The sequence below is a fragment of the Mya arenaria genome, chromosome 2 (assembly GCF_026914265.1).
Source record: "Mya arenaria isolate MELC-2E11 chromosome 2, ASM2691426v1".
In the NCBI taxonomy this organism is placed as follows: Eukaryota; Metazoa; Mollusca; class Bivalvia; order Myida; family Myidae; genus Mya; species Mya arenaria.
In genome coordinates, this window is record NC_069123.1 from 16,156,028 (window position 1) to 16,277,923 (window position 121,896).

Here is a 121,896-nt window from a genome sequence, read left to right on the forward strand (position 1 = left end):
ATGCATGACAAAATATTAGACTGGTCGCCATTTGCTGAATAATAAATAGAAATGTTAAACGTTTATGCAAACCAAATATGAATTGACATTGGTTAAAAACAGTTTCCCAAGTTCTAAAATTGTTAACATGGGTAATCACCACTCATTGTGAGTAATCAGTCTGAATTGCTTGAAACGGGTCGTTCCCCAGATAAATGGTGAAGATCACCTTGTTCGTTGACAGTTTTGTAGACGTGGGGTAACAGTACGTTAATTATTATGTTAATTTTCCGGGAAGTTCAAACTACAACGTCAAACAGTTCCAAAAGATATTTGACGGATGATATAACATAGAATTTGTGTTTGAGCAGATGTTTTTTCGTCTGTATTAATTTGAACATAATTATGCGACCTTTTTTAATATCAGATTTTCTTTTTTTTGCTGGTTCAACAGTGATGTTTTGATCAAGGGGAAGTAACTACCATTGTTTTTAAAAGTAGTTCTTAAAGTTGATATTTTCACTCGTTAGTTTGAAGTGAAATATTTCTACTGTTGTTATTTCACTGATAAAACTCCAAATTTCATCGAAAACCTTAAAGGAACGGTTCTCTTTGTACGAATCGGTAATTCTGAAGACAACATTTGTATCATTTTTGTATGAGTTGTCCTAATGAGATATTTTGGTTAGTTTGCGAATTTAAACCAAACAATAAACAATTTGGCTAACTTTAAACATTTAAAACAAATAACCACTATTATACAATTGACCACCGCCATACAGTAGCAGCCTGGAGCAAATTGTATGAAACGTTGGTATGTTGTCCACAGTTTATATTTTGGTTAGTTTGAAAATGCTTTATTGATTATTAGTATTTTGTTATCAAGATTGACCAATTAATAAACGCCGTGGTTAACTTAAGACCAATCCAAAGAATTAACCAGTTTTATACACTTAGCTGCAGATGTATGACATTATGACTGCAGATGTGACTGCAGATGTATGACATTATGACTGCATATGACATTATGACTGCAGATGTATGACATTATGACTGCAGATGTATGACGTTATGACTGCAGATGTATGACATTATGACTGCAGATGTATGACATTATGACTGCAGATGTATGACATTATGACTGCAGATGTATGACATTATGAATGCAGATGTATGACATTATGATAATTTTTTCACAAATAACCTTTTGGCTAGTTCACATATTATATAGTTGTGCATTTCAATTATTAAATAGATCGATAGTTATTATTGGATAAATATGGAAAAATCAATTAACATTTCGGCTAACCAAACCAAAAAAGTTATCCAATTTTATACAATCGGCTGCATGTCTGTATGCCCTGCATACTTTACAACGTTGCCTAAAGTGGTTGTTCCGAGATTATATATGCTTTCAACTACGAGTAAATAAGGCCAGCACAGCCAATCGTGCCTAGAATATAACTGAAGATGACTTGCAGTCTCAACGGGAGCAGAAATATCGACCAGCTCGAAATAGTTAGAGGATTTTGGGATATTACTAATAAAAAGCAATTTTCCAGATATAAATGTCCCAAGTGCCAATTTCAGGGATATTACTAGTATTGCTGTATTAATATAATGATGTCTTTTTGCACTGGAGTGTCCATATAATCTTCAACTCAATGTCCTTGTAACAATATTTCTTAGGGATTACTTGTTAATGATTTAGTTTGATCCAATATGCCCAATTGAAGATTATTAAAGATGCATTGCTACTCCCAAAGATTTACCACAATTAATACAATTGTTTAAATTTACCAGAAAGGATGAATAAATGTCGAAAACAATGGTTCTTATGAAGGATACCGAGTTTAATTTGAAATAATTGTGCAAAACAACATATTTCTACCTTATGAGACTATAGTAGATCAGTGAAAATCTTTAAGCATTCACCAATCATTTAATATTTTTTGGTTTTCAGCTATAAAATACACTGTTACAATCTTGTTATCAGTTATTAATATTTTCCATAAATGCATTATTTAACAAGTTGTTCATGATTTGTCACTCAAAATGTAGGTTTGTTATACATGTCTATGTATTGATTTTGAATAAGAGTGTCACTTTTATAGTTAAACATTTACTCCGGGGTCGACCCTATTAAAGCGGGAAAATGTTTCAAAATGAGTTATTCATGGTTGTAGATCTATAGGTCACGGTTTCAAGAGAGACTCCTTGCATATTGTTTTTCGATGTAAAAAAATCAATAAGAATTACGGAATATGCTTGTTTTAGTGCGTTGAATTTTCCTTTCTCAATGCTCAATGGCGTACTGAGATTTAACCAAACCCTGAGTACTAAGGATTTCCCAGTTATACCCGCTAATACGACCCCAGACAAGAAAATTACCTGGCGTACTGGGATTTAACCAAACGCTGAGTACTAAGGGTTTCCCAGTTATACCCGCTAATAAGAGCCCCAGACAAGAAAATTACCTGGCGTACTGGGATTTAACCAAACCCTGAGTACTAAGGATTTCCCAGTTATACCCGCTAATAAGAGCCCCAGACAAAAAAATTACCTGGCGTACTGGGATTTAACCAAACGCTGAGTACTAAGGATTTCCCAGTTATACCCGCTAATAAGAGCCCCAGACAAGAAAATTACCTGGCGTACTGGGATTTAACCAAACCCTGAGTACTAAGGAATTCCCAGTTATACCCGCTAATAAGAGCCCCAGACAAAAAAATTACCTGGCGTACTGGGATTTAACCAAACGCTGAGTACTAAGGATTTCCCAGTTATACCCGCTAATAAGAGCCCCAGACAAGAAAATTACCTGGCGTACTGGGATTTAACCAAACCCTCAGTACTAAGGAATTCCCAGTTATACCCGCTTATAAGAGCCCCAGACAAGAAAATTACCTGGCGTACTGGGATTTAATCAAACGCTGAGAACTAAGGATTTCCAAGTTATACTCGCTATTAAGAGCCCCAGACAAGAAAATTACCTGGCGTACTGGGATTTAACCAAACCCTGAGAACTAAGAATTTCCCAATTTTACCCGCTGATAAGAGCCCCAGACAAGAATATTTCCTGTGCCTCTTTTTACATTTTCTGCCATACAGTCAAGTATGTTTCAGACAAACAAACTAGAGGGCGCTATTATAAAATAGTTAAGGTAATCACACCAGGGGGAGGGGGCAGGTACATGCCCCCCCCCCGGCATATTGCCCTCTCCATCACAAAAAAAAACACAAAAAAAAACAGCGATTTCTTGTTGGGCATGTTGGAGTTTCTTAACAAATGAAGACGAAAGAACGAATGCGGGATAAGGTGTTTTAAAGCGCATTTATTTAAAGATGCACTCTTACTCCCAAATAAGCTTTACCATAAATAATAATATTGTTTTTATATTCCAAAATGGAATGTATAAATGTCGAAAACAATAATTCTTATGAAGGATACCGAGTTTAATTTGAAAGAAATGAGCATAAAACACTGTATTTCTACCTCATGAGACTAAAGTAGATCACAGTAAATCTTTTAGCATTCACCAATCATTTAAAAAAAAATTGCGCTGTCTGCTTTTACATACACACTTATAACTGTGTTTCAGTTATTAATAGTTTCCATAAATGCATTTTTAGCAAGTAGTTAAAGGTGTATCACTCAAAATTGGTGTTCGTTATACATGTGTATGTATTGATTTTGAATAAGAGTGTCACTTTAATAAGTAACATAATGTTCACCGAATGCCTCTATATGTTTGTGCGACTTCACTGGTTCGCTTGCCATGTCTCGCATACTGCCAATGAAATTCTCACTACTGCTCAATTCGAAGGTCACTGTATCGTTTTTGGTCCTATTGTATCGCCACAATATGCGGTTTATGCCCTCACACTGTTGGTTGATAGTAGGAAGTATCTGTAGAAGCCAGGAACGCCGGTCACCCTGCAAGGAAAATATACGTTGTGAGCATGATCTTGCGACACTACTGCTTGATGGAAATTCATGCAGTGTGTTTAAATCATCAGTGCCTACTTTTGACACGCGGACAAATGGTGAAGTATGAGTTAGTCACGGTCGTAGGTCTATATGTCACAGTTTTATACGGGTCTTCTTGGACTTGATTTGATTTTCAATGTTACAATTAGGCTGGCAGCTACAGCTTCTACCATAACCAAGAGAGTGCCTAAACAACCCCTATGTAATATCAATGTGCCCTTTTCACAGACCAACATATTCCAGCATATCCAAAGTACCTGTTCTTCCTCCCATAACCTCTGCAATATAATATTGTTCAAGTATTGTCCAGTCGACTATTGTACCAGTAGACGTGTGCTTCACTGACTGTTCTAAGGTGGTTGTCCCGTCACTTATCGGTAAAGTATTTTTTATCAGTTTATGACAACCCTGCAGCCCTTTTGTTATTTTTTTTCACAATACAAACATTACATACAATATATACAAACAGCCGTTAATCAGTTAAACAATTGTGGGGGAAAGTAGATACGTATTTAGAAAGATTCCTTCATTGATAAACCAACATTATTGAAGTTATATTAATATTAAAATTATTCTAAAAACATATTGAAATAGACATGAAGCATTATCAAAACATTATATAAATGATACATAAACATAATCGGTTCTGATATACGTTCACAAATGGAGGTCTTATAAAACCATTTAGCAATCTGACTTAAAACAATGTTTACAATGTTATTATTTTCTTTACCTTTTTAACGTACTACTTTATACCTAAGTCCGTAAAAGAAATATATGCATTAAACAGGAAAGGGTTCATATTCATCTACTTAAATACAGTTGATATATTATAGAAAATCCCTAAACTTGATTAAAAATATTTTGTTGCATTATGATAAATTTACACAATATATGATGAAAAAACAACAACAAAGAAACAGAAACAGCGCAATGTACAAAGCTTACGTTCATTTGTAAAGAACATGCAAAGTGATTGGGCCACGAGTTTTTCCAACATCGGTTACGGCCCTTTCCCAAAACGTCGCATGGAAAAGCAAAATGATTACGTTGTTAATACATAAACTATGAAAATACATGTAATATTTCATGCAGTTATGTAGTGTTGATATACACAGGAATGAGAATAATGTGTTATGTAACTGCGAGAAAAGAGGTACTAATTGATAGAAAGTGTAATGCAATAAATAATGATAGAGAGAGTAGAAATCAAGCTAATAAAGTATGTCTAAGAATTAACATTGGAGAGAGAAATATATCAAGAGAGGAATTTAGAAAGATATAAGTGAGAAGTGCAGTGCTTCTTGTACCTGGAGTGTTAAAAAGCGATTCCTGTATTTTATACAGTGCTGTACGTAAATATCACAACGTTATCATCATTAGAGAGATTAGAAGATCCGAAAAGTAGTTTGTTAGTGCTCAGAGGAAAAATGAACATATCTAGTGTTCTTAAAAAGGTCTCTGCATGACAGTGACCACATAACGGAGAGTCTCTAGGGTGATGTTAAACAAGTCTGAATTAAGATTACTGCAGTTATTTTTATACGTGAATGACCAGCAGCGTTCTCCAAAGACCAACACATATGGAACATCATGTCCGTTAAACCTTTGTTGTAAATTTTGCTTGAAAGACGAGAGTGGAGAACGAGTGTCTTGTGGCTACAACGAGTGTACTTCACAATGAAATGGCGGAGGGAATCGTTGAATTACTGTAAATTCCTTATCTCCTAAGTTTTACTAGATGTTCACTGTTTCATAGTTTATAGGAAAAAAATCATTAACTGTCACTGGAAAGTAGAATTACGAGAATAACAATAGGTAAGATGGTAGTTCATCACAGTTATTTTTATATACTAGGATGACTTTTTGCATTATTGTTCTATCCGATAAGTTAATCCAATCAATATCAGTTATATGTTGGTTATAGTACTCATCGTCTTTAAAGTTTGATGTCTAAAGTAAGAATCAAATCACCTTTACACGTATTTCTTTCATGCTTTTCGATGAAATATGGAGTTTTATCAGTGAAATAACAACAGTGAAAATGTGTTTTTCTAGGACACTCGTGAAATAAAATACGATCTTACACTGAAATAAACAAACAATCTTTATTTCTTTCATGCTTTTCGCATGCTTTTTTAAAATATGAAGTTTTCTTTTGTGATATAACGACATTGAATATTTTCACGGCAAACTGTGGAGTTACAATATCAAAGAACTACTTTTAAAATGAAGTGTAGTTACTTCCCCTTGATCAAAACTAAACACATCACTTTTGAACCAGTAAATGTTGCAAATAATAATGATATGATATTAAAAAAGGCTGCATATGTTAAATTAAAGATATTTTTTGCAAATAAGTTAACTTGCCGTGTAAGTTATTTAAGCTATCATATTCCTGTCCATTCAAAAAAATATTCGTTTGGTTAATAAAGTCTATCTTGATTGGCAGTGTGTGAGACACTTTATATTTAGTTCTTCCTGAAAGTTTAAATAGCATTTAAGCTCAATGTTTGTTCCTTTAAATCAAAGGTCTGCACCACAATTTTGCTCTCTTTTTTTTTGCTTTCTGATGAAAATTACCATTTCTAGAAACAGTATACATAATAGCAGGTTGTACTTGGCTGAAGTGTTTGAAATAGCATACACTCACAATCATTTGCGGAACGGGAATCCAAGCATAATTTGCGTTAAAGTATTATTGCGTTGTTAACAATGCGTTTCCAAGTTATCTTATCTGGAGTGGATAGCTATTGAGCACAAATTGCATGTTGTATTAAGTTGAAAAATAGCTCTGCGAACTTATTTCTAATTTATGAATAAAAATATATACGACGTGAAATAATTTTTTCTTGTTCTAACAGCTTAAGGTGGAGATAATGTGTAATAATGGGTGTACAAATTAATCAGCATATGCCCAATTAGGGACTGTTTTTAACATTTTTAATATTTGAAATAGTTTTGAAACTACGAGTATGCAAATTATACCACTGACGTCAATATTGACTCATCTGTCATTCTTTACTTTTCCAGCTACAATAACCGATATGTTCATCAATTCTTCCTTGACCGCTATGAAATTACAACCTTAAGTCTTGTGAAAACATTCACGGACATAAAAATTTCATTCTCTAGTTTTTTGTTTAAAACGTCATTTTTTTCGCGGAAAAAAACGGCGTCGTTTTTCGCTGAAAAACAGTGTGCCTATCTTTGAAATTTTGAAAAAAGATGTTCATATAACTTTTGATTTGTTTAAATATATTTACTCAAAATTTTACTTCAAATCAAGAAAAGTGTACCTTACCGACTTCGTTTCTTCGCATTAACAAATAATCTTACCCCTATACCTGTTTCTTACTCAATACTTATTGTATTAAAACGTATTACATGACGTTAATCGAAATATGTTTTCTCCCACCTCAGATAAGTAGATCCATTAATTCAACCATGCTAGAAATTATTTTCTACCACCTCAGATAAGTAGATCCATTAATTTAACCATGCTATAAATTCTTATCTTGCCCACGGGCGAAGATAAAATGCCCGTATGGAACTTCTTTTATGGTCACAACATTGTAATTACCTCCCTTGTTGAAGACTGTCGTCTGTGGCGCATCATGGAAACCTTGTCTTGTGGCAATATTTAGAACGCTAGTTAATTATTTCTCGCTTCAAATGTCACCACAAAACAGTTTCCACACACCTTTCAAGAAATAATGCTTTACTCTTCTTAGAACTATTTAAAGACCGATCAGACCATTTACATACTCTGAATCACTGCGCGAATATCCATGACAACCACGAATTATCGCATATCCGTACGCAATTATTTTCACTAAGCACAAAAGAGTTCCAGCAAAAAATACATTTTTACTTAATTTTGTTTAACTGAGGTGGGAGAAAAAGCATCTACCATAACCGCTCATGAGAGATTCCACAAAACACCCTACGCTCGGGTCAGAATGAACCTATCTTATACTCTCGGCCATAAAAGATACTTATAATAAGAGGGTTTTTTTGCTGTTTTATTTGTTTTTGTACCAGTTTTCAGACATTTACTCGAAATTCGCCCAGGGTCACGTTCCACATTAAACAGCTTACATATATCTGGTATAAATCCTCGTTTAATATAGTTTTATCAGTATAAGTATTTAATATTTAACAAAGACAATAATGATGTAACATTACTAACGGTTTAATAAAAATGCATAAAACATCAATTTTTGAACATAAAGATAAAAATCTGCGATCTTTTTTTTGTCAGCAGTCTTGTATCACTGATTTCCATGGATTTTCGCAAATTTTGGCTCGTTCCAAGACAATCAAAAATTTCAAATTGTCAAACGTTTAATCTGTGAGAGGTCAGCTTTAAAACTTAGTGAAGTTTAAATTTCTCTTGAATATGTTTACTTTCATTGCATAGTGCATTTATATAGCATGACTTTGAGGTGAATATTATATAAGGTGATTTTAAATATATACTGGCAATTGCTTTTTAAGTTTGATTTGTTAAATGTCTTTACAAACGTATCAACATTGATAAGTCAAAAACTAAAAACAACTAGGTCATTATGAGATATTAGACTCTTTAACTGGTAATACATGTGGCTGACTTCTAAATACAAAGGACTTCGAAGAGTGTTATCAGTAAAAATGTGATAAACCTCTTAACTGAAGATGGAGTTATTAAGGGCTGTAGCTGAACTGGATGATAATATATAGCGTGGACACAAATTGGAAAGTTTTGCTGGTTTCATTTTATATCGTATTAAACATTTGGCGGGGAAACTACTATAAAAATGTTGTCGGATCGAAGCTATAGCTTTAACACCGGTCAGAAAAATACTTTTTCTACGGTGGACTATGTTATTTTCGGAGCAACTCTAGCTGTTTCAACGTTCATTGGATTTTTCTACGCAATCAAAGACCGGAAAATTAGCGACACCAAACTGTTTCTGCTCGCCGGCGGGAATATGAACTTTGTGCCTGTGTCCATGTCGCTGTTGGCAAGCTTCATGTCGGCAATCACGCTGCTAGGGACACCGGCCGAGATGTACAACTTCGGAACCATGTACTGGTGGATCGGGCTCTCGTATGCCGGCTCAGTCGCCCTGGCGGCGCATGTGTATGTGCCTATCTTCTACAGACTCAGGGTCACCACGTGTTACGAGGTAAGCCGGGACACTGTCGATATACATATTTACAGTAATCAGCATGTTTCACCAATGATATCGTTATTATTTTATTTCCAATGTATAAGATGCACTCTTACTCCCAAATAAGAAGTACCACACTTAATACAATTGTTTTAATTTACTGAAAAGGGTAAATAAATATCGAAAAACAAAGTTTTCCTATGAAAGATACCGTGTTAAATACAAAGAAATGTGCTACCTTATGAGACGATCGTTGATCACTGTAAATCTTTTATGACCCACCATGCAGTCATTTTTTTGCGTTTTCAGCTATTGAAACACGGTTACAATCTGATTACCAGTAATTAATATTTTCAATAAATGCATGATTTATAAGTAGTTAATGGTTTATCACTCAAAAGTTATGTTTGTCATACATGTGTATGTATAGATTTTAAATACGAGTATTACTTTAAAGGCCTTCCGACAAACAAAATTGCCACAAATAACTGATACGGGATATTGTTTTCAAAGCTGTAAAATATATTAAAGCTACACTCTCACAGATATAGCATTTTGCTCTTTTTTATTTTTTGTCTTTGAAAGAGCATTTTTTGCGCCAATATCTGCAAACCAATGATATAAGATTGCTGACAAAAAATCACATCGTAGATTTTCATATTTCCTTTCGGAAACTAATGTTTTATTGCCTAAACCATTACTTACGGTTTAAGAAAATTGCATAAAACATAAATTTTTGAACTGTAATAAAAAAGATGCAATCTAATTTTTATCAGCATTCTTATTTAACTGCTTTCCATGGATTTTCGCAAAAATTGGCTCGTTCCAAGACAAAAAAAATAAAAATAAAGTTGTCAAAACGTTCAATCTGTGAGAGTGGAGCTTAAAATGTCCCCTATTGTTTCAGTACTTGGAGATGAGATTCAGCCGAGGGGTGAGGCTGATGGGGACCTGCATCTTCTCTATGCAAATGGTAAGAACAACTGGCCCCAATTTTTCGAAACTTCTCCCCTTCCCTACATGTTGTATATTATGTATCTGGGCCGGAGACCATAAAATGCAAATAAATCGAATTGAATTGAATATAACAGGATTAAGCTTAGCTCATTATTTTTATTTTCAATAATTTACGTAAAATTTACTTCTTTAAGAGTTTTTTATACTTTAAATAGGAATTATTTTTATGAAAATCACAATAAACCATTTTTCATTTATCAGAAATTCAATTTAAGTATGTAGTTTGGCTAATTGAAATAAGTTACTTAAGCCTTTTAATTAAAGCTGCACTCTCACAGATTGAATATTTAAACTACTTTTTTTATTTTTTGTCTTGGAACGAGCATTTTTTGCGTAAATATCTTCAAACCAATGATATATATTTGTTGACAAGAAATCAGATCGTAGATTTTTATATTTCAGTTCGAAAATTAATGTTTTATGGCTTAAACCGTTACTAACGGAAAAATGCATAAAACATGGATTTTCGCAAAAAAAATGGCTCGTTCCAAGACAAAAAAAACCCGTCAAAACGTTTAATGTGAGTGTGCAGCTTTAGCTTAAAAAGTTTCGAGAAATTGGGGCCGGAAGAAATACAAACATTTTAGCAGGCTGTTATTTCATAATATAAGTATATTTACAGTCTGAACTGTTCCTTGTCGATGGATGTGCCATTTCTAGGTCACTGAATCTCAGTAGAACTAGTACTATATACATTATTACTGCTTTATTAAGCTTATTACAGTTCATGTTTACTGTTGAAATTTTAATTAGATACGCATGCTGTCGCATACGCTTCTACATAATACATAGCCTAATTAGTATCGTAATTAAAATTATCAAGTTTTTAAATAATCGTGATGATAAAGACAACGAGTAGAACATCATAGGAGTTTAAATATCAGAATGTAGTTAAGGGATTTCCGCCATACAAAGTAGGAAGGTCAATCTTATAGATTATTCAGACAAATAAGTTTTCATTTATTTAATCTTGAGGTAAACTCTTTCTGCATGTTACGCATATAACCTTTGCAACATGTTTTTGTGATTTAATGAGTTAAGCAAAGTATGCCGTGCAAAATTTTATCAAACAAATGTTGTTAGAGTCTCGATAAAGCGATTAACGATTTACGTCACAAAATTCCTGAACTTAGAGTATCTTTTTGAACTAGAAAGATATTATACAAAAGTGGCTTAAAATGCATTACAAAAATGAAAAATATATTTATTTATGTAAACAAAAAAACAATAACAGAATTAATCACCTAAAAGACGCAATACATGTTTGTTTCGATTAGGTCGAGCAGTTTGGCGCCTATAACTATACCTATTATTATTGTAACTTAACGTATTAATACAAAGTTATGCTTTTGCACGAAAACATGCACAAATGTGTTTGGTTTTTTGTCTGCTTAGCTCTCAATAAACCTACTCATGTTAGAACAGGTGCATTTTGTACGGTTTTTGTTTGTACATACTATAGGTTAGTTACCTGACTGCAATGGTAGTATACATGTTAAATGGTATAATGCTTGCTAATTATTGAACCTTATAAAACCATTTAACTCAACTCCCTGTGTATTCTGTTTTTAGACCTTCAACCCAACTTTGGCATTTTGGCGGAGGCAATTAAGTGTCTTCAACATTCGTATATAACTTTTGACTATTATCGTTTCAGATCATTTACATGTCCATCGTCTTGTACGGTCCATCTCTGGCGTTGAATGCAGGTATGCCCGCGTATTTTGGGTTTTTGATGATATATTCACAAGCGAATCCAGGGGTAGTGGAGTGGCATCCGGCGCAAGCCCCCCCCCCCCCCCCGACCTCCCCCCTAAAATCGTTCAAGTTAACTTTTATGTTAATATCAAATAAAAAAAAGTAATTCAATACTCTCAATTTGCACCATTTCGGACTTGAATTGTAAAATAAAATAGGGTAGTACCCCCTAATACCCCTGCCAACATTTTAAACCATATCAATTTTGCGGGAGGGCCGCATGTTAAAAAGTTGCGCCCTTATGATACGCCCCCTCTAATATCAATTCTTGGATTCGCCTCTGATATTCACAAATGTTTTCAACAATTGATCAACATTATGACGACAACGTACAATGAATTGGTCTTTCAGATGCAATTAAACTCGAAATTGCGATTTTCACTCTTAGAACTGAAATCAAATTAATTAAAATCCTTGATCCAAACAAGTACAAGAGCATCGGATCATTTGATCACGATATTACTGTTACTGGGCGGATCTTAGATTTGACGTTAGACGGAGCGTAACTTAGGGGCGTAACCATTTGGCTTGACCCCCCCCCCCTCCCTCAGAACCGAACATTTTGTTTACATCCTTGGCAGGGGGGTGGGGGGTAATTTCCCAAGAAAATTATATCAATTATTGGTCTGAAATGGTGCATAATGGGTGTATTATATTACCTTTTTCTCCTATATTGGAAGCAAAAGTGAACTTGAGCGATTTTCTAGGGTGTGTGCGCCGGGTTGATCCCCACCCTGGACCCGCCAGTGTGTTAGTATAACATATAAACTATTTCAACAACAGTCCGATTTAATGGCCTCTGTATGCAGTTTGTCTATGAAGGAGTATGAACAATTCCTTCACGATCCTTGTTAAAGATAAAAAACAAAACTTGTGCACAAAATGAAGATGGGGCATGTACCAACACGCTCGGTCGAAAGTCGGACATCTTCAAGAAGTTCTTGCACCAACAACCCGAGTTATTTAGATTGTACACGAGCGCTTGCAGCCCGAGTGTATAATTTTATCTACGAGGGTAGTGCGTGCAATAACTGTAATGTACATGTTGATTAAGGGCAACGTTCAATAATTAGTTATTGCCTGTAAGTGAAAAGCGTTGTAATTTATCCACCCGACATTTATTGCACGATTAAGCTCCGTCTTCTTGTTACCATTCCGTAATAGAAGTTAGTGTATTCACGAAATCAAAGAATACACCTTCATACTTTAAACGTATATATATATATATATATATATATATATATATATATATATATATATATATATATATATATATATATATATATATATATATATATATATATACTTGACCTTCCTGCATTGGACTTCTACGACTATATATATGTATACACTGCATGTTCTATATCCCTATTATTCAGTGACGGGACTGTCCCTGTGGGGCGCGATTATATCTGTGGGCAGCCTCTGTACCATCTACACCGCTATTGTAAGTGTCAATTTCTTTGGATTGAAAAGCAGCGTGTCAATTCGATGTTAAAAAAGAAGCGGACGAACACATGTTACCGTATTTTGGCAGTTCCTCATTAGCGATTACTTCACTATCCTTTGAAACAACGTCATCTGAAGCCGAAATGCATTTGCTTATAACAGTATACATTTCATTATAGAGGGAGGGTTAAAAACAAATCTAAAGAGGGAACTTGATAAAACAGTACCAATTTGAAATAATTTGTGTTAATACCTGCTCGAGCCACAGTGATTTGATGGGAAATGAACTCCTGCTTTGGTGTCATTTGACCGGTACAAAATTTAACCTAAAAATATAAAAAAAAATCTTCAGATTTTTCAAAGGGGTCACTCCTACCAACTATCTAGCACAAAATAACTATGAATTACTGCAGTTTGACAATGTCAGACAATCTCGAAATACCTAAATAGTCATAGTTATTTTATGCTAGATAGTTGGTCAGATGATACCCAAAGCAGGAGTTTATTCCCATCAAATCACTGTGGCTCGAGCGCGTTTATGTTAATACCTGCTCAAGCGCATTTATTTTAATACCTGCTCGAGCGCATGTATGTTAATATCTGCACGCGCGCATTTATGATAATACTTGCTCGAGCGCATTTATGTTAAACCCTGCTCGAGCGCATTTATGTAAATACCTGCTCGAGCGCATTTATGTAAATACCTGCTCAAGTAGCAGACCGGTTTTTTCTACGAATCATTGTAAATTGGACATAAATATTGATACTGTTGACACCCACCAGGGCGGTATGAAGGCGGTGCTGTGGACGGACACATTCCAGACGGTGATGATGATAGTGGGGTTGTTGGCCACACTTATACAGGGATGCTACGAGATGGGCGGCTTCACAAACGCCTGGAATATAGCGGAGCAAAACCACAGGGTCTACTTTGATGAGTATGACCGAATGGGTTTCTTTTCATATTTGCATTGTTCGTTCGTCTTTTTTGAATGACAAACTTTGATGTACTTTATAGCCTTTACGTCTATTACATTAGCCATACCTATAGAACGCCGTTCAAGATATTCACTTGAAACAAGTTACAATAGGCAAATGTGTAGCAAGTTCGATACCTCTGGCATTAATAAATGTCTAGTTATGACCCCGTGTGTTGTGCTCTCTTAAATTTGAAATCCATACCGAATGTGTATTTTGAAACAACATGGCATAACCCTAACCCTGTTACTAACAAAAACATGAAGGTAATCTAGGCCAGAAAGGATCATTCATATGTGCAACCATTTTTAAATACTAACAGGAACTAGACAGAAGATGATTTGCAAGAATAAAAAGAAAATTGTCAAAAACTTACGTAAAGTTGATATCGTTGTGTACAACGTATTGAATCTTACTTACTGATGTATCACATCGCTTACGGCACATGTATCTTTCGCAGTTTTTGCGTAGTTTTCAAATTTGAAATTCACTGGGTTTGTCTGCCACGTAAATCCCAGTTATTTTAAAAATAGCGTCGGTATATGTATCTGTATTTACCACGTGACTTTCACGTGCTAAATATACTCACTATACACTGGGAAACCATTATGCGTTTTTTTCAAACCGGTTAACACAACTGAAACAGTGACAAAATATTATTTTAAGCATGTAAAATGATGCTTTATCGGCCTGATACTAGCTCGTTTTGATGAGTATATGCTTGCACTGTGTAAATAATGTATTTGACGATTTTGGAACCATCTAGTGTCTAGTACCTTTAAAACAATTTCCACCCCATTCGGAACTCCTCGGCCATTTTGTTGTTTTCGATAAAATGGCCGAGGAGTTCCCAATGTTTCCACCCTTCAGTTTCCGTGCGGATCCGACTGTGCGGCACAGTTTCTGGGCGTTGACGATCGGGAGCGCCTTCCTGTGGGGGAGCGTGTACGGCACAAACCAGGCCCAGGTCCAGCGGACGCTCTCGTGTGGATCTCTCAGGAGTGCACAGCTGTGAGTCTTATCAAGTGGATAATGATAAATGAAGGACTTGCATATTTGCTTGTAGTCCGCCATTTGGACTGCGTATATCAGTGTTTCAGCCTAAGCTGTAAAAAATATTATGTAGTGTAGCGTGGCTAGACCCATTTCATGTATTCTGAGTTACAGAAGTAGTCCTTGTTAGATCTTACAAACTGAATTTAAAATATTGACAAAAAATGAAACCTTCAGTCTACTAGCTTTAGTTACATTGTAATTTTAGTTAGCATCAGAATTCAGGAATTGTCACAGTGACAAAGTGGGTTGATGTTTTCAAGTCCTTGTGTTTTTAGACCTTTGAAAAATTTACGCAACATGCATTTCACTGAATAAAATAAAAAGGAATATGCATTCTCACGCATTACTTGTATAAAAAATTAAAAAAAAACTCGAGTATTTCTCAAATGATAAAAGATATTCCGTTCGAATCTAAACGTAACTTTAACAACTCTGTGAAAAACTATTCCCTATTCAAATATGTTCAAGTTCTAAACACAAGAAAACATATAACATGTATATATGTTATACTTTTGCCACAAATTGTTTCTCAATACTAAATGAAATCATTTTAAAATATTTTGGCCTTCTCCACCCAAAGTGGCGAAGCTACATACAGACCTTGTAAATTTAAATTACCCAAAAATGCAATGAAAACTAATAGCTACTCAAAAACTTTGAACAACTCAAAAGTTGTATGTAACGTTAATACGAGATGTGCCGGACATCCCTCGTATATAACAAAAGCATGTCTGGTGTTTATTTTAACTACATGCAGGTTGTATTGATTGATTTTATTGTAATCATTGCATATATAATTAAGTTTGTGGAATACACATATAAAATGGATGAAATTGTGCCTTTTGTTTTTCTCCTGGAATGCTCCCGAATGACATCGAAGGGGGGGGGGATCCCCAAACTCACATAAAACCATCGGGCCTACAAGTTTTTTAGGCCTAGCTAAGCCCTTGACCCACTCTATGTACCAATGACCTGGATAAGCTTAAGACTGTCTTCTGCACGTGAACATTTGAAATAAGTAAGACCCTGTAAAAACTCTTTCCCTACTGGATCCTATGGATAAACTTCCCTGGCCTGTGTGTGATCCTGGTCTGGTTTTGATCACCATGTACGTTTTCTATAACTCTAAATCATTAACCATGTAAGATTTGTTCCTTTACAGTGCCCTGTGGAACAGCGTCCCCGGTTTGTGTTTAATCCTGCTGCTGTCCTGTATGGTCGTGGTCGTCATGTACGCCTACTAAGTATCTTCATTATTATACTACTACATATTAACTTTGTTATATATGTCCCCCCTACAGGGCCCTGTGGGTCAACTTCCCCGGCCTGTGTGTGATCCTGCTGTTGTCCTGTATGGTCGGTATCGTCATGTACGCCTTCTACAGCACGTGTGATCCCATCTCATTCAAGCTAATCATGGCGTCAGATCAGGTACGTTAGCTAGTGCATGGGTTCAACCGGTATGCCAAATAAACCCCACAGTGGTAAGCAAAGACGTACATCTCTTAGATACCTCTATCATTATAGGCTCGAACAACACCGACGATATAGATGATATTTTTTGCTGTTATTCGTGTAAGATCGTATTATATTTCACCGAGTGAGCACCAATCATCTTAAGATATATACGTTTGGTATTCATGAGATGAAATATATTGCGATCTTACACGAAAACAAATCATTTTTCTTTTTATAATATGCCTAAAAAGAATTTAAAATGGCAGTTTATTCTAAAAACAAATAAAACTAGCGTCCCAAATTGTATGCGAACTTAACGTCATTTCGGAAATTTGGTCTTTGAAATTGAGTCCCCGGGTCGTGCGCGCTGACGTTTGATTTGAAAGTGAGAGCGGGCTAACATTTCAAAACAGTACAAAATATCAGTTTTTATCTCACTGGTAAATCACTATAACTCGACGTAACGCATGTTATTGAAAGTCGCCATTGTTTCTTATTTTTACATGTTTATTGTACTAAAACTATAGTTAATGGTTCATCTCCTGTGATGTCTAATGATGATCTGTTTCATGACTTCGTGTTCTTTACCTCTTCAGATGTACCCCCTATTTGTGATGGACTTACTGAGCCATGTGCCCGGTGTCCCTGGTCTCTTTGTGGCCTGTATATTCAGCGGCACGCTCAGGTATCTGGATTTTGAACCCGCTCGGCTCACTTTATTCAGCGAATTATTTTATTTCAACCTTATTAACTTTAATGTTTTGAGATCTTTTGTCAACTGTTACAGTTGGAGAACGTGTACGAGTTCATACATGCTTGGTTTATTAACTTAACATAACATAACATAACATAACATTTCATAACATAACGTAACGTAACGTACCGTAACGAAACGTTACGTAACGTAACGTAACATGACATGACATGACATGACGCATAACATAACATAACACATAACATAACATGGCAATACATAACATAACATAACTTAACATAATATAACTTAACATAACATAACAAACATAACATAACATAACATGACATGACATGACATGACGCATAACATAACATGACATGACGCATAACATAACATAATATAACATAACACGTAACATAACACATAACATAGCACATAACACAACATGACATAACATAGAGTTAACTGTAATGTAAGGTCTCCATAACAAAAGTTACAGTTCTGCACACATTTATGTTTTTACATCATAAACATTAAACAAGATGAACAACACATATTTTGTGATGATCAAATACTATCTATATTCTAGCAAAATCATTCCACAAATGTGAAAGTTATATAGCTAAAAAATAATGCGTATATAAACATAGAAAACAAGTATTGGTGAATAAACACGTTTATGGTAAAATTGTTCCATCATCTGTCATTGTTTAAGAAAGATTTCTCTTGTTTCAAAAGGGTTGCAAATGACTTTGCAATCAGTACAATACTGTCTTTGAATGTATGCATAATCATGCACGTACAGCCACTTTATTGCGATCCAAAAACGCAATGCTTTTACTACATTAACAGACCAGCACGCTTTTATAGTTAAGTGAGACGATATGACATGAGTTTAGTGGTTGACAAAGGCCATTTTCAGATATGAAATGAGAAACCTTATGAGCCCGTTAATGCATTTCGATGGGTGAGAATGAAACACTTCTACCTGCTTATTTATATAGTATCACTTCGAACCTTTTCGTCTTAAGCTACACTCTCACAGATTGACAGGTCGGACAGGCTTTTTAGCTTTTGTCTCAGAATCAGTTCATTTTGATATCAATGCCTTCAATACAATCATATAAGATAACTCACAAAAGAACATATCTCAATTGTTTGAAAAAAAAAACTGCCGAAAATTTCATTTTTTCTGAAAGAGTTAGTAATGCGTTTAGCCATAAGACTTCAATTTTCAAAAGTTATTATGAAAACTACGATCAGCTCTTTTGTCAGCAGTCGTTTATCACTGGTTTCAAACATCAACGCAAAAAAAATGTTCTCATTCCAAGACCGAAAATAAAAATAAAAAGTTGTCAAAACGGCCAATCTGTGAGAGTGCAGCTTTAACCCTGCGATAAAGTCGTGATCATTTTTTTTCTTCCAGCACAATTTCGTCCGGCCTGAACTCTCTGTCGGCTGTCACCTTGACAGACATTATCCGTCCCGTGTTTCCCGATATTTCCGAGAAGCGGGCAACCAACATCTCCAAAATCATAGGTACACACTTTTAGGCATTCGGAGCTCCTCGGCCATTTTTTCAAAAAACAACCTCGGATGTATGCCGGTACATCTGTTGAAGTAGTCCGTATTTTTTTTAATAAAAGCATTAATTAAATGTAGTGTTTAAGAGTTGTATTCATTGCTCTCAGTTTAAATTGATTGCCAGTGAAGTGTATTATTGCAAACATAATTACGATTCCCAAGAGTTAAGTCATAAATTTTAACTACTAAATAAGATTACTACGCGATCTATTTGCAGCGGACTTAAACGTACCACTTTTTAAGTATGTTAACTGTCCATATACATCCGAGGTTGTTTTTGAAAAAATGGCCGAGGAGTTCCGAATGACTTTTAGGCTTGTAGCGGGCACGATTGCTGGTACCGGAATTATCTCTTGAATAATATTACTAATATAGTTCAGCCCTTTTATTCTTAGGTATTAAGTGTACCGCAATGGCATGGTTTACAAAAATAGAAGTAGAAACATTGTCAGAGCACTTGTGTCGTCAGCAGTGACATCGTCGTGACAAAACGCAGGGTCGCTCGACCACTCGAATCAATCATTTGTATGTGTTTAGGGCATGAAACGTAGCACACACGTGGGCAAAGGCGTAATACATTAGATGTCAAGCGATGTTGAAATATTTCTTAAGTTATTGTCCAGCATCATGCTATAAACGGACGAGCGTTGACTCCACTCGTGGTGCTCTTCTTGAACCAGATTACTATATAGCGTTATACATTACATGTTGGTGAGGTTGAAATATTCCAGTTATAGTCCAGCATTATGAATATAAACGGACGAGCGTTGACTCCACTCGTGGTGCTCTTCTTGAACCAGATTACCATATAATGTTCTCGTTGCTACAATATAATCTGTATACATTCAAGGATGGTATTCATGCGTTAATCTTATGGTCATACATCATTGACTTCATTCACTCTATTGGACAGTTATACAATTTATCCGAATAGCTACATCGTTCTTAGATCCAATTAAGACCAATATTGAATACCAGTCCAGGTATATTTGTCTGACAGTATATGTGGTCTGTTTCGGCTCTTTTTTATGGTGTGCTATGCTTGGCTCTCACATACGTCTGACAGTATTGTGGTCTGTTTCAGCTCTTTTTTATGGTGTGCTATGCTTGGCTCTCACATACGTCTGACAGTATTGTGGTCTGTTTCAGCTCTTTTTTATGGTGTGCTATGCTTGGCTCTCACATACGTCTGACAGTATATGTGGTCTGTTTCAGCTCTTCTGTATGGTGTGCTGTGCTTGGCTCTCACATACGTCTGACAGTATTGTGGTCTGTTTCAGCTCTTCTGTATGGTGTGCTATGCTTGGCTCTCACATACGTCTGACAGTATTGTGGTCTGTTTCAGCTCTTCTGTATGGTGTGCTATGCTTGGCTCTCACATACGTCTGACAGTATTGTGGTCTGTTTCAGCTCTTCTGTATGGTGTGCTATGCTTGGCTCTCACATACGTCTGACAGTATTGTGGTTTGTTTCAGCTCTTTTGTATGGTGTGCTATGCTTGGCTCTCACATACGTCTGACAGTATTGTGGTCTGTTTCAGCTCTTTTTTATGGTGTGCTATGCTTGGCTCTCACATACGTCTGACAGTATTGTGGTCTGTTTCAGCTCTTTTTTATGGTGTGCTATGCTTGGCTCTCACATACGTCTGACAGTATTGTGGTCTGTTTCAGCTCTTTTTTATGGTGTGCTATGCTTGGCTCTCACATACGTCTGGCAGTAGTGTGGTCTGTTTCAGCTCTTCTGTATGGTGTGCTGTGCTTGGCTCTCACATACGACTGACAGTATTGTGGTCTGTTTCAGCTCTTCTGTATGGTGTGCTATGCTTGGCTCTCACATACGTCTGACAGTATTGTGGTCTGTTTCAGCTCTTCTGTATGGTGTGCTATGCTTGGCTCTCACATACGTCTGACAGTATTGTGGTCTGTTTCAGCTCTTCTGTATGGTGTGCTATGCTTGGCTCTCACATACGTCTGACAGTAGTATGGTCTGTTTCAGCTCTTCTGTATGGTGTGCTATGCTTGGCTCTCACATACGTCTGACAGTATTGTGGTCTGTTTCAGCTCTTCTGTATGGTGTGCTGTGCTTGGCTCTCACATACGTCTGACAGTAGTATGGTCTGTTTCAGCTCTTCTGTATGGTGTGCTATGCTTGGCTCTCACATACGTCTGACAGAATTGCGGTCTGTTTCAGCTCTTCTGTATGGTGTGCTATGCTTGGCTCTCACATACGTCTGACAGTATTGCGGCCTGTTTCAGCTCTTCTGTATGGTGTGCTATGCTTGGCTCTCACATACGTCTGACAGTATTGTGGTCTGTTTCAGCTCTTCTTTATGGTGTGCTATGCTTGGCTCTCACATACGTCTGACAGTATTGTGGTCTGTTTCAGCTCTTCTGTATGGTGTGCTATGCTTGGCCCTCACATACGTCTGACAGTAGTGTGGTCTGTTTCAGCTCTTTTGTATGGTGTGCTATGCTTGGCTCTCACATACGTCTGACAGTAGTGTGGTCTGTTTCAGCTCTTCTGTATGGTGTGCTGTGCTTGGCTCTCACATACGTCTGACAGTATTGTGGTCTGTTTCAGCTCTTCTGTATGGTGTGCTGTGCTTGGCTCTCACATACGTCTGACAGTAGTATGGTCTGTTTCAGCTCTTTTTTATGGTGTGCTATGCTTGGCTCTCACATACGTCTTGACAGTATTGTGGTCTGTTTCAGCTCTTCTGTATGGTGTGCTATGCTTGGCTCTCACATACGTCTGACAGTATTGTGGTCTGTTTCAGCTCTTCTGTATGGTGTGCTATGCTTGGCTCTCACATACGTCTGACAGTAGTATGGTCTGTTTCAGCTCTTCTGTATGATGTGCTATGCTTGGCTCTCACATACGTCTGACAGTATTGTGGTCTGTTTCAGCTCTTCTGTATGGTGTGCTGTGCTTGGCTCTCACATACGTCTGACAGTATTGTGGTCTGTTTCAGCTCTTCTGTATGGTGTGCTATGCTTGGCTCTCACATATGTCTGACAGTAGTGTGGTCTGTTTCAGCTCTTTTTTATGGTGTGCTGTGCTTGGCTCTCACATACGTCTGACAGTATATGTGGTCTGTTTCAGCTCTTTTGTATGGTGTGCTATGCTTGGCTCTCACATATGTCTGACAGAAGTGTGGTCTGTTTCAGCTCTTTTTCATGGTGTGCTGTGCTTGGCTCTCACATACGTCTGACAGTAGTGTGGTCTGTTTCAGCTCTTCTGTATGGTGTGCTATGCTTGGCTCTCACATATGTCTGACAGTAGTGTGGTCTGTTTCAGCTCTTCTGTATGGTGTGCTGTGCTTGGCTCTCACATACGTCTGACAGTATATGTGGTCTGTTTCAGCTCTTCTGTATGGTGTGCTATGCTTGGCTCTCACATATGTCTGACAGTAGTGTGGTCTGTTTCAGCTCTTTTTTATGGTGTGCTGTGTTTGGCTCTCACATACGTCTGACAGTATTGTGGTCTGTTTCAGCTCTTCTGTATGGTGTGCTATGCTTGGCTCTCACATACGTCTGACAGTAGTGTGGTCTGTTTCAGCTCTTCTGTATTGTGTGCTGTGCTTGGCTCTCACATACGTCTGACAATATTGTGGTCTGTTTCACTTGGCTCTCACATACGTCTGACAGTAGTGTGGTCTGTTTCAGCTCTTCTGTATGGTGTGCTATGCTTGGCTCTCACATATGTCAGACAGTATTGTGGTCTGTTTCAGCTCTTCTGTATGGTGTGCTGTGCTTGGCTCTCACATACGTCTGACAGTAGTATGGTCTGTTTCAGCTCTTCTGCATGGTGTGCTGTGCTTGGCTCTCACATACGTCTGATAGTAGTATGGTCTGTTTCAGCTCTTCTGTATGGTGTGCAATGCTTGGCTCTCACATACGTCTGACAATATTGTGGTCTGTTTCAGCTCTTCTGTATGGTGTGCTGTGCTTGGCTCTCACATACGTCTGACAGTATTGTGGTCTGTTTCAGCTCTTCTGTATGGTGTGCTGTGCTTGGCTCTCACATACGTCTGACAGTATTGTGGTCTGTTTCAGCTCTTCTGTATGGTGTGCTGTGCTTGGCTCTCATATACGTCTGACAGTAGTATGGTCTGTTTCAGCTCTTCTGTATGGTGTGCTATGCTTGGCTCTCACATACGTCTGACAGTATTGCGGTCTGTTTCAGCTCTTCTGTATGGTGTGCTATGCTTGGCTCTCACATACGTCTGACAGTATTGTGGTCTGTTTCAGCTCTTCTGTATGGTGTGCTGTGCTTGGCTCTCACATACGTCTGACAGTAGTATGGTCTGTTTCAGCTCTTCTGTATGGTGTGCTATGCTTGGCTCTCACATACGTCTGACAGTATTGTGGTCTGTTTCAGCTCTTCTGTATGGTGTGCTATGCTTGGCCCTCACATACGTCTGACAGTAGTGTGGTCTGTTTCAGCTCTTCTGTATGGTGTGCTATGCTTGGCTCTCGCATACGTCAGACAGTAGTATGGTCTGTTTCAGCTCTTCTGTATGGTGTGCTGTGCTTGGCTCTCACATACGTCTGACAGTATTGTGGTCTGTTTCAGCTCTTTTTTATGGTGTGCTATGCTTGGCTCTCACATACGTCTGACAGTATTGTGGTCTGTTTCAGCTCTTTTTTATGGTGTGCTGTGCTTGGCTCTCACATACGTCTGACAGTATTGTGGTCTGTTTCAGCTCTTCTGTATGGTGTGCTATGCTTGGCTCTCACATACGTCTGACAGTAGTGTGGTCTGTTTCAGCTCTTCTGTATTGTGTGCTGTGCTTGGCTCTCACATACGTCTGACAATATTGTGGTCTGTTTCACTTGGCTCTCACATACGTCTGACAGTAGTGTGGTCTGTTTCAGCTCTTCTGTATGGTGTGCTATGCTTGGCTCTCACATACGTCTGACAGTAGGGTGGTCTGTTTCAGCTCTTCTGTATGGTGTGCTATGCTTGGCTCTCACATACGTCTGGCAGTAATGTGGTCTGTTTCAGCTCTTCTGTATGGTGTGCTGTGCTTGACTGTCACATACGTCTGACAGTATTGTGGTCTGTTTCAGCTCTTCTGTATGGTGTGCTATGCTTGGCTCTCACATAAGTCTGACAATATTGTGGTCTGTTTCACTTGGCTCTCACATACGTCTGACAGTAGTGTGGTCTGTATCAGCTCTTCTGTATGATGTGCTATGCTTGGCTCTCACATACGTCTGACAGTATTGTGATCTGTTTCAGCTCTTCTGTATGGTGTGCTGTGCTTGGCTCTCACATACGTCTGGCAGTATTGTGGTCTGTTTCAGCTCTTCTGTATGGTGTGCTGTGCTTGGCTCTCACATACGTCTGACAGTATTGTGGTCTGTTTCACTTGGTTCTCACATACGTCTTGACAGTAGTGTGGTCTGTTTCAGCTCTTCTGTATGGTGTGCTATGCTTGGCTCTCACATACGTCTGACAGTAGTGTGGTCCGTTTCAGCTCTTCTGTATGGTGTGCTGGGCTTGGCTCTCACATACGTCTGGCAGTATTGTGGTCTGTTTCAGCTCTTCTGCATGGTGTGCTATGCTTGGATCTCACATACGTCTTACAGTATTGTGGTCTGTTTCAGCTCTTCTGTATGGTGTGCTGTGCTTGGCTCTCACATATGTAGCTTCCAAACTGGGAAACATATTACAGGTAAATCATCTTTCACTCAAGCTTAGAATCCCATCATGTTTTATTGGTGTAAACTTATTGTTTGTATGTATATTCGAATGACTTCTCTTAAACTTTTTGACCTTTTTTAACCCCCAAATGATTGAATAAATGCATTTATCGCAAATACAAATTGCAAATAATGCGAACGTATTTTCTAAATTTAGCGCGCACCACGTCATTACAAAATTTGCATGCCACATGACTTTCTTAATAGTACCTATATGTTACTTTATTTCGTAATGATTTGAATTTTTTAACGACGAAGTTTTTCGCTTCAATATTTTTTTTTCCGGTAATGCATCTGAAAACACTTATTTCATAGTTAGTTTAAATTATGATATCGTCATTGCAGAAAAAATAATTAAAGTCTAAAAAAATATTTTGAAAAATTGAACCATATGCAAACAGCTTAATACATTAACTTGAAGTTAAATTTTCTAATGTTTATGATATAAGACCTGATGTTACCTTTGTGTATGTGAAACCAATCATGGCATCTTTATCCCTTGAAGGCGGCTCTGTCCCTGTTCGGAATGCTGGGAGCGCCAATGCTAGGGTTGTTCACCCTGGGGATGATCTACCCATGGGCCAACTACAAGGTAATTACCTCGCTTGGCCTAAGATTATTAAACCTAGTAAGTCTGTAACACGAGCCGGTTGTTTGTGACTCTATTAGTTTAATCAACACCATTGGGTCTGGTTGGCGTTAGTAACACACCACCATACAGAATATGAAACCCAATAATATCAACAAAGAAGGTCATCTAAAACACCTCAACTATAATTTAGTATGTTATCACAGTAATCCAATATTGGTATCAGTAATATTCACAACTTAACACCATATGCCATCGCTTGTACTCTATCTCCACGTACCTCACGTGCAGGGAGCGTATGCGGGTACTCTTACCAGCCTCGTGGTGATGTTGTGGATCGGCGGAGGCGCCTACATCACGAAGCCTTCCTCGTGGCGCCCACCTATATCCACGGAGGGATGCAACTGGAATCTCACCCAAGATGGGCGGCTGTCTCCCTGGAACACAACAGCCACTCCGGTTCTCATATCCACTATCACCACTGCGGATGTTATTAATGATACTGTTATAGCATCCGCGTCACTAGCCGAAGGGTAAACACTAAAAAAACAATAATAATAATATAATACTAAAAAAGGAAATTACATTAAACAAATCGAACACCATCCTATTATTACTCATCAACCTTAAGTCGAGTTACAGTTGAGTCGAGTTGTAGTTTTTAAGTGCTTTGTCCACAAACGCACTGAATATTGTGTAGACATTTGAAAATCCGGAATGTTTTTGCAATATAACCTCAAGTTCTTTAAAGCTACATCCTAGTGTTGTCATTTAATCTACCCTGTTATGTAGTACCAAGTTTAATTTGAGTGTTTTATCCGAATTAACATCAGTGCTTTTTTTACTAAGAATAAATATCAATTATAAACTTTTAGGTCTCGGCGAGACGTTTTTACCAAGATTCTGATGTTAAAGAAAATCCAGTCGTTTGTTGACAATTCTTTTTTCAAGCAGCGTATTTAATATAAATCTAGACCCGTGTTATCTATAATGAGTATTATTTTTTATCCACCATGGTAACGTCTGCCTTTTTAGCTGATTTATTTATGTTTCATGGCAAACAATCTTTACTGTTGAGATACCAAACTAAGATGTCGATCGAAGAATATGTTTTCGCCACATACTGAACGCATACGATTTTCAAAAATGTATAGATAAAGTCCACTTACCAGGCAAAAGTTGGTACCTGACTCGGTACTTTTCATTCTAAATCCGCCATTTTGTTTGCCATTTTCTCACTTAATATTTGCATGAAACGAAATTACGCCCCCTCCCCCTGATTTTCATTCTCCCCACCCCCCATTCACAGCCCGGTTGAAGGCCTAGACCGGCTCTACTCCCTCTCCTACCTCTGGTACAGTTGTCTCGCCATGCTTATCGTCTGTGTCGTCGGCATCATCGTCAGTCTCATAACAGGTAAATACCATAAATCATCGTTTCCATCATTCAGTTTCTTGTTCTAAAGCTGTTGTTTTTCAGAGAAACTTCCACACCGGTGGATGATATACGCAAATTCACATCACTAATTTAGCATAAATATTTGTTCAATGAATGCTGTTGACATAACTTGATGAGACTCTTATTCAAAATCAATACATACACATGTATAAAAACATCTACATATTACGAACTTTCTCACAATTTAGCTTATAATATGTTCAAGACTGAGAATCACATACTATATTATATTATTATACATATGTAATTTAGACTGTGTTCTTCCATAATGTTATTGCCGCGAATTCACTGTGTGTTACAGGCCGCCAGGACCCGCGGAAACTTGACGCCCGGTTGGTATGTCCCATCTTCGACGTTATGTTCCCTTTCCTACCAGAGAGATGGCGCAAACCGCTCAGATTTGGCATCGTGCACGAAGGGGTATGGCGAACAATTATATGTCAACACCCTCAGGATACAAACACGTGAAACGTGCAGCCGCAGGCGCAGACTTTGAGATGAAATTTATTTTCAGTCGAAAACCCGTTGGCTCGATATCGCTTGGCTCGATTTCATTGTTGACTCGAGCTTGATGTAAAAAAACATATTAACTCTGTGTAAGCGTTCCCGATAAGCTCGATCTGACCGGTCCCTGGGATATCGAGCCAACGGGTTTCGACTGTAAAGAAATTCGCTTCTGCCAGATATGCAATGTAGAGAAAAGAACATTTAATATACTTGCAGCGTGTAAACTACAGCTAAACCTTTCGGGTAAGATCCCTAGTTATAAGCGTCCTTCACATGTAAATCAACCATGGTGAAATATACGGAAAATGTATAAGAAGCTGCAGCTGAACTCATAACGTTCAATACAAGTATACATGTACAAAACTTTCATCTGTATATTCTACAGAAATACGCGGCTGACGAGGCCGAGGCGGAGGTGCGCCGGGAGTCCATCCTGACTCTTCAGGAGGAAGACGGCTCGATCAAGCTGCCCTCGCCGGAAATCGAGGTGCTCTTAAGCGGAAACAAAGTTCATATTACCGAAAAACGATAGCCACACGAAGAGCGTAACGTTTGACCATCATTTAAAAGACGTATCCGTCCAACATGTGTCCAGAATGTTGACAGTGTACTCATGTCTTTGACTTAGAACTGGCGATATGGGCTTGTAAGCATATGAATGGTTTAAGTTGTACCTTTGAAGATGTGCAGCATACCTGTATTTGTTCGAATTTAAAAGATTTTGAAATATATTTACAAATATGATAAATAGATACTAATCATTATGATAATTTTCAGAATGTGTCAACATTGTAGCAAGAAGTTGTCAACATTAAAATGCTTGTGTTTATGTTTTACAGGTTATGTCAACATAGTTTTGAACGAAGTTATCTTTTTGTTTATCGGGCCGAAGATTAATAAAAGAAGTTCAAGAGGCCTGATGCCACCTGTAAATGTGCTTTATTCGTGAAAATATTATTTTATATATATGTACTGACCTTAGCCGGGTGGATGGTTTTTAGGTTCAGCCATAACATTTCAAGTCATTTAGTTTGTCCTTTTTTGATCGATTTTGGGCATTCTAGAAATAATATACCGTTAAGTACATCATTCACCGACTAAGAATACTGTGTTTATCGACTAAGAATACTGTGTTTAAATATTAAAATTAAGGCGCTGAAAGCGCTGAAAGGCTGTAGTCGCCACAAGCCTGATTTTGCTTTTTAACAATTCTGTTCACAGGGAATTAAAATCTAATATAAAACACCGACTAAGAATACTGTGTTTATAGATTAAAATTAAGGCACTGAAAGGCTGTAGTCGCCACAAGCCTGATTTTGCTTTTTAACAATTCTGTTTACAAGGAATAAAAATCTAATCTTAAACATATTTTGAGTGGCCCCGAACTTAGCCCAATTTATTACCTGTCATTACCTTAGAATAGCTATCATAAATTGATTATATTTAATTAAATTTGCTAGTTTCATAACGGTAAATGATATGTACATGTAAAAATATATGTATTAGGATATATGGAGATTGTTTTTATCTCGCAAGTGTATTACTAGTGTAAAGTTAATTAAATGAAACCCGATATTGGTTGAGGACTTTTTGACTATTTGTAGTAGGTAATGTAAGGCGTGGTCTTTTAGTCAACATCTTTCCATTTTCTGCGTTATCATGTTTAAATTATTCCCCTCAATTCCTCACCAAGATAAATGTAACATTCTTCAGCTTGCTTTCAAAATCACATTAACCTTGCAATCGTATTTTTTTAAAGGGGTCTTTTTATTCGCACTATTTAAAATCGCATAAAACATCCATTTTGTAACCCCGGCGAAAAAAATTCAGATGTTCAGATGTCAAGTCAAAAAGCCAGAATCGAGAAAGAGAGAGAAAATGTGTTAATAGTTATTTTTTTAGTTTTAAACGTAAGTCGGTGTTTTAAATATTATCATGCTGTGGAAAGTGTTGTTGTTTTTTTTAATTTTCAAAGAAAATAACAGTAACATATAACAGAATTTGTTTGCAAGGTTCTTATTCTATATAAGCTCACCCAATGATCTTGCCTCTTACTGCACTTGCTGTGTCGTATATTATGATCAGAAATACCGTGTTGGAAACGTTAGAAAAGAAAAATGCAGCACTACTATATTGCTATCTTTATTTTCACTTTTATGTAACTATAACGGCTAAAACAGGCATTAATTTACAAAGACTTATAGCGACAGTTTCATTTAATTAACAATTTCAAAGAGTTCAATGACGACACTTAAGACTTGCAATCTATTCTCTTTATAAAATGTTATGTGAGTATATTCAATATGAAGATGAACATAATTGTCAATTAAACCTTCAAATGATATGATAAAATTATAGACTTATCAAATATGTTCTAACACAGCATTAGGTAAAAAGATAAACATATATGAATCTCCCCGGCCAAACAATCACGTGACCAAACAGTCCCATGAGCTCCTTAGAGTGAGTCAGTTGCTCACCAGCCACTATTCTAGACCCGTAGCAGAGATCAGACGTACTACGTCACTTTACTGCGCGATAAACTTGCCCAGGTTACCGGCTCTCTGCTCTTCTGGAATATTCCTGTCTTCATCAGCAGACCGTTTGTGTTTATGTTTCCCCGGGCCATATAGTCCGTACAGCGCGTTAATAGCAACAATGTCGTCTGCGACTTGACTTCCGGCACGCACCCGCGACCCGTATCCGCTGTCGGCGGCCAATCTTGTGCCATCCCGTGGGTCCATCTCGTGAATTGTGCCATCCTGAATGCCGTCCTGTGCGTCCATTGCGTAGCTCATGTCGTCCTGAATGCCATCTGGTACGTACTCCTCTGAACGTTTACCAGGGCCGAACACTCCAAAGAGACCGTCGTTGTTCTTGGCAACATTTTCTGCCGCCCGAATACGTGATCCGTAACCATAGTCCGTTGACATTCGCTTTTCTTTTTCCTCACTAGAGATTGAATCAAGCACCGTATCATCTTCCGTTTCCACCATATTATCTAGAGCATCCTCCGACATGGCGGAGCGCTTTCCGGGGCCATACACACCATACAGGCCCTCCCGGTCCCAGTCATTGGCAATATTTTCACCAGCCTGCAACCTCGAGCCATAACCGAAATCGGACGACCGTTTGCCGGGGCCATGAATTCCATATAGACCGTTATCCCATGAATTAGCGAGATTTTCACCGGCCTGTAAACGCGAACCATACCCGAAGTCAACCGCTCTTTTTCCGGGACCGGCAATTCCATAAAGATCTCTATTTTGTAATGAATTTGCCAGGTTTTCACCAGCCTGTAAACGCGAACCATACCCGAAGTCCACCGCTCTCTTTCCGGGACCTGCGATACCATAAAGATCTCTATTTTGTAATGAGTTTGCCAGATTTTCTCCAGCCTGTAAACGCGACCCGTACCCAAAGTCTACAGCTCTCTTTCCGGGACCGGCGATACCATAAAGATCTCTATTTTGTAATGAGTTTGCCAGATTTTCTCCAGCCTGTAAACGTGAACCATACCCGAAGTCCACCGCTCTTTTTCCGGGACCTGCAATTCCATAAAGATCTCTATTTTGCAATGAATTTGCCAGGTTTTCTCCAGCCTGTAAACGCGAACCATACCCGAAGTCAACCGCTCTCTTTCCGGGACCGGCGATACCATATAAATCTCTATTTTGTAATGAGTTTGCCAGGTTTTCTCCAGCCTGTAAACGAGAACCGTACCCGAAGTCAACCGCTCTCTTTCCGGGACCGGCAATTCCATATAAATCTCTATTTTGTAATGATTTTGCCAGGTTTTCTCCAGCCTGTAAACGCGAACCATACCCGAAGTCAACCGCTCTCTTTCCGGGACCGGCGATACCATATAAATCTCTATTTTGTAATGATTTTGCCAGGTTTTCTCCAGCCTGTAAACGAGAACCGTACCCGAAGTCCACCGCTCTCTTTCCGGGACCGGCAATTCCATAAAGATCTCTATTTTGTAATGATTTTGCAAAATTTTCACCAGCCTGTAACCGAGAACCATACCCGAAGTCAACCGCTCTCTTTCCGGGACCGGCGATACCATAAAGATCTTTATTTTGTAAAGATTGTGCAACTTGTTCACCAGCCTGTAAACGAGAACCGTATCCGAAGTCAGAAAACGTTCTTTTCTCGCCTGCCCTTTTGCCGGGGCCATAAACACCATATAATCCTTCTTTATTCAAGGAACTGGCAATGTTCTCACCAGCTTGTAAACGTGAGCCGTAACCGAAGTCCGAAAATGTTCGTTTGTTAGCAGAACGTTTTCCAGGGCCATATACGCCATACACGTTCTTCTTATGCCAGGCAGCCTGCGCCAGAGTATTGCCTGCACCAATCCGCGAGCCGTATCCAAAATCGGACGACCTTTTCTCCGTCACATCTTCATTTTCTTGTTGTGAATGGTCATCTGTGTCAATAAACGCAATGCTTCGTTTACTTAAATAATGTCTATCACGGTTTTCCAAAGAGGTCTCTCCTTGAAACGACACTGCTGAATCAGTTGTAGATTCCTTGTTTTCAAAGCCTTTAACTGTGTTAGCATTAGTGTCAAATGATGCTGAAGAGCGGTGAGCAAACATCTGATGTTTTCCGAGCGAGTTGCTTCGTGCTGTTGAGCCATATTGAGCAAATATCAGGATAGTAAAAGACAACAAAGCATTCGTTCCGAAACTGTGAGCTCTCATTGTGTGTTATCAACGTTACTGTTTAGTTCTCATGCGAATGAACGGCGACTGCGTCTTTTATACCGACCAGGTGTTGGAACATTATCCACTAGATTGGAAAATGCAAATATATACGACACATTAGTCTAATGTTCATATGACAATAATTATAAGCAAGCATATGACACAGGACAAACGCTCCCAGAGGTATCATTATATTTTGAAATAGGAATACTGAAGGACTGGTTATGTGTAAAAATTCCCAACTCATCAGCTAGATCAATTTGACCGTTTGTAAACATCTATATCGTCATTAGTACCCACGCACAAGAAATGGTATACACTATCTGGCCGATGCTCATGTCTACTGTTTTAAAAAACAATAATTGGAAAACATGTTTTATTCGGGCTCATGGCAAAAAAGAGAGACCATAACCATTGTACCCCAAAAACTGCTTTTCGCTAAAACCAAGTTTTTGCTTTTCGTAGTAACAAAACGCAAACATTACATATTTCTATATCATATGAGCCTCGTTTGGATAGAATATGCATTTTGAGACTTCCGTTTTAACAGCAAACATGGTGAATATATATATACATAGTTTTGGACCAGAAACGTTATTTGCTTTTCACTATAACGAACAATAGTTTATGCATTCTGAACATTTGCCCACGATTTTTAAAAAAATACAAATTACTCAACATATCGCTCAGTATAGGGTACATTTTTTCCCTAAGCCTGAGCTATGTTTTGTAAAAATTGATATGAAAATAACGAACTTGCAAGGATAATCCTATCTGAATCGAGATGTATTTGCTTTCTGCAATAGCCAAATGTGACATCACAAACCACGTGGTATGTCCTAACTGTAGATTATATCGGTAGCATAATGAAACTACGGGGAGAATCCCATATTGGTCTTATGCACCAGTCAATTGTAACCACGCCCCCCCCCCCCGGTCCGGGGGTATACAAGGGATAGCCGGGGAAATGGGCCGTGTTTTTACCTTTCAGGTGGCCCCGCAGTGCCGGGTGAATGCAGTGGTTTTGTCTTCGCTTTAAATATAGCGGGGAATCGGCCTAACCTAGGGTCCCTGGGGTGCGGGGGCATTTGGGGGGGGGGGGATTTAACCATATGTTCGTCCCCGCAGGACGGGAATTTTAGCCGGGGTTGGCTGGACCGAAAGTCAAAGTCCCCGCTATTCCCCGGACCTGGGGGCCGTGGTTACAATTGACTGGTGCATTAAATGTATCCAAGATCCTGAATCAAGGCCAAGAAGCAGTGAACAAGGGACATAACACTGTATACAATCAAAACAAAACATATTACACAACTATTGAGATATCGTTATTAGTAAATGCTGCAATTAATCGTCGAAAACGAGGCTTCGAAAATATAAACATACATGTAATAAAATAAACATACATGTAATAAAGGACAGCCTCAAAACGCCGCTATGCAAAATATACATTAGAATACATATATGATATATTATATACACACACATTAGTACATCATATCTAATGAATTATTTTACTAAAAACAACAAAGCTTTGTCATGGCGAGCTATGAAATACGCCCTTAACTTCGCTTGAGCTGGCAGAGGAAAATGAGAAAAGCCATGAAGCTAAATAATGACCGTACTTTTGTTCTTAACTGACCAAACTGTGGTTGTAAATAAAATGCAGATATTTCTTGATAGTCGTAAGGAGAAAATTCCATTATTCATGGGGCATTTCAAAGGTGAATGTCATAAGCATACGATTTGTTTTGACATAACAACGGTTCGATGTACACTTAGCTCGTCATTTCTCTGAGTCATTGGTTATAGCTAGAGAATAATATATGAGCGGAGGACATTATATGAGTGATCGTTCAAAACGGAATTTAATAAACGATTTTTCTTATTTGATGAAAAACGAGTCTTGACGCGTCTTTGTCAACTTAAGCAAACGAGTTTAATAAAATTCGGCATTGAATGTCCACGCGTATGATATATCATGTATGTATGTAATAAATACTTATTTGATGATTAAACTGATTTAACGGCGTTTAATCTCACGCTTTTCACCAACATATATTAAAAAATATTAACAAGACAACGACAATCATTGACCAATTATACATGTCGGAAAATAGCTCATTCAGCTAATGTTTCTAGTTAAAATAATTATATCCGACTTTAAAGGGGCTGTACTCCGTATGATGAAATAGCGAAAAAAAGGAAAAAAATTGTCGAAAACTGACATAAACTTGGCATCGATGTGTACAATGCATTGAAACTTACTAACTGAAGTACCACATAGTTTACAATTGATTTATTTTTCGCAGTTTTTTCGTATTTTTCCATTAAAAAAGATTACTAGGTATGTCTACCTAGTAGAATTCATTCCTTATGCGTGATTGGCTAGTCGATGTTATCACGTGATATTACCAAGTTATATAGCTTAAATATTCCAACAGTTTAGGGTAAGCCTTCTAAGCACAGTGGATACAACACTGGACTGCTATTGTGGCGACACCGGTTCAAACCCGGTCTCCGACTCGATTTTTTTTTTTACATTTTGGTACTTTTTTTACAATTATAATATCAAAGAGTAAAATATTTTATTAAATAATAATAAATTGTCCTGAGATTCGTTACAGAAAAAAACTTTTTGTTGGTGCCAATCTGGTGTACAGTCCCTTTAAATAAAGATACGTGTATCTTGTATACCATGGCCCATTTCATTCCGACATAACAGCACCTATCGAAGTAAAGTGGAACAGTATAACACTGTAAATTATTAACTAATATAATCTTACGTAACCTATGCCTTGGACACAAGGTGTGTTGCTGTTATTGCTGGAATTTCGATGGAATGATTAGATGTAGTTTGGTTTTAAATTCTAGTCTCCAGGTGAAGCACAAACCAAGACCTTCACATTGATTCTATTTTTGTATGTTGTGAATGTTGTCTGTTGTGTACTTTAGGTTCTCGGTTGTTGTTTTTTTTCAATGGGGCATTCTGTTCATACAATAATCACTAGAAACGCCTGAACATAAAAGAGGTGTCATGTTTGTTGCAACTTGATTATTTTCTGAGAATACTGATCAATTTAGCAGTTTTGGTGAATAAGCATCCAAAAAATTAACAAAGCATGAGTAGCTTACATAATTTGGTAAAGGGATTGAGACGCCAACCACTGATTAGTGAAAACTGTTGCCTCGAGATGGGCCCATTCGGAACTCCTCGGCCATTTTTTTTCGATAACAACCTCGAATGTATTTGAGCGGTTTACATACTTAGAAATCAGTATGTTTAAGTCCGCTGCATGTAGATCGCGTAGTAATTTAATTAAGCAGTTAAACTTAATGATATAACTCATGGGAATCTTAATTATGTTTAGAATGATACACTTCACTGACAATCAATTTAAACTTACATCAATAAATACAAGCTTATTCACTACATTAAATTAATGGTATATAATTCAAACATTTACGAACTACTTCTACTGATGTACCGGCATACATCCGAGGTTGTTTTCGATAAAAATGGCCGAGGTGTTCCCAATGGAGATTAGACATGTTCCACTGAAGACGGCTACATTTTAAGGCGACATTTTTCTTTCATTTATATCCAAACAATGGTCATGTAGCTTTAACTTTGATTTCGCCCATTTAAAACATACATGGGGTTTAAAAATACCATAATAATTCAATGTATTACAGTCGAATCCCGTTGGCTCGAACTCGCTTGGCTCGAATTACCCGCTGGCTCGAACTGGATGTCAAGGACCGATTTCAATATACTGAATATAAACATTTCCGTTTGGCTCGAAATTCCCATGGCTCGAGGTTATTTCACCGGTCCCTAGGACTTCGAGCCAACGGGGTTCGACTGTATATGCCTTCCGGTGGTTAATAGAGATTTATCAGTGAAATAAAGATAATATTACACTGGATCAAACAGTGAAATAACATTTTGACATTTTTTACTGTTTTTAAGATTAAGCCCGCTTTCACTTTCAAATCGAACGTCAACGCACACGGGGCTGGGACACTATTTTAACGACGTCATTTATAAAATGGCGTTACATTTGCATACAATTTGGCACGTTTTTCTGAAAATCAACAATAAACTGTCATAAAAAGAAAAGAAAAATGATCGTTTCAGTGTACGATCGTTATTTTCACCTCGTGAACACCAAAAGTACATATTTCACTCGTGGCTTTATCACTCGTGAAATATATCTTTTGGTGCTCACTCGATGAAATATATTGTGATCTTACACTCAAACGAACAATTATTCTCTCTCTCTCTCTCTCTCTCTCTCTCTCTCTCTCTCTCTCTCTCTATATATATATATATATATATATATATATATATATATATATATATATATATATATATATATATATATATATATATATATAACCAGGAAACAGGTCATTGACGTAACATCATACTGTTAAGATTTCCTTTAATTCTACTAAAAATAAGACAGTGGGCATTTAAAACATGGAACAAGTAAAATATTTACCAGTACAGTAACCTTTGTAACAAGACATACTATTATAGTCTTACATTAAAGCTGCACTCTCTCAGATTTACCATTTTTACATCTTCTTTTATTTTCTGTCTTGGAAAGAGCATTTTTTGCATAAATATCTGCAAACCAATAATAAAAGATTGCTGCCAAAAGATCAGATCGCAGATATTCATATTTCCGTTCGAAAATTAATGTTTTATGACTGAAACCGTTACTAACGGTTTAAGAAAACTGCCTAAAACATCATTTTGAACTTGAATATAAAAATCTGCGAGCTATTTTTGGCAGCAGTCGTGTATAACTGGTTTCCATGGATAATAGCAAAAATTGGCTCATTCCAAGACAAAACATGAAAAAGTTGTCAAAACGTTCAATCTGTGAGAGTGCAGCTTTAAGAATAAAAGCTTAAATGAAATAAACTTCACCATTTACAATCCTCATTTTCCAAATATTTTGTCACGAGGTGGTACACAGCTTCCTCGTCCTCGTTTCGAAAGTTCGGATTATACCAAGGCTTGAAGTCTGAATCAGATGGAAATCCAATTGTCAAACTGCTATCTAACCCCAAACACCCGCGCGATGTACACTGTAAACTGTTTGCCTCCGTCTGCAAATAAACGTCATCTACCAGGCACTGCCGATGTTCCCCATTCAACCAGGATGTATGGCCTCGTTCAAAGGGAAATGTATTCTTTTTTCGGCAATTACCAAAGAATTCCTTCGAATTTCTTGGCATTACACTACATGCAATCGGTTCCGTTTGGTTAAAGTTACCGCTAACTTTGGTTGTATCGTATATAATGTTTGGAAGGGACTGGCAGAAGTGACGAGGTGGCCAGTTATTACAAAAACGCTGCTTTCTGCACGTCCGGAGCGTTGACGTGAGACCATCGTGGTCACGTGGTATACTTGCATGGTTAAAATTTAGCATCCTTCCACGCCTTGGTTTTTGAATCACGGATTTGGGACGTTCTGGGGTCGATGTTTTATTTCCGCAAGTGGAAAGAAAGCGTAAGTCGTTTTCGAATTCCCTGTTGCTGGTATTTTGAGAGACTTGTACACTGTCAAACGAGTTGTCCATCGAAACAGAACGTCCGGCGTGTTCAGAATTTCCTCGTTTGCTCTTGGGTGAAACTGACAAAAAAGAGTCATCAAAGCATTCACTTACACCGTCAAAAGATACACATCGCCTCGACAGGCTCCCTGTGAAAGCGGACAAGTCCGCCAAAGACGAGGACTTTGTGAGAGATCGTGGCGATTCATCAGAACTAGGGATGTCTTTCGATTCTTGCCGTTTTTCTTTAGAATTATCATCCTCACTTGCCTGTATAGCTCCCACCTCAGTACGCCCAAGAATTTCATTTCCGTTGACATTTGATTCGTCTTCTTTGCAAATGCCTAAGAACTTGCTCAATCGATAAAGAAATGATGAGTCCGCTTTTTTAGTGCTGCTAGAAACCCGGTCTTCTTTAGTGTGATGTATCTGGCTTGCAACTCCATCAGATGTATTTTGTTTCATCCCTTTAATTTCGTGTGTTGAGCTTTTTTCCAGCGTTCCAGTCTGACGCCCAACTATATCACGGGGAATGTCGACTGTACCTCTATGGACATGGCTTGCAACTCCATCAGATGTATTTTGTTTCATCCCTCTATTTTCGTGTGTTGATCTTTTTTCCAGCGTTCCAGCCTGACGTCCAACTTTATTACGGGGAATGTCGACTGTACCTCTATGAACATGGCTTGCAACTCCATCAGATGTATTTTGTTTCATCCCTCTATTTTCGTGTGTTGATCTTTTTTCCAGCGTTCCAGCCTGACGTCCAACTTTATTACGGGGAATGTCGACTGTACCTCTATGAACATGGCTTGCAACTCCATCAGATGTATTTTGATTCATACCTTTATTTTCGTGTGTTGAGCTTTTTTCCAGCGTTCCAGCCTTACGTCCAACTTTCTCACGGGGAATGTCGACTGTACCTCTATGACCATGGCTTGCAACTCCATCAGATGTGCTTTGTATCATCCTTTTATTTTCGTGTGCTGAGCTTTTTTCCAGCGTTTCAGCCTTACGCCCAACTTTATCACGGGGAATGTCGACTGTACCTCTATGAACAATGCATTGGCCGTACGAACGACACACGAATGGTTCGGCTTCCTCGTCCAATCTCTTCATATGTCCAATATGTTAAATAGTGGTCTGTAATATGCAATTGAATTATAAACGGCGTAAGCGTGTTCAAGGTAATGCATGAAATACAAATAATTGTAAAGAACAACATATACATGTGGTCATTATGAAATTTATGGCATGAACATGTATACATATGTTTCAGTATTAGTTATTAAAGACAGCAATTATGCAATAAAAATGAATTTGATAGAATTCAATGGGCTATTTCTTGATAACGAAATAGTGATCATCATACACAAATCATAAAGGTAATTACACATTATTATGCCTATGTTATTTACATAAGACTCACCTCTTCCGCCATGTGGTGGTGGTGCGAAGAATTTAACGTTTGGCAATTTTACAATGAAGGACGCCGACGTCATTGATGCCAGAGATAGTCATTCGATTTCCCACATTTCTCAGTGGAGTGTGAACATTTGGAATTATTCAACGTAGCGTATGATGTATCAAAAGGAGAAAAAAACAGCCATGAATGTATGTTTTATGTTGTGTACCTTAAAATACTTCGCTATTTTTTTCTTTTAATAATACAATGTGAATGCCATGGTGATTCTGTTCTATAATGATAATTTATGATATCATTTTCTCTTCTTCTTCTCATTATTATTATAACTAGTAGTAGAAGTAGCAGCAGCAGCAGTAGTAGTAGTAATAGTAGTAGTAATAGTAGTAGTAGTAGTAGTAGTAGTAGTAGTAGTAGTAGAAGTAGAAGTAGTAGTAGTAGTAGTAGTAGTAGCAGCAGCAGCAGCAGCAGCAGCAGCAGCAGCAGCAGCAGCAGCAGTAGTTGTAGTAGTAGTAGTAGTAGTAATAGTAGTAGCAGCAGCAGCATATTATTATTATTATTATTATTATTATTATTATAAATTATTATTATTATTATTATTATTATTATTATTATTATTATTATTATTATTATTATTATTATAAATTATTATTATAATTATTATTATTATTATTATTATTATTATTATTATTATTATTATTATTATTATTATTATAAATTAGTATTATTATTATTATTATTATTATTATTATTATTATTATTATTATTATCATTATTATTATTATTATTATTATTATTATTATTATTATTATTATTATTGTTATTATTATTATTATTATTACTATTACTATTACTATTACTAATACTTTTACTAATATTATTATTATTTTATTATTATTATTATTATTATTATTATTATTATTATTATTATTATTTTATTATTATTATTATTATTATTATTATTATTATTATTATTATTATTATTATTATTATTAAATTATTACTCTCATTAATTCTGTATTAATTAATTTATTTTTTAGAATTAAAATAATTTAATTCCATTTTATTTACCTATAATGAAAATTAATTTTGATTAAGTGGAAATTACCTCCCCTACCTTGTTGCTCTAAAAAGAGTAGCCTCCCTTACTGTATTCCAACAAGGAAGTAGCCGATAAACAGATAAAATGCCTTTATTATTTAAGTTTATGGCGTTCTTAAAATGACAGGTGTAAGAGCAAACGCAGATAGCAAAGGAAACTTATTTTCAATTAAATTTTCGACCTTATTTCGAAAAAATGTCCGGTTTTAACCTATTTGGGAAAGGTAAGTGTATGTCATATATTTTCGCGATGTGTTTACAGACAGTTTGAGTGCTCGAGTTTCACTCACTACGCTTTCATTCAAACGAACAAAAGGTTGTGTAGAATGAAACTTAAATTATCTTTTCTTACGTTTGATTTTATCTTGATTTTCCATTTCATAGTGGAAAATTCAATATTGTTCAAGTCTTGAATTTTAATAAGGACGACATGTAATGACTTTTTATGTTAAGCAATATAATCATTGTATGATTATCAATTGCACCTACATCCAGGGGAGTACCTAGGCATACTCCAGTAAGCCCAGGCGTACAAATGAATAAAGGTTCCCGCGAAATGGCCAGTTAAAAGTCCCACGTCAGGGGTTATCGGTCCCGTTCCAACCCCATATATCACATTAGGGCCAGAATATAGAAATACCTTTACTTTTTTCACCGCTCTCAAGTGTACCAGCTATATTTCAAAATGCTTCAGGTACGCCCCTGACATCTTATTAAACATTAACTTTATTAACATGTCCAATGCATTTTGTTAAATGCATTTGGAATAGCTGGCGTACCCTGGTAGTAAAATAAATACTACACGTACATTACTTATGTCATAATAATTAATCTGTATGTGTCTTAAAAGAAATGCAATAAGGAGAGCCTATTTAGGGGGTTCCTAGGGAAAAGGATGCCCCTCCTAAGGTGCGCCTGATATATTCATACCTTGAAAGATTGCATAAGGGCAATTATTATGAATAATACGTTGAACTCATGCAAAATTCAAGAACTGTCACTATGTTGTCTTTTTGTTGCCAATTATTTCTTAATGTTTGCTTATTTAAGTTGTATAACAACTTTTTAAAAAGCTTTGAATGTAAGTGAGTGAAACTTGGAGCAATTTGTTCATGTTGATGTGTTGACTTGATACATTTTAAGAACACTTACTCTGTGACCTGTTCTTCCCTATAATACAAACAAGTATATTTAACATTAAAACAAGGCATTCAAGGTTATTTTTCAGAAAAGTGTTGATAGCAACATGAACAGAACAGAACAGAAGTTTATTTCTACTTATGCAACAAAGCATCTCGTCAAACAAATATATACAATTAAACAAAATATTCGCGAGTGTGATCATCTTTACAAGGTAGCCACTATCAATAACAATTCAAGAGTAGCTCAAGAAATATGGAGAATGTTCACGTATAACAATATTGTGCATAATAATAGATATAAGAAGCTGTTTATCTAGTTATTTAGATGCATTATGGAAATGCAGGTGATTAGTGGTCACAACAGTGATTGTACGGTTATGACTTAAACAATATCATTAAACATGTGTTTGTACCCATTTAAAGAGCTATAACTGATGATTAGTCAAAAGGTTACCTCCCTTTTCATGTTTATTATGTTTAGACTTTGCTCAACTTTGTTTGGGCTTGATTGAAAAAAACTATATTGCCATTGCTTTTGTTTGGACCAAATGGCAATTGTACTGAAACTTTTGAAATCATACGTTTAAACGAAACACTTGTCTTAATAATATGTTAATGATCATCTTATCTTGGTTGAGATACACAAATGACTAGTTTATTCACAGACCTAAAAATGAACCATCCATGGTTTGTTTTTTAAATATATAAATAAAAATTAAAAATTAAAAAAACCCATAAAAAACAGAGAAAACTTTGATAATCTTTGAGCAACATTTTATTGTACAAATATATTGCCCATACTTGCATAGTCATCAAACTTCACTTTTAACATACATGTTGTGCCTCCAAATTGCTTCCTCCTGCCTAAGATGCTATCATTCAGGGCCCTTTCTTAGATTTTGTTTATGTTGCGTATAGCAAGTGTTATTCCATAGATTTTGACAGCAGCAAGGTTATCACTGTGTCATATATCTGTTATATCTTAATTTCTTATTCATTAGTTGGTGCATTCCATGGTCTGTTACTTATACATTGCAGCTGGCCATGGTGATGCTAAGTACAGAAAAGTTGCGTCATCAGATGACGAGTTTTCCCTGTCTGATGAGGAGGAAGTCTTGTTCAAGACTCCCAGGGAAATAGAGCTGAACCTTTACCCAAACTCCAGCAAAAGTGTCGGCACAAAGACGGGCGCGTCCTGTATGAAACAGGCATGCTTGGTGTGCACTATTGTAGTTGTAATCATCTGCGTGTTCACTGTTGGCGTCACTTTGTATAAGAATGCTCATCATGCAGCTGGTCACACAAACAGAACCTTGTCGGGGAGTGGGGCTGGAAAGATTCGCCAGAATGTTACGGGTCCTGGAGTCAAGTGGCGGAAAATTATTCAAAAAAGAGGTAATTTCAAATCCATGTACAAAGTCATTTCTTCAAACACATTAAATCCATAACTATCTCTCTTAGCTTTAAATAAAAAACACTTATCTATAAGATAAAAAGGTGTCATTGACAAGCATTTGTTTTATTTAAGGAATTTTTTTACAGTTTAATAAAAAAAAACACACATGACATATTGATCAAGGGGGAGGACATTATTTCATTTTATGCAAACATTAAGTGAGAATAATGTTTCATGGCAAACAAAATAAGGGATTTCGAATGAGACGTTCCGATTCAGGTACCAACGTTTGCCTGGTAAGTGGACTTTTTCTTAAGATTTAAAGCACATTTACAATTACCCGCACATTTGATGATGATGAAGACAGCCTAGACGATGTCCTCGTACCGATGCAAAATTATTTTGCGACTCAGTATTGCAATGTTGTGTCTGAGTCCTGTAAACAAGCAGGTAGGGTGAGTGAGTAACTGTGATGCAGTGCACATTATTGTGACCGTGCAGGAAAGGAATTGGGGTTTGAACCCGGAACAAAGAGGATTTCAGATTTACTGTAAACTTAATTATTCCTCTTCCAATTGTACAAAAGGGCATAGCTACATATAGGCCAGTTTTAAAGTTATCGATGGTCAAAATTGCGCAAGCCCTGCACTGGTAAAATGTCTTCCGGGCTTGCTCAAATTCTGAATTTTACATTGCAGGGCTTGTTAAAAAATTTGAAACGAGGCAATAGTATAAGAATTCGGGCTTATTCATCCAACAGTCTAATTTCAACAACTGTGTTTTGTCACATACATGCTTCAGAGCCAAGGAGCTGATATCAGCACTTTTTAAAAAAACTTACAAGTTCTTAAATGTTTGGCAATAGTTTTCTCTCACTGAATTGTAACAAATTTTAGGCGTATGATCATATAGCTAGCTATGCTCTTGAAGGTTATACAGTGGAAACCTATTGGCTCAAACTCCCTTGGCTCGATTTTCTCGTCGGCTCGAACTGTAGGTAAAGGACCGATTTCTTTCTACTCAATATAAGCATTTCCGCTTGGCTCAAATTTCCAGAGGCTCAAGGTATCTTCGCCGGTCCCTGGGAGTTTGAGCCAATAGGACTCGACTGTAATCAGGGTTGCACTGCGTGACTGAAGTTGCATTGTGTGTTTCAATGCTTGCAGCCTCGGAAGGTGCTGAAATGCTGTTTGATGTGGACGGTGATGGGCTGGATGATGTGATTCTGGGGAGCGGGAACACGGAAAGGTTTGCAGGCGCCGCATGTGCTATGATGGAGGTTCAGGATCAACCAGGAAGTGACCTATTTCACAATCTGAGAACTATGTGCAATATCACAGGTATTATTAAAGTGTTTCTCAGCGGCCCATCTACAATAAAAACTATTGAAAGTAACATTGACTCAATAGAATATGCATTATTAGTTTCCCACCAAATGTGTAATCATTTTACTTAATATATTACAACCATTCTATAGTAGTAGGAAAATAAATATATTGGCAAGTCAATGAATGATTATGCTTTTTGATTTTGTCAATATCACTCATAATTTATGTTTGTTATAAACATGTGTATGTTTTGATTTTAAATACAAGTGTCACTTTAAAGAATTCTTGCAGTATTATATTTTTTTCATCAAGGCCATCTATATGTAGTGTATTATGTACATATAGGTACACAGAAGAAATTATAATAATGATACTTTCCTATCTGAATATCTTATTTAAAAAAGCTATTGATTATAAACTCTTATAAGTTTCCACCTTGGTGTCATTTTTTACAACCTCAGCTTCATGCCATATTAACTTTGGTCATAACTTTTAAACTTTTCAAGATATTTTATTGAAACTTAGTACATGGCCATCACATGGTGCAAGAGAGAGTATGCACATGATTTCTAATATTTGTCCAGGGTGTGTGAGAGTGGTCTAGTGGTATAGGTTTCCGGCTCTCACCCAAGACGTTGTGTGTTCTATACCCATCAGGGGATTATTTCTCATGGCCTCTCAAAAAGGAGAGCATTACTGTTTTTTATCCAGAAAATGGACCCAAAGATTTATATTCGCTTTCACAAACAAGCTAGAATAATTGTGCATCATTTTTTCTGAATACCCCCCCCCCCCCCCCCCCCCCAAGCAAAAACTGTACTTGTTTATAGTTAACCATAATGTCTGTTGCAGGGTTCCAGTATCCATGTTTCGGCTCTATCATGGCTTTACGGGGATACGATGGCAAAGTTCTGTGGGATATTGACGTCAGGTCTGAAGTGCTGTTCTTCAACTGTGAACAGTTTGATTTCGACAAAGATGGCAAGCAGGACTGTATAGCCACTGGAAGAATGGGCACAATTATTGCCTTCAACCCCAGGAATGGTAGGTCATAGCTTTAACTGGAAGGTGATAGCTTCAACCTGTAGGTGCTAGCTTCAACTGGTAGGTGAAAGCTTCAACTGGTAGGTCATAGCTTCAACTGGTAGGTGAGAGCTTCAACTGGTAGGTGATAGCTTCAACTGGTAGGTGAGAGCTTCAACTGGTAGGTGATAGCTTCAACTGGTAGGTGAAAGCTTCAACTGGTAGGTGAGAGCTTCAACTGGTAGGTGAGAGCTTCAACTGGTAGGTGAGAGCTTCAACTGGTATGTGATAGCTTAGCTTCAACTAGTATGTGATAGCTTCAACTGGTAGGTGATAGCTTCAGCTGGTAGGTTATAGCTTCAACTGGTAGGTTATAGCTTTAACTGGTATGTGATAGCTGCAACTGGTAGGTTATAGCTTCAGCTGGAAGGTGATAGCTTCAACTGGTACATTTTGTAGGTGATAGCTTCAACTGGTAGGTCATAGCTTCAACTGGTAGGTGATAGCTTCAACTGGTAGGTTATACTAATAGCTTCAAGTGGTAGGTTGAGGCTTCAACCAGTAGATAATTTTGTAGCTTCAACAATAATAGGTTATAGCTCAAACTGTAAGCAGGCGACTGCAATTTGACAGGGGTTGGTCTCTCTGACCATAAGTTTTCAGGTTCAGATTTTATTTAAATATTAAAAATTTAATGTTAATTATTTAACAGTTATTAACTCAGCTTAAAAGTGATAAAATTGATTGTTTATAAAGAAATAACATTGTCAAAAACTATCTGTTTACTAATCAGAGTGTATTTGGTACAATTATTGCCTTCAACCTCAGTGTAAATGCAATGTGTTCCCCACTAGTCAAACATGAGGGAACATTTACCTCCCTTTGCAGTACAGTACCAAGTTACCACTGTGGCTTCTTTGAAAGGACATTTCCAAATGTTCCAAACTCCAATCTTATCTTTTGGAACATGCTATGGGACCCAGTACTGATACGGTCCGAGAGATACACATTGCCACAAAATCAACCAAACACAATCAACCAATTTCAATCCTGCACCAGTAATAACATAACATGCTAATACAGTGATATACAAGGCATATTTTAAAGCAATGAGATATCAATAATATTCTTGAAAATGACTCCTTTAAACAAATGTTTAAAATTGCAAAGAATCAACATGCTTGTACATCAATATTGCATTCATAATCATCCGGTGTAAGAATAAGATGCAAATATAATAATAAAGCATAGGTGAATAACACTATATAACGAGTTATCATTACGTTTAAGAAATGTTTCTCTTGTTATAATAGCATTATGCATATGTTTTGAAATCAGTACAATATTATTTTTTGACACTAATCTGACATAATGTTGCGTGAGAATAGACCAAATCCAGTAAGGTTTGAAATATATGTATGATAATGAATCGTTGCGAGACTTTAGAAAAATGGCGATGTTAAAATATAATTTGGCCCGACTAATTTTCTTTCAGACTGACAAAATTTCAGAGGCTGTTGAAGCGAATGACTGACACTTTTGCGATATCTGTGTTAGGTCATTGCTTCAACTGGTAGGTCATAGCTTCAAATAAAAACCGAAGACAAATTTTGTTTTGTCTTTCTTGCCATTAACCCACAATGTGTGTGGGAGTGGTAAACCCTGCAGTATAGTGAAATTGAAGAGATAATTAAGAATGTTCGCTGTTTAATTTAATTGTTTTGAGTTTAATACTTGCCCGTTCTTAGATACTTAAAAACGAATATATTTTCAGGCCTTTTTCTGTAGTTCCCACAGGGCCGAATATCAGACCTATTCCCCTAGCAAAATATATGATTTTTTTTCCTAAGCTGGAGAAAAAAAATCACAATCAAAGTAAAAAAAAGAACATTTTTTTATTAATTTTTTGAAAGTCTTCATACCTTTAATGGTTCATTCAACAATCATAGTTTCAAGTTTTGGGGATTATTGAATTCAGAAATAGTTGTTTTACAACACATTCAGAGATCAGTATGCAATATTAAGTGTCATGATTTATTGCAATAGATATTTATACTAACATGGATTGATATTTCCGCCTTTCAGGGTTTTTTGAAAGGGGAAAGAAACTAATACTTCATAATTTCCTCATTTGGAGGAGACAGAAAAGTTTGTTTTTTTTAAATGTAAGATTTCCCAAATTTTTATGTGACCATAATAATATCTCAAAAAGGCATATTTCGCAATGCAAATTTTTCCAAAATGCCTTGGGTATTTTTACCAAAATGAGCAGAAAAAATCCAGATTAAACCAATTTGTTATGTGTTCCCTGCAGGTAGCAGTTTCTGGGTGTTGGAGGATGATGATTGGCTGAAGGCAACATGGAATGTCTACCGCCCGACCGCCATGCCTGACTTGGACGGGGATGGCATTCCTGAAATGCTCGTGGCTAATGGCGGGGATACCAGAAAGGAACCAGATGTGGGTTTTGAAAAAATATCCATTTTGTTTTTATAAAGGATGTTTTTAGCTAGACTATTCTGAACAATAAAGAGAGCTATACTACTCACCCTAGCTTACCCTGGGGTCAGTGTCAACTTCACACCTTGTTCCGATTTTGCATGTAAGCACCTTCAAGTCATTATCTTAGCAAACACATCATGTATTGAATTGAAACTTTAAGTATGTATTCCCATCTACACTAATTTGAATAAACGGTATTCAAAATAATGGGCCTATATAATTTGATATAGATATTCTGGTTAAGGTTTTGTTTATAAGCACACATTGGTTAATATCTCAGCAACTACTTGATGTATTGCATTGAGACTTTATACAACGGTACTCTATCATCCAACCTACCTGAATACCCAATTTAGATAACTTTAATTTGCAAATAATGGCCCTTTATTTTTCGACTTAGAAATTCTGGTTAAGGTTTTGCATGTAACCAAATTTAAATTGATATCTTAGCAAATACATCATGTATTGCATTCAGAACTTTATACAAGGGCTCCCAACAATCCAACCTTCTTAATTAAGTAAGTTTTGGATGTCCGGTTAGTGGGTTTTCTCCAGGTACTCTGGTTTTCCCCACAACACAAGACCACACTATCAAGCAACATCGTGCCAACAGGAGTGACTTAGTATAACCTATAATAGCTTTCTTCACAATCTTTGTAAAATATATAATGTTTAAACTAACTAAGTAAGTAAGATAACCCTTTATAATTAAACATAGATATTCTGGATAAGGTTTTGCATGTAAACACACATGTGTGTATATATCTCAGTCTCTGTGACAGAACTTGTTATACAATTGTTGTAAGACTTTCCATGTTCTCTTTAAAAATATTGATGAGTTATGCCCCATAATAGAGACATCTTTTTAAACATTCATCTAGGACCACGATCGAGCCCCAGGCAGGTTATTGATCCTTAAAGGAGGTACAGGGAAGCCGTTTGGGGCCCGCTACTATGATCTCCCCAACAGTCGGGAAACTTACATGAGCCCAGTGTTGTACAAACCCTTCTTACACACGTACATCCTGTTTGGAAGTGGCGGGGAAACTGTCTCAGGTAGCGCCTTGAACCATTATGTACACCTTCCTATGCTGACTGGCTGGTCCTTATAATAATATATGACATATCAATCTTTATTTATAAAGGCCTTATAGATATACAGTCGAAACCCCTTGGCTCAATAATCCAGGGACTGGCCAAACTTCTACGAGCCTCGCAAATATAGAGCTAAGCAGGAATGCTTACATAAAGTTAAGAATTGGTCCTTCACATCAAAATTAAATGCATTTAAAATAAGAGTATTGGTATTTTAATTTTATTGAGAATTGATGTTATTCGAATCGTCCAAAAGTCAAACGGTCATTGATTGAGTGCTGGTGCAACTTCGAGATCATTAGCATTCTGTCCTGTGAAGAACTTTGTGAGATCAAACATGTTCTGCTTGGCTCCATCACTGTTGGTGACATCGATCCAGTTGAAATGAGGATGAGGTTTCGTCGTGTATTTGTAGGAGAACGAAGGGGTAAAATCCCTTACTCTGATAGTCTTCTTCTTGTAGAGCTTGTTCAGGTCTCCTGTTGGATATGTAGATGCTGCATTCTTGAACTGATCATTACTGTCAAAGATGTACATACAATCTATAGTATTGTACTGCCTGGTCTCCATATTCAGGGGGACTCGCGCTCGATTGTTCATCCAAGCATAGGATATAGTATCCTTCTTGTTAAAGTCACTCATATCACATGTCATATCCAGGATCTGGTATCTCTCATAGGCATCCAGTTCGTAAATGACCAATGGTCCAAAGTCAGTAGCCTGGGCATTTCTGAGCAAGAACGGATGAATCACGTAGCATTTTGTATCTGATGATCCTCTATTCAGCACCTGATGATGATAAGCCACTCTATTAAAGTTAATAGTAATGACTCTGACTGCATCTGTATTGAATCTCTGATGCGTTGCGACTAGATCAGCCTTTCTGTAGGGTTGTAGTCGTTTATCTCCCGCATGGTAGTTGAAAGGTCCAACTCCTCGTCTGACATCACCTGCTTTTCTTGATCTTGAATGCTTTGACATATCTCGCCAGTAAGTGTCTTGTGCTCCCTTCAACTCCTGATCTCCTTGTTCGTGATGTAGATCTGGTGCGCTTCGGTTGAGGGAGGTCTGAGTAGCTCCTATCCCCACGTTTATCTGACATCTCTTGTAATGTGGCTCAATGAATGTAGTGAGTTCTTGCACTACAATTCGCTTTCCGTACGTTGCAGAGGAACGATTGTTATCAACTCTTGTACGTACCGCTCCGTTAGACGTAGAAGGATTCTGCAAATCAGATTCCTTAGTCTTTTTGTCCTTCGACAACACCCCGTATCCTGTATAGAGATTGATGTTTGAGTCGAAACTGACCTTACGTTTGGTTCCACTCGCTTCGGCATCCATATCGCTAATGATTACGTCATGGAAAAACCAATCTATTTAAAGTATGAAACCGAATAACTCAATAATTCATACGCGAACAACAATATAGTTCTTATTTAAAATGCATTTTTTTCCGTTGCTTGTTTAGGAAAAAAAAACGCTTCCCACCATCCTACCCCTTACGGAATGCACAGATATTTCTCTGGATGGTTTAATAATTCTAAACCCTTCAAATACATTCTACATTTTCTTTACAGAGTTGAACTGGTTACTTGCTCATTTTCATGAACATTATTCTCAATTAAATAAAAAGTAATCTTCACTCCATTGAATAAATTTATTGTAGTGTAAGGTTAATCCAGAGTCGAGGTCGGATCTTGGTCCCGAACTGTTTTCCTTCTATTTTCATATAAAATATACCTACGCTGCATCGAAACCTAATTATGTCGAGGAGTCGAGCAATATTCTCGGTCCCAAGTACACAAATCATGGACAAAACCTTATGGCTCCCTCAAGGTCATAATTTCACACTTTTTCCCGAACGCGTTGTCCCAAAATAAACAAACAATTGCTAGGTATTAAAGTTTTCGCAAGTTGTAAAAATTGCAATGACAGTTGAAAGGCAATTGATAAGTTGTGAAAAAACGTTTAACACTGTTAATGCATGACCGATCTGAAAAGAATTCCTTTTTGTCACTTTGCTTTGCAATATGGCCATTTTTAAAAATAAAAAGGAGAATTTATTGAATTATTGATATTTCTTTTACATTTTATATTTAGTATACATATAGTTAACGACAGCCTTTGAACATATGAGCAATTTCCACAACGCAACACATAATCGGTGTCTTAGTAAATAGACTAATTCATACTTGAAAAACACTGAAATATATTTCATAACACACTGGAGAATTGAAAATCAGGTCGTTCGAAACATCGGTTCCCTCGAGGTTTAGGCTCGGTCCCCGGCGACCTCGAGTGATCGCAGTCTTACTGTATCTTACTATTAACTTATTTTATACCATGTTTAAAGTGCTTCTTTGTTTTTGTATGTAATATAAAAATAAATTCAATATGGGAATGATTACAAATAGTTTGAGCTTAACCATTCAATAATAAGGCATCCATATAAAGTACAATGCTATTGACACTTATACCTCCTACTAGTTATTGAACGTTGTCCTTGGCAACCGTATACATAACCGTCAGGGTCCCCACTACCCTCGTGATTAGAAATATACATTCATGCTGAAGTGCTCTTGTTTAATTTTGATACCTTTGTTTGTGGGTGCAGTACAATGTTTGTTTTCGACCTTTTTTGCGGCCAAAATTTGGACCCATTCCCCTTATGAAAAAGTATATGATTTATCCCCTACTCAGGTAAAAATATCCCCTTTTTCTTTTTTTAGTGGATCACTTAAACCTTAAACATTTACCAAATGTAGCAATTAAGTGCCATTCATGAATCTGTTGATAGTTTTGTTGAATAAAAGGTTTGAAAACAAGTTTAACATTATATGAATCATGTGTAAATTCATCGCCTTTTTGTCAATACGATGCTATTTTTCCGCTATAAAAGGGCCCCAGCCCCATTCCCTTAAGAGTGGATAATAACACTGATGTAACTATAACATACCGGCTAAAAAATATTTTAATCAGAACAGCCCTTGTATCCCTTGTATAAATACATTGTAGCATTTGTAGGTAATTAACTATGATTTCATAATTATCAACTTCATTTAATTTGTTCTTTCAACAGGTGACCTTATGGGTATTAATCTAGAAGATTTCAAGTGTTACGTAACGGCAGATAATCCTGATAAATGTCAGCTAGTTGGACCTGACCCGCGTGATCCATGGAGTAGCAAGTTTGTCAGAGATGCGAACGGCACCTTCATCATACACAAGTAAGATAACATGCATTGTAAACAGCATTATGGTTATCAATAATCTTAAGTTTATAATTATATTTTAGCATGCATTATCTAGTCATATTCTAAAAGCTTTAAAACTTGCCTTGATTCGTGTGATAATGTCTGTGGTAATAAATACAAAAGGTGAAAGAGAAATTACAATCAATCTTTAGTTGAACTTTAAAGCTGCACTCTCACAGATTGCCAGTTTTGACATTTATTTTTTTGTCTTAGAATCAGTCGTTTTTTGTGAGAATGTCTGGAAACCTGAGTGATCTAAGACTGCTGACTAAAGATCAGATCCCAGATCTCCATATTTACTGGGGGGTCTCATGCCATTTGTAAAGCCCTAGTAATGCTTTTAGCCATAAAACATAATCATTTAATCATAAATATGAAAACTGTAACTTGATCTTTTGTCAGCTGTCTTATATCAATGGTTGTCAAAAATTTATGCAAAAATTGGTTCATTCTATGACAAAAAACTAAAAAGTTGTCATAACGGTCTATCTATGTAAGAGTACATGCAGCCTTAATATAGTGTTATATTATGATTTTTTTGGATACTGAATAGAATTGACCCTTTAAAAAAAAACTAGTAGTAACTTAACATATGTTTTACTGATCCATGATCTTACACTCCAGAGGGCAGACTAAAGGGGCTATGGTCACACCAGTACTGGCAGATATCAATGGTGACGGTGTTCTGGATGTGGTCGCCTCATTGTTTGACGGGCAGGTCGTCCTGTATGATGGGAAAACAGCCACGCAGAGCTGGGTAGCTCACTTTCCGGGCATGGAGTCTTACAGGTGTGTTGAAAACCAAGCTTTCTTATTTATTTGTTATTTATTCAACCAAATTTTGCACTTTTCAAATATTGCTAGTCTTGAATAACAAAGATCGTTACCTGTTATGACACAGATAGTTGATTGTTATGAAAACAATTGTGTACTTTTATGATACAGAAGGTGTAACGTAATGACACAGATTGTGTTCTGTGTACTGTTATGATACAGAAGGTGTAATGTAATGACACAGATTGTGTTCTGTGTACTGTTATGATACAGAAGGTGTAACATAATGTGTTCTGTGTACTGTTGTGATACAGAAGGTGTAATGTAATGACACAGATTGTGTTCTGTGTACTGTTATGATACAGAAGGTGTAACGTAATGACACAGATTGTGTTCGATTATGAAACAGATTGTGTTCTGTTTACTGTTATGATATAGAAGGTGTAACATAATGACACAGATAGTGTTCGGTTATGACACAGATTGTGTTCTGTGTACTGTTATGATACAGAAGGTGTAACATAATGACACAGATTGTGTTCTGTGTACTGTTATGATACAGAAGGTGTAACATAATGACACAGATAGTGTTCTGTGTACTGTTATGATACAGAAGGTGTAACATAATGACACAGATTGTGTTCTGTGTACTGTTTTGATACAGAAGGTGTAACATAATGACACAGATTGTGTGCGGTTATGAAACAGATTGTGTTCTGTGTACTGTTATGATACAGAAGGTGTAACATAATGACCCAGATTGTGTTCGGTTATGAAACAGATTGTGTTCTGTGTACTGTTATGATACAGAAGGTGTAACGTAATGACACAGATGTGTTCGATTATGAAACAGATTGTGTTCTGTGTACTGTTGTGATACAGAAGGTGTAACGTAATGACACACATTGTGTTCGGTTATGAAACAGTCATCGACTGGCTGTCATGCTCAAAGTGATTTTCAAATTACTTGGTACATATGTTTGGTGCATAAAGGCTCGTCTCGCGTGAAAGAGCCATGTCCCTACCTCTTACTTCATTACTCCCCCATACTTGAGGTCAAACATTATGGGGTCTGGCATATGCTTTAATTAAGGAATTAATTGCGGGGTTGATGTCATTATCGGGGTATGAACGCAATTGGGCTGGTCTAAGTGTGTGGAGTCCGAAGGGCAGTTCATTTAAGGAATGGAAGTTGAGGTGTAAATATTATAGTTTATGTTAAATCTTCATTAATGTAGACATGTTGGTATTTTTATACCATAATTTTTTTTTAATTCTGGGGGATTTTTATCTCTTGCCAAGAGACCGGGGGATGGATCGAAATTCTGGGGGATATGCATGTATGTAATCCATTGAACTGGATGGCACTTTGGGAGCATGATTCTCTCTATAAGTAAATACTTTAATAAAGTCTTTAACAGGTGAATATTACACAATTTAGACCAAAACAAAAATAGTTTAAGCTAAGTATGATCCTGTTATAGGGACTTACAATATTTAAAAAAAAACACAGGACTTGTGTCTTTATTATTCTGCCTTTAAAATCTATGTATTGTTAATTCAGCACCCCAGCACCTGGCTATTACAATGATGATGACATACTGGATATAATGATCCACTGGAATAAAGGAGAGTGGATGAAATACAGTGTTTCCAATGTGAGTATAACACCCATTCCCAATCCTTCCATCCTGAGCTCCCACCCCACCCCTGTAAGTGTAACACAGTGATTCCAATGTGAGTACCCTCCCCCCCATCCTGAGCTCCCACCCCACCCCTGTTAGTGTAACACCGTGTTTCAAATGTGAGTACAACCCCCCCCCCATCCCCCCTCTATCCTGAGCTCCCACCCCACCCCTGTTAGTGTAATACAGTGATTCCAATGTGAGTACCCCCCCCCCCATTCTGGAACTCCCAACGTACCCTAACACAGTGATTCCAATGTGAGTACACCCACCCCCCATTCCGGAACTCCCAACCTTCCCTAACACAGTGTTTCCAATGTGAGTACAACCCCCAACCCCTCATTCCTGAACTCCCATTCCCACCCTTGTAAGTGGAACACAGTGTTTACAATATTAGAACACCCCTGCCCCCCCCCCCCTCCATCCTGAACCCGCAACCCCATCCCTGTTAGTGTTACACTGTGTTTACAATGTGAGTATATGAGTATAACCCCCCCCCCACACACACACACACACACCACCCCATCATGAACTTCCAACCCCACCCCTGTCGGTGTAGCATAGTGTTTCCAGTATGGGACCCCCCCCCCTCCCCCCATCCTGAACTACCAACCACACCCCATGTGAGTACAAATCCCTATTCCCCCATCCTAAACTCCCAGCCCCACCCTTGTTAGATAACACACTGTTTCCAATGTGAGTACAAAATCCTACCCTCATTTAAAACTCCTATCCACACCCCTATACGTGTAACACACTACTTCGTGCTCCAGCCCCACTCCTGGTAGTGTAACAGTGTTTTCATTACCCATCACCCACCCACAACGCTGGTCTAATATCAGCCTCTTATGGAGCATTGTGTCATGTTTCTGTTACTTAATTGATAAGAAGCGCCGGTGTATCTGACACCAAATATACGTGATTCTTAGCTGTAATTAACTATCCTTTTAGGTGAAATCCTGCTATTCATCACAGCTTCAAGTGTATATGTGTGGGTTCTATTGGTATTTAGTACTCCTGTTATTTTAGTCCACAGTTGGGTCAGCGCATTTTAAAGTAACAATATTTCAAAATAACTTGAATAGCTATTGTTTCTATGTTGTCTGAAACCAAGGTATATATTTAGTGTTATCTTATTTGATAGTGGACATATTTTACATACATAGATTTCTTTGCCAAAAAAAAAAATCAGACATGAAGCAAGCGTTTATTGTACTTAGCAATGTTGTATTCCCTTCCAAACTTGGTACATATGTTAACAGTAACTGGTATTTCATTATATTATTCTAAATAAGTAGCATAATGCTGGCTTATTATGTCTCCCCCCATAAACTTGTTTTTGCTTAAGTTGTTCATCAGTCTGTCCATTACTTTTCTTGTACACTTCATATCTCTTGCAACACTTACAAGATTTGCCACAAATGTACACTATATTGTGACAATGTGCAGAGTGCATGTTACAACCAGCTCTGTTCAAGTCAAGGTCATGCTTATAGGTCAAAGGACATGTGGCTGTAATATGACTATATTTCATGTCCACTCAATATCTCTTGAACTGCTTAAAGGATTTTGAAATTACTTCCCACAAACGTGTACCATATTTCGATAATGTGCAGAGCATATTTTACAACCAGCTCAGTTCAAGGTCAAAATCACACTTAGAAGTCAAAGGACATATGACTTTCATGAGACTATAGTTTGTGTATGCTCCATATCTCTTGAAGCACTTGAATAATAATTACCCACAAATGTTCACGATATAGAGATGATCTACAGATTACAAATAACTTTGCTCTGTTCAAGGTCAAGGCCACACTTGGAAGTCAAAAGTCAAATGAATAAATTTCTTGTCTGCACTATATTTCTTTAACCGCTTGAAGGATTTTTAAATAATTCAAACTCACCACTTTTTTACACCATATTGTGACGATGTGTAGAGTGCATGTTACAACCAGCTCAGTTAAAGGTCAAGGTCACACTTAAAGGTCAAAAGTTATATGACTGTAATAAGACTTCATTTTGTGTCCGCTCAATTACTCATGCTTGAAGGATTTTGCAATAATTGTGACTCAGGCTTTGTTTGAATCAGTTAAGCTAACAATTACACATAATATGGTTTCTATATGGAGTAAAATAATTGTTATACTATGAATACATGTATGTGAATGTTTGATACATGGCAGGTGTCAATCATAGATGGCCATGATGGTTCCCTGCTCTGGTCCCTCAACTCTACTAGAATGCAGTTCAGCTCTGTGTTGACCCTGGGAACCAGCCAGAGAAACCTGCACAAGTTTGTGTTCTCTGTGACAGGACGCGACTCCCCGTATAGCTGGAGAGAAGATGGCTCACTTGTAAGGTTTGGGGTACCAGACACTGCCAACAGAACTGTAAGTAGAACAATCTGCCTTCTATTACAGAACATGTAACTGAAACTATTTAGAAAACTTATAGTGCAGTCTCCATTGTCAATCCCTGCGTTAATAAACAATTGCTTGTGAGCGTAAAAAGTCTACAGTTGCAATTGTATCAAACTTATGCAGTAGTTAGATATGAGAGCTTGGTAACATTCGTAATCCAGCCAGATCCGCCTATGTGTTACTGAATTATGCCCCTTGACATTGTCAAATTTGGATGATACAGCTTCTGAATACAATAGAGCCTCCATCTCTTTTGTAAACCAGTCATATCCTCCCATGCATGACTGGGTTATGGCCCTTTAAATTGTCAAAATTGCTATAATACAGCTTGTGAAAAGGATAAAATTTAGCGTCCATTTCTTTTCTGATCTTCACCAAACTTAGACATTAGTTAAGTATTGACGAAACCTTGGGTACTTTTGAAAACCAGCAAGATCTACCCATGCATGACTGGATTATTAACCCTTAAAATTGTCAAAATTGCTATAATTGGGCTTGTGAACACAATAGATGCTCCATTTATTATCCGATGTTTACATTACTTAGATATTGGCTTAATTATGTTTCTATTTGAAAAAAACAACAGATGACTAGACTACTCTTGGATGGTAAATTGATATTCATGAGACCTAGATTTCTTCCCCAAAACAGCTAGATCCGCCCATGCATGACTGCATTATAGCCCTTGAAAATGACAACATTTCTGTAAACAACAGAGGTGCCCATTATCTAACATGAAATGTTCTAAGTGAGCTATCAGTATGTTGCTTATTACCCATACATACATGCTCTGGATAAAAAATGACGAAACAAGCCATTCAAGTGGAGCATAGGCCCTCGTTGGCCTCTTGTTATTTATACAGACATTCATATTTATAACCATGTTATAGTAGAATTTTCATTAGTTTTGATGATTAGTTGATTCTCATGAATACATGTGTCAGGCAGTTGATTGCAGACATGCAGTCACCACATTTGACTAAACCATTGAAAAAGTTATGCCCCTTGATGAATAAAATTCATTCAATTGAAAATCTTTAAACAAGGATTTTCGAAGAGTTTATTACTGGCTGATAAACCATGCATATAATAATGTAGGTAATTTTTTTAGTTCTGTCAGAGTTGCGACACACAGTCAAACCCAGTTGACTCGAACTCGCTTGGCTTGAACCCTCGTTGGCTCGAACTAGATGTAAAGGACGGATTTCTTTAAACTGAGGGTAAACAATCCTGCTTGGCTTGAATTTTCCGAGGTATTTTAACCAGATCCTGGGAGTTCAGGCCAACGTGGTTTGACTGTACATGTATTTTAAAATAAACAATGCTTTCCTCTGAGATTAGTGATTGTTTTCTGTCTTTGTTATTATAGAAACGTCACGGTCAAGAGACTCCAGAAGGTGAAGGCAGCGAAAAAAAATTGGGTGACTATTGTATGTATCACCTACTGTGTTGTTTGAATAAAATTCTAAATGTCAAATAATTATAATAAGTAAACTTCTTTTTTCTGAAACCAAACACTTTCCAATGAATATACTTTAGGTTTCATCTTATTTTCTGAAGATCCCTTGAATAGTCAAAATTAGACCAAATTTATCTTGTCTCAGCTGTCTAACTTCAGTATTTCTTACCCAATCCATATGGTTAAGGTTAGGCTTATCCTATCCTTACCAATCCATGGCACCCCAGCGTATCATAACCAATATGATACCCTGTGCAAATTGGCAAGGGAAACTTCATAATTCATGAATATTCATAAGCATTTTCCGACCAATGAAGTAGCCGATAACAAATAGTAAGAATCTCCTTTGTGAAGAGCTATCACCATATTTAACTGCCTAAATCGATTTGTAAGCGATATTCTTATTGGATTATTTCGAACCGAGATTACATTCTTAACGTCTCGGCCATTTCCTCACGGCATGAGGTGTGTCTCATGCAACCAGTCAAGTGGTTGGATTACACCCTATTACTTATTCATGAGTACGAGATTTTTACAGCTGATTTGCCCAGGGTATCATATAGGTTATGATTCACTGGGGTGCCAAGGATGTCCTTACCAAGTTAGGTACAAATGTCTATTAATATAAGAATCTTGATCAGGATACAAAAACAGTATGATTACACTGGTCAATGGTCACAACTCTTGCTGCACTTTCAGCTCCAGAGCAGAGGAAGAGCGATGTTGCACATTCAAAGCTAATGTGTGATGATGATTTGAGTGGTCACATGACCGAGGTGCTTATGGTTGACCGCACACAGCCCAGCAGGGCACACAGGATCCTCAACTCTCCTACACAGAAACATACTTATGGTACGTACCATCACTTCTTAATATTGTACAGATTGTATCTTAAAGTGTATGATATTTTTATGCCCTCAAAGCCCTCGGAGGCATAATAGAAATTACACGGTCTGTCTGTCCTTAAGTCCATCCTTCTGTCCTGTCAGATTGTTGCTGTCATGTTCCAGCTTTTACTAATTCAATTTTTAAATTATTCAAATTTCAATTAAACTTCACAGAATTTTACAGCAGCATTTGAAGGTGTGTCCCCTATAGCATTTGTGCTGACACCACAAAGGACACACTTAAAGGTCAACTGAACAGTTGATGAGGAATTTCATAGTACTGAAAACATTTGTGTCAGCTGTAACTTTCATAATATTTTTCAATGATTTTTAATTTTAAATATTTAACTTAAACTTTACAGGCTTGTAGAGAAGCATAGGAAGGAGTGTCTTGAATAGACGACAGCATTTCCAAAATGACGCTTTATTTGCATACAATTTGACATGCTTTTTTGAAAATCAACAATCAACTGTCATATTTTTTTCTTTTAAAGCTGCACTCTCACAAATATTCCATTTTTACAACTTTTTTATTTTTTGTCTTGGAAAGAGCAAATTTTTGTGTAAATATCTGCAAACCATGAAATTCAACTTTTGGTGCTCACAGGTCAATAATATTGCAATCTAAGTTAGAAGTCGCCCTCAAGGATATGTCCCCTAGCTGCAATAGGGTGTCCCCTGTTAGTGTTATGTGTTATGAAAAACACTGTTGTATAATACAATTTTCTGTATTTTCTACGGACTTAGCCATTTTGGACTGAAAAAACAACAACACAATTTTTGGACCGATTCTTTAGCCATTTTCTGTAACTACAACCGGTCCGGCTAAGTAAAAATAGTCAAAATTTGCTGGATTTTAGAAGCCCTGAATCTGACACTGAAAGAAAACAATTATCCTGTATTTATTGTTGTCCTGTAGATGCCCTCCCAAGGTGTGTGTCCACAGTGCTGAAAGACCACAAGGTAGCCCCTCCGTTATTCATGCAGAATAACCACAAAGAAGGTGATAGTGATGGCAACCCTGATCCATCAAGTAACATTAGAAACACAGCAACGTCACCTCAAAATAACCAACAAGCTCCGCCAGTGCAATCTCCAAGTTATTTCAACAACCCTCCATTCGATCCAGACAGTGTCCCAGATAACCCAAATCAGCGTATAGGTCATCCACCTTCACCAAAGAAAGACAGACCTCGTCGAAACAATCACATGACCAATGGTAGGAAGGGCACGGATGACCCACCAGATGGGGTGGGGGAGATTGAGGAGCAGGAATATGAGGATGTTCAACAGTGTGACCCTCGTGCCAACTTTCCTCCCAATGTGACGCTGGTTCCCATGTGTAATGTGGAATCCCCTGACAGCATGAGTACAGGTATGAACCCCCAACTAGCATCTTGCGTTTTTATATTTGAAATTTGGGTATAAAACCATGGAGTAGATCAGTATTGGAAATTTGGGTATTGAAACCATGGAAATTATCAATATTGGAAATTTAGGTATTGAAACCATGTACTGAAACCATGGAAAATATCAATTTTGGAAATTTGGGTATTAAAACCATGGAGTAGATCAGTATTGGAAATGTGGGTATTGAAACCATGGAAAATATCAATATTGGAAATTTGGGTATTAAAACCTAGATAAGATCAATATTTGATCTTTGGGTATTGAAACCATAAAGAAGGATTAAATACCATTAAGAAAGTTACCATTGCCTAACCATAAAGCTGCATTATGAAAATTTTAGTTACATAGTTGAAAAACACTGATGATTTTTTTTAAATATATAATAATTTATCTTTTACACTTTTATTTAAAACTTTACATGATTTAGTGTTACAGAATAAATTTTGTAAAAAGACTTTGTGTTCAGGCATTGAAATTCTTCAAATAACACTTATGTCCATAATTTGAACACAAACTGTATCAATTTGTGTGTGTATCCTGAACATAACAAGATCTGCAGGGTAAGCCTGTATTTCATGATAAGAAATTGCCTATCACCAAAGCCATATTGTTTGAACAGTAATTCTCATCAGTCATTATGTAGGTCTGATCAGTGACTTTGACGGTGATGGGATGTTGGACTACATGTCTGTACGGGCTCTGCATTATGATGAGCTGGACGCCGGCTACTGTATGCAGGGGATCAGCTTCTTCATAGAGATTAAAGTCGTTAGCCTTCAGATAAGGTAAGCTATAGACATTAAGGTAAGCTAAAGAGATTAAAGTCATCAGCATTCAGAGAGATCAGGGTAAGCTAAAGAGATTTGGGTAAGCTAAATAGATTAAAGTCGTCAGCCTTCAGATAGGGGAAGCTATAGAGATCAGGGTAAGCTAAAGAGATTAGGGTAAGCTTAAGAGATTAAAGTCATCAGCCTTCCGATAGGGTAAACTATAGAGATCAGGGTAAGCTAAATAGATTAAAGTCGTCAGCCTTCAGATAGGGGAAGCTATAGGATCAGGGTAAGCTAAAGAGATTAGGGTAAGCTAAAGAGATTAAAGTCATCAGCCATCAGATAGGGTAAGCTATAGAGATCAGGGTAAGCTATAGAGATTAGGGTAAGCTAAAGGGATTAAAGTCTTCAGCCTTCAGATAGGGTAAGCTATAGAGATTAGTGTAAGCTATAGAGATTAGGGTAAGCTATAGAGATTAGTGTAAGCGAAAGAGATTAAAGTCATCAGCCTTCAAATAAGGTAAGCTATAGACATCAGGGTAAGCTAAAGAGATTAAAGACATCAGACTTCAGAGAAGGTAAGCTATAGAGATCAGGGTAAGCTAAAGAGATTAAAGTTGTCAGCCTTTAAATAAGGTAAGGAAATTAAAAACTTTCTGGCCGAAGGCCATGGAGCTTATGTCGTCACAGATTGTCCGTCGTGAGTGCGTGCGTGCGTGCGTGCGTGCGTGCGTGCGTGCGTAAACTTTCCTCTGAAACTGATAAGCGGATTTCGACAAAACTTCACAGGAATGTTCCTTTGGTGGTCCTTTACCAAAATTGCTCAAATGGTTCCGGTCCATTGCACAATATGGCCGCCAGAGCTAAAAATAGCAAAATCTTTAAACGACATCTCCTCTGAAAAGGTTCAGCAGATTTTGATGAAACTTGACAGTAATGTTCCTTGGGTGGTCCTTTATTAAAATTGCTCAAATGGTTCTGGTCCATTGCACAATATGGCCGCCACAACTAAAAATAGCAAAATCTTTAAACGACATCTCCTCTGAAACGGATAGGCAGATTTTGATGAAACTTGACAGAATTGTTCCTTGGGTGGTCCTTAACCAAAATTGCTCAAATGGTTCCGGTCTGCTGCACAACATGGCTGCCAGGGCAAAAAAATAGAAAAACCTTTAAAGAACATCTTCTCAGAAACTGATGATCAGACTTTGATGAAACTTAACAGAAATGTTCCTTGGATGGTCCTTTATCAAATTTGCTTCAATGGTTTCGGTCCACTGCACAAGATGGCCCCCCGAGGTAAAAATAGAAAAACCTCGTATTGCAATGAAACTTGACAGAAATGTTACTTGGGTAGTCCTTAACCAAAATAGCCCAAACAGTTCTGGTCTGCTGCACAACATGGGCACCAGAGCTAAGAATAGAAAAAAACGTTAAACTACATCTTCTCAGAAACCGATTATCAGATTTTGATGAAACTTTACATAAATGTTCATCGGGATGCCCTTTAACCAAAATTGCCCAAATGGTTCCGGTCCGCTGCACAACATGGCTGCGAGAGTTAAAAATAGAAAAACCTTTAAGGACTTCTCGTCCGCAGTCTTCACGAAAAACATTTTAACCTACTAGCCAGTTGGACTAGCATAATGGCATATTTTACTAGTCCGAATGACAATCTAGTAGTCCGACTATTTTGCCACATTATAAAACTGTATTCTTGAGGTAAATACCTATTTCAATTGAGCAGCTTGCAGTTTGAGTAAACATTTCTTTATTATGATGCTCATGCAGTGATAGGGAGTGACATCCTTCTGTTGGGAATAGTGCTCCTTGTTTTTCAGAACCTATGGGTACTATGTAAAAACAAAAGGCATCTTGCTTGAATAGACTGTAATAATATCAACATGGTTAGAAAAGAAATGCCATGCTTTAATAGCTTTGATTACATTTTACTACTGAATTACCTCCCTTTAATAGAAAAAAAAATAATGTCTTAATTTTTCACGTATAGCATCTTTAAATAATTTTTAAACAATAATAATTTATGAGTAAACATATAAGCATAAAGTTCTCACAAAAAGATCAATTTAAAAACCTTACATTTATACATAGGAAAGTATATATAGACTGAACATTAATTTTCGTTTAAGTGACATTCTGAAAGTTTATGAAACAGCTATTTTTAGTAACTTAAATGGCCGAAAAGTGTAAGTGAAACACCAAGTCGATTCTATCTCGTCAGTTCTTGTTCAGGTAAGATATTTGCTTCATAATCTATTCAGATTAAATGTTAACCGATGATCAGATTTTGATGAAACTTGACAGAAATGTTCCTTGGGTGGTCATTAACCAAAATTTGTTAAATGGTTCCAGTCCACTGCACACCATGGCTGCCAGAGCTAAAAAATAAAAAAAAACTTTATACGACTTGTCGTCGAAACCGATGACCTTTTTTCGATAAAACTTGACAGAAATGTTTGTTTGTTCCTTTACTCAAATTGCCCAAATCATTTCGGTCCACTGCACAACATGGCAGCCAGAGCTATTAAAGTAAAAAAATTTTTTAAATAACTTCTCCTCAAAAATTGATGATTGTATTTCTATGAAACTTGACGAAAATGTTCGTTAGGTGGTCTTTGCTTGAACCTTTTGGCCAGTGGAGCACAGGCACTGATGTGCCTCTTGTTAGAAGAAGTTACCGATTGCCATATCCCCTGCAGAAAATAAGTTTATTGGGTTAACTTAAAACCTATTACTTAAACGCAAGAGACTTTTGTGGTAGACAAGATTGGATTACATTTTTTTTTTAAATCACTATGGAAATTTGCCTATGTTGACCTTTTTTGATTTATTGATCAACACTTAAAATAAGTTACACCGAACTATTTTCTTTACCAGTTATGAGACAGGGACCCTGGAAAAAGTGTTGTTACATGAGAAGACAAAGATGCCCATGCCTGACCCCCTCCACCCCATCACAGAGCACCCCACCCTCCTGCCTGTTGACCAGCAGACATGGACACAGTTCATGGGCAAAACACATGACTCTGTGTATACAAAGCCTGGTGAACAATAGAGTAACAGTCTTTTGGAGATTATTGGATTTATGAAAGGCTCTATGTTCACAGACTATTATATTTATAAAAGGCTCTCTATTCAAGACTATTGGATTATAAAATGCTCTCTATTCGAGACTTTCAGATTTACGAAAAGCTCGCTGTCATAGACTATTGGAATCATGACACACTCTGTTAAGGACTATTGGATTTATGAAATATTCTCCATCAGAGACTATTGGATTTATGAAATGCTCTCTGTCAGAGACTATTGGAATAATGAAATGCTCTCTGTCAGAGACTTTTGGATTTATGAAATGCTCTCTGTGTCAGAGACTATTGGATGTATACTCTGTTAAAGGCTATTGGGTTTATGAAATACTGTTAATTTGAGACTGTTTTATTTATGAAATGCTCTCTGTGAGAGACTATTGGATTTATGAAATGCTCTATGTCAGAGACTATTGCGGAGTATTGGATTTATGAAATGCTCTCTGTCAGAGACTATTGGATATGGATTTATGAAATGCTCTCTGTCAGAGACTATTGGATTTATGAAATGCTCTCTGTGATGTGTACTTCTTAAAGATTTCTTACAAAGATTTTATGAAACCAGATATATCATATATTGTGATATGTTGCTTTTACTGCTTTTATGCTATTTCTTTAAGATACTATTTTTCTAAAGACATTCATTTATTCAGCTTTGTCTTATGAAAAACTTGCTTTACTGTGAAATCAGCATTATGTTTTAATGTATCTGGTGATATCAACCTTTTGAGATGTGATATTGATATGCCAACTTTGTTTAGCTCCAAAGACAGCCCCTAAGTTTAATTATAATATATTATTTTGTGTTTTTGAATATTTTTCACTTGTTTATATTGTTGTGTTAATAGAAAACAGCTAAATCCCACCATTTGTGTGACAGTGATTTGTTAGGTAGGTTCAGGCAAATAGAATCATTTTGATCTTATTTTTGATTATTTACAATTTTTATAACATGCCTTCCAGTGATTTATTAGTGAAACAAAAATGATGTTAAACAGTGAAATAACATTTTGATATTTTTCATCGATTCGAAATTTACCTAAATTAAGTGTCAGCACGCTTAGGGCTGGGACACACTTTCAACGACTTTATTTCTGACCTGATGTTACGCTTGCATTCATTTCTGCATGCTTTTCTACAAAACTACAATTAAATGTCATTTTATACCCTTTTTACAAATATAATAAAAACAAAATTGTTTGTTTCATTGTCAGTTTGCGATGTATTTCACCTCCTGAACATCAAGTAAATATTTCACTTGTTGCTATGCCACTAATGTGAAAAACATATTTTGGTGCTCACTCTGTGAAATATATTATGATCTTCCACTGAAACAAACCATTATCCTCTATATGTCACTTTACATGTATACAACATTTTGAGTGTTCAATATATACAAGTACATTCTATCACAAAGGCATCAATGAAAAAGTTATAGTTTAGGAGTTCATTGTTTTTGGAACCTTGAAAGATTTTAAGCTATTATGGTTGATCATCGCCTAACTGTTGTACTTTAAATATGGTTGTCGTCTATCTTAGAAAGTAGCTTTTGTATTGTTATTAAGTAAAAGACAATGATTAAATAGTTTAGATTTTGTATGTGGATACATACTGTTGTATGTATATGATCTCATTGGTCATTTTTGTGATAATATTGTATTTTATTATATGCTTTCATGTATTATATAGATATTTATCAGTGAAATAAAAAAGTTATTTCACTGTTTCAAATAGTGTAAGAACATTTTAATATTTTTCACTGTTTTGAAAATTTTGGCCTGCTCTGACAATTCAAATTCGAACGTCATTGCGCACAGGGCTGGACTCAATTTCAACGACGTTATTTCAATTACAAAATTACAATTAAATGTCCTTTTATATCCTTTTTAGGCATATTATAAAAAGAAAAACTGTTTCTTTCAGTGTAGGATCGCAATATATTTAACCTCTTGAACATTAAAAGTAAATATTTTACTTGCGGCTCTGCCACTAGTGAAATATAGCTTTTTGGGTTCACTTTGTGAAATATATTACGATCTTATTCTTAAATAAACAATTATCCTTTATATTAAACTGGGATTCTTGATCATCTGATATTATGTCACACGTTTCCTGATAAGATGGTTTCCATGTGTATTCATGAAGACTAGTGTTTACACGGTTTGGGGCTTGGCTTAACAGCATTCTATACATGTTTTAAAATATATATCTATCATCATTTTACCTCAACTTGACAAAGAAAGTTATTTTATTATACTAAATATATAATTTTATAATGAAATGTGTAGCTTGTATTAAGAATGGTACATACTACTGGTTGTATTGATTCATGCTTGATCAATATCTGGTCAAATTTCTGTCTCAATGATTGTCAGTTTCACTCAAGAAAGATTTAGAATGTTGACAATTTGATGGAGGTTTATTTAGGTACAGCTTTAATATCAATCAATCCAATTATCTTGAACTATAAAGTTTAATCTTGTCTGGTTTTTTTTGAAGAAATAAACAGTTAAATTATTGTCATAGCTTTGAAGTTGTTGTTGTCAGTGACATCGTTGTCATACAAGAACTCAAGCCTTGACTCAAAAACTGTCCAAAATGTTCAAGTGAAACTTGGTACACATGTCGCAAGAGACAGTATATACATGTATAGTTCTTAACTCTGGCTTTAATTATAATGTCAAGACTCTTGTTTGATTGAAAACACAACTACAATAGATAGCGATTCTCCACAGCGGACTTGTTTAAAGAACATTCCATATCCGAGATCTCCTTATTTGATTTTGTTAATATTTGATATCTGTTTTAAATTGATTAGTTACTCTGGTACTAAAAGCTTCAAAATGTAATTCTATTATCCACAGCATCATAGGCTCATGCTTTTACCTTTAAATAATGATAGTATCGATATATATTTTATTCTGTAAATTCCATATATGTTTTCAATGTAATTGTGATATTATACATAGTTTATGATTATATTGTTATTTACATATAATGCTTATTTCATGATGGTCTTATTTTAATCAAGAGTGTGTAGTTTATTTTTCCTCCATCGTATAAGATCTGTCTCATCATGATTTCAAGCAAATGTACCAGATAGTTCTTTCATAGAGCGTTCATTCTCGCTACTGTTTGATAGCACCATATCATTTGCTTTGCTCTCTTTTGCCATATTAGTATATCTCATGTGCCATTTTTACAAAAATGATTGTTTGTGGCTTGTTCTGAGTTTATACCAGTTATTATTGTAGAATTGTTTTTGTACTTTTGATAATAAATCTTTTAGTTTTTTCAAAGATTTTTTTTTTCATCCCAATGATAAGGGTTTGCTAAAATACCGTACTTTGGTGAGTTGCATAGGTAGAGACTTCTGGTTGAGTATCACATAAGAGCTCTCCCTATAAAGAATACACCTGATTTTAAAAAGCAGTTTTGGTTAAAAATAAAACAACTAATTTAAAAAAAAGCCCAAAAGGTTTACCCCCAGCTCTGGAAAGTCACCTGGTTTTTATGTACCCGAAGGGCACAATTTATACTTTGTAGATTTAAAAATGCAACTTTTATAATGCAATTTACAGATTTAAAGATACAATTCAAAAAGATGCTATTCCAAAGTTCTACAAATTATGTGTTTTGATTTAATTGATATCTTTCATAGTGTTAAGATTGCAAGTGTTGTCCAAAGTTTTAGCAGAAGTTGAGTAAATTTTTTATCTAAGAGCAAATCAATCTTTAATTTAATAATTGGTAGCTTTTAAATTAAAGCATGTCATCAGTTTAACCTTTGCTTTTAAATCATCTTAATTACTTGCTTGAGGAGACCAGTTTTCTCTTGAAGAGGTGCTGTTTTTTGTTTCCTCTCTTAAAAGTTATCAAAATGTTTCAAACTCAACTCAACTTAAAATCATAGTAAAAACAAAAAACAAGCTTTAATGAGTTTTAATGGTATAATTATAGTTTTAAAAAGCACATCAAAATAGCATGCCCTTTGAAGAAATGAAAACTTTGTGTTTTTAAATTGTACTGAGAATAGCAATCAACCCATGGCAGTTTGTCCCCATGGTATCTGATCAAGAACTGAAGAACTCTTGTGCCCTTGAACCTCAAACTTGGTAGGCAGATAGTTTCTTGAACAGCAGATGACCCCCATTAATTTTCAAGTTCGTAGTTGCGAGGTCAGGGTCCTGGTGACATTAATCGGAAAGAACAGATTGCTTGTGTCCATGAACCTCAAACTTGGTAGGTTTGCAGATAACCCTTATCAATTTTTAAGTTCAGGGTTGTGGTGACTTTGAGCTGAAAACCCCCCCAGATTGCTTGGGCATGAACCTCAAACTTGGTAGCCAGACCGGTCATGACCAGCAGATGACCCCTATTGATTTGATGGTAGGTAAAAGGCCAAGGTCATTATGAGTGACTGTAGGATCTTATGTCCCAGAAACCTCAAACTTGCTAGGCAGCTTAGTCATGATTAGAAGATAACCCCTATTGATTCTGTGGTCAAAGGTCAATGTCATAACTTGAGCTGGAAAAGGTTTTTGGAACAAGTTTATTTTTGTTGAATCAATGCAGTGAGCTTGGCATAGCTGTCACAATGGCGCTGTGTATGTGCGTTTGTGCGGACTGAATCTGGTCAGGGCTGTTTCTTCACCATGCATTATAGTAGTTAAAAAAAAATTAAATGGAAGATCACCAAAATGAGATGGCATGTCGGGCTCAATACCCGGGTTTGTACCTCAAAAGTCAAGGTCACGCTAAGAGGTCAAAAGTTAAAATGATCCTTGTCCAAGCTGTATATTGACCATGCATAATAGGATTTTCAAAAACTTGCCATGAAGGTTCAAGCAAGACTAATGATTTTGCAAATTTATTTGTTCTTTTATGACATTATTAATCACACAGTTATAAAGCACTTTAATGAAATATGTTTAACAAAAATAATTGTACAAAATTGTATCATTTTACTTTAATTGACATAAAGAAATTGAAATACACTGTGAATTACATGCTATTTCATGAAGAACTCAAGCCTCACTGTCACATCCATGCTATAAATGTCATTCTCACCACACAAAGAAAGTGACTTGCACATACATAATTAACATGTTATCAATTACCAATCATTCAGGAAACGCCCCATTCTAACTGTATAAGTTCATTATTTGTCGGTGAAATTTGGTTTTCTCTTCTCGGAGAACGCTGTCATTCCTTCTTTTCTGTCCTCCTGCAATGTGAAAAAAACACGATCAGTCTATTGAAAATACCCTCAATATTAAACAACGTAACACTTTTAAAAAGCTTTTTTGTATCTGCTACTTTGTATTGATAACCTCCCCTTTTAAATAAGCTTTATATATACAGAAAAAAGAACACTGATAAATGTTTTTCATTCGTACTTACAGTTGCAAATGTAGCATGGAAGATCCTCTTCTCAAAGTGAAGACCTTCCTTTAGGGACAGCTCATAGGCTACAATATATACAACACAATAGTTAGCTCGAGCAAGCGATCAAAACAAAAATGAATCTTCTTTTGCCAAGTACTGAGACAAGCATCTTAAATACAATGTTAGTACATGTAGCTTTATTTTGCCAAAAAGCATGGGTAACACTGGAAATAGGATGGAAATTGTAGGCTTAAATTAAGAAACATCTGTTCAAACAACTATCTATCCGTTACTGTTGAGTGTGTTTGAAATAATGAAAAAAAACAAGTCAAATTTCAGCATAATCAGAAACAAAAGCTGTCACACAAATGTGACTTACTCCTCCGAATTGGCCTTGTCTTACTGAGAGAATTAAACAGGGAATTAAAAGTTTTATATAAAAAAATTGAATCAATTGAATAAGTTACACCTGAACGTGATAGTAACAGGGACACATAGGCAAACAAACAAGACGGACACACTGAAGGACAGACAGTGTGTCTAATAATTATGCCTTTCTTCAGTGTCATAAATGGCTGCCACCATGAAAGAGAATTCCTTTAACACTTCAGACATCAATAGTCCTTACAAGAATTGATGAGCTCCTTGCACATGGCGGTGGTGATTTTGGAGTAGGAGGATATTTTCTCTGCAGTCTTGATGGCCTCGTTCACCACCTGGTCCACCGGGAAAACCTTGCTCACCAGACCTTAAACAAAATAAATAGGGGACTTAGTCATTCACATTTAAATACATTCTATTTATGATTAAATTTACAAAAATAAGTTAAGTTTATTTTACAAAAACTTTGAAACCAGTAACAGGGCTCGAATTTAGCACTCGCACACTCGCAAAATGCGAGCCAAAATTGGAATATGCGAGTTGAATTTAAAGACACTCGCAAAAATTTGCAGAAAATATGCAACCCTTGAAAGAGATATGAACATAATCGGTGATCAATTCCTGCACAATAGGTATAACACTAATTTTGCCTACTTTCGTTTTCCGATAAAGATACAGAAATTGATGACGTAGATTAACATTATGCGCATAGGCAGGTACTTGTTACTATGTTGCAAGTACTCGTTACTTTGCAGTTTTGTACATTGGTCTTTCATTTCCATATTTACCGGCGGTATTTAGCAATAATCGTATCGAGACACAGTCTGCATAATGATGACAAGCAAAAAGATAAGTTTTCTCGGTGTGTTGATTTAAAATCGCTGATGGCGATGATAAATCAGTTCCCAAAAAGAAGCCAAAATGAAATAATATGTCCGTTTAAACTGTTTCGAAGTGGAAGAGGGAGTTGTACATTAAATTGACCATCAACACCTATGACAAAAGGAACATTTTCAAAATATTTTGCAAAGACCAATACTCGGGCTTGACCGATTTCCTCAGTACGTAATGTCAGTGTTACATATATGATGATATCATTTAATGTAAAATTACATGATAATTCATTAAATCAATTAAACTATACCTTAAATCATTGTTTTCCATTAAATATAAATTTTGCCTAGCAAACACAAAAATTTGCCTTAAAAAATGCGAGTGAGTGTCTGGTTTTGCGAGTTGAAAATTTAAGCACTCGCAAAAAATTGCGAGTATCAAAAAAAAGTTAAATTCAAGCCCTGCAGTAAATACACCATTTCATCAATCAATCTCATTGGCACAATGGTCTCTGTGTGTGTGGTCTTGTGCTATGGTGAAAACCAGAATACCTGGAGGAAATTGGTGACCACCTTACAAAACATGCACAAAGATAACACAATTTATAGGTTATCAAATACTTCAATACACTAGAAAACCATACCTGCCTTCTCAGCATCGCTGGCTGACATACGATCCGCGGTGAGAACCATCTCCATTGCCTTGGATTTCCCGATTGCCTTGCACAACCTCTGGGTGCCCCCTGCACCTGTAGTGAAATACATATGGTCGTTAGCAAATAGGCAAGGTTGTACAGGTGTGCGCCCCTTAACAAATATAAGTGGCGCTTTAGACTTGTACCCCTTGCCAGCACCTTTTTCGGGAACACGCCAGCCTGACAAATACTAGTAACATTATCATATCATAATTGGAAAGTCGATGAAAAACACTTTTGTGGTATTATAATTATGTAGGAGGGGTCAACTCTATTTATTTTCTTTAAACTATTTATTAGGGATGCAAACAAATGGCAAAATTGATATTCGGTAATTCGTGCAATCGAATATTCGATTACCGAAATACATATTTTGGAAGATGTAGAAAACTACTATTATCATTCGCTTAAAATTAATAACCAGGGCAATTTGACCCTATTTGTCGTAGCGGCAGACCCTGATTTCCCCCAAATAAGCCTTTGAAATTCACAATTTTCAGGAAGAAAAAAAGCAATATATTATAAACAGACAAACAACAAAATCGAATAATTTCAATTCCGCTGCCTTTATATGTGAAAACATTGTGAAATTATATGGATTCCTAGTCAAATAGCGTTTTGCGCCAACGGATGGTCTTTCCGTAGGACAAGCAGCGTCGTTCTGAGATTGACCTCTAAATTGACTATAACTATGGAAAACGCAAAGCAACTCAGGAAATAGTAAAATAATAAAACGAAAACATATCTGGATTTGACTCATCCAGTGTTTAACAATAAAGGAAATATTTCCTTAAACGCTATACTATACATAAACATTTCAAAGCATGAACATTGTATTGAAACATGGAAAACAATTTAAAGCACATTATATGTAACAACATTAATGTAGCACATGGCATTCATATCATCACGGCGATTTGAGCTACGTTGCAAAGCTTAATTTGCAGCCAAGACCACTGGCACCGGATTTTCAAACTCAATCATTTTTTTTTTAAATCGAAAAAAAATCTTATAATTCATTACTAAAAATTATAATACCGAATATGTAAAAAAATATTGAAAAATATTTTTTTTTCAAATATGCACTTTGTATTGTATAATACTACATTACATATAGTACTAATATACTATGTTAGTATATTATACAGTACAAAGTGCATATTTGTACAAAAAATATTGAAAAATATTTTTTTACATATTCGGTATTATAATTTTTAGTAAGGAATTATAAGATTATTTTGGATTTTTTAAAAAAAATGATTGAGTTTGAAAATCCGGTGCCAGTGGCCAAGACAAAACATTGGTGTTAAAGCTGACTCCTAGTCAGTTATTGTAAAAGTAGGGGGACTTTTAACAGTACCCGACGATATGTCCCTAAATGACATATGACACGTGTTAGTGTATTGTCATCACATTCACACCTCTGGCATAAGGGGCCAGTCGTTGTAAAAACAAAACAAACAAACTTTATGAACAACAACAGTGTTGAAGACAAAAGGTTTTTTATTCTCTTTATTGAGAATCAGTATCATTACTCTTTTTTCCAAATATTCGAATACCGATTTTGACATTCGAATACCAAACGTTTGATCGAATATTCGAATATTCGTTTGCATCCCTACTATTTATCTGAAAATTATTGAGCAATTCTCCCCATGTTCATCTAAAAGTCTGATTTCAATGACAGTTTACATAAATAAGAAAAGACAAATAGCTTTACAATAAATTCATGATACCAAAGAGACCCAATAGTCCTCAGGTAGAGGTCAATGCTGTACCTATATTACAAGTCATTTATGGGGTTCATTTTTTTTTACAAAATTTAGAGTCAGTGACAAAAACGTTGAAACAATTTCTCGTGCCAATAACCACTTTTTCAATAATTATCCTAAAATTAAGAAAGAATGTCTCTTTGATAACTGTCGAGACGGAGGTTCAACTTCAAACCAAATAAAAATTATATTATATCATCATATGCTTTTCTCCAAAAAGTACAAATAAAAATGACTGTTTAAATTTTCCAAGGATTGGAGAAGAGTTTGAGGTTCTAGATTTTCAACAATTAAACTGTTTTGCTATTTTTTACTTCATCGGCTGTCCTCAATATAATGTACCATAACATAACTTTTAATGAAGAAGACAAAATTTACTTCTCTCTCACAGCAGCAATAACACAATCCCATTTACACATTTACGTAATGCCTATGATTGGCTTCATGACCCACGTGCATTACTAAAAGTATTTATATTTATAACTGATCTACCAACACCTGTGTATAGCTCCGTTTACCTCTCACATTCTCTTTGACGTATAAAAGCCTCAGCATGATTGAAACTTCTCGAGTGTTCAGATTTCTCACACAATAACAAAAACACAAACCTCTAAAAACAAACTTCAATTACTTATGACATCACAATTTTGGGATATATAAGAAGTATCTGAATAATAATTGGACATGTTAGCAGCATTATTTAAACTCATCTGGGTTTAATATATAACCTGCAACCAGACTAGGGTGAGATTTCACCACATCAGTCTTGAAGATTACGCTATAATTTTGAGACATATGGCTACTGGATGGAGAATGAGTGGAGTATTTCAACCTCATCCTCCACACTACTTGTTTTACTATACCATATATACCCTTAACTAATACACACAATTAATCAAGAAACAAGACACTGTCATCTTAGACAAGGTAACCATCTATACGCTTAACCTGGCCACACTACTAGTATATGATTATTAGAAAAAAGTTTATCACATTTTTTGTAATGCCAGGGGATAACTTGCCACAATCAATCAGGAAACAAAATACTGTCATCTTAGACAGGAAACCGCCTCTGATGCCTTATACCATTAGAACCATACTCATATATCAACACATCCTTTACAGCATGAACAACATGCTGTATATATCACGTTGGCCTACCAGGTACTGTTCCAAGTGTGATCTCAGGCTGGCCAAACTGGGCGTTCTCTCCAGCGTAGATAATGTCACACATCATCGCAATCTCACACCCGCCACCCAACTGGAAAAATAGAGAAAAAGCCTTTGTATATAAACAGACAAATCTACAAAAGCTATGTTTTTAAATAATATTATCTTCAAAACATTAAAATCAGAATTATAGAGATTATATGACAATAAATTGATTAGCTTTACAGTATTTGCTTCTTGTATTTTGTACTTGTTTGATAAGGTCTTCCTTTAGCTGACAGTATATTTCACAGGTTGTGATTGTATGTTATTATCAAGCCACAGGGAGACAGCTATTTCACTGAATGGGATGCCAGAAATTAGGCTACTGGGGAATAAGACAACTTTCCTTAGAAATTAAACCTTTCCCTGAATAGACCAGGTTTCTCAATAAGTTGAGGCTGAACTGTCTCAAATAGTAATGTAGCCGACCAGCTTCTCCTTATTCTACTTAAAATTCACTTATTTTTCCAAATTTCAATCAGCCCAATTGCAATTGGAAGAGTCTGTTTCTTTTTAACAATACATACTAGTAAATAACAGAAAAAGAAACTTCTCCCTACTTGGAAAGTCCAGCAGCTCGAGGGGTTAATGCGAAAAGAAAGGTTCTAAGTGACATAAAATAAAGAAGAAGATAGAACCTTTTTGCTTTCACCCCTCGAGCTTTATACCTGGATGCAATACATATGTATTAACTGCTGATCTGACAAAATAAAACATATGCCCCACAAGTTGATGCTATGCTAGTATGGTTGATATCTTCACACCCTACCGCATATCCGTTTACGGCTGCAATGACAGGCTTCTTAGATTTTGCCAAGCGATCCCAGAAGGAGAGAAAATCACCGTTGTACACGCCTGCAAAGTCTCGGTCCTTCATCTCTTTGATGTCAGCACCAGCTGGTAATGTACACATGAACATGATAGTAAAATAATACACAAATTAAAATTAGCGAGTGTTGTTTACATACAAAATGCTAGGCCTTAAAACTGTTTCAATCAGCAACAGCTCCATTTGATATTTTGCTTACACCACAGAGCCCTGTACAGTCAAACACTGTTGGCTTGAACTCCCAGGGACTGACGAAAATACCTTGAGCCTTGGAAAACTGAGCAAAGTGGGAATGCTTACCTTCAGTTTAAAGACATTTGGTTCATTACATCTAATTTGAGCCATCAAGGAATACGCGTCGAGTTCGAGCCAACAGGGTACACCTACTGCCAATTAAGATGAGTTCATCACTACACTGCAATTCTTTTTGTATTTTAAGGATGACCTCAAGGGTACATGTACTAATTTAAAGATTACTTCATGGTTAATAATTTTAGAATGACCTCCGGGATAATATTTTAAGGATTACCTCCAGGTTAATATATCAAGGATTACCTCAGGATTATTATTTTAAGGATTATCTCAGGCTTAATATTTTAAGGATGACCTCAGGGTTAATATTTTAAGGATTACCTCAAGAAAATACCAAAAAGTTAATATTTTCAGCAGTCCATTTATTTTAGCATAGATTTCTTTAATTACAGATGTCATTTACAACTGTCTTACCAGCAAATGCCTTATCCCCGCCAGTAAGGACAATACAGCCGATGTTTGCATCAGCCTCAAAAGTGTCCACAGCCTGTGCTACTTCCTTCATAAGTCCATCACACAGCGCGTTAAGAGCCTTACGCCGGTTCAGCTGAATAAAGCCAACATTACCCTTCTCCCCTTTCTTGTCTGTTATTATGTATTCACCCTCTGAAATCAAATAAAATCTGACAATTAGATTACACTAATTGATTTTATTTCAATTGGCTATGAAGACAGCAGTAAGCAGGAATCACCTCAGGTCATCTGTTTCCTGGAAAAAAAACAGTTCTAGCATCAAGAGTGTGCCCTGGAACCCACACCACAAAGTCTTTTGCCCACTGTGACATAACCTCGAATTTGGGGAAACTGCATAATTATAGACATTTTCTGCGGGGAAAACACTATAAACTAAGTGTTTCCAGACCTACAAATATACAAATGTAAATGGTAATAAAGTTTGTAGTGATGTTGTTAACATGGTTGTGTATAAAAGTTGAAACTGACAGTATTCATATTAAAGTTAAAAATTTATGTCAGATGTCAAACCATCTCAATGATGCATAAAAACTTTGACAGACATTTTTCTGGACATACATGTAAGCAAGTTAAAATAGTTTTATTTTCAAGAAACATGAGAAACGTCAAACAATTATAAATGACTAAATTATCTTCAAGGTTACGGTAGAATAAATAAAATTCAAGATAAGGGATTTATAAATTGAATTAATTAGAGAACTGTTGTAAAGTTAAAAATCTGGACTTGGATTATTCAAAAAACTTTTGGGCCTTATAAATAAGCACTAATCATGGCAATATATATAATAAATCCCTGAGATGGTTTGACATCTGACATAAATCAAGCACCTGATTGGTTATTATTATCGATATACATGTAATAAAATATTAGCTTGTATTTTGAATGATTTAAACTTAAGTGTGACATAAAAATGTCAGGTTCTGGTTGAGTTTAAAATGATTTTCTCTTCAGTTGAAAGAACCAGTACAAACATGTATATCGTTAATAAACGTGAGCTCAAGTTCTAACAGTGGGCAAGTAGTTTTCGGACAGCAGTAGGTCTTGGTAAGTCGTGATTTTCACCTTATTTGGGAAGATTTAAGTAATGCATTATAAAATAATTAGGGATGGATCCTGGATACCAAATCGGTATCCGGATATTCGTATCAAGTATTCGAATACTATCCGGATACTCGTATCAAATTGTTTTCATTATAAGTAAATTTCCTATTATATGTCACCCACCTGCTGTTATTTGACAAAATTGTCCACTTAATTTATAATTCGTCATATGGCAATTTCACTTTTTCATTCATTCTTTCTCAGTCTTAATAATTTATAATGTTATAATCAAAGCTAAACAACTCATTTTACGTCATAAAAATCATTATGAATACCACATAAACACCTTGCAAATTTGATAGTCACTTCGGCCGAGGTGGTTGCTTGGTTACTGCCACATGCTTTCGAGTTTGTTATTTATCAGCAGGTTTCATGTTAAATGACGCTTTGATTATTTGATAGTCGATTGTAATTTTATTTCATTACATTGTTTGATTTAATGCAATACTTACAATTTCTGCGGTGTTTTGTAATGAAGGATATAATTGCGGAAAAGATAAGAAAACAAAAAGACGATCTGATTTTTCTTTATTTACATATTGTACGAAAAATAAAAGACACTACACAAAATAAAACGTGAATAAATACTAAATAGGAAATAAATCATTTATATATTTGATAATTTAATTAAACACTGTACACACACTACTTTCAAGTCCGAAATATTCGAATACTTCACAACAGTTTTCATTCGATGTCGCACTTAATCGAACGCATGTTCTTGTTCAGAAACAAGATAGCGTCCACCATGTTACTGTTGAGGCAATTTCTAAGTTTGCTCAGTACCAGACCGGCAGATGAGAACACTCGTTCGGATGGAACAGAGGTACCCGGTACGGCGAGGACATACTTGTGAAATACTTCCAAACACTTGAAGTCAATGTTGGAGGCATATTTCCGAAGTTGTGATACAGGAATAACGATTAATAATTCAAAACACAATTACAAGATGCAAAATGATGGAAATTTGATTGAAAAGTGAAAAGATAAACAAATTTGTTTTTGTATTTATTGTTCAGATAGCAATAATTTCTTCATGCATATTCATCAAAAATACGATTGGTCATTAATAGCTTTGATTGCACGACCCGTATCTTGTGATTGGACGATCAATTCATACGGATTAACGATCAATCCGTTTAATATCAACTAGTGCCAATTAGTGTCAATTAAGCACATCTGAGATCATAAAACAACAATTGTCATTGTAAACAAGGTCATAGAACTTCACAGGGTGCTGCACAAGGACACAATATCACGCCTTTTGCAAACACCCAATTAGCAGACGATTTGTGACACATACCCGCTTCGCGACAGACACTGTTGATCACCTGAAATATTTCATATGAAAAGTTTTATAACAAATGCTATGTCTCTGCTAAGCTATTTCATTGAAAGTTTAATTCTTAACGAATATTGGAATACCCATTTTGGTATCCGAATACTTGCGTGATATCCGGATATCCGGATACTCGGATAATCGCTTCTATCCCTAAAAATAATCAATCAGGTGCTTTAAACATCTCAACAGGTAAAAACACTTTTCTTCTTGTAAGGATAAAAAGGAGTTTAATACCAAATGTTTTAAGTAGTTTACAAAATCTGATATTATTTCCCCTGAGAATCCTTATTGCATGTGTTTTTCAGTCTACTTCTGATCACCACGTACATGTCTGATATCAAGAAAAGCTAATTTCACATTTGATTTCATAAGTATAAACCGTGATGCATCAAACAGGGTATGCTGGGCAATATGAATGTCATGTTAAAACACTGTATTATATTTATAAACAAATTTTGATTATCATATAAAATTATTTAACATGAAATATGATGAAATAAAAACAAGATTAATAATAAATATAAAATGAGTATGTTATGTTTAACTTAATATGAAAATGTTTCACAACTGTTTTTCTTCAGTATGAAAATAAAAGATGTTAAAAAAATTATTGAAAAGTTACATTATAAAACAAATTGTAAGTTTTGTATTGAAGTAACAACTAAACAACTATTTCAATCCTTGCCAATCAAAGTCTATTGTCTACAGGTTACATTTCTGAACTGCCCTTTGGATGACATTTACCAAACACTGTCAGTTTTGATTGCATGGACATTTTGAATGCAGACGGAATTCCCGTGTGTCGATTGGTTACAATGTTTTGCTGCCTATCATTTATTTCCACATTCGTAAAAAGTTCTAACCCGTCAACATTGTAATGACGTCACCGAGCAGAATCTGCGGTTTAGCCAATCAATGGGACTAGATATTATTTGTCATGTCTATTTTTAGAACACAGTGGGGGATTTTTAGCCAATCGATGGGACTAGATATTATTTGCCATGTCTATTTTTAGAACGCAGTGTGGGATTCCAACGAAATTAATATTCGCCCCCATGATTTTTGGCCGGGCACGATCTCGTACCGGGTAAAAATGTATGCCTGATTTTATTTTTTTTGCGTGATTTACATGATATTTAACGTGAGATGGAACTCTAATACATATATATATATTTGTATGCCCCGCTCATCAAAGTTATTTTAATGACAAAGAACAAAATATAATAATAATAATAATAACTGATTTAGATATTTCTATTACACAAATAAAAAAATCACGACAAGCATTTCCGGTTTTGTTATTTATTTAAGGATGTGCACGAATAACAGTGAAGTCACTTAATTTTACTTTAAAATGTATCCGAAATTCCTATCCGAATACTCTAACAAACGTTTGACAGTTCGCGAAATTGGGTGACAAAAACATGACCTTGCAAAGATTAGATTTTGTTGAAAAAACAATGAATTGTCATTCGTAAAATTCTAGTCTTATATAACACTTACGTGTCGCCATACATCTTGCAATGCCAAATGATGTAAGATTGCTCTTAGATTGTGCTGATTTCAGAAGAAATTGACCAAATACTCGACGACCTAGATTCAAAGACGCCATTTTTAGTACTCTCAAAATAAAAGACAATCAACGTCTTGAATACTGTTATTTTTGATGGAATCAAAGTTTTTTCAGCAAAAGTCCCCATAACCTTTTTTTCCCCGAAATTTATTGTTAATCTTGCCCATCGATATCTTACTTTAAAAGTTAATTTGATTCATTGGAGACTATTTCTAACCCGGAAGTGTTTGAACTTCCGAAAAACAAACTTCTCAAGATAAAAAAGTAGGCGTGTTTTGTTTTTGCGCGATGAATTTAAGCGCTTCAAACACGTATGGTAATGGACTCCTGTATTCCGGCTGGAACCAAGACCAAGGTACCATCCTTTGCCTTAGTTGCCAGGTTTAAACCACATTCCTAAATATTCTGTTCCCAAATTAAAGAGTGATTTTTTACGAAATGTCAACAATATTTGCAGGGCATGGACGGGTAGAAATTTTGGACACGGCATCGTCAATTATACGGGGTTCCTTGTATATACATATTAAGAAGCGAACGACGGAAACCAACTTCAAATAATAGCACACAACACAATATTTTATAATACTTTATGGGTTGTTGTCATTCGCTGTATTTGCTTTAGCATGTAGACAGAATTGGTGTAATAAGATGGAAGAGACGCTGTTGACTCTGAATTTTCACTCCTAGTGCACCAGTCAATTGTAACCACGGCCCCCCAAGGTCCAGGGGTATACCTGGAAAAGCCGGGGAAATGGGCCGTGTTTTTACCTTCCCGGTGGCCCCGCAGTGCCGGGTGAATGTGGTTGTTTTGTATTCGCGCAAAATATAGCGGGGGAATGTTCCTTACTAAGGGTCCCTGGGGTGCAGGGGCATTTGGCGGGGATTTTACCATCATTTCTTTCTCTCAGGGCGGGGTTTTTACCCGGGCTTGGCTGGACCCAAAGTCAAAAGTCCCCGCTATTCCCCGGACATACATGTGATAATTTCTTGGGTCGATTCCGGGACACTCGTCGTTATGTCAACGCACACTAGGGGGGTCCGGGGGCATGCCCCCCCCGGAATTTTTTTTAAATGGGGAACGTCTGTGGTGCATTCTAGAGCATATCTGGGGCTATTTTAGTCGTTTTTAACGTCGGGAAAATGTACCTATTTTGACTGCCAAGACGTATTTTTTACTTGACATGGTTGTTTTTTTTCTGCATTTTCTTGAAAAAATAAAACCACCAGATATTTTCCCAGGCTTTAAATGAAGTGCTAACCAGGAGGATATGCAGTCTACTTTCGGTTTCATCAAAACAGGAAATAAACAACTATACGGGCACCTGTTTTCCCGCGCTTTTGAGAACATGCGTTATAAAATATTTATTTTTTCATCACATTTAAAACGTTTGCAATTTATGACACACAATATTTTCCAGACGATAAAAAAGATTTTCCAGTCGATGAGCTTTTTTCCGTTTGGAGATGCATATAATTTTGATAGAGACATGTCAACAATCGGCTGTATAAAGCGATCACGTGACTTACCATGGTCACGTGATTAAAGCATTCTATATAACCACCTGTAAACCCCATATCGTCAGTTTTATTTCGGCGTAAAAATACACACGATAGTTCGGAAAAAAATGTCAAAACACTAAAATTCCTTATGGACGCGTAAGTTGTTTAAAGTTGTTTAAAGTATAACGATGTATCGACTTTGAAATTTGAAAGGAATATGGGATGTTTTCCGTGTTTTAATTTTGTTTTTTTACTCATTTTGTCACTTTCTTTGAACTTACCTTCATGCTCGTTTGTCGGTAAAATGTGTGAAAAATATCAATTCATCAATTTAAAGCTATCACTCATAAGACCAAACAAATCCATATGAAAACAATGAATTTGTATACAAGAACCCTCCCCCACTCGTTAAGCACAACAATAGGCCGATAGATAAATTATCGGGTGATTGACGATGACCTCGACGACACACGTACCAATTAACGGATTAGTGTCAACATGTCCTGTGTTTTACGACCAGTGTCCCGGACAGGCAAAATAGCTGACTTACATTGGTAAAATAGGATAATCGATTCCGATTCCGAGATTTTTTTTTTCGTTTTTTTTTTTTATGACTTTCCGGGACAAACATGCACCCTCCGTGACTCCGTGACAGAGATACGATTTCCGGGACAATCCCGGACGTCCGGGACGTTATCACATGTATGTCCCCGGACCTGGAGGGGCTGTGGTTACAATTGACTGGTGCATAGCCAAGCATCACTGTCGTTTTTACAGTTTTTGAAACCACTGCAGTGTGCGAAATTAACCAAGTGTTTCCCCTCTAGTCAATGGGGCTACAGACTGAGTTTTCTGTAGCCCGAGCCAGATTTCCATTGCCCACCAGTTAACAGAAAAACGCATCTTATGTACCTTATATGGTTAAAATAAGGAATGATATGACAACTGTAAAATTTCTTATTTTATTTTGTGTGAATGCAAGTATGGTGGTGGTGTGGTCCTGTGTTGACAGAGAGAGGGGAGGCGGGTGATGGTTCGATTGTGGCCATAATGTGGGCCATGTCAACCCTACTGCGGCCTGTATATAATCCAAATCATATCAAAAAAGTATTGACAGTCTGAAATTTGATCTTTTAACCAACAAGCCCAATGATTTCATTGCTAGTCGGGCCATCTTAAAGGAATTTTCATAGCCCAGGTCATTTTTTGTTGCCACGGGCGATCGGGCTACTGTTAATGTCGCACACTGCACTGCAAAGCTACTGTATCCCTATCGTCTGAAACAGTAATAAGGATTGTTTGGAAGGTTTTTGTTTGTCAATTGAAAAGAGTAAATGCTGTTTCTGTTCATGTGTGCTCAGTCACAAAGTGGGTAAACATCTTCTATAAAACACATGGAGAAGAAATGGTTCATTCACTTCAACATCTAGCAGCTAACAACATCTAGCAGTTAAAATACTTAAAAAACACTAAACATAGGACATTAGTCTAGTACCAGGTAGTAAAATTGCACCAGGGAACTAGCCAAATTGTACTGGCCTCATGGGTACTTGTCCATGCCCTTACTGGGATGACTTCATTGGTTAGGCCAGCAGAAGTTTGGTTACAATTTAAACAATTGTTAACCAATGTTAACAAATTGTTGCAAAGTAAACTTTAAACACGTATGGTAATGGAGTGCACTCTATATAGGGCTTAAATTCACAACCACAGAGACACTAGCACTGCTACATGCCACCGCCTAAGTTAACCCGGTCAGTTTTGAGCTCAGCGCAGTGATAGGGTGATTGTCCGTATGTCAACAACATTTTCTTTCAAACAACTTCTCCTAAACCACTGGTACAATTTCAATAATTCTTCAAAGGAATGTTCATTGGATGGTCCTCGTCCAGATTACTTGAGTTAATGTAACAAAGGATCATAATGCAGTTTTCATATTTATGTTCAAAAATTGATGTTTTCTGCCAAAAAACTCTTTTAAAAGCATTTTTAAAGCATTAGTTATGCTTATAGCCATTTTGCGATCGTAAATATTAAAATCTTTGATCTGATAATTTTTCAACAGTCTTATATCACTGGTTTTTCCAGATATTCAAGCAAAGATTTGTTCATTCCAAGACAAAAAATAAAATGAAAGTTGTCAAACTTTCCCCCTTTTAAGAGTGCAGCTTTAAACCACCACAACTTATATCTGCCCTTAATGCAGTGATTTGTCATATATGTCACAGAATCATTACTCGCTATGACCCCTCACATAAAGTTAAGATAAAACTTTAAAAAAATTGTGTTTGCAGGATGTTTTGCATGTGGAATGGAAAGTGGATTTCGAGTCTACAATGCAGACCCTTTGAAAGAAAAAGAACGCCAGGATTTTACAGATGGTGGCATTGGCCATATTGAGATGTTGTTCAGATGTAACTACTTGGCTTTGGTGGGAGGGGGAAAGAATCCCAGATACCCTCCAAACAAAGGTTTGTGTTGATATTGGAACAGAAAGATATCTGCGATTATTGTTTTGGAAGTTCTCAGAATTTAAACGTAAAAGAATAAAGCTTGTTGAAAACGTTTGTAAATTACATGTAGTACAAAAATTAGTTCAATGTGATCTAGATCACATTGAACTAATTTTTGTACTACATGTACATTAATGAGTGAAATTTTCGTATTTTATCAAATTAAGGGTCTATTATACATTTCTGGTATCTTTAGACATCCCACACATGTTCTTTATTCAAGTTAAATCTGTCTCAACATTTGCAATAAAAAGTTAAAAGCTATACAATACAGATAGCACCATATTTCGATGGTTAATAACTTAATTTAGCTCTTAGATATGTGATGCTAGTGTCATGTCATTGTTGTCATTTTCTAAAAATTTGAAGTTGGTTTAATCTGATCGAGATCTGTTTCATATACAGGTAAGGGTTATTTAAAAACTACATTATGGTAGTTTTTTTCATAAGTGGTTTATTGCAGAGTCAGTTTGCACTTAGTGTTAGGTATTAATAACTCTTTTATTAAATAAAATTGCTAAGAAGATGCGTTATAACAATTACATCAATTGAATTTTGTCCTTCATTGTTTTTTTGACATTATCATACAATAATACTTGTTATGAAGTGATGTCGCTGTAGTTTAAAATTGTCGTATTGCACTTTAAGTTTAAACTTATTTATTTTACAACGATTGTGAAACAAGTTATTACAACATTATATTAATCACTCTTGTTGGCATGATTTAACGCGAAAGTGTGGTCTTGTGTTGTGGGGGAAACCAGAGTACCCTAAGGAAACCCACTTTTCCGGCTTGGTGACCACAAAACCAAATTAGCATGTGCCAAGGCTGGGAATTGAACCCAGGTCACCTAGGTGAGAAGCAGGTGCTCCAACTACTCAGTTACTGGACAGACAATATATTGCACTTTTAATAGGTGATTTTTTGTGATATAGGTTACTTGCAGTTTTATGATACTTACAATGTATATAATAAACACATATATTTTAGCTTGTCTAGGTATTATTTATGATGTTTAAGTGATGGTATGGGATGACTTGAAGAAGAAGCATGTGATAGAGCTTGAGTTCTCCAGCGAAGTCCGCAGTGTGAGGCTACGCAGGGACAGGTATACTTACATTTAGAAGTTTTGGTCTTTTTTAGAAATTTGTTAAAATTTAATATTATGTGGGTTTAGCTCTGAAAAAAACAATCCCCCCCCCCACAGGCAGTGCTGTATAGTGGTAACCACAAATTTATCGCCAAGGATATGTAACAATGTTGGTGTTTCCTTTGCCCAGTGTTAATGTACCTTGGAATGTTTTCACATAACATCTTGGGTTCGGAAACTCAGGCTCAGAATATGGACTCTTTTTCAGTTTGACACATTTAAAATGTTTTAATGACTGTCAGAGCTGTATATTTATGCATATATTTAAAATATTTTTAATGTAATTTGCAGGAGCTGTATTATAATCCATCTGCTATTGGTAGTCTCATTTGCAGGAGCTGTATTATAATCCATCTGCTATTGGTAGTCTCATTTGCAGGAGCTGTATTATAATCCATCTGCTATTGGTAGTCTCATTTGCAGGAGCTGTGTTATAATCCATCTGCTATTGGTAGTCTCATTTGCAGGAGCTGTATTATAATACATCTGCTATTGGTAGTCTCATTTGCAGGAGCTGTGTTATAATCCATCTGCTATTGGTAGTCTCATTTGCAGGAGCTGTATTATAATACATCTGCTATTGGTAGTCTCATTTGCAGGAGCTGTGTTATAATCCATCTGCTATTGGTAGTCTCATTTATAGGAGCCACTTTATAAACATATTCTTTTGGTAGTCTCATTTGCAGATGCTGTATTATAATACATCTACTATTGGGAGTCTTGTTTGTTTATTATTGATACAAACTCAATTCTATGAAACAAACGTGTATTATTGAATGCATGTTTAGGTCAATAAAACAATGTGAAATGTTGTTTTGTTTTTCAGAATTGTGGTGGTGCTGGACACAATGATCAAAGTTTACACGTTTACACAGAACCCCCAACAGCTTCATGTGTTTGAAACTTGCCAAAATACAAAAGGTTAGTGTTGCATGAACATTATTTGTGTATGACATGATAATGGCTACCTGTGACCTGGTTCATTAAAGGATCTTAGTCATAACTTCAATAATATTAAATATGTATTAATGTTGCCAATTTCAATAGTTCATTTTAAGCGTGATCTTTCAACAAAAAAAATTAAGAGTTATAGAAGTGGGAAAACCAGGCGGGCAGCCAGTTAAGTGTGCAGGCAGATGTCGTTAACAATTCTGCGTTAAATATCCCTTGTCATAAATTTAAAAGTTTTTATCCAATTGTTATGAAACTTGGTCAGAATACTTGACTGCATGTTGCCATGAACAATTATGAATATTGGTCACCTCTGGTGAAAAACCAGGTCACTGGGTCAAATCTTTGAAAATATTCAGTCAACAATTATATTCACTTGTTGTTTTAATACAAATCCCAATGCACAAATTCATTTTTTCTTTCATAAGTTCAACATAACTATCCTATCTTCATGACATTTGGTCAGAATATTTCAATCTAAGGCCATTTTTTTACGTACAGGTCTGGCTCCAAACAATACAATAAATGGAAGTAAAAGCAAGCAAGTTTTAATAACTGCCCACTAACCATACATCCCATTGAAAAAACGCCATTGTCAAAACTAAAAATCCTGCTCTAATGTTGGTTTCCCGCATTGCCCCATGTTTGTAATCCTTAAAAGTGACTTAAGTTCAATTCACACAAATAAGGAAACAAGCACCTGACCTTAAGTCCCTTGCTTAACATGGAAATGATGTAACATTTTTTAGTCAAACAAAAGGTCAATAATATCATAAAACAATGAGAAGCATAGTAGCATGTTAATAATTTTTATGCCCCCCTTCGAAGAAGAGGGGTATATTGCTTTGCACATGTCTGTCGGTAGGTCGGTCGGTCGATCTGTCCGTCGGTAGACCAAAGCTTGTCCGAGTGACAACTCAACAATTCCTGGACATATGGTCATCAAACTTGACATGAAGGTTGGGCCTGACCAGTATATGACCCCTATAATTTTAGGGCTCATCAGGTCAAGGTCACAATGACCTTTAATGGTAAAATAATTTTAAAGCTTGTCCGAGTGATAACTCAACAATGCCTAGACCTATGGTCATCAAACTTTTTATGGAAGTTGTGCCTGACCAGTAGATGACCCCTATTGTTTTTGGGGGTCATCGGGCCAAAGGTCAAGGTCACAGTGACCTTGAATGGTAAAAGGTTGTCCTTGTGATAACTCGACAATGCCTGCACCCATGGCCCTCATACTTGACTTGGAGATTGGGCCTGACCAGTAGATGACTCCTATTGTTTTTGGGGGCCAAAGGTCAAGGTCACAGTGACCTTGAATGGTAAAAGGTTGTCTGTGTGATAACTTGACAATGCCTGCACCCATGGCCCTCAAACTTGACTTGGAGGTTGGGCCTGACCAGTAGATGACCCCTATTGTTTTTGGGGGTCATCGGGCCAAAGGTCAAGGTCACAATGACCTTGAATGGTAAAAGGTTGTCCGAGTGATAACTCGACAATGCCTAGACCTATGGTCATCAAACTTGACTTGGAGGTTGGGCCTGACCAGTAGATGGCCCCTATTGATTTGAGGGGTCATTGGGCCAAAGGTCAAGGTCACAGTGACCTTAAATGGCAAAAGGTTGTCCTTGTGATAACTTGTCAATGCCTGCACCCATGGCCCTCAAACCTGACATTTAGATTTTTGGTGACCAGCTGATGACTCCTATGGATTTTGAGGTCATAGAGTCAAAGGTCATGGTTATAACACACTCTATCCTCACACTTTGAATGATCATAATCTTAAAACTGCTTAACCAGCATCCCATGTCAGTGACAAATCAGCTGTCATTTCGGTCCATGCATATTTCATTCAATTGTCCATATAATCCTGACAACATGGCGCTCAGGGGGGGCATAATGTTTGACAAACATCTCTTGTTTTGTCAATGCTTGGAACTATAATAAAACTTGTTGATTATTTCCATCATAAGATGCATTAATAATAATAATAATAATAATAATAATAATAATAACAAAAAAAGCCCATGTTGTAATACCTGCAATCTACCCAGGTCTGTGTGTGATGTGTCCAAACAGTAACAACTCCCTGCTCACATTCCCGGGGAGAAAGATGGGCCATGTGCAGGTCGTCGACCTCGCCAACACAGAGAAACCTCCCCTAGACATCGATGCACATGAGGCCTCGCTCAGCTGCATGGCCCTTAACCTGCAGGGCACACGGCTGGCAACATCATCAGATAAGGTGGGTATATGGCTGGCAATATTGCAGATAAGGAGAGTACAGGACTGGCAACATCATCAGATTAGGTGGGTATAGTTTGTATGCCTAACTGAATCACAGGGTTCCCATGGTCAAGGAATATTCATTACTGGACAATTTTGGAATTGGGCGAAAGCCAGGGAAATTTTGAAGCAGGGGTTCAGGGTGAATCAATTTTTTTAAAATAGCAGATAAAAGAAAAACGGCTAAGGTTTTGTCTTCATTTCTGGTTCACACATACAATTTTACAATGTTTTATGTCTGCAATTTTCATTCTGTATTTCATATGCAAAATTTAAAGTTAAACAGACATAAGGCATTCTTACTTGTATCATCCAGTAAATTGATACCATGAATTGGTGAATAAAAAATGTGGGTTTTGCCATTTGGATAATATATACATGTATGTAACCAAGTTTATGTTCAAAGTGGTTTTAGAATGTTGTTCTTCGAAACTTATCAAAACCAAAAAGAATATTTTTGCATTTTCAGGTGGAAAGTTGGAAAGTTGACTTGCTTATGAAAATTACTTTGGCGTCATATTGTTTTACAGGGCACATTGATACGAGTATTTGATACAAGTAACGGTCAACAGTTACATGAGCTTCGGAGAGGGGCCAATCATGCTAACATTTTTTGGTAAGAATTTATCATTGAGGTAATCTTAAGAAACCTTTTTGGTTATGGATCAAATTTAGTTATAATGATAGTTTTTCTGTAATATTCAACAAAATGAAGCTCTGTTCTGTAAAACAAATGTCCATCTACATGTACCATGTACTCAAGTCATTAACCGAAGAAACCACTAGCCCCAATTTCTAAATCAGTCTTGTTAGTCCCTTATATCATGACCTAACTTAGCACACTATTTTTGTTCTTGTATAAATCGTTTAATGATTTCCTTTCAAAGAAATTTGACACTTTTAAAAGAAATTATTTTAAAAATATTATCTAGATTAAATTATTTATGTTTTGTAAAGTCAAGTTTAAGCAAGTGATTTGGATAATGAAATAATATACTTGTACTTATTAGGCAAAAGATATTTAAAACAATTGTGGCCGGTATGGTGATTGCAACTTGAACGCTTTTGCAATTGCTTCAATGCTAATGTGTGTCTCTGTTAATACATGTAATACATGTAACTGCTGGATATGACATATACTAATAACTTATCATACCATTTATTAAGCATTGCCTTATCCTTTTATAAGGTTTGAAGACTTACTTGTCAGTTTTATCAATGATAAGGTCTTACAATTAAAGGGGCATCACCCATGTTCTGTATGGCTAGGTAAGTTAGACTTGACAATAATCATGTTTTTGTGCTATTTCTGTTTGATATAGAAATTGCTGTTTATTTATAGTACATTTTGAATATTTCAGTATAAACTTTAACCAAGATTCCACATTACTGTGTGTATCTAGTGATCATGGGACAGTGCATATATTTTCAACGGAGGATACCAAAAAGAATAAACAGTCAAGGTTTGTAATTATAAGAAATACACCGTTTATGCTAGTTACCTCCCCTGGATCAAATATAAAGCATAAATGATGATGCCTTAAACTTACTTACATTATTCTTGTACTTCGTGCTATGTTGTATGTCAACAATCACATAAGAATGCTAGAACTAGAAATTTCCATATTATATATCATAATTTTGTAAAAAAGATTTAATAGAAGGGGTATTGTAAGAAATGACACATTAACATATTATTGAGCAATAGATTTTCAAGAGCCTAACCATGGTGATTTTTGCATGTAGGTAACATAGAAGGTGTCTAATGTTTGTTAAAAACTTGTTTTTATGTCATCTGTTTTATCCAAAAAAAGTGGAGGTATTGTCATAGCCTTGATGTCGTTGTTGTCGGGGGCGTCAGCATTGTGGAACACTCAAACCTTTGCCAATGCTTTTAAACCATTCTAGATATTCTTATGAAACTTTGTACTCATGTATAGTAAAGCCCATAACCTGGGCTTTAAAAATTATTATAGACAAATTATGCCCCTTGTTCAAATGAGGAAAAAACAAAAGAAGAGCATTAGCCTGCGCTTCATGGGCCTCTTGTTGTCCTCCTAGTTTAGTACTATTTGTTTTTATATAAAACTGACATTGTAATTAACTATTTAACCTTTAACCCCAATGCATAAATATACATGAAGTCTATATTTCAGTTTGGCAGGTGCCGGTTTTCTTCCTAAGTATTTCAGCTCCAAGTGGAGTTTCTGCAAGTTCCAGGTGCCTGGTGGGGCTCACTGCATGTGTGCCTTCGGCTCGGACAGTAACTCTGTGATAGGTATGGTCATGGAAACATTTCGTTTGTATTTTGTTTTTCAACTTTTAGCTTGTCCAGTGTTATCTTCACTTACAAGGGGATGTTGGAGGGGCCCTTTGATACAGGAAAAATAACGTTTTTTTCGGCAAACAGGGAAAAAATACCAACATGGTTCATATAAAGTTCAACTTGTTTTATTTAACAAACCTGTTGACATATTTATGTATTGCACTATATTGGGAAAATAACTTTTTAGGAGAGGATTGGGTTCCCAAAAGGGATAAAAAAGCACACTGCATGTCTCTTAGTTTTTATGCCCCCCTTGGAAATAGAGGGATATATTGCTTTGCACATGTTGATTGGTCCGTCGGTAAATTTAAGCTTGTCCGAGTGATAACTCAACAGTTCCTGGATGTATGGTCATCAAACTTGACATAAAGGCTGGGCCTGTCCAGTAAATGACCCCTATTGATTATTATCATTGGGTAAAAGTTCAAGGTCACAGTGACCTTTAATGGTAAAAGGATTTTAAAGCTTGTCCGAGTTATACTCCACAATGACTAGACCTATGGTCATCAAACTTGACATGCAGGCTGAGCCTGACCAGTAGATGACCCCTATTGATTTAAGGCTCAAAGGTCAAGGTCACAGTGACCTTGAATGATAAAAGGTTGTCCTAGTGATAACTCCACAATGCCTGCACCCATGGCCCTCAAACATGACTTGGAGATTGAGCCTGACCAGTAGTTGACCCTTATTGATTTTGGGGGTCATCGGGCCTAAGGTAAATGTCACAGTGACCTTGAATGATAAAAGATTGTCGGAGGGATTACTCGACAATACCTGCACACATGGCCCTCAAACTTGACTTTGAGGTTGGGCCTGACCAGTTGATGACCCCTATTTATTCCCTGCTGCTACGAGGATACATTTTTATCTGCAAATATCACTCATCATCTGAACATGATTAAAAACTGTACCTACTATCTTCACACTTTGAATGGTCATAATCTTAAAACTGCCTCAAAGGCATCCAATGTCATTGACAAATCAGCTGTCATTTCAGTCCATGCATGTTTCATTCAATTGTCTAAATAATCCTGACAACATGGCACTCAAGGGGGGTGAGGCACAATGTTTGACAAACATCTGTTGTTGTTTTTATGTTTCGTTTTTTGACATTTTTAATAGATCCATGCAATTAATTACTGATTTTGCCCAGGATTGTACATAAGTTTTTGCCATACATAAATTTTCGCCATTAATCTTTTAATAGTACTTACACTGATAATAATACAAATACAGTCGAATCCTGTTGGCTTGATATCGCTTGGCTTGATTTCCTTGATGCAAAGAACTTATTTTGTTTTACTCATTTTAAGCTTTCCTGCTTGGCTCAATATTCGCGATGCTCGGAAGTATTTTTGCCGGTCTCTGGGATATAGAGCCAAAGGGTTTTGACTGTATATCATTTGAGAATGTTAATGTTTGTTTTTTGTTTCCATACAGTGGTGTGTGCAGACGGTAGCTACTACAAGTTTGTGTTCAACCAGAAGGGGGAGTGTACGCGAGACATGTACTCACAGTTCCTTGAGATGACAGACGATCGATCATAGTCGCACACACCTTACTCTCATATACATCAATAAACTGTCACCTTCATAACTCATAGTTATATGGAACATTAATTCTGTGGCTAGTTGCCGTAGCAAAGAGTACAAGACAGTGCTCTGTCAGTGCTCTCATTATATAAAGCTACGACCCAACGACCTGAATCAAAATAGTGTTTTCCAGTTAAAAATAGAAAAAGTTTACCAATAGAAAGAGTTGCAAATTTAAGCCAAACCCACAGAAAGTCCATGTGGTTTTTAACCAACAGATTTTCTATCAGACAACTTAAATCGAAATAGAGCTATCGGCTCGGCAGCGAAATTTTAGCCAGGCGACCTATATGGCCCTCTATGCTAACTTATGGTTGCAAAGGATATGGTTGTAGAGTGCTTGATAGAAAATAGTTCAAGCAAGCAGCCCTGTTAAAGTCAGATACTTCTTGCTTTTCCCTTTTCAATGTTAACTGGCAAGCGAGATATTTTGGATAGCGATGGTCCTATTTACTAAGTGTCCCTTTTTTACATTTTAAAACATGTAATAAATCTTATTCATTGGAAATACTGCTTTTGTTGCAATAAGAACTATATCGCTGATTTTTTTCATCATAAATTATTATGACGTCACATGATGTATATCCTATGTAAAACAATTTTAAATCATAATTTCAAACCATTGAAATATTGACTTGTTTCACAATTAATTTTCAGCAGAAGTGTTGATGTGCATTTATGTTTAAGTATGATGTGCTCATGTCCATCTTCCATTACAATATAATGTCTTGGTAGGATCATATGTGCCAGACATCGACATTCCTTGTATTAACCGGTGCTTTAAAAACTGCGTTCATGCATATCTCCCATGTATGATGAGTCAGGAACAACAATGCGCCTTAAGTATATTTAGCCGGATTTTTCATCGAAAAATTCCAGGTTATAGATTGACGAAAACTCCGGCGTTCGGGTGATGTTTACGATTTTGTGTTTAAGTTATATTTTTGTGTCATAAACAAAACAGTTTTTATTTTGGTGCTGTAAAATAGGCCATTAAGTGGAATATTAAAACAAAATACTAGTAGTGTTATATGTTCTTATTCCGTTCATAAATACTATAGTCTTTATCCAATTTTCATGAAACTTGGTCAGAACATTTGTCAACATGATGTTTAGGACCACTGTTAATATGAGTCATGGAAGGTCAACAAATAGGTCAGAAAAGTTTGAAGGTGGGTCTGCACCATTTACCTTTTCCTCTATTCTATTAAACTTACAACCTGCTGCAAAATCTTATTTGTCAAAATGAAAAATTGGGCATTAATGTGTTGTCTGCATTAATCCCTTATAGAAATGCATAAAGATAAAGATAAGTGTATTTTAAAAGTAATAATAATTTGTAATTATTATACTAAGTAAAACTCTGGAAAAGTTAAAAAAAAATCTTTTCGTAGAAACTGTTTTATATCCATTCAAATGATAGCCCCTGATAATGTCAGCAAATAATTACACACTTGTATTGTATGGTGCGATGACCCAATACTGCATATTAAGAGTCAGATTTAACCATAATAAACACTTGTTAGGTATGTAAGAAAAAGAACTGACCATGAACATGTTATCGGTCAGACTTGGGAAACAACCATCAGTTATGTGTATAGTTAACTCGGCAAATCTTGGGTCAAGTTCTGGACTTCATACATAATATTGATAGATGCATTTAATTGTACATGCTCTGGGTTTCTCCACTGTCTGTTTAAATAAGTTTGACATTAAGATGCTGCCAGTTTGCACAGAGTTATAATGATTTCATGGATTTGAACTTCATTATACAAATACGACCTTTTTTTGTACCCTAATTGGCGTTGACCCATTAAATCAAACAATAGAAATAGCAATACACGAGGCCACAGTCACATTATTCCATTCATTATGGAGCCAGTGTGTTGCAGGAATGATGTATATTATTTATGAATTTCTGTTGCTGAACAATTAAAATTACATGTAATATTTCGTGCCAATTTGTGCTTTCATCAAACATCTGATCATCAAGTCATAGACAGATCCATCACTCGTGTGTATACGAGTTTCAAAAGGTTCGACATATTTGAATTAATGTATCTGATTTACAAATAAGTCTGTCACTCCATCGAGCCATTAGTAACAATGTAAATTTTTCATCCCTTGAGACCCAATGAAATGTTGGTATCCTTTGAAAGGGTGCTGTTAACTTTTAACTGATGTGTAAAATAAATGGTAAAAAAGTCATCATACATAATGTTATTGCATTTCTTGATTTTAGCTCTACTGGCCAAAGGCCAGAAGAGCTTATGCGATGGTAATGTGTATGTAGTATGTGCGTCCGTGCATCCGTACGTCTGTAAACATTTTCTTGTTAACGCGATACAGTCTTCAGTTTTGATTGTATCTCGATGAAACTTGTACAGTATTTAGATATCAATTAGAGCTTGGTTCCTTTCGAAAACCAGCCATATCCGCCTATGCATGCCTAGATTATGGGCCTTGAAAGTTTTAAATTAAAGAAATGCTATTTTTAGTTAACTTATTTTTAGGCATTCAGGTCTGCATGAGCGAATTCTATTTTTAGCCAAGTTTACATGTACATGTAAATTCAAGTCTAGGACTAAGGGAGAAAATTTGCTTTTTGTACTGCAACTGATTTTGTGAATTACTCTGCCCTGTTCTTGTTGAAAGCCCAATTTTTTTTAGCTCTAAGTGTCTGTAGTTTGCACATTCATCTTAACAAAATTGGTTGTGAATGTTTGTTTAAGTTATGCACCTGGGGTCATTACTGGTCGCACCCAGGGTTCACAGGTTTGGTAGAATTAAATTGGGATAGGTTTGAAAATCTTTGTGTGTTTTTGCATCCTTCTCAGCACAATTGCTTGTGAATGTTTGTTCAAATTGATCAATGTTGTCCTGGGATGCCCTTGACTTTGACCTTTTGACCAACTTTTTTTAAATTTTTAAAACTACGGTACAGAAATTTTTACCATGAGTACAGTTTTGAAAGCATTTTTTTTGTCAGATGACTTTTACTTGGCACATATTAAAATAGTTCATGCAACTAATCTGCTTACAATACTTCCTGGGCTCAGATGTTGAACGTGCAACGTTTTTAGGTAACCCAAACACAAAATGTGAACTTTATGTCTGTTGCCTTTTACTCATACATGCATGCTCTGGATTAAAAATGACCACAAGAGCCATGCCAGTAGAGCATAGGCCCTTTTGGGTCTCTTATTATTTTTTGTTTCAATTAGACGAGAAATAACTGATTTTACATCCTTGAATAAGTACAAAAAAACTTTTGGTAATACAGTCCAAATTTGCTATGTCGACATCGGATATCTCGACTTTCTGGTTGTGTCGACTTTTTTCCCCGGTCCCTAATTTATTCCTTCTTATTCTTTATAAAATAAATCTACTTATGTCGATTTTTGCTATGTCGACCTAATCCAGTCCCTGTGGTCGAATTTCACACATTTTCTTTGTTTTTTTATGATTCTTTGCTAATGATTCTAAACTGTTTCAAAGGATATTAAATTAAAATGGGTCAACACTAAAATTATCATAATTGTATATACAATACCTTGATGTGTCATAGAAGTGATGTGCTTAAATATAAAGTGTGCTTTATACGGATAAACCACAGTGTCTCATGCAGGAGACTGTCATTTGTATAAACTGATGTTACAGATTTATGCCAGTCTTTTGGAAATAATATTATACTTTTTTCCTGTTTTATGCTGTGATATTATTTATGCAGTGCTCCTGCCAGGGTTTGAAAAGGGCAAGGTCAGAACAGGCCCTTTTGATGTGCCTTGAATGAGCCTTAATGAATCGGCTCTTTGCAAGGGCCAATGTTCGATTCTAATTGTGTACTAATTATTAGAACACGTATTGTTAGAACTACTTTTAATACTAATAGTTTGCTATGAATACCTTAGCTGTTATATTTTCTTTATAGTTTTAAAAGTATGTATATTAATTTTATTACTTTTATACTTATGTTCTGACAATTGAATCTAGTCAAACTAAAGGACATAGAGGGTGTAGTAAAAAGGCAGCAGGGTGCTGGAAAATGGAGGCGGGGTGCCCCACCCTGCTATTTCAGCCTAGCTGGAGCACTGTTTATGTAATAGTATTGCAACTGCATCTAAGCCTAGTGTTTTAACTTGTACATGAGCACTCTGTGCGAGCATATAATTTCAATCATGAAGAAAGTGGGTGCCCCTAAAAAAAAAGAATACATTTTTACCAAAATGTGCTTAAATTGTAGAAAAAAAGTGTATGAATGCAGAAAAAATCATGATGTAACTGTTTTTCACCATGTTGATGCTGTCAAGGGCTATCTTTAATATGTAGCATGGGGTACAAATGTATATTGTATGCAGAGTAGTTATTGAATGGTTAAGCTCCGTCTTTTTGCTTCTGTTTTGATATGGGAGACAATATACATGTATATACAAAAACAATTACCAGCATGATACAATCCAACTTCTTGAAACAGGTAGTTTCAAATTTAATAAGTGAAATAATTTTGCATTCAAATTAGTGAACTTGAATTTCCTTTTGAAAATTTGCTTTGCTTTGCTTTGTATATTGTATGCAGAGTAGTTATTGAATGGTTAAGCTCCGTCTTTTTGCTTCTGTTTTGATATGGGAGACAATATACATGTATATACAAAAACAATTACCAGCATGATACAATCCAACTTCTTGAAACAGGTAGTTTCAAATTTAATAAGTGAAATAATTTTGCATTCAAATTAGTGAACTTGAATTTCCTTTTGAAAATTTGCTTTGCTTGTTAGAAGTTTCTTCCATCTAAGTGGAATTATTGTCTTCCGTAAATAATATTAATAATGTAAATAAAAAATATATATACATTGTTTTATTTATAAATTGTAATTAAGAAATGTAATAAGTTATTGAAATATTTGAGATATTCTTTAATATACATTTAATGCAAATGTTTTGCTTTTTTTCTGTTATCTCTTGACATATTAAGGATTAAAAAACATTATCTTCCTATCAGAAGATTTTTCTATTGTTAACAAATTTATAGTGTTTGAACAGACCAGCTTTATCAGTAAATACACGTCATGTATACATGTGTGTTGAGATTACAGTTGAGGTGTTGTGAAATCCGTCTTGTACGAGAACATAAGCGGTACATGTTTTGTACTTTGTTTGTGTTACATCATCTAGATATGTGGATGAAGTTTAACAAGTTTAAGACGACAGGAACAAATGCACGAGGAAGGGGATTTATGTGTTTATGTGAGCATACTCGTCAACGTTTATAATGTGCAAACAACGGCATTTTTTTAACTTGCATATAGCTACATGTCCATGTACATATTGTGAATATGTTTGTAAATATTATGCACCAGTCAATCGTAACCACCGCCCCCCTAAGTCCAGGGAATAGCAGGGACTTTGCCTTTCAGTAACCCTAGGTAAGGCCCATTCCCCACTATATTTGGCACGAAGATAAAACCACCGCATTCACCCGGCACTGCGGTGCCACCGGGAAGGTAAAATTAAACAATGCCCAATTTCCCCGGCTATCCCCGGTATAACATTGGACCTGGGAGGGGGTGCTGTGGTTACAATTGACTGGTGCATTATGTCGTTTGTATCGGGCATTCAATTCTTACCCATGTCAAGTATATGTAAAGGTCATATATTTTCAATACTCAAAAAAATGGGGGGGGGGGGGGGTCAGGAAATTCTAATTTTGTTTTAAAAAATCGCTAAAAGTTAGTCAGGTTTTTTTGTTTAACAAATGTGGCTTGCAATAAGATGAACCAGTCTACAAGATAGCCCCACACTAGGCACATTATTTTGTACAGTGTAAACGAAATAATATGAAACTGAATTGTATTTCTACTAGCTGTAACAAGAATTGGTCCAATACACAGAGATTCTGGAATGTGATTTCTGCTACTTTTTGTGAAATCTGTATGTTATCAAGCAGGTTTCTTGAGGAAAAAAACTCTTTCCCAGACCAACATGACCTCTTTTGTAGAAGAGTAATGTATGTTAATGTTTTCCAATACTCTTTGAGAACTAGATATATTTGCAGATTATCTTTCCTCAATCGTCTTCAAAATTATTGATTATAAAAATATAATGATGATAAATACACAACAAGATTTCAGTACATTTGTTTAATACTGCCATATTCAAATAAATAAATGACGTAAGAAAGGATATTCCAATATGTGAATTGCAAATAAACAAGGGAAAAGTCCGTCAAATCCAAAAGAATCATTCCACATTCAAATACCAATATCTCAAAAAATGACCTTATAATTGATACAAAATTTTGTGTTACAATTAAGCAATAATTCCTTGACATATTTTGATTATTAGACATAGAGAAGAATAAATGATCTTTGTCATAATTTTTTATTTTGACCTTTTTTTGACAGCAAAATAAAATACACATGTAAATCCACCTTAGAATAACCATGAAGCCTTATTTATGAAAGTATTTTTTGGAATCCTTATTTTGCTCCAAATTTATAAATTCTAGAAAAAGATATGAGCATCTATGTCTTAAGGTGTTTATCACCCCAAAAAACAAGAACATCTTTAAAATTGAATTTAAAATATCTTAAAAATCTTAATTTAAATCTGTGTTCATGAACATAAAAGTTTCAACACCTCGACTTGATCTTTCAATGAACCAGTGCATATGGTTAACAATTCAATCATTTTTTTATTTAATAAAAAATGTTGGCAATATTTTTGACATTTCAGTGACTGAAACTTTGTCAACACAAATGTGGAGATGCTTTTGACATTATATGTAGATTATATGTATAATTGTTCCTTAGTAAAATGATGAAATCAAAGTGATAATTCTAATGAAAACTTATACACAGTAACTGAGATTGTTAAAGATGCGCTGCATCAAATGTTTGTTATGTTAAAATGTTAAGCTTATTTGCGCTGTGCAAATGAAGATACCTTTCGTTGAAAAATGTTTGTTTTGTATATTTTTTACATCGTACTCACACAATAAAAAATGAAAAAATATTTCATGTTGAGATATGAAATGTAACAATAATGAAAATATTGAAAATAAATTGTTGATATGTTACAATTGTTCTGTTGTTTTTTTGTGTGTGTTTTTATGATTTACCATCTGTCTGAAGGATGGGATTTTATGAATTTTTGTGTTTGATGATCATGGAAGGTTAACATGACATTAACACATCATGAAGCTACATTAAAGTGTGGCAATGCTGCCTTAAGTCGAACTTAACCCAATCCTGTATCAAAGTTATATTATTTTTGTATCTATTTAGTTGCCAATCTGGCCTTGGGTTGACATAATTTACATATCGCCTTTAAATACCAACCACAAAGACTATAAGTAATCTATCATGTGTTTCCGGTACGGATAGAAAAATCCAACCTTAAGTCAAGTGTGTATAAGCCCGTAACAAAGCTTGTTACCAGCCACGCAGCGTGTCCGAAGGTCGGATGTTTTCGATTTTTTTTCTTGCATATCTTAAATTATCTATTTGTGGAACAAATTACCTAGAAAACACACTTTTGTACATGTCACCAAAAAGCTTGTGCAACATAGTCAAATAGATTCTCTAAAAATCACGTTTATATGATTATTTATTTTCAATTTTAATTGAAAGTCTTGCATACTTATATATATTTGATTGCGCATAATAGAAATGGCATAATATACTTTTCATAAACCATACAATAAAAGAAATAAGAAGTGGTGCGTTGTTGCGCGTGACTCATCTTACATGGGGGGTGTAAGACAGGTCTTTCCAGCACTGGTGATATGACCGGAAACACACGCCCGGTATGCAAGAAACTTGGAGTGATCCAATACAGAGTCCCCCATTCAGATATATTTTAACGTTTATCCATGCATATGTGTACAGATGTATACTGACATCACAGCAGATTGAAGGCCAACGCTCGTCTAATTAAGTCAAACGACAGACATAACAGCTACGTATATTAAAGCAAAAGGTTTTTCCTATGCTAATCATGTGCATATCGCCTCAGGGGCAACATATGTACAAGTTTCATTTTACGATCAATGACATACCACACAAAACAAGGACCCCTTGGATTACGTGCAGTGTGCTTCCTTAACTTACAAATATAAATGAAGACCAACAGTCATATAATAACAAGTTTATTTTTTATTGCAACAGATAACAATGTATTTATAATAATAAAAAAATCATTAAATATATTATATATCAAAATCAAAACATTCAATTAACCCCATCAAATATCATAATCTTATTTGTTGACTTACATTCAAGTACACTCAAATCCTAAAACTATTTACACTGATTCTGAAATAAACACACAATGTCACCGGTACTAGAATCTTATGACACGAACTCACTATTGTTCATACATTGTAGGAAAAACATAAATTGCCAAAACATAAATTGCCATTTTGATTGACTTGTTCAACTTCTTCCATGAGATCAAGTTTTTGTCTATTTAAATCTGCCAATATATAATCAATGTTAAAGTAACATCTTGTATCTTGTAAGAATGACAATGTATCATTCTTCATACATGCATTTCTTTTTGCACAACAATTTTGCATTGACTTAAATGAAAAGGCTAAAAAAAGCATGATTTCAGTTTGGATTCATGTAATGATAATTTTAATTCTGGTTATTATACTTGGGAAGCCGGGCCTCGGCAAGGGCTCTTAGTCTCCACCAGCCAGTATCGAGCCAGGGACCATAAATCCAATATCAGAGTCATGCAGGCACTCAGAGACTTGTCACACTTTTATAACAAACAGCACCATGATTGTCACATTCATGATTATCTTGTTCAAACATGTTTTCACTGCGTTATCATGACAAGGGTCATTCCTCCTTCCCTGATTCCCCTCTCCAGTTAAATGCAGATAAGCCCAGCCTCTTTCCAAGGTTTTTAAAGACTCCACTGCCTATCTGCACAAAGTAGTAGCTGCAGACAAGAAACATACTGAAGCAGAGAGCTAACATCCCGACCAGCAGTAGAGCTCCTCCAAGGATGAACGTGCTCACAGCCAACAATGTTCCTGTAATGAAATATATTTTAACCTAGCATTTTATAAGCAATATGACCTAGATGTTTTTTCCACAAATTGAATATCTGCCAATGATATAGCTTCCTCGTAAAAGAGAGTGGTAAAGTTTGATCCTGGAAGTCTTACAATACATTTATCGAATGAAATACTCAACTTTAGAACAAAACTTTTAATTGATTTTGGGTTTTCCGCTTTGCACACTCGCTTCACACCTAGGCGACCCATGTTCGATTCCTGGCCTTGGTGCTTGGGAGTTAGGTCTATGATGACAAACCTATACTAGTGGATTTCCTTCACATACACTGCTTTACCCACAACACATGCGACAAGTACACACACTTGTGCATCATTGTGTCAATGAGAGTGATTAATTTAATGTAGTTATAACTTGTTTCACAATCTTGTTAAATAAATAAGTTTAAACTAAGTGAGATTTTAATACTCAAAAAGATAACTTGTTATTTGACATGGAGTAGTATATGAATTATTTCGCTATCATTTAACATAAACAAACATGTTCATAATAAAACCAAGCAAGTCAAACCTTCAACAAAGAGAAATCCAAGGAATGTGAAGACAAGACTGCTGAATACGAAGACAAGGAATATGATTACAGGAACAGAACACATCCCTAAAGTGACCAGCAGGAACACACTTCCTACAGGATGGTGTGCACAGAAATTCTGCACTTCTTTCCATTTTTCTGCAACCTCAAAATATTCCCACAGGAACTTAAAAAACTCTATGAGCTGGTTCTGTTCTTCACATTCATAATATTCATGTTGCTTCTTATCTTCTTTTGACAAGTTTTCTGTCAGTGAACTCATTTCTCCTGAAAAATAAAACATGTGTCTGATTTTAATAATAAATACTGTAAGTTGTAACCATATCAAATGTTAAATTTGATATATTATAGTATATGTTAAAATATTAAGTGCCCAAATGTGGTGAATAGCAAGTGTGCTAAAAGGACTTTCTCATAGAACATAATAGCAACTTCACGGGAAAAAAAGTTTAACATTCATGGGTAAAAAGTATGCTTACTGTTTTAGTTATATTAAAACTTAGTTACTGAAAGCTTGCACCAAGCATGAAATGTGTATATATTGTTAAATCCTGTCCTTAAAGTTACTTTCTTGAATTTGACCTGAGTTAGTAACGTGATTGGGTTATAAAATAGAAGCCAGCTCATGCGTAGGTGGGTCATAATGCACTATTATCAATTCTGAAAGTTAAATGATGATATCACTTAAATTTCGTAAAATACATGTTTATATGTGAAACCAATGTATTGCGCATTTTGTATGCTTATATTGACGTCACACACATGATGTAATTAAAATTACTTGCTCAATTAACATATCGATATTGCAACTACCGGTAGTTTAATTAACTTATTTAAATGCTTTCTGAAACTTAAGTCTTTCTGAAACATTAATCCAGAAATAAATGATGATTAATTCTTGTATTTTTAACCCATTGGGATATTTTAACTATAGACAATGAATGCAGTCAAATTAAGTTGGGACGAAATCAGAGGTTGCTATGGAAACATGAGTAAAATAATGCTCATAAATTGTCGAAGTATATTGGACAATGACAACCATTTGAAAAAAAGAATTTTTAAGAAATTAATAAACGAAGAAAAATTCACTATTTTTGGCATTTTTTAATTAATGAATTATTTCATTTGTAATAATAATGTCTGAAGGCCAAAAATCGCCGAGGGGCCCATATGTACATTGTATTAATATCTTTCATTTCATCATGAAGAAAATCAGGGATAATATCATTTACAGACAATTAACGATTTAATTAATACACTGGTTTTATTAGCGCACTATACTTGTAAGAATGACAACAGTTATAAGCACAAAAAAACTGATTAGTTTATCCGAATATGGCAACATCCGAATATAGCCAATAATAATACATAGATAATTAATGAATTTTTGGAGTAATAAGCCGTGAAAGGCAATTTTCACCTAGAATATTAAATCACAAAGTTTTCAATTCCTTATACCTCTTTGCAATTAACACTTTCTATAGCTAAATTTCTTTCTTTTCTTCCAATATGTTTTTGTTTTTATCAATCAGTCATATCAAGTTACAAGACGCTTGCAATTTATTTTTTAAAACGGTAGGCAAGAAACGGTTAGCTTTATGGGTTGTATGTATGTATTTCTTTAGACCTTGCGGTCAAGGATAACCCATGAAAGTGCAAGCACTTATTTCAAACGGGGTCCTTTGTTTTTGCTGAAGGGACAGCACGCAGAAGAGACAGTGGTTGGATACTAGGAAGTCCGGGTGTTATACCCTAGCTCTTTTTCGAAGAGACCCCTTGGTTCTTTTACGTGCTCGGTGTAAAGCACCGATACACGGGGTACAACTTTTCTGGGTTAAACCAGTACTGAGTACACCACTTTTCCAGGCACTACCCTTTAAATGCCGAAGGCCAGGCAAGGGAGCTACTTGTATCAACTTTTAACGTATTTTGGTCTGACGCGGCCAGGGATCCGAGTAGTCCTGCCAATGTACCAAGTGGCGGGAGAAAATGTGCCAAGAGGTGGGAGAAAATGTGCCAAGAGGCGGAAGAAACTGTGCCAAATGTGTCAAAATGTGGGAGAAAATGTGCCAAGAGGCGAGAGAATGTGTCAAAATGTGGGAGAAAATGTGCCAAGGGCGGGACTAAATGTGCCAAATGTGCCAAAAGGTGGGAGAAAATATGCAAAGAGGCGGAAGAAAATGCGAAATTATATTGTGGCCATTTTCGCATCTTTTGGGGCATTTTCTCCCCGGTAGACATGCGCATATATGAACTCATTCAAACGGCTTTTCACGAAAACGGCCATTATAGTCATTAACTGCCACTGGTACATTTACAAGTGTTTAACACTTCATTTATCTGCGGTACCATGTACGTTTTGTAGTTAAACAAGAGCTGTCACAGTATGTGACGAATGCCCCCGAATGTGACATTGACCTACGAATAAGGTCAGTACATGAAAAGTTGATCTTGCCTTTACGTGTCAAATACATATGGCAAGTTATTTTAAATTGCCTCTGAACATAAAAAAATACCACCCATACTTGACAACCTACACTGTTATGTCCTTATATTCAGAATTCCCTTGTGAATAAACACTTAGTGTACCTTTCACCTTAGAGGTAGGGACATGGGTCTTGCACACGACACGCCGTCTTGGTATGTGGAACACATGTGGCAAGTTATTTTAAAATCTGTCCATACAAGGGAAAGTTACAGCCCGGACACGACAACCTATACTCTATGTCCTTATATGCAGCACTCCATTGTAAATAAACACTAAGTGTGACCTTGACCTTTGAGGTAGGGACACGGGTCTTGCACGCGACACGTCGTCTTGGTATGTGGTACACATGTGGCAAGTTATTTTAAAATCTGTCCATATAAGGGAAAGTTACAGCCCGGACACGACAATCTATACTCTATGTCCTTATATGCAGCACTCCATTGTGAATAAACACTAAGTGTGACCTTGACCTTTGAAGTAGGGACACGGATCTTGCACGCGACACGTCGTCTTGGTATGTGGAACACATGTGGCAAGTTATTTTAAAATCTGTCCATACAAGGGAAAGTTACAGCCCGGACACGACAACCTATACTCTATGTCCTTATATGCAGCACTCCATTGTGAATAAACACTAAGTGTGACCTTGACCTTTGAGGTAGGAACATGGGTCTTGCACACGACACGTCGTCTTGGTATGTGGTACACATGTGGCAAGTTATTTTAAAATCTGTTCATACAAGAGAAAGTTACAGCCCGGACACGACAACCTATACTCTATGTCCTTATATGCAGCACTCCATTGTGAATAAACACTAAGTGTGACCTTGACCTTTGAGGTAGGGACACGAGTTTTGCACGCCCCACGTCGTCTTGGTATGTGGAACACATGTGGCAAGTTATTTAAAAATCTGTCCATGCAAGGGAAAGTTACAGAGCCGGACGGACGGACGGACGGACGGTGCGATTTTAATATGCCCACCTTCGGGGGCATAAAAAGGTACATAAATGCACAGAAAAGGCAGCGGTAGAATTTGTTTTTATAACGTTTTAATTGCTCATGCCTATCGGAAGGCGATAATGTGCGAAATTAACCCATCACCGTGTAGAAAAGGTAAAATCATGAAGCATGATTAATAAAAGCTAAACACAGTACATACTAAACAACCCAATTCTGCATACAACTCAATACCAAAATAAATATGCGACAATAAATACTGCAAGGCAACGTGCGACAATGCGCCAGAAATGTTACTGTTGACGAGGCTAAAACAAGAATTGGCAGAAATCAGCCCCCATAGATTTCTCTATTTAATTATACATGATCGTTGATGTTGTTTCGGAGTTGATAAAGGTGTGCCTGTGCCCATTGGCTGTTCCACCCGACGCCAGTGTGTCTACCGGTATATGATCGGAAACGTATTTAAAATTGAGTCGCCCCTGGGATTGAAATCAGACAAAATGTCTGGGAGGTATATTTTATGATGATTGATTTTGCCAGTTTTGGCGCCAGAACAGATATACGATACTTTCATAAAACAAACATTATATAAAAATGCGCGGCTTATATATTCAAGAACAGGACAGTTGACTTGAAAAGTTCGGTAACGGCTGGTTAAATTTGCCGTCTTTTCATTATTTCGTTCTTCCACAAGCGTCTCAATGACAACATAATACTTAACTTTGTATTTCGTTCCGTCATCTGCCACGCGGCCACTACGCAACAGAACCCAAAACTTCTCACGGTTCCCATGCCACAACAGCAGAGCGAAATGCGACTGCAATGCCAGTCCTGTGTTCTGTGAGTAAGTGTTTGCGGCTTACGTTCGCGAATAGGGTCCTGCTCGCAGTGAATGTGCTGCAATGCAACAGGGATACAATACAGACAGCTTGCTGACGTTACCTTACGCGAGTGACTGTAAACCTTTATTGTGCATGGGGCAGATATTGTGTTCTCGATTCTGAGTCAAAACGCCCAATGTCGTCTTTTCCCTTTGGTGTTTGCAACAAAACACAACACGATAAAACCGGCAGCTGTAGTGCCGGACGTGCATGTGCTTGTCCAAACCTGACTTGTAACAAGTGGCTGTATCACCGCGTCTGTCAAAACGCCCCCCCCCCCTCACCAGATTGACGCCGCACTGGAATGCGAAGCCTCTTATGGAGTTATATTTTGGTTATGTTCATGGTAGGAGCACGTTTTATAAATTTGCTAATCACCGTTTCCTGTCATGTTTCATTGATGGTTTGCTGTATTTTTTTTTAAATATTGCAACAAAATTCAATTTTTCAAAAAGAAAACAATATTTTATGTGCTGATTTTGTTGAGTTTTACTTCTTGACGAGAAATAAAAACCCATACTGATTTATCAACTTTCCCTGATGTTTAGTTTTAATTCGCTGGAAATTTGAAATGACATACCGTACTTATTAAGCCCGCCCCATACACCGTGCAGCTCATTTTGTTCGTTTATATGGTATATAAAATATATGGTACACATTAAAATTAGATAAATGTATTTGATTGTATATACATATATCAAAAGGTAACGCCCCTAAGCCACGCCCCCCTCTGACGTCAAATCCTGGACCCGCCCCCGATCTTTATTTACTATCGATCTCTGAATACTTTTTTGTTAACTGCAAGTGATATATTATTTTGTACTATCCTTATTTAATTCTTTGCTCATATGATTATAATTTACATTATTGTTCCGTATGTTGTATTATTGTTATTCATGTTGCTTTTGCTACCATTTCATCTTTTCAAATGTATTTAATGACTGCGCTGTTTGTTATTTTATGATAATAATAATAATAATAATAAGAAGAAGAAGAAGAAGAAGAAGAAGAAGAAGAAGAAGAAGAAGAAGAAGAAGAAGAAGAAGAAGAAGAAGAAGAAAAAGAAGAAGAAGAAGAAGAAGAAGAAGAATAGTAATAATAATAATAATAATAACAACAACTTTATTTAACGAAGGTTACATACTAAATGTACAATCATTACAGACATACTACTTATTTCCAGCATGGCCTTCACACAAAAAGTATTACAAAAACACATATACTAACTTACATATTAAGCAACATACAAAACATGCAATCGCACTATCACTATCATACTTTTCTCATGTAATTCAACATAATTATACATGTATTCAACATTTCTTCGACAAACAAAACTCAGTTTAATATGATGATTATAAATTACAATAATTTCATCCTGTAAATAATGTTGATATATTCAGAAAAACTACGTTCAATCAATATATTTTCAATATTTACACATTTGGTAGTATCCATTACAAGTTGTTAATGTAAATACGTACATTAACACAATTCATGTAAACAATGAACTATTTATTATAATGTGAATTAATAAAGTGTCAAGATTATTTTTTTTCATAAGTGATAATATTGATGTTGTCAGAAATACACATATCAGAAAGCTTATATTTTAATACAGTTTTATCATAATTGAAAGGACCATTGTGAGAGCGCCTCCACGTGGCTTGGTCTGGATGCATGAACATGGATAACAGTTTTGATGTTGTCCATTTTCATGTAACGAAATGCTCTCTTAACTTATACATTTAATATTAACTTAACTTGTATAAGACTTCTCGTGCAGTTTCTTTACGTGACACTCTCTTGCTTTGTTCGTGACGGTTCCTTGCCTTTCGTGACAAATCGTTTGATTGTCATGAGATTTCGTCCATTTTGTAGCTTTTCGTGACCATTCTTAACTAAGTACTGTACGACGTGTAACAATTATAACTTCCAATGCACATTACACACGATACTGATTCATATAAAGATATAATCTTCTCTCTCTTTCATGTTATTTTTCGTGAAATTGCGTTTCGTTATGTGGGTTTTCGTGATATTGCGTTTCATTGTGTGGGTTTTCTTGATATCGCGTTTCATAGTGTGTGTTTTTCGTGATATTGCGTTTCATAGTGTGTGTTTTCGTGATATTGCGTTTCGTTATGTGGGTTTTCGTGATATTGCGTTTCATTGTGTGGGTTTTCGTGATATTGCGTTTCATAGTGTGTGTTTTCGTGATATTGCGTTTCATTTTGTGGGTTTTCGTGATATTGCGTTTCATTTTGTGGGCTTTCGTGATATCGCGTTCCGCTGTGTGTGTTTTTATGATATCGCGTTTAATTGTGTGGGTTTTCGAGATTTCGCGCTTCAATGTGTATTTTTTCGTGGCTTTCGCGACTTTTTGCACTTCCGACAACGGAATCTCTACATATTCATGTATACTATGACCAGGTATGCTACACGGTCGATTTCTCTTATAAATTATGTGTAATTCGGAAAAAGGTTCGTACAAGTTTGAGCAACCATTTAGTAAAATATACATCTAAACATCATTTAAAAACAACACCAAGCTTTATACACTACACATTTATCAGTAAAGCTCAGTATTTTTCCATCGAAGTTAAAACATAGTCAAATGACTCATTTTGAAAGTTTGTTTCATTAAAACATAAGTTGGGAAACGAATATATATATATACATTTATGTATATGTCAACCCTGACATGTTATTAAACATGTTTTGCTACAACATGGTTGTTTCATTTATTTCCGTTTCCCATTAAAATGTTTTCAAAAGATATTATTATATTACAACATGTTGGTTAACGAAGTATTTCACCGTAATCTTGCATGTTTTGCTTGAGTAATTTTCCTGTAATTGATTTAAAGCGGCAATCCAATGTAAACTCCCCCCGCCCTTATTATAATACAGTACGAATTTTTCCATACTATGTCACCAAAATTATTATCATTGCCTCAATCTTTGTCAAGAGAAGAAACTGGTGTTCATTTTCATAAACCGCATGATGTTAATAAGATGTTATGACATTCTCATTGCTCGATTCAACATCCATTATTACCACGTTTCCGGTTATGTTTCCGCCGATTTCTTAGATCCACATGCACCCATAACACTTGTACACTCAAAACCTTCCCAAAAGTCTTACCTGAAGGGGTATTTAATATTCAACTTAAGTTATTCTAATGGTCGAACATAATTTGTTTCATTCACTTAAAAGGTTTGTTATTCACATCGAGTAATCCGATTAGCTACATCAACCTTAGATCCAATTTATACCAATAACGGTTTCAAAGATTGTCTCATTACATAACACCTTCATAAGTAACCGAAATATATTGTTTAAAAGATAAATGTGTTATACTAACTAAAACTATTGACTTCGTCCTGGTAACGAAATGAAAAATTATAAGATTATATTAACTATTTAACTAGCATAGCACTTAAAAGCAGCCACACATCTATAGGTCTAATAGCTCTAAATCAGCCACAAATCTAGAGGTCTTATAGTTCTAAACCAGCCACAGATCTATAGGTCTAATAGCTCTAAACCAGCCACAAATCTAGAGGTCTAATAGTTCTAAACCAGCCACAAATCTAGAGGTCTAATAGTTCTAAATCAGCCACAAATCTAGAGGTCTTATAGTTCTAAACCAGCCACAGATCTATAGGTCTAATAGCTCTAAACCAGCCACAAATCTAGAGGTCTTATAGTTCTAAACCAGCCACAGATCTATAGGTCTAATAGCTCTAAACCAGCCACAAATCTAGAGGTCTAATAGTTCTAAATCAGCCACAAATCTAGAGGTCTAATAGTTCTAAATCAGCCACAAATCTAGAGGTCTTATAGTTCTAAACCAGCCACAGATCTATAGGTCTAATAGCTCTAAACCAGCCACAAATCTAGAGGTCTTATAGTTCTTAACCAGCCACAAATCTAGAAGTCTAATAGCTCTAAATCAGCCACAAATCTAGAGGTCTAATAGCTCTAAATCAGCCACACATCTATAGGTCTAATAGCTCTAAATCAGCCACAAATCTAGAGGTCTTATAGTTCTAAACCAGCCACAGATCTATAGGTCTAATAGCTCTAAATCAGCCACACATCTATAGGTCTAATAGCTCTAAATCAGCCACAAATCTAGAGGTCTTATAGTTCTAAACCAGCCACAGATCTATAGGTCTAATAGCTCTAAACCAGCCACAAATCTAGAGGTCTAATAGTTCTAAACCAGCCACAAATCTAGAGGTCTTATAGCTCTAAAGCAGCCACAAATCTAGAAGTCTAATAGCTCTAAACCAGCCACAAATCTAGAGGTCTAATAGTTCTAAATCAGCCACAAATCTAGAGGTCTTATAGTTCTAAACCAGCCACAGATCTATAGGTCTTATAGCTCTAAAGCAGCCACAAATCTAGAAGTCTAATAGCTCTAAACCAGCCACAGATCTATAGGTCTAATAGCTCTAAACCAGCCACAAATCTAGAGGTCTAATAGTTCTAAATCAGCCACAAATCTAGAGGTCTTATAGTTCTAAACCAGCCACAGATCTATAGGTCTAATAGCTCTAAACCAGCCACAAATCTAGAGGTCTAATAGTTCTAAACCAGCCACACATCTATAGGTCTAATAGCTCTAAACCAGCCACAGATCTAGAGGTCTAATAGCTCTAAATCAGCCACACATCTATAGGTCTAATAGCTCTAAATCAGCCACAAATCTAGAGGTCTAATAGTTCTAAACCAGCCACAAATCTAGAGGTCTAATAGCTCTAAATCAGCCACACATCTAGAGGTCTTATAGTTCTAAACCAGCCACACATCTAGAGGTCTAATAGTTCTAAACCAGCCACAGATCTAGAGGTCTAATAGTTCTAAACCAGCCACAGATCTAGAGGTCTAATAGCTCTAAATCAGCCACACATCTATAGGTCTAATAGCTCTAAATCAGCCACAAACCTAGAGGTCTAATAGCTCTAAATCAGCCACACATCTAGAGGTCTTATAGTTCTAAACCAGCCACAGATCTATAGGTCTAATAGCTCTAAACCAGCCACAAATCTAGAGGTCTAATAGTTCTAAACCAGCCACACATCTATAGGTCTAATAGTTCTAAACCAGCCACAAATCTAGAGGTCTAATAGTTCTAAACCAGCCACAAATCTATAGGTCTAATAGCTCTAAATCAGCCACAAATCTAGAGGTCTTATAGTTCTAAACCAGCCACACATCTAGAGGTCTAATAGTTCTAAACCAGCCACACATCTATAGGTCTAATAGTTCTAAACCAGCCACAAATCTAGAGGTCTAATAGTTCTAAACCAGCCACAAATCTATAGGTCTAATAGTTCTAAACCAGCCACAAATCTAGAGGTCTAATAGCTCTAAAGCAGCCACAAATCTAGAAGTCTAATAGCTCTAAATCAGCCACAAATCTAGAGGTCTTATAGTTCTAAACCAGCCACAGATCTATAGGTCTAATAGCTCTAAACCAGCCACAAATCTAGAGGTCTAATAGTTCTAAACCAGCCACACATCTATAGGTCTAATAGTTCTAAACCAGCCACAAATCTAGAGGTCTAATAGTTCTAAACCAGCCACAAATCTATAGGTCTAATAGCTCTAAATCAGCCACAAATCTAGAGGTCTTATAGTTCTAAACCAGCCACAGATCTATAGGTCTAATAGCTCTAAACCAGCCACAAATCTAGAGGTCTAATAGTTCTAAACCAGCCACACATCTATAGGTCTAATAGTTCTTAACCAGCCACAAATCTATAGGTCTAATAGCTCTAAACCAGCCACAGATCTAGAGGTCTAATAGCTCTAAATCAGCCACAAATCTAGAGGTTTAATAGCTCTAAACCAGCCACAAATCTATAGGTCTAATAGCTCTAAATCAGCCACAAATCTAGAGGTCTAATAGTTCTAAACCAGCCACAAATCTAGAGGTCTAATAGCTCTAAACCAGCCACAAATCTAGAGGTCTAATAGTTCTAAACCAGCCACACATCTATAGGTCTTATAGTTCTAAATCAGCCACAAATCTAGAGGTCTAATAGTTCTAAACCAGCCACAAATCTAGAGGTCTAATAGTTCTAAACCAGCCACAAATCTAGAGGTCTAATAGCTCTAAACCAGCCACAAATCTAGAGGTCTAATAGTTCTAAACCAGCCACAAATCTAGAGGTCTAATAGCTCTAAATCAGCCACAAATCTAGAGGTCTAATAGTTCTAAACCAGCCACAAATCTAGAGGTCTAATAGCTCTAAACCAGCCACAAATCTAGAGGTCTAATAGTTCTAAACCAGCCACAAATCTAGAGGTCTTATAGTTCTAAACCAGCCACACATCTAGAGGTCTAATAGTTCTAAACCAGCCACAGATCTAGAGGTCTAATAGTTCTAAACCAGCCACAGATCTAGAGGTCTAATAGCTCTAAATCAGCCACACATCTATAGGTCTAATAGCTCTAAATCAGCCACAAATCTAGAGGTCTAATAGCTCTAAACCAGCCACAAATCTAGAGGTCTAATAGCTCTAAAGCAGCCACAAATCTAGAAGTCTAATAGCTCTAAATCAGCCACAAATCTAGAGGTCTTATAGTTCTAAACCAGCCACAGATCTATAGGTCTAATAGTTCTAAACCAGCCACACATCTATAGGTCTAATAGTTCTAAACCAGCCACAAATCTATAGGTCTAATAGCTCTAAAGCAGCCACAAATCTAGAAGTCTAATAGCTCTAAATCAGCCACAGATCTATAGGTCTAATAGCTCTAAACCAGCCACAAATCTAGAGGTCTAATAGTTCTAAACCAGCCACACATCTATAGGTCTAATAGTTCTTAACCAGCCACAAATCTATAGGTCTAATAGCTCTAAACCAGCCACAAATCTATAGGTCTAATAGCTCTAAATCAGCCACAAATCTAGAGGTCTTATAGTTCTAAACCAGCCACAGATCTAGAGGTCTAATAGCTCTAAATCAGCCACACATCTATAGGTCTAATAGCTCTAAATCAGCCACAAATCTAGAGGTCTAATAGTTCTAAACCAGCCACAAATCTAGAGGTCTAATAGCTCTAAACCAGCCACAAATCTAGAGGTCTTATAGCTCTAAACCAGCCACAGATCTAGAGGTCTAATAGTTCTAAACCAATCACAAATCTAGAGGTCTTATAGTTCTAAACCAGCCACAAATCTAGAGGTCTAATAGTTCTAAACCAGCCACAAATCTAGAGGTCTTATAGTTCTTAACCAGCCACAAATCTAGAGGTCTAATAGTTCTAAACCAGCCACAAATCTAGAGGTCTAATAGTTCTAAACCAGCCACAAATCTAGAGGTCTAATAGCTCTAAATCAGCCACAAATCTAGAGGTCTTATAGTTCTTAACCAGCCACAAATCTAGAGGTCTAATAGTTCTAAACCAGCCACAAATCTAGAGGTCTAATAGTTCTAAACCAGCCACAAATCTAGAGGTCTAATAGTTCTAAACCAGCCACAAATCTAGAGGTCTAATAGTTCTAAACCAGCCACAAATCTAGAGGTCTAATAGTTCTAAACCAGCCACAAATCTAGAGGTCTTATAGTTCTAAACCAGCCACAGATCTATAGGTCTAATAGTTCTAAACCAGCCACAAATCTATAGGTATAATAGTTCTAAACCAGCCACAGATCTAGAGGTCTAATAGTTCTAAACCAGCCACAAATCTAGAGGTCTTATAGTTCTAAACCAGCCACAAATCTAAAGGTCTAATAGTTCTAAACCAGCCACAAATCTAAAGGTCTAATAGCTCTAAACCAGCCACAAATCTAGAGGTCTTATAGTTCTAAACCAGCCACAAATCTAAAGGTCTAATAGTTCTAAACCAGCCACAAATCTAGAGGTCTAATAGCTCTAAACCAGCCACAAATCTAGAGGTCTAATAGCTCTAAATCAGCCACACATCTATAGGTCTAATAGCTCTAAATCAGCCACAAATCTAGAGGTCTAATAGTTCTAAACCAGCCACAAATCTAGAAGTCTAATAGCTCTAAACCAGCCACAAATCTAGAGGTCTAATAGTTCTAAACCAGCCACACATCTAGAGGTCTAATAGTTCTAAACCAGCCACAGATCTAGAGGCCTAATAGTTCTTAACCAGCCACAAATCTATAGGTCTAATAGCTCTAAACCAGCCACAGATCTAGAGGTCTAATAGTTCTAAACCAGCCACAAATCTATAGGTCTAATAGCTCTAAATCAGCCACAAATCTAGAGGTCTAATAGTTCTAAACCAGCCAGGCCTAATAGTTCTAAACCAGCCACAGATCTAGAGGTCTAATAGTTCTTAACCAGCCACAAATCTATAGGTCTAATAGCTCTAAATCAGCCACAAATCTAGAGGTCTAATAGTTCTAAACCAGCCACAGATCTAGAGGTCTAATAGTTCTAAACCAGCCACAAATCTAGAGGTCTAATAGTTCTAAACCAGCCACAAATCTAGAGGTCTAATAGTTCTAAACCAGCCACAAATCTAGAGGTCTAATAGTTCTAAACCAGCCACACATCTAGAGGTCTAATAGTTCTAAACCAGCCACAGATCTAGAGGCCTAATAGTTCTTAACCAGCCACAGATCTAGAGGCCTAATAGTTCTTAACCAGCCACAAATCTATAGGTCTAATAGCTCTAAACCAGCCACAGATCTAGAGGTCTAATAGTTCTAAACCAGCCACAAATCTATAGGTCTAATAGCTCTAAATCAGCCACAAATCTAGAGGTCTAATAGTTCTAAACCAGCCACAGATCTAGAGGCCTAATAGTTCTTAACCAGCCACAAATCTAGAAGTCTAATAGCTCTAAATCAGCCACAAATCTAGAGGTCTAATAGTTCTAAACCAGCCACAAATCTATAGGTCTAATAGCTCTAAATCAGCCACAAATCTAGAGGTCTAATAGTTCTAAACCAGCCACAAATCTAGAAGTCTAATAGTTCTAAACCAGCCACAAATCTAGAGGTCTAATAGTTCTAAACCAGCCACAAATCTATAGGTCTAATAGCTCTAAATCAGCCACAAATCTAGAGGTCTTATAGTTCTAAACCAGCCACAGATCTATAGGTCTAATAGCTCTAAACCAGCCACAAATCTAGAGGTCTAATAGTTCTAAACCAGCCACACATCTATAGGTCTAATAGTTCTTAACCAGCCACAAATCTATAGGTCTAATAGCTCTAAACCAGCCACAGATCTAGAGGTCTAATAGCTCTAAATCAGCCACAAATCTAGAGGTTTAATAGCTCTAAACCAGCCACAAATCTATAGGTCTAATAGCTCTAAATCAGCCACAAATCTAGAGGTCTAATAGTTCTAAACCAGCCACAAATCTAGAGGTCTAATAGCTCTAAACCAGCCACAAATCTAGAGGTCTAATAGTTCTAAACCAGCCACACATCTATAGGTCTTATAGTTCTAAATCAGCCACAAATCTAGAGGTCTAATAGTTCTAAACCAGCCACAAATCTAGAGGTCTAATAGTTCTAAACCAGCCACAAATCTAGAGGTCTAATAGTTCTAAACCAGCCACAAATCTAGAGGTCTAATAGTTCTAAACCAGCCACAAATCTAGAGGTCTAATAGCTCTAAATCAGCCACAAATCTAGAGGTCTAATAGTTCTAAACCAGCCACAAATCTAGAGGTCTAATAGCTCTAAACCAGCCACAAATCTAGAGGTCTAATAGTTCTAAATCAGCCACACATCTAGAGGTCTTATAGTTCTAAACCAGCCACACATCTAGAGGTCTAATAGTTCTAAACCAGCCACAGATCTAGAGGTCTAATAGTTCTAAACCAGCCACAGATCTAGAGGTCTAATAGCTCTAAATCAGCCACACATCTATAGGTCTAATAGCTCTAAATCAGCCACAAATCTAGAAGTCTAATAGCTCTAAACCAGCCACAAATCTAGAGGTCTAATAGCTCTAAAGCAGCCACAAATCTAGAAGTCTAATAGCTCTAAATCAGCCACAAATCTAGAGGTCTTATAGTTCTAAACCAGCCACAGATCTATAGGTCTAATAGTTCTAAACCAGCCACACATCTATAGGTCTAATAGTTCTAAACCAGCCACAAATCTATAGGTCTAATAGCTCTAAAGCAGCCACAAATCTAGAAGTCTAATAGCTCTAAATCAGCCACAGATCTATAGGTCTAATAGCTCTAAACCAGCCACAAATCTAGAGGTCTAATAGTTCTAAACCAGCCACACATCTATAGGTCTAATAGTTCTTAACCAGCCACAAATCTATAGGTCTAATAGCTCTAAACCAGCCACAAATCTATAGGTCTAATAGCTCTAAATCAGCCACAAATCTAGAGGTCTTATAGTTCTAAACCAGCCACAGATCTAGAGGTCTAATAGCTCTAAATCAGCCACACATCTATAGGTCTAATAGCTCTAAATCAGCCACAAATCTAGAGGTCTAATAGTTCTAAACCAGCCACAAATCTAGAGGTCTAATAGCTCTAAATCAGCCACAAATCTAGAGGTCTTATAGCTCTAAACCAGCCACAGATCTAGAGGTCTAATAGTTCTAAACCAATCACAAATCTAGAGGTCTTATAGTTCTAAACCAGCCACAAATCTAGAGGTCTAATAGTTCTAAATCAGCCACAAATCTAGAGGTCTTATAGTTCTTAACCAGCCACAAATCTAGAGGTCTAATAGTTCTAAACCAGCCACAAATCTAGAGGTCTAATAGCTCTAAACCTGCCACAAATCTAGAGGTCTAATAGCTCTAAATCAGCCACAAATCTAGAGGTCTTATAGTTCTTAACCAGCCACAAATCTAGAGGTCTAATAGTTCTAAACCAGCCACAAATCTAGAGGTCTTATAGTTCTAAACCAGCCACAAATCTAGAGGTCTAATAGTTCTAAACCAGCCACAAATCTAGAGGTCTTATAGTTCTAAACCAGCCACAAATCTAGAGGTCTAATAGTTCTAAACCAGCCACAAATCTAGAGGTCTTATAGTTCTAAACCAGCCACAGATCTATAGGTCTAATAGTTCTAAACCAGCCACAGATCTAGAGGTATAATAGTTCTAAACCAGCCACAGATCTAGAGGTCTAATAGTTCTAAACCAGCCACAAATCTAGAGGTCTTATAGTTCTAAACCAGCCACAAATCTAAAGGTCTAATAGTTCTAAACCAGCCACAAATCTAAAGGTCTAATAGCTCTAAACCAGCCACAAATCTAGAGGTCTTATAGTTCTAAACCAGCCACAAATCTAAAGGTCTAATAGTTCTAAACCAGCCACAAATCTAAAGGTCTAATAGCTCTAAACCAGCCACAAATCTAGAGGTCTAATAGCTCTAAATCAGCCACACATCTATAGGTCTAATAGCTCTAAATCAGCCACAAATCTAGAGGTCTAATAGTTCTAAACCAGCCACAAATCTAGAAGTCTAATAGCTCTAAACCAGCCACAAATCTAGAGGTCTAATAGTTCTAAACCAGCCACACATCTAGAGGTCTAATAGTTCTAAACCAGCCACAGATCTAGAGGCCTAATAGTTCTTAACCAGCCACAAATCTATAGGTCTAATAGCTCTAAACCAGCCACAGATCTAGAGGTCTAATAGTTCTAAACCAGCCACAAATCTATAGGTCTAATAGCTCTAAATCAGCCACAAATCTAGAGGTCTAATAGTTCTAAACCAGCCACAGATCTAGAGGTCTAATAGTTCTAAACCAGCCACACATCTAGAGGTCTAATAGTTCTTAACCAGCCACAAATCTATAGGTCTAATAGCTCTAAATCAGCCACAAATCTAGAGGTCTAATAGTTCTAAACCAGCCACAGATCTAGAGGTCTAATAGTTCTAAACCAGCCACAAATCTAGAGGTCTAATAGTTCTAAACCAGCCACAAATCTAGAGGTCTAATAGTTCTAAACCAGCCACAAATCTAGAGGTCTAATAGTTCTAAACCAGCCACACATCTAGAGGTCTAATAGTTCTAAACCAGCCACAGATCTAGAGGCCTAATAGTTCTTAACCAGCCACAGATCTAGAGGCCTAATAGTTCTTAACCAGCCACAAATCTATAGGTCTAATAGCTCTAAACCAGCCACAGATCTAGAGGTCTAATAGTTCTAAACCAGCCACAAATCTATAGGTCTAATAGCTCTAAATCAGCCACAAATCTAGAGGTCTAATAGTTCTAAACCAGCCACAGATCTAGAGGCCTAATAGTTCTTAACCAGCCACAAATCTAGAAGTCTAATAGCTCTAAATCAGCCACAAATCTAGAGGTCTAATAGTTCTAAACCAGCCACAAATCTATAGGTCTAATAGCTCTAAATCAGCCACAAATCTAGAGGTCTAATAGTTCTAAACCAGCCACAAATCTAGAAGTCTAATAGCTCTAAACCAGCCACAAATCTATAGGTCTAATAGTTCTAAACCAGCCACACATCTAGAGGTCTAATAGTTCTAAACCAGCCACAGATCTAGAGGCCTAATAGTTCTAAACCAGCCACACATCGATAGGTCTAATAGTTCTAAACCAGCCACAAATCTAGAGGTCTAATAGCTCTAAATCAGCCACAAATCTAGAGGTCTAAAAGTTCTAAACCAGCCACAAATCTAGAGGTCTAATAGCTCTAAACCAGCCACAAATCTAGAGGTCTAATAGTTCTAAACCAGCCACAAATCTAGAGGTCTAATAGTTCTAAACCAGCCACACATCTAGAGGTCTAATAGTTCTAAACCAGCCACAAATCTAAAGGTCTAATAGTTCTAAACCAGCCACAAATCTATAGGTCTAATAGTTCTAAACCAGCCACAAATCTAGAGGTCTAATAGTTCTAAACCAATCACAAATCTAGAAGTCTAATAGTTCTAAACCAGCCACAAATCTAGAGGTCTAATAGTTCTAAACCAATCACAAATCTAGAGGTCTAATAGTTCTAAACCAATCACAAATCTAGAGGTCTAATAGTTCTAAACCAGCCACAAATCTAGAAGTCTAATAGTTCTAAAGCAGCCACAAATCTAAAGGTCTAATAGCTCTAAACCAGCCACAAATCTAGAGGTCTAATAGTTCTTAACCAGCCACAAATCTATAGGTCTAATAGTTCTAAACCAGCCACAAATCTAGAGGTCTAATAGTTCTAAACCAGCCACAAATCTAAAGGTCTAATAGTTCTAAACCAATCACAAATCTAGAGGTCTAATAGTTCTAAACCAGCCACAAATCTAGAGGTCTAATAGTTCTAAACCAGCCACAGATCTAGAGGTCTAATAGTTCTAAACCAATCACAAATCTATAGGTCTAATAGTTCTAAATCAGCCACAAATCTAGAGGTCTAATAGTTCTAAACCAATCACAAATCTAGAGGTCTAATAGTTCTAAACCAGCCACAAATCTAGAAGTCTAATAGTTCTAAACCAGCCACAAATCTAGAAGTCTAATAGTTCTAAACCAGCCACAAATCTAGAGGTCTAATAGTTCTAAACCAATCACAAATCTAGAGGTCTAATAGTTCTAAAGCAGCCACAAATCTAGAAGTCTAATAGTTCTAAACCAGCCACAAATCTAGAAGTCTAATAGTTCTAAAGCAGCCACAAATCTAGAGGTCTAATAGTTCTAAACCAGCCAAATATCTAGAGGTCTTTTAGTTCTAAACTTGATCCACAAATCTAGAAGTCTATAAGTTCTAAACCAGCCACAAATCTAGAGGTCTGATATATCTTGTTTTGTTTACTGTCTTTGCAAGTTTTTCCCGGGAAATAAAATAGATTTATCAAAATGGTAGCGGGGAAAATGGGCACACTACATAACTGATACTGTGAAAATGTGTAAGATAAAACTTTTAAACTTCAATTTTTAATTAACTAAATACTCAATGTATATAAGGAAATATAAGATATATATATATATATATATATATAAAGATGAAACGTTATGAACGTAAGCTTTACGTTAACAGCGTAATATCATTAACCCGCAAGCTAAAATACATAGCGCGATATCCTGAATTTTATTTTAAATGTTCACTGTTTTTCAGATCCATACCTTAAATAAAAAAATATTTAAATTATTCTAAGAATATATGAAATATTAGAACACACACATGTGAAGTTCATGTGGAGTTTTGCAAATCTCCGAAATTTCTACTTACCAAGAACAATTATAATTAATGAATCAATTAACTAATTTATAACGTCAGGACAATTTGACTACCATGCCTCAACTCCATTTATGAATTGCTATGTCAGTAACATCTGTTTGTATGCAGTGTTATGTCTCGTGTTGTACATACTTCACTGAACTGTTTACATTGATGGTCACTGAACTGTTTACATTGATGGTCACCGAACTGTTTACATGGCTGGTCACTGAACTGTTTACAATGCTGGTCACTAAACTGTTTACATTGCTGGTCACTGAACTATTTACAATGCTGGTCACTAAACTGTTTATATTGCTGGTCACTGAATTGTTTAAATGGCTGGTCGTCAACTGTTTACATTGCTGGTCACTGAACTGTTTACATTGCTGGTCACTAAACTGTTCACAATGCTGATCGCTAAACTGTTTACATTGCTGGTCACTGAACTGTTTACATGGCTGGCCGCTTGCTGGCCACTGAACTATTTACTTTGATGGTCACTAAACTGTTTACATGGCTGGTCACTGAACTATTTACATGGTTGGTCACTGAACTGTTTACAATGATGGTCACTGAACTGTTTACATTGCTGGTCGCTGAACTGTTTACATGGATGGTCAATGAACTGTTTGCAATGCTGGTTGCTTAGTTGTTTACATGGATGGTCACTGAACTGTTTACATGGATGGTCAATGAACTGTTTGCAATGCTGGTTGCTTAGTTGTTTACATGGATGGTCACTGAACTGTTTACATGGATGGTCACTGGACTGTTTACATAAATGGTCACTGACCTGTTAACAATGCTGGTCACTGAACTGTTTACATGGCTGGTCACTGAACTGTTTACATGGCTGGTCACTAAACTGTTTACATTGATGGTCGCTGAATTGTTTACATTGATGGTCACTAAACTGTTTACGGTGAATGTCACTCGACTGTTTACATTGATGGTCACTAAACTGTTTACATTGATATTCACTGACCTGTTTACATTGCTGGTCACTGAACTTTTAACATTGCTGGTTACTGAACTGTTTACATTGCTGGTCACTGAACTGTTTACATGGCTAACTATTTACATGGTTGGTCACTTAACTGTTTACATTGA

The 121,896-nt window shown here is 36.4% G+C and overlaps 5 protein-coding genes across 6 annotated transcripts; 3 read left to right on the plus strand and 2 right to left on the minus strand.

Moving 5' to 3' along the window:
* Positions 1 to 5,081: 5,081 nt before the first annotated feature.
* LOC128217998 (sodium-dependent multivitamin transporter-like) lies at positions 5,082 to 28,951 on the plus strand. Its single transcript, XM_052925491.1, has 16 exons — positions 5,082 to 5,788; positions 8,598 to 9,141; positions 10,034 to 10,099; positions 11,801 to 11,852; positions 13,281 to 13,348; positions 14,134 to 14,288; positions 15,199 to 15,339; positions 16,686 to 16,815; positions 17,439 to 17,527; positions 18,966 to 19,078; positions 24,736 to 24,803; positions 25,337 to 25,423; positions 25,712 to 25,953; positions 26,730 to 26,836; positions 27,180 to 27,298; positions 27,771 to 28,951. The coding sequence occupies exons 2-16, from the start codon at positions 8,770 to 8,772 to the stop codon at positions 27,915 to 27,917; spliced, it is 1,956 nt and encodes a 651-aa protein (XP_052781451.1). The 5' UTR covers positions 5,082 to 5,788; positions 8,598 to 8,769; the 3' UTR covers positions 27,918 to 28,951.
* Positions 28,952 to 40,242: 11,291 nt separating this feature from the next.
* On the plus strand, positions 40,243 to 67,734 carry LOC128217450 (uncharacterized). The gene is made up of 15 exons (XM_052924609.1): positions 40,243 to 40,413; positions 42,370 to 42,726; positions 43,894 to 44,067; positions 44,908 to 45,099; positions 47,393 to 47,538; positions 48,462 to 48,636; positions 51,755 to 51,902; positions 52,554 to 52,718; positions 54,268 to 54,361; positions 56,572 to 56,778; positions 58,178 to 58,238; positions 58,967 to 59,119; positions 60,074 to 60,529; positions 61,208 to 61,349; positions 64,233 to 67,734. Exons 1-15 carry the CDS (start codon positions 40,386 to 40,388, stop codon positions 64,408 to 64,410), a joined length of 2,676 nt encoding a protein of 891 aa, XP_052780569.1. The 5' UTR covers positions 40,243 to 40,385; the 3' UTR covers positions 64,411 to 67,734.
* Positions 67,735 to 69,298: 1,564 nt separating this feature from the next.
* LOC128217923 (enoyl-CoA hydratase, mitochondrial-like) lies at positions 69,299 to 80,400 on the minus strand. Its single transcript, XM_052925387.1, has 8 exons — positions 80,285 to 80,400; positions 76,278 to 76,469; positions 75,492 to 75,619; positions 74,672 to 74,771; positions 71,688 to 71,792; positions 70,458 to 70,577; positions 69,845 to 69,912; positions 69,299 to 69,668 (listed from the first exon to the last, which is right to left on the minus strand). The coding sequence occupies exons 1-8, from the start codon at positions 80,391 to 80,393 to the stop codon at positions 69,603 to 69,605; spliced, it is 888 nt and encodes a 295-aa protein (XP_052781347.1). The 5' UTR covers positions 80,394 to 80,400; the 3' UTR covers positions 69,299 to 69,602.
* Positions 80,401 to 80,571: 171 nt separating this feature from the next.
* LOC128210799 (WD repeat domain phosphoinositide-interacting protein 3-like) lies at positions 80,572 to 99,737 on the plus strand. Its single transcript, XM_052915155.1, has 9 exons — positions 80,572 to 80,709; positions 84,149 to 84,325; positions 85,389 to 85,476; positions 86,345 to 86,439; positions 88,527 to 88,717; positions 89,289 to 89,374; positions 90,120 to 90,221; positions 90,915 to 91,036; positions 92,525 to 99,737. The coding sequence occupies exons 1-9, from the start codon at positions 80,643 to 80,645 to the stop codon at positions 92,629 to 92,631; spliced, it is 1,035 nt and encodes a 344-aa protein (XP_052771115.1). The 5' UTR covers positions 80,572 to 80,642; the 3' UTR covers positions 92,632 to 99,737.
* A 1,086-nt stretch (positions 99,738 to 100,823) lies between these two features.
* Positions 100,824 to 103,849, minus strand: LOC128221179 (uncharacterized). 2 transcript variants are annotated; one of them, XM_052929652.1, is made up of 3 exons: positions 103,755 to 103,849; positions 102,276 to 102,563; positions 100,824 to 101,722 (listed from the first exon to the last, which is right to left on the minus strand). In XM_052929652.1, the coding sequence occupies exons 2-3, from the start codon at positions 102,556 to 102,558 to the stop codon at positions 101,526 to 101,528; spliced, it is 480 nt and encodes a 159-aa protein (XP_052785612.1). In that variant the 5' UTR covers positions 102,559 to 102,563; positions 103,755 to 103,849; the 3' UTR covers positions 100,824 to 101,525. The 2 variants fall into 2 exon arrangements, with proteins under 2 accessions (XP_052785612.1, XP_052785621.1); XM_052929661.1 differs by having other exon boundaries at positions 103,717 to 103,838.
* Between the last annotated feature and the right edge of the window lie 18,047 nt (positions 103,850 to 121,896).

Coding starts and splice junctions, on each gene's coding strand:
- LOC128217450 (XM_052924609.1), top strand. CDS start 40,386: ATGTCCGGTTTTAACCTATTTGGGAAAG. Junction 42,727..43,893: donor GAAAATTATTCAAAAAAGAG/GTAATTTCAAAT, acceptor CAATGCTTGCAG/CCTCGGAAGGTGCTGAAATG. Junction 54,362..56,571: donor TGAAATACAGTGTTTCCAAT/GTGAGTATAACA, acceptor GATACATGGCAG/GTGTCAATCATAGATGGCCA.
- LOC128210799 (XM_052915155.1), top strand. CDS start 80,643: ATGAATTTAAGCGCTTCAAACACGTATGGTAATGGACTCCTGTATTCC. Junction 88,718..89,288: donor TGGCAACATCATCAGATAAG/GTGGGTATATGG, acceptor ATTGTTTTACAG/GGCACATTGATACGAGTATT. Junction 91,037..92,524: donor GGACAGTAACTCTGTGATAG/GTATGGTCATGG, acceptor GTTTCCATACAG/TGGTGTGTGCAGACGGTAGC.
- LOC128217923 (XM_052925387.1), bottom strand. CDS start 80,393: ATGGCGTCTTTGAATCTAGGTCGTCGAGTATTTGGTCAATTTCTTCTG. Junction 75,620..76,277: donor CGGGGATAAGGCATTTGCTG/GTAAGACAGTTG, acceptor GTACATTACCAG/CTGGTGCTGACATCAAAGAG. Junction 74,772..75,491: donor CAGCCGTAAACGGATATGCG/GTAGGGTGTGAA, acceptor CTATTTTTCCAG/TTGGGTGGCGGGTGTGAGAT.
- LOC128217998 (XM_052925491.1), top strand. CDS start 8,770: ATGTTGTCGGATCGAAGCTATAGCTTTAACACCGGTCAGAAAAATACT. Junction 13,349..14,133: donor GTACCATCTACACCGCTATT/GTAAGTGTCAAT, acceptor GACACCCACCAG/GGCGGTATGAAGGCGGTGCT. Junction 17,528..18,965: donor ATATTCAGCGGCACGCTCAG/GTATCTGGATTT, acceptor TTTTTCTTCCAG/CACAATTTCGTCCGGCCTGA.
- LOC128221179 (XM_052929652.1), bottom strand. CDS start 102,558: ATGAGTTCACTGACAGAAAACTTGTCAAAAGAAGATAAGAAGCAACAT. Junction 101,723..102,275: donor TGGATTTCTCTTTGTTGAAG/GTTTGACTTGCT, acceptor ATTTCATTACAG/GAACATTGTTGGCTGTGAGC.